At 41.7% G+C, this 144179-nt stretch overlaps 6 protein-coding genes across 9 annotated transcripts in view; 1 reads left to right on the top strand and 5 right to left on the bottom strand.

The window, feature by feature from the left end:
- Nucleotides 1-34323: 34323 nt before the first annotated feature.
- On the bottom strand, nucleotides 34324-35541 carry LOC306931538 (26S proteasome non-ATPase regulatory subunit 11A-like; the record flags this gene model as incomplete). Its single annotated transcript, XM_079512943.1, has 1 exon — nucleotides 34324-35541. The coding sequence occupies one exon, from the start codon at nucleotides 35539-35541 to the stop codon at nucleotides 34324-34326; it is 1218 nt and encodes a 405-aa protein (XP_079369069.1).
- Nucleotides 35542-38477: 2936 nt separating this feature from the next.
- LOC306931537 (ATP synthase subunit g, mitochondrial-like) lies at nucleotides 38478-38789 on the top strand (the record flags this gene model as incomplete). Its single annotated transcript, XM_079512942.1, has 1 exon — nucleotides 38478-38789. One exon carries the CDS (start codon nucleotides 38478-38480, stop codon nucleotides 38787-38789), a length of 312 nt encoding a protein of 103 aa, XP_079369068.1.
- A 5983-nt stretch (nucleotides 38790-44772) lies between these two features.
- On the bottom strand, nucleotides 44773-50900 carry LOC306930697 (uncharacterized protein). Its single transcript, XM_079511795.1, has 4 exons — nucleotides 50488-50900; nucleotides 49964-50067; nucleotides 48152-48261; nucleotides 44773-46176 (listed from the first exon to the last, which is right to left on the bottom strand). The coding sequence occupies exons 1-4, from the start codon at nucleotides 50600-50602 to the stop codon at nucleotides 45603-45605; spliced, it is 903 nt and encodes a 300-aa protein (XP_079367921.1). The 5' UTR covers nucleotides 50603-50900; the 3' UTR covers nucleotides 44773-45602.
- A 3175-nt stretch (nucleotides 50901-54075) lies between these two features.
- On the bottom strand, nucleotides 54076-60904 carry LOC306931252 (uncharacterized protein). Of its 3 annotated transcripts, XR_013790994.1 has the most exons (6): nucleotides 60533-60904; nucleotides 57708-57811; nucleotides 57431-57540; nucleotides 57079-57188; nucleotides 56600-56751; nucleotides 54076-55291 (listed from the first exon to the last, which is right to left on the bottom strand). XR_013790994.1 is itself a non-coding variant. In XM_079512546.1 (5 exons), exons 1-5 carry the CDS (start codon nucleotides 60642-60644, stop codon nucleotides 54810-54812), a joined length of 960 nt encoding a protein of 319 aa, XP_079368672.1. In that variant the 5' UTR covers nucleotides 60645-60904; the 3' UTR covers nucleotides 54076-54809. The 3 variants fall into 3 exon arrangements, 2 of the variants coding, with proteins under 2 accessions (XP_079368672.1, XP_079368673.1); XM_079512546.1 differs by lacking the exon at nucleotides 57079-57188; XM_079512547.1 differs by lacking the exon at nucleotides 57079-57188 and having other exon boundaries at nucleotides 57431-57531.
- Nucleotides 60905-62331: 1427 nt separating this feature from the next.
- Nucleotides 62332-95162, bottom strand: mertka (c-mer proto-oncogene tyrosine kinase a). The gene is made up of 19 exons (XM_079512291.1): nucleotides 94981-95162; nucleotides 93045-93405; nucleotides 92525-92625; nucleotides 91091-91261; nucleotides 83170-83256; nucleotides 82955-83070; nucleotides 81984-82179; nucleotides 80203-80348; nucleotides 75226-75361; nucleotides 73343-73493; nucleotides 71077-71171; nucleotides 70624-70719; nucleotides 69634-69714; nucleotides 69434-69526; nucleotides 68871-68992; nucleotides 67699-67808; nucleotides 66585-66744; nucleotides 64479-64615; nucleotides 62332-63621 (listed from the first exon to the last, which is right to left on the bottom strand). The coding sequence occupies exons 1-19, from the start codon at nucleotides 95075-95077 to the stop codon at nucleotides 63138-63140; spliced, it is 2940 nt and encodes a 979-aa protein (XP_079368417.1). The 5' UTR covers nucleotides 95078-95162; the 3' UTR covers nucleotides 62332-63137.
- A 30462-nt stretch (nucleotides 95163-125624) lies between these two features.
- Nucleotides 125625-144179, bottom strand: part of pde10a (phosphodiesterase 10A) — a 102699-nt gene continuing 84144 nt past the window's right edge. For both annotated transcript variants that reach the window (XM_079513151.1, XM_079513152.1), the window contains 8 exons: nucleotides 143564-143647; nucleotides 142434-142581; nucleotides 141151-141306; nucleotides 139002-139174; nucleotides 138160-138271; nucleotides 136699-136779; nucleotides 133797-133885; nucleotides 125625-126834 (listed from right to left, as the gene is read on the bottom strand). In XM_079513151.1, coding sequence (XP_079369277.1) covers nucleotides 126705-126834; nucleotides 133797-133885; nucleotides 136699-136779; nucleotides 138160-138271; nucleotides 139002-139174; nucleotides 141151-141306; nucleotides 142434-142581; nucleotides 143564-143647 — 973 coding nt within the window. In that variant the 3' untranslated portion in view covers nucleotides 125625-126704. The remainder of the gene's footprint in view (nucleotides 126835-133796; nucleotides 133886-136698; nucleotides 136780-138159; nucleotides 138272-139001; nucleotides 139175-141150; nucleotides 141307-142433; nucleotides 142582-143563; nucleotides 143648-144179) is intronic.

Here is a 144179-nt window from a genome sequence, read left to right as displayed (position 1 = left end):
GAAATCACTCCGAGACGATGGGCTATAGCCCATGGTCTCGAACGGCATACAATAGCATGCCGTTTTCCATCATTTTTGAGGATTTGAAAAAAAGACGAAAATCACTCCGAGACCATGGGCTATAGCCCATCGTCTTGGAGTCATTTTTGTCTTTTTTTCAATATCCTCGTTTTTCATCATTTATGACCATGGGCTATAGCCCATATCGGACGGCATGCCGTTTTTCATCATTTTTGAGGATTTGAAAAAAAGACGAAAATCACTCCGAGACCATGGGCTATAGCCCATCGTCTCGGAGTCATTTTCGTCTTTTTTTCAAATCCTCGTTTTTCATAATTTATGACCATGGGCTATAGCCCATATCGGACGGCATACTATAGCATGCCGTTTTTCATCATTTTTGAGGATTTGAAAAAAAGACGGAAATCACTCCGAGACGATGGGCTATAGCCCATGGTCTCGAACGGCATACAATAGCATGCCGTTTTCCATCATTTTTGAGGATTTGAAAAAAAGACGAAAATGACCCCGAGACGATGGGCTATAGCCCATGGTCTCGGAGTGATTTTTGTCTTTTTTTCAAATATGCCGTCTGAGGCCATGGGCTGAACTTGAACCCACAACCTGTGGCTCACATAGACAGCAGCTTATCACAGAGTGCCACCATGCTCTCTGATAATCTCCACAGCTTTCCATCTCTTTCCAGTTCTCTTCTGGATGTTATTCTCCAAAACATGCTGCAGAGTGAAAGTAGGAGGAACTCAGCTGGATTTGAACTCACAACCTCTTGCTCACATGGACGTCATCTTAACAAGGGTGCCACTGAGCTCTCAGTGATATATAGGTTGTAAGTTGTTCTTCTTGGTGTCACTTTTCAAATGGGGCCTTGGGATCATGTACAGAGCATTTGAATGAATGGTGCTGTGCATCAAAGGTGTCTTTAGTGCTTTTAAGTGTTATCGTGGATGTTAATCAGATAATAATCTGATAGTGATAATAATCACTCCGAGACCATGGGCTATAGCCCATGGTCTCGAACGGCATACTATAGCATGCCGTTTTCCATCATTTTTGAGGATTTGAAAAAAAGACGAAAATCACTCCGAGACCATGGGCTATAGCCCATCGTCTCGGAGTCATTTTCGTCTTTTTTTCAAATCCTCGTTTTTCATCATTTATGACCATGGGCTATAGCCCATATCGGACGGCATACTATAGCATGCCGTTTTTCATCATTTTTGAGGATTTGAAAAAAAGACGGAAATCACTCCGAGACGATGGGCTATAGCCCATCGTCTTGGAGTCATTTTCGTCTTTTTTTTCAAATCCTCGTTTTTCATCATTTATGACCATGGGCTATAGCCCATATCGGACGGCATACTATAGCATGCCGTTTTTCATCATTTTTGAGGATTTGAAAAAAAGACGGAAATCACTCCGAGACGATGGGCTATAGCCCATGGTCTCGAACGGCATACAATAGCATGCCGTTTTCCATCATTTTTGAGGATTTGAAAAAAAGACGAAAATCACTCCGAGACCATGGGCTATAGCCCATCGTCTTGGAGTCATTTTCGTCTTTTTTTCAAATCCTCGTTTTTCATCATTTATGACCATGGGCTATAGCCCATATCGGACGGCATACTATAGCATGCCGTTTTTCATCATTTTTGAGGATTTGAAAAAAAGACGGAAATCACTCCGAGACGATGGGCTATAGCCCATGGTCTCGAACGGCATACTATAGCCTGCCGTTTTCCATCATTTTTGAGGTTTTGAAAAAAAGACGAAAATCACTCCGAGACCATGGGCTATAGCCCATCGTCTCGGAGTGATTTCCGTCTTTTTTTCAAATATGCCGTCTTAGGCCATGGGCTGAACTTGAACCCACAACCTGTGGCTCACATAGACAGCAGCTTATCACAGAGTGCCACCATGCTCTCTGAGAAGCTCCACAGCTTTCCATCTCTTTCCAAGTTCTCTTCTGGATGTTATTCTCCAAAACATGCTGCAGAGTGAAAGTAGGAGGAACTCAGCTGGATTTGAACTCACAACCTCTGGCTCACATGGACGTCATCTTAACATGGGTGCCACTGAGCTCTCAGTGATATATAGGTTGTAAGTTGTTCTTCTTGGTGTCACTTTTCAAATGGGGCCTTGGGATCATGTACAGAGCATTTGAATGAATGGTGCTGTGCATCAAAGGTGTCTTTAGTGCTTTTAAGTGTTATCGTGGATGTTAATCAGATAATAATCTGATAGTGATAATAATCACTCCGAGACCATGGGCTATAGCCCATGGTCTCGAACGGCATACTATAGCATGCCGTTTTCCATCATTTTTGAGGATTTGAAAAAAAGACGAAAATCACTCCGAGACCATGGGCTATAGCCCATCGTCTCGGAGTCATTTTCGTCTTTTTTTCAAATCCTCGTTTTTCATCATTTATGACCATGGGCTATAGCCCATATCGGACGGCATACTATAGCATGCCGTTTTTCATCATTTTTGAGGATTTGAAAAAAAGACGAAAATCACTCCGAGACCATGGGCTATAGCCCATCGTCTCGGAGTCATTTTCGTCTTTTTTTCAAATCCTCGTTTTTCATCATTTATGACCATGGGCTATAGCCCATATCGGACGGCATACTATAGCATGCCGTTTTTCATCATTTTTGAGGATTTGAAAAAAAGACGAAAATCTCTCCGAGACCATGGGCTATAGCCCATCGTCTCGGAGTCATTTTCGTCTTTTTTTCAAATCCTCGTTTTTCATCATTTATGACCATGGGCTATAGCCCATATCGGACGGCATACTATAGCATGCCGTTTTTCATCATTTTTGAGGATTTGAAAAAAAGACGGAAATCACTCCGAGACGATGGGCTATAGCCCATGGTCTCGAACGGCATACAATAGCATGCCGTTTTCCATCATTTTTGAGGATTTGAAAAAAAGACGAAAATCACTCCGAGACCATGGGCTATAGCCCATCGTCTTGGAGTCATTTTCGTCTTTTTTTCAAATCCTCGTTTTTCATCATTTATGACCATGGGCTATAGCCCATATCGGACGGCATACTATAGCATGCCGTTTTTCATCATTTTTGAGGATTTGAAAAAAAGATGGAAATCACTCCGAGACGATGGGCTATAGCCCATGGTCTCGAACGGCATACTATAGCATGCCGTTTTCCATCATTTTTGAGGTTTTGAAAAAAAGACGAAAATCACTCCGAGACCATGGGCTATAGCCCATCGTCTCGGAGTGATTTCCGTCTTTTTTTCAAATATGCCGTCTTAGGCCATGGGCTGAACTTGAACCCACAACCTGTGGCTCACATAGACAGCAGCTTATCACAGAGTGCCACCATGCTCTCTGAGAAGCTCCACAGCTTTCCATCTCTTTCCAAGTTCTCTTCTGGATGTTATTCTCCAAAACATGCTGCAGAGTGAAAGTAGGAGGAACTCAGCTGGATTTGAACTCACAACCTCTGGCTCACATGGACGTCATCTTAACATGGGTGCCACTGAGCTCTCAGTGATATATAGGTTGTAAGTTGTTCTTCTTGGTGTCACTTTTCAAATGGGGCCTTGGGATCATGTACAGAGCATTTGAATGAATGGTGCTGTGCATCAAAGGTGTCTTTAGTGCTTTTAAGTGTTATCGTGGATGTTAATCAGATAATAATCTGATAGTGATAATAATCACTCCGAGACCATGGGCTATAGCCCATGGTCTCGAACGGCATACTATAGCATGCCGTTTTCCATCATTTTTGAGGATTTGAAAAAAAGACGAAAATCACTCCGAGACCATGGGCTATAGCCCATCGTCTCGGAGTCATTTTCGTCTTTTTTTCAAATCCTCGTTTTTCATCATTTATGACCATGGGCTATAGCCCATATCGGACGGCATACTATAGCATGCCGTTTTTCATCATTTTTGAGGATTTGAAAAAAAGACGGAAATCACTCCGAGACGATGGGCTATAGCCCATCGTCTTGGAGTCATTTTCGTCTTTTTTTTCAAATCCTCGTTTTTCATCATTTATGACCATGGGCTATAGCCCATATCGGACGGCATACTATAGCATGCCGTTTTTCATCATTTTTGAGGATTTGAAAAAAAGACGGAAATCACTCCGAGACGATGGGCTATAGCCCATGGTCTCGAACGGCATACAATAGCATGCCGTTTTCCATCATTTTTGAGGATTTGAAAAAAAGACGAAAATCACTCCGAGACCATGGGCTATAGCCCATCGTCTTGGAGTCATTTTCGTCTTTTTTTCAAATCCTCGTTTTTCATCATTTATGACCATGGGCTATAGCCCATATCGGACGGCATACTATAGCATGCCGTTTTTCATCATTTTTGAGGATTTGAAAAAAAGACGGAAATCACTCCGAGACGATGGGCTATAGCCCATGGTCTCGAACGGCATACTATAGCATGCCGTTTTCCATCATTTTTGAGGTTTTGAAAAAAAGACGAAAATCACTCCGAGACCATGGGCTATAGCCCATCGTCTCGGAGTGATTTCCGTCTTTTTTTCAAATATGCCGTCTTAGGCCATGGGCTGAACTTGAACCCACAACCTGTGGCTCACATAGACAGCAGCTTATCACAGAGTGCCACCATGCTCTCTGAGAAGCTCCACAGCTTTCCATCTCTTTCAAGTTCTCTTCTGGATGTTATTCTCCAAAACATGCTGCAGAGTGAAAGTAGGAGGAACTCAGCTGGATTTGAACTCACAACCTCTGGCTCACATGGACGTCATCTTAACATGGGTGCCACTGAGCTCTCAGTGATATATAGGTTGTAAGTTGTTCTTCTTGGTGTCACTTTTCAAATGGGGCCTTGGGATCATGTACAGAGCATTTGAATGAATGGTGCTGTGCATCAAAGGTGTCTTTAGTGCTTTTAAGTGTTATCGTGGATGTTAATCAGATAATAATCTGATAGTGATAATAATCACTCCGAGACCATGGGCTATAGCCCATGGTCTCGAACGGCATACTATAGCATGCCGTTTTCCATCATTTTTGAGGATTTGAAAAAAAGACGAAAATCACTCCGAGACCATGGGCTATAGCCCATCGTCTCGGAGTCATTTTCGTCTTTTTTTCAAATCCTCGTTTTTCATCATTTATGACCATGGGCTATAGCCCATATCGGACGGCATACTATAGCATGCCGTTTTTCATCATTTTTGAGGATTTGAAAAAAAGACGAAAATCACTCCGAGACCATGGGCTATAGCCCATCGTCTCGGAGTCATTTTCGTCTTTTTTTCAAATCCTCGTTTTTCATCATTTATGACCATGGGCTATAGCCCATATCGGACGGCATACTATAGCATGCCGTTTTTCATCATTTTTGAGGATTTGAAAAAAAGACGAAAATCACTCCGAGACCATGGGCTATAGCCCATCGTCTCGGAGTCATTTTCGTCTTTTTTTCAAATCCTCGTTTTTCATCATTTATGACCATGGGCTATAGCCCATATCGGACGGCATACTATAGCATGCCGTTTTTCATCATTTTTGAGGATTTGAAAAAAAGACGGAAATCACTCCGAGACGATGGGCTATAGCCCATGGTCTCGAACGGCATACAATAGCATGCCGTTTTCCATCATTTTTGAGGATTTGAAAAAAAGACGAAAATCACTCCGAGACCATGGGCTATAGCCCATCGTCTTGGAGTCATTTTCGTCTTTTTTTCAAATCCTCGTTTTTCATCATTTATGACCATGGGCTATAGCCCATATCGGACGGCATACTATAGCATGCCGTTTTTCATCATTTTTGAGGATTTGAAAAAAAGACGGAAATCACTCCGAGACGATGGGCTATAGCCCATGGTCTCGAACGGCATACTATAGCATGCCGTTTTCCATCATTTTTGAGGTTTTGAAAAAAAGACGAAAATCACTCCGAGACCATGGGCTATAGCCCATCGTCTCGGAGTGATTTCCGTCTTTTTTTCAAATATGCCGTCTTAGGCCATGGGCTGAACTTGAACCCACAACCTGTGGCTCACATAGACAGCAGCTTATCACAGAGTGCCACCATGCTCTCTGAGAAGCTCCACAGCTTTCCATCTCTTTCCAAGTTCTCTTCTGGATGTTATTCTCCAAAACATGCTGCAGAGTGAAAGTAGGAGGAACTCAGCTGGATTTGAACTCACAACCTCTGGCTCACATGGACGTCATCTTAACATGGGTGCCACTGAGCTCTCAGTGATATATAGGTTGTAAGTTGTTCTTCTTGGTGTCACTTTTCAAATGGGGCCTTGGGATCATGTACAGAGCATTTGAATGAATGGTGCTGTGCATCAAAGGTGTCTTTAATGCTTTTAAGTGTTATCGTGGATGTTAATCAGATAATAATCTGATAGTGATAATAATCACTCCGAGACCATGGGCTATAGCCCATGGTCTCGAACGGCATACTATAGCATGCCGTTTTCCATCATTTTTGAGGATTTGAAAAAAAGACGAAAATCACTCCGAGACCATGGGCTATAGCCCATCGTCTCGGAGTCATTTTCGTCCTTTTTTCAAATCCTCGTTTTTCATCATTTATGACCATGGGCTATAGCCCATATCGGACGGCATACTATAGCATGCCGTTTTTCATCATTTTTGAGGATTTGAAAAAAAGACGAAAATCACTCCGAGACCATGGGCTATAGCCCATCGTCTCGGAGTCATTTTCGTCTTTTTTTCAAATCCTCGTTTTTCATCATTTATGACCATGGGCTATAGCCCATATCGGACGGCATACTATAGCATGCCGTTTTTCATCATTTTTGAGGATTTGAAAAAAAGACGAAAATCACTCCGAGACCATGGGCTATAGCCCATCGTCTCGGAGTCATTTTCGTCTTTTTTTCAAATCCTCGTTTTTCATCATTTATGACCGTGGGCTATAGCCCATATCGGACGGCATACTATAGCATGCCGTTTTTCATCATTTTTGAGGATTTGAAAAAAAGACGAAAATCACTCCGAGACGATGGGCTATAGCCCATCGTCTCGGAGTCATTTTCGTCTTTTTTTCAAATCCTCGTTTTTCATCATTTATGACCATGGGCTATAGCCCATATCGGACGGCATACTATAGCATGCCGTTTTTCATCATTTTTGAGGATTTGAAAAAAAGACGGAAATCACTCCGAGACGATGGGCTATAGCCCATCGTCTCGGAGTCATTTCCGTCTTTTTTTCAAATCCTCGTTTTTCATCATTTATGACCATGGGCTATAGCCCATATCGGACGGCATACTATAGCATGCCGTTTTTCATCATTTTTGAGGATTTGAAAAAAAGACGGAAATCACTCCGAGACGATGGGCTATAGCCCATGGTCTCGAACGGCATACTATAGCATGCCGTTTTCCATCATTTTTGAGGATTTGAAAAAAAGACGAAAATCACTCCGAGACCATGGGCTATAGCCCATCGTCTCGGAGTCATTTTCGTCTTTTTTTCAAATCCTCGTTTTTCATCATTTATGACCATGGGCTATAGCCCATACCGGACGGCATACTATAGCATGCCGTTTTTCATCATTTTTGAGGATTTGAAAAAAAGACGGAAATCACTCCGAGGCGATGGGCTATAGCCCATGGTCTCGAACGGCATACAATAGCATGCCGTTTTCCATCATTTTTGAGGATTTGAAAAAAAGACGAAAATCACTCCGAGACCATGGGCTATAGCCCATCGTCTTGGAGTCATTTTCGTCTTTTTTTCAAATCCTCGTTTTTCATCATTTATGACCATGGGCTATAGCCCATATCGGACGGCATACTATAGCATGCCGTTTTTCATCATTTTTGAGGATTTGAAAAAAAGACGAAAATCACTCCGAGACCATGGGCTATAGCCCATCGTCTTGGAGTCATTTTCGTCTTTTTTTCAAATCCTCGTTTTTCATCATTTATGACCATGGGCTATAGCCCATATCGGAAGGCATACTATAGCATGCCGTTTTTCATCATTTTTGAGGATTTGAAAAAAAGACGGAAATCACTCCGAGACGATGGGCTATAGCCCATGGTCTCGAACGGCATACTATAGCATGCCGTTTTCCATCATTTTTGAGGTTTTGAAAAAAAGACGAAAATCACTCCGAGACCATGGGCTATAGCCCATCGTCTCGGAGTCATTTTCGTCTTTTTTTCAAATCCTCGTTTTTCATCATTTATGACCATGGGCTATAGCCCATATCGGACGGCATACTATAGCATGCCGTTTTTCATCATTTTTGAGGATTTGAAAAAAAGACGAAAATCACTCCGAGACCATGGGCTATAGCCCATCGTCTCGGAGTCATTTTCGTCTTTTTTTTAAATCCTCGTTTTTCATAATTTATGACCATGGGCTATAGCCCATATCGGACGGCATACTATAGCATGCCGTTTTTCATCATTTTTGAGGATTTGAAAAAAAGACGGAAATCACTCCGAGACGATGGGCTATAGCCCATGGTCTCGAACGGCATACAATAGCATGCCGTTTTCCATCATTTTTGAGGATTTGAAAAAAAGACGAAAATCACTCCGAGACCATGGGCTATAGCCCATGGTCTCGAACGGCATACAATAGCATGCCGTTTTTCATCATTTTTGAGGATTTGAAAAAAAGACGAAAATGACCCCGAGACGATGGGCTATATATAGCCCATGGTCTCGGAGTGATTTTTGTCTTTTTTTCAAATATGCCGTCTGAGGCCATGGGCTGAACTTGAACCCACAACCTGTGGCTCACATAGACAGCAGCTTATCACAGAGTACCACCATGCTCTCTGATAATCTCCACAGCTTTCCATCTCTTTCCAGTTCTCTTCTGGATGTTATTCTCCAAAACATGCTGCAGAGTGAAAGTAGGAGGAACTCAGCTGGATTTGAACTCACAACCTCTTGCTCACATGGACGTCATCTTAACAAGGGTGCCACTGAGCTCTCAGTGATATATAGGTTGTAAGTTGTTCTTCTTGGTGTCACTTTTCAAATGGGGCCTTGGGATCATGTAAAGAGCATTTGAATGAATGGTGCTGTGCATCAAAGGTGTCTTTAGTGCTTTTAAGTGTTATCGTGGATGTTAATCAGATAATAATCTGATAGTGATAATAATCACTCCGAGACCATGGGCTATAGCCCATGGTCTCGAACGGCATACTATAGCATGCCGTTTTCCATCATTTTTGAGGATTTGAAAAAAAGACGAAAATCACTCCGAGACCATGGGCTATAGCCCATCGTCTCGGAGTCATTTTCGTCTTTTTTTCAAATCCTCGTTTTTCATCATTTATGACCATGGGCTATAGCCCATATCGGACGGCATACTATAGCATGCCGTTTTTCATCATTTTTGAGGATTTGAAAAAAAGACGGAAATCACTCCGAGACGATGGGCTATAGCCCATGGTCTCGAACGGCATACAATAGCATGCCGTTTTCCATCATTTTTGAGGATTTGAAAAAAAGACGAAAATCACTCCGAGACCATGGGCTATAGCCCATCGTCTTGGAGTCATTTTCGTCTTTTTTTCAAATCCTCGTTTTTCATCATTTATGACCATGGGCTATAGCCCATATCGGAAGGCATACTATAGCATGCCGTTTTTCATCATTTTTGAGGATTTGAAAAAAAGACTATAGCCCATGGTCTCGAACGGCATACTATAGCATGCCGTTTTCCATCATTTTTGAGGTTTTGAAAAAAAGACGAAAATCACTCCGAGACCATGGGCTATAGCCCATCGTCTCGGAGTGATTTCCGTCTTTTTTTCAAATATGCCGTCTTAGGCCATGGGCTGAACTTGAACCCACAACCTGTGGCTCACATAGACAGCAGCTTATCACAGAGTGCCACCATGCTCTCTGAGAATCTCCACAGCTTTCCATCTCTTTCCAGTTCTCTTCTGGATGTTATTCTCCAAAACATGCTGCAGAGTGAAAGTAGGAGGAACTCAGCTGGATTTGAACTCACAACCTCTGGCTCACATGGACGTCATCTTAACAAGGGTGCCACTGAGCTCTCAGTGATATATAGGTTGTAAGTTGTTCTTCTTGGTGTCACTTTTCAAATGGGGCCTTGGGATCATGTACAGAGCATTTGAATGAATGGTGCTGTGCATCAAAGGTGTCTTTAGTGCTTTTAAGTGTTATCGTGGATGTTAATCAGATAATAATCTGATAGTGATAATAATCACTCCGAGACCATGGGCTATAGCCCATGGTCTCGAACGGCATACTATAGCATGCCGTTTTTCATCATTTTTGAGGATTTGAAAAAAAGACGAAAATCACTCCGAGACCATGGGCTATAGCCCATCGTCTCGGAGTCATTTTCGTCTTTTTTTTAAATCCTCGTTTTTCATCATTTATGACCATGGGCTATAGCCCATATCGGACGGCATACTATAGCATGCCGTTTTTCATCATTTTTGAGGATTTGAAAAAAAGACGGAAATCACTCCGAGACCATGGGCTATAGCCCATCGTCTCGGAGTCATTTTCGTCTTTTTTTCAAATCCTCGTTTTTCATCATTTATGACCATGGGCTATAGCCCATATCGGACGGCATACTATAGCATGCCGTTTTTCATCATTTTTGAGGATTTGAAAAAAAGACGAAAATCACTCCGAGACCATGGGCTATAGCCCATCGTCTCGGAGTCATTTTCGTCTTTTTTTCAAATCCTCGTTTTTCATCATTTATGACCGTGGGCTATAGCCCATATCGGACGGCATACTATAGCATGCCGTTTTTCATCATTTTTGAGGATTTGAAAAAAAGACGAAAATCACTCCGAGACCATGGGCTATAGCCCATCGTCTCGGAGTCATTTTCGTCTTTTTTTCAAATCCTCGTTTTTCATCATTTATGACCATGGGCTATAGCCCATATCGGACGGCATACTATAGCATGCCGTTTTTCATCATTTTTGAGGATTTGAAAAAAAGACGAAAATCACTCCGAGACCATGGGCTATAGCCCATCGTCTCGGAGTCATTTTCGTCTTTTTTTCAAATCCTCGTTTTTCATCATTTATGACCGTGGGCTATAGCCCATATCGGACGGCATACTATAGCATGCCGTTTTTCATCATTTTTGAGGATTTGAAAAAAAGACGAAAATCACTCCGAGACGATGGGCTATAGCCCATCGTCTCGGAGTCATTTCCGTCTTTTTTTCAAATCCTCGTTTTTCATCATTTATGACCATGGGCTATAGCCCATATCGGACGGCATACTATAGCATGCCGTTTTTCATCATTTTTGAGGATTTGAAAAAAAGACGGAAATCACTCCGAGACGATGGGCTATAGCCCATGGTCTCGAACGGCATACTATAGCATGCCGTTTTCCATCATTTTTGAGGATTTGAAAAAAAGACGAAAATCACTCCGAGACCATGGGCTATAGCCCATCGTCTCGGAGTGATTTCCGTCTTTTTTTCAAATATGCCGTCTTAGGCCATGGGCTGAACTTGAACCCACAACCTGTGGCTCACATAGACAGCAGCTTATCACAGAGTGCCACCATGCTCTCTGAGAATCTCCACAGCTTTCCATCTCTTTCCAGTTCTCTTCTGGATGTTATTCTCCAAAACATGCTGCAGAGTGAAAGTAGGAGGAACTCAGCTGGATTTGAACTCACAACCTCTGGCTCACATGGACGTCATCTTAACAAGGGTGCCACTGAGCTCTCAGTGATATATAGGTTGTAAGTTGTTCTTCTTGGTGTCACTTTTCAAATGGGGCCTTGGGATCATGTACAGAGCATTTGAATGAATGGTGCTGTGCATCAAAGGTGTCTTTAGTGCTTTTAAGTGTTATCGTGGATGTTAATCAGATAATAATCTGATAGTGATAATAATCACTCCGAGACCATGGGCTATAGCCCATGGTCTCGAACGGCATACTATAGCATGCCGTTTTTCATCATTTTTGAGGATTTGAAAAAAAGACGAAAATCACTCCGAGACCATGGGCTATAGCCCATCGTCTCGGAGTCATTTTCGTCTTTTTTTCAAATCCTCGTTTTTCATCATTTATGACCATGGGCTATAGCCCATATCGGACGGCATACTATAGCATGCCGTTTTTCATCATTTTTGAGGATTTGAAAAAAAGACGAAAATCACTCCGAGACCATGGGCTATAGCCCATCGTCTCGGAGTCATTTTCGTCTTTTTTTCAAATCCTCGTTTTTCATCATTTATGACCATGGGCTATAGCCCATATCGGACGGCATACTATAGCATGCCGTTTTTCATCATTTTTGAGGATTTGAAAAAAAGACGAAAATCACTCCGAGACCATGGGCTATAGCCCATCGTCTCGGAGTCATTTTCGTCTTTTTTTCAAATCCTCGTTTTTCATCATTTATGACCGTGGGCTATAGCCCATATCGGACGGCATACTATAGCATGCCGTTTTTCATCATTTTTGAGGATTTGAAAAAAAGACGAAAATCACTCCGAGACCATGGGCTATAGCCCATCGTCTCGGAGTCATTTTCGTCTTTTTTTCAAATCCTCGTTTTTCATCATTTATGACCATGGGCTATAGCCCATATCGGACGGCATACTATAGCATGCCGTTTTTCATCATTTTTGAGGATTTGAAAAAAAGACGGAAATCACTCCGAGACGATGGGCTATAGCCCATCGTCTCGGAGTCATTTCCGTCTTTTTTTCAAATCCTCGTTTTTCATCATTTATGACCATGGGCTATAGCCCATATCGGACGGCATACTATAGCATGCCGTTTTTCATCATTTTTGAGGATTTGAAAAAAAGACGGAAATCACTCCGAGACGATGGGCTATAGCCCATGGTCTCGAACGGCATACTATAGCATGCCGTTTTCCATCATTTTTGAGGATTTGAAAAAAAGACGAAAATCACTCCGAGACCATGGGCTATAGCCCATCGTCTCGGAGTCATTTTCGTCTTTTTTTCAAATCCTCGTTTTTCATCATTTATGACCATGGGCTATAGCCCATACCGGACGGCATACTATAGCATGCCGTTTTTCATCATTTTTGAGGATTTGAAAAAAAGACGGAAATCACTCCGAGGCGATGGGCTATAGCCCATGGTCTCGAACGGCATACAATAGCATGCCGTTTTCCATCATTTTTGAGGATTTGAAAAAAAGACGAAAATCACTCCGAGACCATGGGCTATAGCCCATCGTCTTGGAGTCATTTTCGTCTTTTTTTCAAATCCTCGTTTTTCATCATTTATGACCATGGGCTATAGCCCATATCGGACGGCATACTATAGCATGCCGTTTTTCATCATTTTTGAGGATTTGAAAAAAAGACGAAAATCACTCCGAGACCATGGGCTATAGGCCATCGTCTCGGAGTCATTTTCGTCTTTTTTTCAAATCCTCGTTTTTCATCATTTATGACCATGGGCTATAGCCCATATCGGACGGCATACTATAGCATGCCGTTTTTCATCATTTTTGAGGATTTGAAAAAAAGACGAAAATCACTCCGAGACCATGGGCTATAGCCCATCGTCTCGGAGTCATTTTCGTCTTTTTTTTAAATCCTCGTTTTTCATAATTTATGACCATGGGCTATAGCCCATATCGGACGGCATACTATAGCATGCCGTTTTTCATCATTTTTGAGGATTTGAAAAAAAGACGGAAATCACTCCGAGACGATGGGCTATAGCCCATGGTCTCGAACGGCATACAATAGCATGCCGTTTTCCATCATTTTTGAGGATTTGAAAAAAAGACGAAAATCACTCCGAGACCATGGGCTATAGCCCATGGTCTCGAACGGCATACAATAGCATGCCGTTTTTCATCATTTTTGAGGATTTGAAAAAAAGACGAAAATGACCCCGAGACGATGGGCTATAGCCCATGGTCTCGGAGTGATTTTTGTCTTTTTTTCAAATATGCCGTCTGAGGCCATGGGCTGAACTTGAACCCACAACCTGTGGCTCACATAGACAGCAGCTTATCACAGAGTACCACCATGCTCTCTGATAATCTCCACAGCTTTCCATCTCTTTCCAGTTCTCTTCTGGATGTTATTCTCCAAAACATGCTGCAGAGTGAAAGTAGGAGGAACTCAGCTGGATTTGAACTCACAACCTCTTGCTCACATGGACGTCATCTTAACAAGGGTGCCACTGAGCTCTCAGTGATATATAGGTTGTAAGTTGTTCTTCTTGGTGTCACTTTTCAAATGGGGCCTTGGGATCATGTAAAGAGCATTTGAATGAATGGTGCTGTGCATCAAAGGTGTCTTTAGTGCTTTTAAGTGTTATCGTGGATGTTAATCAGATAATAATCTGATAGTGATAATAATCACTCCGAGACCATGGGCTATAGCCCATGGTCTCGAACGGCATACTATAGCATGCCGTTTTCCATCATTTTTGAGGATTTGAAAAAAAGACGAAAATCACTCCGAGACCATGGGCTATAGCCCATCGTCTCGGAGTCATTTTCGTCTTTTTTTCAAATCCTCGTTTTTCATCATTTATGACCATGGGCTATAGCCCATATCGGACGGCATACTATAGCATGCCGTTTTTCATCATTTTTGAGGATTTGAAAAAAAGACGGAAATCACTCCGAGACGATGGGCTATAGCCCATGGTCTCGAACGGCATACAATAGCATGCCGTTTTCCATCATTTTTGAGGATTTGAAAAAAAGACGAAAATCACTCCGAGACCATGGGCTATAGCCCATCGTCTTGGAGTCATTTTCGTCTTTTTTTCAAATCCTCGTTTTTCATCATTTATGACCATGGGCTATAGCCCATATCGGAAGGCATACTATAGCATGCCGTTTTTCATCATTTTTGAGGATTTGAAAAAAAGACGGAAATCACTCCGAGACGATGGGCTATAGCCCATGGTCTCGAACGGCATACTATAGCATGCCGTTTTCCATCATTTTTGAGGTTTTGAAAAAAAGACGAAAATCACTCCGAGACCATGGGCTATAGCCCATCGTCTCGGAGTCATTTTCGTCTTTTTTTCAAATCCTCGTTTTTCATCATTTATGACCATGGGCTATAGCCCATATCGGACGGCATACTATAGCATGCCGTTTTTCATCATTTTTGAGGATTTGAAAAAAAGACGAAAATCACTCCGAGACCATGGGCTATAGCCCATCGTCTCGGAGTCATTTTCGTCTTTTTTTTAAATCCTCGTTTTTCATAATTTATGACCATGGGCTATAGCCCATATCGGACGGCATACTATAGCATGCCGTTTTTCATCATTTTTGAGGATTTGAAAAAAAGACGGAAATCACTCCGAGACGATGGGCTATAGCCCATGGTCTCGAACGGCATACAATAGCATGCCGTTTTCCATCATTTTTGAGGATTTGAAAAAAAGACGAAAATCACTCCGAGACCATGGGCTATAGCCCATGGTCTCGAACGGCATACAATAGCATGCCGTTTTTCATCATTTTTGAGGATTTGAAAAAAAGACGAAAATGACCCCGAGACGATGGGCTATATATAGCCCATGGTCTCGGAGTGATTTTTGTCTTTTTTTCAAATATGCCGTCTGAGGCCATGGGCTGAACTTGAACCCACAACCTGTGGCTCACATAGACAGCAGCTTATCACAGAGTACCACCATGCTCTCTGATAATCTCCACAGCTTTCCATCTCTTTCCAGTTCTCTTCTGGATGTTATTCTCCAAAACATGCTGCAGAGTGAAAGTAGGAGGAACTCAGCTGGATTTGAACTCACAACCTCTTGCTCACATGGACGTCATCTTAACAAGGGTGCCACTGAGCTCTCAGTGATATATAGGTTGTAAGTTGTTCTTCTTGGTGTCACTTTTCAAATGGGGCCTTGGGATCATGTAAAGAGCATTTGAATGAATGGTGCTGTGCATCAAAGGTGTCTTTAGTGCTTTTAAGTGTTATCGTGGATGTTAATCAGATAATAATCTGATAGTGATAATAATCACTCCGAGACCATGGGCTATAGCCCATGGTCTCGAACGGCATACTATAGCATGCCGTTTTCCATCATTTTTGAGGATTTGAAAAAAAGACGAAAATCACTCCGAGACCATGGGCTATAGCCCATCGTCTCGGAGTCATTTTCGTCTTTTTTTCAAATCCTCGTTTTTCATCATTTATGACCATGGGCTATAGCCCATATCGGACGGCATACTATAGCATGCCGTTTTTCATCATTTTTGAGGATTTGAAAAAAAGACGGAAATCACTCCGAGACGATGGGCTATAGCCCATGGTCTCGAACGGCATACAATAGCATGCCGTTTTCCATCATTTTTGAGGATTTGAAAAAAAGACGAAAATCACTCCGAGACCATGGGCTATAGCCCATCGTCTTGGAGTCATTTTCGTCTTTTTTTCAAATCCTCGTTTTTCATCATTTATGACCATGGGCTATAGCCCATATCGGAAGGCATACTATAGCATGCCGTTTTTCATCATTTTTGAGGATTTGAAAAAAAGACTATAGCCCATGGTCTCGAACGGCATACTATAGCATGCCGTTTTCCATCATTTTTGAGGTTTTGAAAAAAAGACGAAAATCACTCCGAGACCATGGGCTATAGCCCATCGTCTCGGAGTGATTTCCGTCTTTTTTTCAAATATGCCGTCTTAGGCCATGGGCTGAACTTGAACCCACAACCTGTGGCTCACATAGACAGCAGCTTATCACAGAGTGCCACCATGCTCTCTGAGAATCTCCACAGCTTTCCATCTCTTTCCAGTTCTCTTCTGGATGTTATTCTCCAAAACATGCTGCAGAGTGAAAGTAGGAGGAACTCAGCTGGATTTGAACTCACAACCTCTGGCTCACATGGACGTCATCTTAACAAGGGTGCCACTGAGCTCTCAGTGATATATAGGTTGTAAGTTGTTCTTCTTGGTGTCACTTTTCAAATGGGGCCTTGGGATCATGTACAGAGCATTTGAATGAATGGTGCTGTGCATCAAAGGTGTCTTTAGTGCTTTTAAGTGTTATCGTGGATGTTAATCAGATAATAATCTGATAGTGATAATAATCACTCCGAGACCATGGGCTATAGCCCATGGTCTCGAACGGCATACTATAGCATGCCGTTTTTCATCATTTTTGAGGATTTGAAAAAAAGACGAAAATCACTCCGAGACCATGGGCTATAGCCCATCGTCTCGGAGTCATTTTCGTCTTTTTTTTAAATCCTCGTTTTTCATCATTTATGACCATGGGCTATAGCCCATATCGGACGGCATACTATAGCATGCCGTTTTTCATCATTTTTGAGGATTTGAAAAAAAGACGGAAATCACTCCGAGACCATGGGCTATAGCCCATCGTCTCGGAGTCATTTTCGTCTTTTTTTCAAATCCTCGTTTTTCATCATTTATGACCATGGGCTATAGCCCATATCGGACGGCATACTATAGCATGCCGTTTTTCATCATTTTTGAGGATTTGAAAAAAAGACGAAAATCACTCCGAGACCATGGGCTATAGCCCATCGTCTCGGAGTCATTTTCGTCTTTTTTTCAAATCCTCGTTTTTCATCATTTATGACCGTGGGCTATAGCCCATATCGGACGGCATACTATAGCATGCCGTTTTTCATCATTTTTGAGGATTTGAAAAAAAGACGAAAATCACTCCGAGACCATGGGCTATAGCCCATCGTCTCGGAGTCATTTTCGTCTTTTTTTCAAATCCTCGTTTTTCATCATTTATGACCATGGGCTATAGCCCATATCGGACGGCATACTATAGCATGCCGTTTTTCATCATTTTTGAGGATTTGAAAAAAAGACGAAAATCACTCCGAGACCATGGGCTATAGCCCATCGTCTCGGAGTCATTTTCGTCTTTTTTTCAAATCCTCGTTTTTCATCATTTATGACCGTGGGCTATAGCCCATATCGGACGGCATACTATAGCATGCCGTTTTTCATCATTTTTGAGGATTTGAAAAAAAGACGAAAATCACTCCGAGACGATGGGCTATAGCCCATCGTCTCGGAGTCATTTCCGTCTTTTTTTCAAATCCTCGTTTTTCATCATTTATGACCATGGGCTATAGCCCATATCGGACGGCATACTATAGCATGCCGTTTTTCATCATTTTTGAGGATTTGAAAAAAAGACGGAAATCACTCCGAGACGATGGGCTATAGCCCATGGTCTCGAACGGCATACTATAGCATGCCGTTTTCCATCATTTTTGAGGATTTGAAAAAAAGACGAAAATCACTCCGAGACCATGGGCTATAGCCCATCGTCTCGGAGTGATTTCCGTCTTTTTTTCAAATATGCCGTCTTAGGCCATGGGCTGAACTTGAACCCACAACCTGTGGCTCACATAGACAGCAGCTTATCACAGAGTGCCACCATGCTCTCTGAGAATCTCCACAGCTTTCCATCTCTTTCCAGTTCTCTTCTGGATGTTATTCTCCAAAACATGCTGCAGAGTGAAAGTAGGAGGAACTCAGCTGGATTTGAACTCACAACCTCTGGCTCACATGGACGTCATCTTAACAAGGGTGCCACTGAGCTCTCAGTGATATATAGGTTGTAAGTTGTTCTTCTTGGTGTCACTTTTCAAATGGGGCCTTGGGATCATGTACAGAGCATTTGAATGAATGGTGCTGTGCATCAAAGGTGTCTTTAGTGCTTTTAAGTGTTATCGTGGATGTTAATCAGATAATAATCTGATAGTGATAATAATCACTCCGAGACCATGGGCTATAGCCCATGGTCTCGAACGGCATACTATAGCATGCCGTTTTTCATCATTTTTGAGGATTTGAAAAAAAGACGAAAATCACTCCGAGACCATGGGCTATAGCCCATCGTCTCGGAGTCATTTTCGTCTTTTTTTCAAATCCTCGTTTTTCATCATTTATGACCATGGGCTATAGCCCATATCGGACGGCATACTATAGCATGCCGTTTTTCATCATTTTTGAGGATTTGAAAAAAAGACGAAAATCACTCCGAGACCATGGGCTATAGCCCATCGTCTCGGAGTCATTTTCGTCTTTTTTTCAAATCCTCGTTTTTCATCATTTATGACCATGGGCTATAGCCCATATCGGACGGCATACTATAGCATGCCGTTTTTCATCATTTTTGAGGATTTGAAAAAAAGACGAAAATCACTCCGAGACCATGGGCTATAGCCCATCGTCTCGGAGTCATTTTCGTCTTTTTTTCAAATCCTCGTTTTTCATCATTTATGACCGTGGGCTATAGCCCATATCGGACGGCATACTATAGCATGCCGTTTTTCATCATTTTTGAGGATTTGAAAAAAAGACGAAAATCACTCCGAGACCATGGGCTATAGCCCATCGTCTCGGAGTCATTTTCGTCTTTTTTTCAAATCCTCGTTTTTCATCATTTATGACCATGGGCTATAGCCCATATCGGACGGCATACTATAGCATGCCGTTTTTCATCATTTTTGAGGATTTGAAAAAAAGACGAAAATCACTCCGAGACCATGGGCTATAGCCCATCGTCTCGGAGTCATTTTCGTCTTTTTTTCAAATCCTCGTTTTTCATCATTTATGACCGTGGGCTATAGCCCATATCGGACGGCATACTATAGCATGCCGTTTTTCATCATTTTTGAGGATTTGAAAAAAAGACGAAAATCACTCCGAGACGATGGGCTATAGCCCATCGTCTCGGAGTCATTTCCGTCTTTTTTTCAAATCCTCGTTTTTCATCATTTATGACCATGGGCTATAGCCCATATCGGACGGCATACTATAGCATGCCGTTTTTCATCATTTTTGAGGATTTGAAAAAAAGACGGAAATCACTCCGAGACGATGGGCTATAGCCCATGGTCTCGAACGGCATACTATAGCATGCCGTTTTCCATCATTTTTGAGGATTTGAAAAAAAGACGAAAATCACTCCGAGACCATGGGCTATAGCCCATCGTCTCGGAGTGATTTCCGTCTTTTTTTCAAATATGCCGTCTGAGGCCATGGGCTGAACTTGAACCCACAACCTGTGGCTCACATAGACAGCAGCTTATCACAGAGTGCCACCATGCTCTCTGAGAATCTCCACAGCTTTCCATCTCTTTCCAAGTTCTCTTCTGGATGTTATTCTCCAAAACATGCTGCAGAGTGAAAATAGGAGGAACTCAGCTGGATTTGAACTCACAACCTCTGGCTCACATGGACGTCATCTTAACAAGGGTGCCACTGAGCTCTCAGTGATATATAGGTTGTAAGTTGTTCTTCTTGGTGTCACTTTTCAAATGGGGCCTTGGGATCATGTACAGAGCATTTGAATGAATGGTGCTGTGCATCAAAGGTGTCTTTAGTGCTTTTAAGTGTTATCGTGGATGTTAATCAGATAATAATCTGATAGTGATAATAATCACTCCGAGACGATGGGCTATAGCCCATGGTCTCGAACGGCATACTATAGCATGCCTTTTTTCATCATTTTTGAGGATTTGAAAAAAAGACGAAAATCACTCCGAGACCATGGGCTATAGCCCATCGTCTCGGAGTCATTTTCGTCTTTTTTTCAAATCCTCGTTTTTCATCATTTATGACCATGGGCTATAGCCCATATCGGACGGCATACTATAGCATGCCGTTTTTCATCATTTTTGAGGATTTGAAAAAAAGACGAAAATCACTCCGAGACCATGGGCTATAGCCCATCGTCTCGGAGTCATTTTCGTCTTTTTTTCAAATCCTCGTTTTTCATCATTTATGACCATGGGCTATAGCCCATATCGGACGGCATACTATAGCATGCCGTTTTTCATCATTTTTGAGGATTTGAAAAAAAGACGAAAATCACTCCGAGACCATGGGCTATAGCCCATCGTCTCGGAGTCATTTTCGTCTTTTTTTCAAATCCTCGTTTTTCATCATTTATGACCATGGGCTATAGCCCATATCGGACGGCATACTATAGCATGCCGTTTTTCATCATTTTTGAGGATTTGAAAAAAAGACGAAAATCACTCCGAGACCATGGGCTATAGCCCATCGTCTCGGAGTCATTTTCGTCTTTTTTTCAAATCCTCGTTTTTCATCATTTATGACCGTGGGCTATAGCCCATATCGGACGGCATACTATAGCATGCCGTTTTTCATCATTTTTGAGGATTTGAAAAAAAGACGAAAATCACTCCGAGACCATGGGCTATAGCCCATCGTCTCGGAGTCATTTTCGTCTTTTTTTCAAATCCTCGTTTTTCATCATTTATGACCATGGGCTATAGCCCATATCGGACGGCATACTATAGCATGCCGTTTTTCATCATTTTTGAGGATTTGAAAAAAAGACGAAAATCACTCCGAGACCATGGGCTATAGCCCATCGTCTCGGAGTCATTTTCGTCTTTTTTTCAAATCCTCGTTTTTCATCATTTATGACCGTGGGCTATAGCCCATATCGGACGGCATACTATAGCATGCCGTTTTTCATCATTTTTGAGGATTTGAAAAAAAGACGAAAATCACTCCGAGACGATGGGCTATAGCCCATCGTCTCGGAGTCATTTCCGTCTTTTTTTCAAATCCTCGTTTTTCATCATTTATGACCATGGGCTATAGCCCATATCGGACGGCATACTATAGCATGCCGTTTTTCATCATTTTTGAGGATTTGAAAAAAAGACGGAAATCACTCCGAGACGATGGGCTATAGCCCATGGTCTCGAACGGCATACTATAGCATGCCGTTTTCCATCATTTTTGAGGATTTGAAAAAAAGACGAAAATCACTCCGAGACCATGGGCTATAGCCCATCGTCTCGGAGTGATTTCCGTCTTTTTTTCAAATATGCCGTCTGAGGCCATGGGCTGAACTTGAACCCACAACCTGTGGCTCACATAGACAGCAGCTTATCACAGAGTGCCACCATGCTCTCTGAGAATCTCCACAGCTTTCCATCTCTTTCCAAGTTCTCTTCTGGATGTTATTCTCCAAAACATGCTGCAGAGTGAAAATAGGAGGAACTCAGCTGGATTTGAACTCACAACCTCTGGCTCACATGGACGTCATCTTAACAAGGGTGCCACTGAGCTCTCAGTGATATATAGGTTGTAAGTTGTTCTTCTTGGTGTCACTTTTCAAATGGGGCCTTGGGATCATGTACAGAGCATTTGAATGAATGGTGCTGTGCATCAAAGGTGTCTTTAGTGCTTTTAAGTGTTATCGTGGATGTTAATCAGATAATAATCTGATAGTGATAATAATCACTCCGAGACGATGGGCTATAGCCCATGGTCTCGAACGGCATACTATAGCATGCCTTTTTTCATCATTTTTGAGGATTTGAAAAAAAGACGAAAATCACTCCGAGACCATGGGCTATAGCCCATCGTCTCGGAGTCATTTTCGTCTTTTTTTCAAATCCTCGTTTTTCATCATTTATGACCATGGGCTATAGCCCATATCGGACGGCATACTATAGCATGCCGTTTTTCATCATTTTTGAGGATTTGAAAAAAAGACGAAAATCACTCCGAGACCATGGGCTATAGCCCATCGTCTCGGAGTCATTTTCGTCTTTTTTTCAAATCCTCGTTTTTCATCATTTATGACCATGGGCTATAGCCCATATCGGACGGCATACTATAGCATGCCGTTTTTCATCATTTTTGAGGATTTGAAAAAAAGACGAAAATCACTCCGAGACCATGGGCTATAGCCCATCGTCTCGGAGTCATTTTCGTCTTTTTTTCAAATCCTCGTTTTTCATCATTTATGACCATGGGCTATAGCCCATACCGGACGGCATACTATAGCATGCCGTTTTTCATCATTTTTGAGGATTTGAAAAAAAGACGGAAATCACTCCGAGACGATGGGCTATAGCCCATGGTCTCGAACGGCATACAATAGCATGCCGTTTTCCATCATTTTTGAGGATTTGAAAAAAAGACGAAAATCACTCCGAGACCATGGGCTATAGCCCATCGTCTTGGAGTCATTTTCGTCTTTTTTTCAAATCCTCGTTTTTCATCATTTATGACCATGGGCTATAGCCCATATCGGACGGCATACTATAGCATGCCGTTTTTCATCATTTTTGAGGATTTGAAAAAAAGACGAAAATCACTCCGAGACCATGGGCTATAGGCCATCGTCTCGGAGTCATTTTCGTCTTTTTTTCAAATCCTCGTTTTTCATCATTTATGACCATGGGCTATAGCCCATATCGGACGGCATACTATAGCATGCCGTTTTTCATCATTTTTGAGGATTTGAAAAAAAGACGAAAATCACTCCGAGACCATGGGCTATAGCCCATCGTCTCGGAGTCATTTTCGTCTTTTTTTCAAATCCTCGTTTTTCATAATTTATGACCATGGGCTATAGCCCATATCGGACGGCATACTATAGCATGCCGTTTTTCATCATTTTTGAGGATTTGAAAAAAAGACGGAAATCACTCCGAGACGATGGGCTATAGCCCATGGTCTCGAACGGCATACAATAGCATGCCGTTTTCCATCATTTTTGAGGATTTGAAAAAAAGACGAAAATCACTCCGAGACCATGGGCTATAGCCCATGGTCTCGAACGGCATACAATAGCATGCCGTTTTTCATCATTTTTGAGGATTTGAAAAAAAGACGAAAATGACCCCGAGACGATGGGCTATAGCCCATGGTCTCGGAGTGATTTTTGTCTTTTTTTCAAATATGCCGTCTGAGGCCATGGGCTGAACTTGAACCCACAACCTGTGGCTCACATAGACAGCAGCTTATCACAGAGTACCACCATGCTCTCTGATAATCTCCACAGCTTTCCATCTCTTTCCAGTTCTCTTCTGGATGTTATTCTCCAAAACATGCTGCAGAGTGAAAGTAGGAGGAACTCAGCTGGATTTGAACTCACAACCTCTTGCTCACATGGACGTCATCTTAACAAGGGTGCCACTGAGCTCTCAGTGATATATAGGTTGTAAGTTGTTCTTCTTGGTGTCACTTTTCAAATGGGGCCTTGGGATCATGTAAAGAGCATTTGAATGAATGGTGCTGTGCATCAAAGGTGTCTTTAGTGCTTTTAAGTGTTATCGTGGATGTTAATCAGATAATAATCTGATAGTGATAATAATCACTCCGAGACCATGGGCTATAGCCCATGGTCTCGAACGGCATACTATAGCATGCCGTTTTCCATCATTTTTGAGGATTTGAAAAAAAGACGAAAATCACTCCGAGACCATGGGCTATAGCCCATCGTCTCGGAGTCATTTTCGTCTTTTTTTCAAATCCTCGTTTTTCATCATTTATGACCATGGGCTATAGCCCATATCGGACGGCATACTATAGCATGCCGTTTTTCATCATTTTTGAGGATTTGAAAAAAAGACGGAAATCACTCCGAGACGATGGGCTATAGCCCATGGTCTCGAACGGCATACAATAGCATGCCGTTTTCCATCATTTTTGAGGATTTGAAAAAAAGACGAAAATCACTCCGAGACCATGGGCTATAGCCCATCGTCTTGGAGTCATTTTCGTCTTTTTTTCAAATCCTCGTTTTTCATCATTTATGACCATGGGCTATAGCCCATATCGGACGGCATACTATAGCATGCCGTTTTTCATCATTTTTGAGGATTTGAAAAAAAGACGAAAATCACTCCGAGACCATGGGCCTCGTTTTTCATCATTTATGACCATGGGCTATAGCCCATATCGGACGGCATACTATAGCATGCCGTTTTTCATCATTTTTGAGGATTTGAAAAAAAGACGGAAATCACTCCGAGACGATGGGCTATAGCCCATGGTCTCGAACGGCATACTATAGCATGCCGTTTTCCATCATTTTTGAGGATTTGAAAAAAAGACGAAAATCACTCCGAGACCATGGGCTATAGCCCATCGTCTCGGAGTGATTTCCGTCTTTTTTTCAAATATGCCGTCTGAGGCCATGGGCTGAACTTGAACCCACAACCTGTGGCTCACATAGACAGCAGCTTATCACAGAGTGCCACCATGCTCTCTGAGAAGCTCCACAGCTTTCCATCTCTTTCCAAGTTCTCTTCTGGATGTTATTCTCCAAAACATGCTGCAGAGTGAAAATAGGAGGAACTCAGCTGGATTTGAACTCACAACCTCTGGCTCACATGGACGTCATCTTAACAAGGGTGCCACTGAGCTCTCAGTGATATATAGGTTGTAAGTTGTTCTTCTTGGTGTCACTTTTCAAATGGGGCCTTGGGATCATGTACAGAGCATTTGAATGAATGGTGCTGTGCATCAAAGGTGTCTTTAGTGCTTTTAAGTGTTATCGTGGATGTTAATCAGATAATAATCTGATAGTGATAATAATCACTCCGAGACGATGGGCTATAGCCCATCGTCTCGGAGTGATTTCCGTCTTTTTTTCAAATCCTCAAAAATGATGAAAAACGGCATGCTATAGTATGCCGTTCGAGACCATGGGCTATAGCCCATCGTCTCGGAGTGATTTCCGTCTTTTTTTCAAATCCTCAAAAATGATGAAAAACGGCATGCTATAGTATGCCGTCCGATATGGGCTATAGCCCATGGTCATAAATGATGAAAAACGAGGATTTGAAAAAAAGACGAAAATGACACCAAGACGATGGGCTATAGCCCATGGTCTCGGAGTGATTTTCGTCTTTTTTTCAAATCCTCAAAAATGATGGAAAACGGCATGCTATTGTATGCCGTTCGAGACCATGGGCTATAGCCCATCGTCTCGGAGTGATTTCAGTCTTTTTTTCAAATCCTCAAAAATGATGAAAAACGGCATGCTATAGTATGCCGTCCGATATGGGCTATAGCCCATGGTCATAAATGATGAAAAACGAGGATTTGAAAAAAAGACGAAAATGACTCCGAGACGATGGGCTATAGCCCATGGTCTCGGAGTGATTTTCGTCTTTTTTTCAAATCCTCAAAAATGATGAAAAAAGTCATGCTATTGTATGCCGTTCGAGACCATGGGCTATAGCCCATGATAAAAAACGAGGATTTGAAAAAAAGACGAAAATGACCCCGAGACCATGGGCTATAGCCCATCGTCTTGGAGTCATTTTCGTCTTTTTTTCAAATCCTCGTTTTTTATCATTTATGACCATGGGCTATAGCCCATATCGGACGGCATACTATAGCATGCCGTTTTTCATCATTTTTGAGGATTTGAAAAAAAGACGGAAATCACTCCGAGACGATGGGCTATAGCCCATCGTCTTGGAGTCATTTTCGTCTTTTTTTCAAATCCTCGTTTTTCATCATTTATGACCATGGGCTATAGCCCATATCGGACGGCATACTATAGCATGCCGTTTTTCATCATTTTTGAGGATTTAAAAAAAAGACGGCAATCACTCCGAGACCATGGGCTATAGCCCATCGTCTCGGAGTGATTTCCGTCTTTTTTTCAAATATGCCGTCTGAGGCCATGGGCTGAACTTGAACCCACAACCTGTGGCTCACATAGACAGCAGCTTATCACAGAGTGCCACCATGCTCTCTGAGAATCTCCACAGCTTTCCATCTCTTTCCAGTTCTCTTCTGGATGTTATTCTCCAAAACATGCTGCAGAGTGAAAGTAGGAGGAACTCAGCTGGATTTGAACTCACAACCTCTGGCTCACATGGACGTCATCTTAACAAGGGTGCCACTGAGCTCTCAGTGATATATAGGTTGTAAGTTGTTCTTCTTGGTGTCACTTTTCAAATGGGGCCTTGGGATCATGTACAGAGCATTTGAATGAATGGTGCTGTGCATCAAAGGTGTCTTTAGTGCTTTTAAGTGTTATCGTGGATGTTAATCAGATAATAATCTGATAGTGATAATAATCACTCCGAGACCATGGGCTATAGCCCATGGTCTCGAACGGCATACAATAGCATGCCGTTTTCCATCATTTTTGAGGATTTGAAAAAAAGACGAAAATCACTCCGAGACCATGGGCTATGGCCCATCGTCTCGGAGTCATTTTCGTCTTTTTTTCAAATCCTCGTTTTTCATCATTTATGACCATGGGCTATAGCCCATATCGGACGGCATACTATAGCATGCCGTTTTTCATCATTTTTGAGGATTTGAAAAAAAGACGGAAATCACTCCGAGACCATGGGCTATATATAGCCCATCGTCTTGGAGTCATTTTCGTTTTTTTTTTTCAAATCCTCGTTTTTCATCATTTATGACCATGGGCTATAGCCCATATCGGACGGCATACTATAGCATGCCGTTTTTCATCATTTTTGAGGATTTGAAAAAAAGACGGAAATCACTCCGAGACGATGGGCTATAGCCCATGGTCTCGAACGGCATACTATAGCATGCCGTTTTCCATCATTTTTGAGGATTTGAAAAAAAGACGAAAATCACTCCGAGACCATGGGCTATAGCCCATCGTCTCGGAGTGATTTCCGTCCACAGGTTATGGGCTATAGCCCATGGTCATAAATGATGAAAAACGAGGATTTGAAAAAAAGACGAAAATGACTCCGAGACGATGGGCCATAGCCCATGGTCTCGGAGTGATTTTCGTCTCTTTTTCAAATCCTCAAAAATGATGGAAAACGGCATGCTATTGTATGCCGTTCGAGACCTTTGTCTATAGCCCATCGTCTCGGAGTGATTATTATCACTATCAGATTATTATCTGATTAACATCCACGATAACACTTAAAAGCACTAAAGACACCTTTGATGCACAGCACCATTCATTCAAATGCTCTGTACATGATCCCAAGGCCCCATTTGAAAAGTGACACCAAGAAGAACAACTTACAACCTATATATCACTGAGAGCTCAGTGGCACCCTTGTTAAGATGACGTCCATGTGAGCCAGAGGTTGTGAGTTCAAATCCAGCTGAGTTCCTCCTACTTTCACTCTGCAGCATGTTTTGGAGAATAACATCCAGAAGAGAACTGGAAAGAGATGGAAAGCTGTGGAGATTCTCAGAGAGCATGGAGGCACTCTGTGATAAGCTGCTGTCTCTGTGAGCCACAGGTTGTGGGTTCAAGTTCAGCCCATGGCCTCAGACGGCATACTATAGCATGCCGTTTTCCATCATTTTTGAGGATTTGAAAAAAAGACGAAAATGACCCCGAGACGATGGGCTATAGCCCATCGTCTTGGAGTCATTTTCGTCTTTTTTTCAAATCCTCGTTTTTCATCATTTATGACCATGGGCTATAGCCCATATCGGACGGCATACTATAGCATGCCGTTTTTCATCATTTTTGAGGATTTGAAAAAAAGACGGAAATCACTCCGAGACGATGGGCTATAGCCCATCGTCTTGGAGTCATTTTCGTCTTTTTTTCAAATCCTCGTTTTTCATCATTTATGACCATGGGCTATAGCCCATATCGGACGGCATACTATAGCATGCCGTATTTCATCATTTTTGAGGATTTAAAAAAAAGACGGAAATCACTCCGAGACGATGGGCTATAGCCCATGGTCTCGAACGGCATACTATATCATGCCGTATTTCATCATTTTTGAGGATTTAAAAAAAAGACGGAAATCACTCCGAGACGATGGGCTATAGCCCATGGTCTCGAACGGCATACTATAGCATGCCGTTTTCCATCATTTTTGAGGATTTGAAAAAAAGACGACAATCACTCCGAGACCATGGGCTATAGCCCATCGTCTCGGAGTGATTTCCGTCTTTTTTTCAAATATGCCGTCTGAGGCCATGGGCTGAACTTGAACCCACAACCTGTGGCTCACAAAGACAGCAGCTTATCACAGAGTGCCACCATGCTCTCTGAGAATCTCCACAGCTTTCCATCTCTTTCCAGTTCTCTTCTGGATGTTATTCTCCAAAACATGCTGCAGAGTGAAAGTAGGAGGAACTCAGCTGGATTTGAACTCACAACCTCTGGCTCACATGGACGTCATCTTAACAAGGGTGCCACTGAGCTCTCAGTGATATATAGGTTGTAAGTTGTTCTTCTTGGTGTCACTTTTCAAATGGGGCCTTGGGATCATGTACAGAGCATTTGAATGAATGTTGCTGTGCATCAAAGGTGTCTTTAGTGCTTTTAAGTGTTATCGTGGATGTTAATCAGATAATAATATGATAGTGATAATAATCACTCAAAGACGATGGGCTATAGCCCATGGTCTCGAACGGCATACTATAGCATGCCGTTTTCCATAATTTTTGAGGATTTGAAAAAAAGACGAAAATCACTCCGAGACCATGGGCTATAGCCCATCGTCTCGGAGTGGGCTATAGCCCATCGTCTCGGAGTCATTTTCGTCTTTTTTTCAAATCCTCAAAAATGATGAAAAACGGCATGCTATAGTATGCCGTCTGAGGCCATGGGCTGAACTTGAACCCACAACCTGTGGCTCACATAGACAGCAGCTTATCACAGAGTGCCACCATGCTCTCTGAGAATCTCCACAGCTTTCCATCTCTTTCCAGTTCTCTTCTGGATGTTATTCTCCAAAACATGCTGCAGAGTGAAAGTAGGAGGAACTCAGCTGGATTTGAACTCACAACCTCTGGCTCACATGGACGTCATCTTAACAAGGGTGCCACTGAGCTCTCAGTGATTTATAGGTTGAAAGTCGTTCTTCTTGGTGTCACTTTTCAAATGGGGCCTTGGGATCATGTACAGAGCATTTGAATGAATGGTGCTGTGCATCAAAGGTGTCTTTAGTGCTTTTAAGTGTTATCATGGATGTTAATCAGATAATACAGAGGAGAAACCATGACAGGACACAGACAGCCTCCACATTGGTGGAGTGATTTTTGTCTTTTTTTCAAATCCTCAAAAATGATGAAAAATGGCATGCTATAGTATGTCATCTGAGGCCATGGGCTGAACTTGAACACACGACCTGTGGCTCACATAGACAGCAGCTTATCACAGAGTGCCACCATGCTCTCTGAGAATCTCCACAGCTTTCCATCTCTTTCCAGTTCTCTTCTGGATGTTATTCTCCAAAACATGCTGCAGAGTGAAAGTAGGAGGAACTCAGCTGGATTGGAACTCACAACCTCTGGCTCACATGGACTTCATCTTAAGAAAAAGATGCGTTGGGAAAAAGATGCGTTGGGGAAAAGGTGCGTTGGGGAAAAAGGTGCGTTGGTAAAAAGGTGCGTTGGGGAAAAAGGTGCGTTGGGGAAAAAGGTGCGTTGGGAAAAGGTGCGTTGGGGAAAAAGTCCCATTGGGGAAAAAGGTGCGTTGGGGAAAAAGGTGCATTGGGAAAAAGGTGCGTTGGGAAAAAAGTCCCATTGGGGAAAAAGGTGCGTTGGGTCATAAATATGACAGTGTAAGACCATATGGGCCATAAGAAAGTCTACATTTGTCAGTGAATATGACAGTGTAAGACTTTTCTCACCAATTTGGGCCATTATTACATTATTAACTTTTATTACATTATGAACTGCCATGTGGTCGTTCATAACGTAACACATTATTACATTATAGAAAAATCTGTTATTACGTTATGCGCTCATATCCTTATTACATTATGAGCTGATTATTACATTATGAGTTTTTATTACATTTAAATTATTACATTATGAGCCCTTATTACATTATGAGCAGTTGTTACATTATGAGTTGCTACAAGGTGTCCTAGCTGAACCACGCTTGAGTAGTAAGTAAGTAAGTAGCCTTGCCGAGCCATGAGGCCCATAGGTCAGGAACCTATCTCCTGTTTCTGTAGCGTGAGGCAGTTTGATGTACAAGTACACCCCCTGGACATGACGCTAGTATGTCGCAGGGACTTACCCCCAATCCAAACCTTGATGCTGAGTGCCAAGCAGGGAGGCACTGGGTCCCATTTTTTAGAGTCTTTGGTATGACCCGACTGGGGATTGAACCCCAGCCTCCCAGTCCCAGGGCGGACACTCAACCACACGGCCAATGATCTGGTCGACCAACTCAACCACGCTTGAGTGGTGCTCCTCAACTGTTAACAACAGCACTGACCTCACCTGTGTCAATATCCTCTGGACCGAAGAACGTTCTTTTCAATGGAACCATACTGCAACATCCACCGTCAGCATTTCACACAGCACCTATAGTCCAGGAGAATCACTGTCCCCCAGATCTAAAAATACATGCAATTGCCTTTCCGTGTCACTTTGTGCTGTGATCGGCTGAGCTTTGTATAACATTTTTGCCACATGAACCCATATACCCAGGGTATAACAGTTAGCAGACTTTAAAATAGGACTGGACCAGTCCTATTTTTTAAAGTCTGCTAACTGTTATGAGTTGCCCATGTCTGTGTACTCCAACTTGAGATACAGTGTACTTGATATGTATTGTGTACTGCCTGTACTGTAGCATACTTTATAGATAGGCTACGAGAGACATCTCGGCGGCAGCAAGGTCAGCCTTGCTGCAGTAGGCACGTTCTTCTGTCTCATATCTTATTGTCACGTCATTATGATCCAGCACCATATATGTTTCCTCCTTTGTGAACCTTAGCGTGATACTGTCTCGTGTCCGTTAATTTGTTCTCCCGGGCCCACCGCCGCAGTCGCCGTACCAAAGGAATACTTCAACTGGATTGTCACACACCACCCAGCCTGCACACACTATCTGTCTGTCAGAACCAGACGAGGGTCCAGTATTTAGAGATTACAACACTAACGGTACACCAGGCTTTTCAAAGCACGGTGTAGGCTACATAGGATATACGCACACATGCACTTTTACATCAGTCCTATTGTAAAGCCTGTATATGCAGGGCTCGTACATCCGCACACCTGGTGTAGCTGGTATCGTTGATATCAATGGAATCTTTCCAAACACACTGTACGCCCACAACTTATATGCACGCTTTGAAAAGCCTGGTGTAGTTTGGTCGGTATGCAGGGCTTATCGACACCTGGTCAATTAAATCAATTGGATCTTTCCATACGCACACAACATACACAACATACACATGCTTTGAAATGGCTGGTGTCTCGGCTGTTAAAACCTGATCATTATATTATATAATTGAAAATGAATGGGATACGTCCGATGACGTACCTGGTGTGATCGCAGCAGGGGTGGGTGGGTGTGTGTGTGTGTGTGTGTGTGTGTGTGTGTGTGTGTGTGTGTGCGTGCGTCCGGATCATTTTACACTTCTCACTTTCCTCTATAACATTTCTGGGGTCCTTGACATGAAATAATTTGAGAACCACTAATATAGAAACATGGTTTTTCAGAAAACTGTCATGATTTAGAAGACATTTGTAGAATCGTCCTCAGGTCTAAATGGTAAAGCCTGATTGGTTTCACTGTGTGAGGGGTTAGTCAGTGCAGTAGTTTTTATTTATCAAACTGTGGGGGCCGCCCACATTTTGATATGCATTAGGCCACAGACCCCCCATTTGATTCAATTGGGGTTTTATTTGGAAGAAAATGGAGGGTGAATATAAGAGTCCATTTGGTTCCATTTGTACGCTCCCTGAGCGCACAAATGACTAACCCATCACTAACCCATCAGGGTCCTTGGAATGGTGGTTTAAAGTAAACTTTAAAGTAAAATCACACCCGTGTGAACTGAGTGGTGCAAGGTCTTATATTCTTATATAGCCTGATCAGCTGTGGTCTGACGTAATGTCAGTGACCATAGTAACCATGCTCATTCTTTTGAGGGACAGGTACACAAACACACACACACGGGTACTAACAAAGCCAGTTGTTGGAGTGGTTTGCACCACTCAAAAAATTACACCCGTGTGAAGTGAGGGGCGCTCTTGTCGTCGTACATCATCCACTCAATAAAAATCACACCCGTGTGAACTGAGTGGTGCAAGGTCTTATATAGTCTGATCAGCTATGTCAGTGACGTCACATACTAACCATGGCAACCATGCTCGTTTTTTTGGTACGAACAAACACGGGTACACGGGTACACGGGTACAAAGCCAGTTGTTGGAGTGGTTTGCACCACTAAAAAATTAATATACTTCTTCATGAATGAATTTGTCAACTTATGTTATTATCTTTTAACCATGATACAATATTTATAAAACAAAACTCATCTTTTCACCATGATCATGTAAGATGACAACTGAATTGATGTGATTGGTTAGCCGATTTGCTCGTCTACATATGACGGAAATTCCCCTTTTATTGTCAATGGCATTTAATGTTTGTGTTTCCACAAATTTACATCATATTTCAGGCACATATGACCTAATTTCTCCTTTCATTGTCAAAGAGATGTGTGGGGACAAAAGCCGTATATTGGAGGGGCTAGCGCCCCTCAAAAAATCACACCCGTGTGAAGTGACAAGTGAGGGGCGATCTTATCATCGTACATCATCTCATCCCGGCCAATCAGAATTTGCGTCCTCACCTTCGTCTTCAATGTTTGTGTTAGGCAACATTTGTGTTTACGCAAACCCTCAAAACTGTCCATTCATTATCAATGGGACTTAATGTTTGGGTAGGACAAAGTTTGTGCACACACACACCAAAAGCTGGACTGCCTGATGTCAAAAAGATAGTGGGATCAGATTAAAGGAAGTTGACAAGAAAAAGAAAATCAAAACAGAGAGTGAGAATTGGAACGGGTGAGAGACAGACTCAAAAGGAACAGAGGAAAGGAGTAAGGCAGACCAGACAAGTACTGTGAGGCTTCATACACACATAAAGAACAACTGTTCTGTGCTCTGCCTGTGTTTGATGGCCGCCTCAATGCTTTTCCAATGGAAGTCACATGGTTTCGGGGGCAATCAAACACAAGTGTTTGGTCAAACCATGTGACTTCCATTGGAAAAGCATTGAGGCGGCCATCAAACACAGGCAGAGCACAGAACAGTTGTTCTTTATGTGTGTATGAAGCCTCAGTCTGTGGTTCTGTTGGTCTGTTTTTGTTCTCGTTCTTGTTGAGGTTTTTTTATGTTTTTTCGTTGGCTTGGAATATTGTCTTGCTTGCTGGGTTGAAGTAAAATTCTCCATCCTCCAGACAGGAGGAAGTGAAGTCATGGCCAATTTCAACTCCATTTTTTTGGTCACACCACAGGTATACTGGTTTAAAGAGGCTCCCAGCGTGTAGTTTTAAACAAAGTCATAAGAATAGAGGGGAAAAAACAAGGGAAACATGCACTACGTCAAATATACTTAAGGCGAATGGTCAAATAGAAATAAAATTAGGCAGAATATGATTCTTGTGCAAGTAGACATTTAGCAGCAGGTATATAATCAGTCTCTTGCGCAGATATGACTGTGATCCTATGACTCAGCAGATATAGAATCACTCTTGTGCAGGTATGACTGTGATCCTATCACAGGAGTCAGCACAGTGAGACAGATGGTCAACGGTGTCTAACTATGTGAGCTTCTTGGCTTTGTTGTAGAGGGAGTCGACCACTTTGCTCATGTTCTGAATGGTCTCCAGGGCTGCTTTGTATGTCTTGTCCACCAGTGGCTCATCAAAGATGATCAACAAACCTTCGCCTTGGTCCAAAATGCCGTGAAACTTCTTATCCAGAATCATCTGTGACAACTTCTTCTCCACATCTCCCTTAGGGAGTTTTATGAGGGTGGAAATGTGTGCTATCTGGACCCTGGAGAAGGGCTCTATGACCCTGATGAGGTTCTGTTCCAGCAAGTTGTCGTAGAGTTTGGTCAGGTGGGTGCTGATGATGTCATCGCTCAGTTCTGCTCTATACTCCGTTAGTGCCTTTTCAAAGTCAGCCAGAGACCTGTTCTTGCTTGCTTGTGCCACAGACTTCAATGAGTCTATCTGTCGGCCTGCATACCGCAGCGCCAGCTTCCCACTAATCAAAGCCTGCACGTCTTCCGCCGCATTGAGCATGATTTTGCAGAGCAGCATGTATTTGAGAGCAGTGATAGCTCTGGGGCTGTCAATGGAATTGTAGCCCTCGAAGGCTTCGTAGAAGTATGAGTAGGCCGTCTTCCAATCCTTCTCCTCCGCCGCATGGATGATCCCTGATTGCATGTCGAGTGAGCCCTGTAGTTTGGGTGGGCAGTAGATGGCATTGGCGGTGGTCCTGGCAGAGGTGAGGGCGGCGCGAGCCTTGGGCAGGTTGCTGAGGGCGTGGTATGTTTTACTCTCAAACAACTGAACATCCACCAGTAGAGCCTTGTCATCCATCTTCTTCAGCTCCTGCAGTAGCTGGGAGCCTAAATGTAGTGCTTCCTGGTAACGCTTCGTGTCAACATACAGCGAGACAAGACGAGCCTCCAGTGCCTGTCTGAGGAAGGTCCTCTTCTCTGTCTTCGCCCACTCGATGCACTCCAGGCAGAGCTCCACCTCCTGGCCTGTGGCGGCCTCCATGTCCAGCAAGAGGTCCAGCAGCAAGCGCACCATCTGCACTGCTTTGGCCTTGGAGATGGAGTTGAGGAAGGGACGCACATACTTCAGCAGTCCACCAAGCTCTGCAGCCTGTCCGGTCTTGGCCAGCAGACGGCCCAACTCAAGGATGCACTGCTCCTTTTCACGGACCGCCTCCTCATCACTCTCATGGACGTCGCGTTTCACTATTGAATGTAACCTGTCGATTAGGGCATTGCAATCGGCCATCTTCCAGTCACGGTAATCTGCTAGACAGTCTTTATATGACAGGCTAGACCGTCTTTATATGATAGGGCTAATGCCATAGGCGTGATGTGAGCACAGACGTAGAACAAACCATTGGCCAAATATGGACTTGTTTCTTATGTTTCTTAAGTGTTTCTGGTCTTCAGAACTGTGGATTGTATGCATCGCTGAGGACCCGAGAGAGTCATCCGACCAATATGTCCATATAGGCATTATGGAGATCCAGTTTTCCATAACCGTTGATTCGACCAATATGGGTGCTCTGCTCATATCAACTACTGAATAGGACCACAGTGGAAACAAGCCCTTGGGGCTTTTTCTGTTATCCTTTTAGCATTACTTGCGTAATTGTGGGCTTGAGTAGCGAGTCCACTATTATCGTAAGTATGCCCGGTTCCGCTTGCTCTCCGGGCTGTGACATCATGTGGGTCAACCAATAGGAAGACAGAGGGAGGGGGGGCTGTGACGCCATGTGGAGAGGGGAGGTTATTACTATGATGACTAGTATTAATGATGTCATAGTAGACTGACTCCATATGTGTGTCAGACATGTGTTGTTAACCTTCAGGTTACTGTGTTGTTATGTGACCCAACAACAAGATAGATGGAACAGGGCCTGTCGGCCCAGGCCCATGGGTCCAAAGATCAGGGTGACCCACTAGGGTAACACTTGCTATGTGTAACCCCTAGAGGGAGGCAGAGGTTAAGTGACAAGGGTATTTAAAGGCTTTCTGAGCAGGCAGGTAGCAGGTCTGAAAGCACAGCCTCACAACACTGCCAGTAGCTTGTTGAGAGAGGGGATGTTTGACTGTCACTCGGTAAGCCTATCCACTTGTTTTTTGTATTGTATATTTGTTTTATTTGTTTTTTGTATGATCTACAATGAAAGTATTTTTATATTGTCAGGTCTGCACTACTCGTATGTTGCGAGTTATAGCAAAAATCACACCCGTGTGACGTCACACACTAACCATAGCAACCGTGCTGGCCCCACGTACAGGTACACACATACACAGATACAGACAAAGCTGGTTGTTGGAGTGGTTTGCACCACTCAAAAATGACGTTATAGCAAAAATGATGTTATAGCAAAAATTACGTTATAGCAAAAATTATGTTATAGCAAAAATGACATTATAGCAAAAATTACATTATAGCAAAAATGATGTTATAGCTAAAATGATGTTATAGCCAAAATTATGTTATAGCAAAATGATGTTATAGCAAAAATTACATTATAGCAAATATGACGTTATAGCAAAAATGTCGTTATAGCAAATTTTATGTTATAGCAAAAATGATGTTATAGCAAAAATGATGTTATAGCAAAAATGATGTTTTTTTATGATTTTTTTTTACATGTCTTATTCCAACCGTAGGTTGCTTATTCCAGCCATAGGTTGCTTATTACAGCCGTAGGTTGCTTATTACAGCCGTAGGTTGCTTATTACAGCCAGATGTTGCTTATTGTATCCCTGTGTTACTTATTCCATCCGCTGTTTGCTTATTACAGCTGTAGATTGCTTATTGCAGCCGTAGGTTGCTTATTGCAGCCGTAGGTCGCTTATCACAGCCGTGGGTTACTTATTACCGCCGTAGGTTGCTTATTGCAGTTGTGGGTTGCTTATTACAGCCGCACGTTGCTTATTGCAATCGTAGGTTGTTTATAGCAGCCGTGGGTTGCTTATTACAGCCGTAGGTTGCTTATTACAGCCGTAGGTTTATATGATTTTTTATGTGATCACTATATATATATATATAAAAATCACACCCGTGTGAACTGAGTGGTGTAAGGTCTTATATAGCCTGTCTGACGTAATGAAATCATGTCTGATGTAATTAAATAACACCCGGGTGAACAGGGTGAACATAGCAACCATGCTCATTTTTTCTGCACAGACTAACAAAGCCAGTTGTAGGAGTGGTTTACACCACTCAAAAATATAAAAATCACACCCGTGTGAACTGAGTGGTGTAAGGTCTTATATAGACTGATCAGCTGTGGTCTGACGTAATGTCTGACGTAATGAAATCACACCTGTGTGAACTGGGTGACCATAGCAACCGTGCTAATTTTTTGAGCACAGACAGACAGACACGTAAACTAACAAAGCCAGTTGTAGGAGTGGTTTACACCACTCAAAATATAAAAATATAAAAAATCATAAAAAATCATAAATCATAAAGAATTATATAAAAAAATCATATAAAAATCATATACAAATCATATAAAAAGCATATACAACATCATATCATAGTAAAAATCATAAAAATTTATTTCTTTACATTTTTATATGATTTTTTTTAATGTTTTTTAATGTTTTTTTCAAGTCTTATTCCAACCATAGGTTGCTTATTCCAGCCATAGGTTGCTTATTACAGCCTTGCGTTGCTAATTTCAGCCCTGTGTTGCTTATTACAGCCGTAGGTTGCTTATTACAGCCGTAGGTTGCTTATAACAGCCGTAGGTTGCTTATTGCAGTTGTGGGTTGCTTATTACAGCCGCACGTTGCTTATTGCAATCGTAGGTTGTTTATTGCAGCCGTGGGCTGCAATAAATCATATAAAACATTAAAAAATATATTTTGATATGATTTTTTATGATTATTTGATTATTTTATTTATCGTCGAAAACCATGAAAAACGACATACTATAGTTATAGTATATTAATATCAACCATCAATCATTTGGTCCCCAGATAAATGATTGATAGTTAATAGCTAATTATATTAACATACGTTACATCATACTGTAGATGACATCATTGCATGATATCAGTGTTGACATCACTGATCGTGTCAGGGTCAACACATGTCTGTCATCATCATTCATTCATTCAAAATGAACAAATAGTGGGTATGCTTTGGGTCACTTTCAGTCGACAGTTCCAGTTAACGAGAGACATTCACACTTCATCATGGCACAAGCAGTGCAGAAACTGATGGCAAAGGTACCCACAATGGTCGACGCCACTGTCGCCTATTCCAGACCCCGGTTAGCGACCTTCTGGCATTACGCTCGTGTTGAGCTGGTTCCTCCGTCTCCTACTGAGATCCCCAGCGCTATTGAAAGTGCACAGAGCCTCATCAAGGGCTTCCAGACAGGACGCCTTGGACAAACAACAGTGAAGGACGCATTAAGGAATGGACTGGTGGCCACTGAAGTGTTGATGTGGTTCTATATTGGAGAGTGCATTGGCAAAGGAGGCCTTATTGGCTACAATGTCTGAGTTTTGGACCGCTAATACTGTTCTCCACCATGAGTCTCCACTTTGTTGTCCCGCTGTTTTCTTTTCTTTAATGTTTTGAAGTTTAATTTACGTCATAGTTAGCGAAATTTTGACCTAATTTATCCGTTCATTGTCAATGGCAAATATTGAGACGTGTGGGGACAAAATCTGTATATAGGAAAAGAAAAAAAAACTTTCAAACTTTAAACAAAACAAATTTCTGCCACTTTTACGACATGGCTCTGAGGTGATGCATATCAAATTTGTTAATATCGCAAACCGCGAAATTCACATACTGTTTTATATTTCTTTGAAATATATCTAACTTAAAATGTATAATGGATGGAAGTGATTTGGCTCAGGCTGAGACATTGCCCAAATATGGAGACTTAGATAGCCTACATCATAGATGTCTGACATCATAGACTGTCACGTGGGAGCCACATTCATTAACAAGATCTGCAAAGGTCTGCATTTGTATGTGATGTCTTAGACGCCACGCCGTAGCATAAGGCCTGAGAAATATAAACTGGAGAGAACATTAAAAGGAAAGAATCACCATGTACAAAAATGACAAAAATGGTTCCTCAAAAGGCAGCCCTAGCCTGGCTCAGCTCATGTCTGAACACAACCGGAATACCCAGGAAGCAGCAGGTGGCAAGGGTCTAGGCCTTTACTCACTGGGTGCTCCCCCCTCCCTGTCCCTTTCACCCGGAACGATGGGGACTTTGAATATATCCTCAGCACCTCTTAGCTTTCCACCTCCAGTGCCTTCCCTCCTTGCAGCTTCATCGAGTAGCCCGTCACCAGGCAACCCAAGGATGCCAGTATCTGACTCCACTCTGCTCCCTCCCACACCTGTTTTCAGGGGTCTCGGTTCTGTCCTTCGGAACAGCCAGGCAGTGGAAGTTGGGGAAGGAGACGGGCTCATGAAGACCATCGATCCCAATGGATGCCTGTCACTTGCTGATCTAATCCACTCGAACCGAAGCCCCACTCTCTGTAGTTCCATGCCCAGTCCCCATGGCAGTATGACTCCAGCAACACCAGTGCACACGCTCTCACTGTCTCAACTTGCCTCCCAGCATCAGAACAAGGACACACACATTCTCCCTCAATCGCAGGGCACTGCAAGACCAGCACAAACACACACTGGGTCCAGCTCAACCGGAACCGGGCCCCTACTAGGCCTTGACAGGCTGCATCCGTCTCAGCTGGCCCTGCAGAATCAATCCAACCACCCTTCAGGTCCTCAACCTGTCTGCACTCAAGCATTGAAACACCAAGAGATCAGACCGTCTGGCCTTTCGGATTCACTCTCTCTGTCTCAGTTGTTTTCTCAGCACCAAGTCAAAACGTCAGCCATCTCAAATGGGCCAGACTGTTCCCTCAACTCACTCCTTTCACCTGGGAACTTGCGTGTGGGTAAAGTATCGACCAGCAGTTTAAAATTGAACAGCGTCCAAGGTAAGTCACCTCCCAAACTAGGGAGGGAGGGAGGCCTCTCCCTTTCACCCGGAATGTTGGGGACTTTGAAAATGTCCTCAGCATCTCTCAGCTCGGCTCCTCCAGCCCCTTCCTCTTCCCTCCTTGTGGTTTCATCGAGTAGCCTGTCACCAGGCAAACCAAGAGTGCCAGTGTCTGACTCTACTTTGGTCCCTCCCACACCTGTTGTCAGGGGTTTCGGCTCTGTCCTTCGGAGCAGCCAGTCAGTGGAAGTTGGGGAAGGAGACAGGTTCATGAAGACCACCGATCCCAATGGATGCCCGTCACTTGCCGATCTAATCCAGGAACACTCAAACCAAAGACCCACTCTCTGTAGTTCCATGCCCAGTCCCCATGGCAGTATGACTCCTAAAGTGTCACAGAATCCAGCGACAGCGGTGCACACGCTCTCACCGTCTCAGCTTGCCTCCCAGCATCAGAACAAGGACACACACATTCTCCTTCAATCGCAGGGCACTGCAAGACCAGCACAAACACACACTGTGTCCAGCTCAACCGGCACCAGTCCCTTAATAGGCCTAGACAGGCCGCTTCCGTCTCAGCTGGCCCTGCAGAATCAATGCAACCACCCTTCAGGTCCATCTCAACCCCTCTGCATTCAAGAGCTGAAACTTCAAGAGACCAGACCATCTGGCCTTTCAGAGCCACTCTCTCTGTCTCGGTTGTCTTCTCAGCACCAAGTCAAAACAGCAGTCATCTCAAAAGCTCCAGAATATTCCCTCAGCTCATTCCTTTCACTAGGGAGCTCATGTGGGGGTACAGTGTCGACTGGCATTTTCAAAGTGAACGGGGCCCAAGATAAGACACCACCTAAACCATTCGGCCTGAACCCCAAACCCACTAGGTCGGGCCAGAACATCGATTTGAGAAAACCTGTGGCCCGGTCGGCAGACAAGTTTCTTCATAACTGTGCCAATGACCTCACTGCATGTGCCTCACCATCTGTATTCGCTGTGACCTTGTCACTCCGTGCCCCCAGCCAGAAGAACGGCAGAGAGAGGATGATGAAGGCCATCCTCCTGTACAGCCCACCAGGGGGCCGGATGCTGGTCAAAAGCCAAGAGCAGCAAACTCCTCTACAGCCAATTACACCATTCCACTTTGATTCACCCTCGCCCGACGACATTGTACGAGCCAATCAGAAAGAGGCTTTCACCAGGCACAAGTGAGCAAATCGGCTATTTTCGTCCTACAAACATTAAATTCTGACAATGAATGGAGAATCATAGTGTCTGAGCAAATAGACATGTTATGATCATGATGATGTACGATGATAAGAGCACCCCCACTTCACACGGGTGTGATTTTTCTCTCAATGTCTGGTCCAGGAACCACCATAGACCATAATGCACATGGTGGCCATCTTGCCATTAAGTTAATAGCAGGGTTGCAACTAGCCGCAATTTGCAATTGACAGCCCATTCATCCAAACATAAAAGTCCTATATGATTGTATTAAATGACGTCAAACTCATCAACATTGCAGGTGTACAAAAAGCTTGAATGATCCTCTAACTGCATCTCTAAAACGAGATGATACATCTCAAGGGGATATCCTCTAAATGAAATACAATTTCAATATATAACTAGTTTGTTTCATAATACAAATCCACCGTAGACATGTTATGAGATACTTTCTGTCAAGAAAGTTGGAGATTGGAAGTGCTCGTTGGTAATCCCTGCGTACTACCTGTTTTGAAATTGCAAATAATGTAGGAGGCAGTAGGGCGTTGCTTTACTGAAATCAAGTGCTCCAACACTGCAAATAAGTCTGAGATCACATGGTAACTACATTTCTTCTATTTTGCTGAATTAAATCTGGTATTTGTTGCACCATGGCAGGAGAAATATGAAGATCCCTACCTCCTGGTCTCTAAACTGCCACCGAGGAGGGGAAAGGAACTGGTTGGAATAACATGTTTCCTCCACACGCTACGTCCAACCGGGGAAGCTCCCCTGTCAGTTGAAAAGAAGCGGCTTGGACTCCTCATGCATTGAAGGAATCATGGGGGTCAGTCTGTTGCTCTCCCCAGGTTGGCAGAAGGAGTGCAGCACCCAAGATTACATTAGATAATTGACACTGGGTGAAAAAATGGGTTACACAATCTTAGGGGGGGATTCTTACCTCAAGTGTGAAATAAAACCGCGAACACTGTACAGTAAGTGAAGACTATTGGGAAGGAATACCCAATACCTCACCCACTCTTTTGAAATAAAGGTACATTTCAAATACTAGAGATTCAGGCCTGTACACAGCCCTCACATCTAGAGGTCGGCCCTACAGTAGGTCACACCGCCGACCCAACTAATATGACATATTTGTCACTCCTTTGATATATGACGTATTTGTCAGTCCTTGTCCCTATAATGCCCATATATAGAGATCGCTGTCGATGTCATCAGTATCCCCATATATGGGCATTCCCACTTTTGTGCCCATAAATGGAGATTTGTTTGCGGCTGATGCCATGACAACACATTGGGTACTAATATGTTTTGGCTGTGTAAGAGTGATGTCAAGAGGTCAGTCCACCTGCCCTCCCATTAGCCAATTTGAATATAGAACTAAAAATGCACTCTGTCGAGGTGCAAACTTCAAGCACGCAAGACAAGTACTGCTACTAACTAATGTCTATTACAACTGCTGTTCTAAATTCTTTAGACCTGTTATTGACCTTACACCAAACCTTGAAACGTACCTTAGTTATGTCACCATCAACAGCCAATAAGGGACCACCATTCCTCCCCCGACATACATACATACATACATACATACATACATACAATTAGGTATGCGGTCTAGTCTAACTTGGACTCAGGGGGGTGGACGCCTCTGCCTTGCATAGTCCCCAGTGAATAGGCAGGTTGCCCTTCACTGCAGGTAACCTTACTTTGGATTTTAAATATATGAAGGTATTGTAGGCTGGGATTTTACAAAAAAGCCCCCCTTTTAAATACATACATACATACAGACATACAGACCCATACATACTTATAAGGTATGCCATCTGGTGGCTAATGAACCAAACACATTCTCAGAAGTTGAAGCAGTTTTAGAGGACCCACTTTTAGGCCAGTGCAACAGAGCATGCTTTTGCCTTTTTTAAAACCTTACCCATTTTAACCAAATACATACATACATACAGTAGTGCCCAAAGCCCTATACTTCTGGCACTACTGGTTACTGACGGCTAGGAGGTTGTTCAGACGTGTGCTCTCTAATAACTGCAGTCCAACCGTTTTGTCGAGTTGATAAATGATATTTATTCTCACCGTTGTCCTATACTTCAGTAAGAAATTAATACATAAATAAACATCAGACCACAGCTCCCCAAAACACAGTTTAAAACAGTGTGCCTCTGCCTGTCAGCAACACCTAGGCTTAAATACCCTGGGTAACCATGGCAACTTTGGCCTCGCCCATGCCCTGCTGTGATGTCATCAATAACAAAGTTCATAATGGCTCTTATACATACATACATACATACATACATACATACTGTACATACATACTGTACATACATACATACACATACATACATACATACATACATACATACATACATACATACATACATACATACATACATACATACATACATACATACATACATACATACCCAGGCGATCACCAAACGTACCTTAGTTACGTCATAAGAATGTTGGTCCCTTATTGGTCAGTGGACAACACCGACATACATACATCATTATTGGCCAGTGGACAACACCGACCCAGCCCGCTCTGGTTGCGCAAGTAACAACTCTCACAGTGTAACTACTCACTTAATTTGGCTTAGGAATGTGACAAATTAAAAACAAAAAGATCTCCAGGAATTCAAGGAGTAATTGATAGACAATAAGTCGTTTTTGGGTAAAGCATTCCTGCAAGTCCATTAGGCCATATTGTGACGTTGCAATCAGAACTGCAGCATCACTCCCGATCTTCCGCCGTAGTCTGAAAACCCACCTTTTCAGACTCCATCATGGCCCATAGCACTTACCCTACCCCCTTAGACAGCACTTCTTAGACTTATATAGCATTTGAAACAGACTTATAGCATGTCATGTAGACAGCACAATAAGTGCATTGTATGTAGTCATAGCACTTCATAGTATATATGTACAGCATAGTATAGCACATATGTGTAGTTTATATGTATAGTGTCATTATATAGATATGTTCTAGTTATAGTTTATATGTATAGTGTCATTATATAGATATGTTCTAGTCACGGTCTCAGCTTACGCATGTTTCGCGATAAATGCATCTTGTTACATATGTGATGTATTCCCATGCTTTTTGTTCTTGCCTATTGTAAGTCGCTCTGGATTAAGAGCGTCTGCTAAATGCCTAAATTGTAAATTGTAATTGTAATTGTCCCTTTTCGTTCAGACAGCAGACCACTACTTATCCACACATTACTTTGTTGTCTGTCAAGTGGAAACCTTGTATGTCCATGTTTTCAGGAAATGTTTATTAATAGTTATTTAGTCACAAGCTCTATACTTTTCATTACCGGTAGTTCAATATTAATAAAACAGACACACTTTCGAAAGTAGTAAAAAAAATCACACCCGTGTGAACTGAGTGGTGCAAGGTCTTATATAGTCTGATCAGCTATGTCAGTGACGTCACACACCATAGTAACCTTGCTCACCTTTGCACGGACACGTAGGTACACAGGTACACAAACATACAGACAAAGCTGGTTGTTGGAGTGGTTTGCACCACTCAAAAACTATCTACAAGCTCACGTGTCGCCATATGGTGCGTGGTGAGCTTGCAGATTGGCTATTTGATACATGTGTGCGAAACTCTTGTGCAAGGAAGGAAGTATGGCATTCATTTACAAAATATCTTTTTAAAAAAAAAAGGGGAAAAAAGATATACACACACATTTGATAAATAAAATGTACATTACATTTGGAGAGAGTGAGAAAGATTTGGTCTCAGTTAACAGGCTTTCTTTTCTTTATTCAATAATAAATTCATACCATGACATTAACACCAAATATCTCAGTGGTTGTAAGTGGTTCTCAAAGTGGGGTCCAGAGCGGCCCTTGAAGGAGTTCCAGGGGGTCCCCAGCTAAATCTTGAAAAAGTTTAAAATATTTGGAACATATTTCAAACATTTAAACACTAATCTTTTATCACATAAAATATTTTCATATTTTCAGGCCAAATACGTTAATTTGCGGTCCTTGACATGAAAATGTTTGAGAAAAGAAAAAGAAAGAAATTCCATTCTCGTTTGGGTCAGAAAGGTTTGGGAACCACTGATCTAGAGTAGACCATGTCACTGTCACACTACGTAAGGTTTGTTCTTTGCCCAGATAGCTTACCAACACAAGCCTTCTCTCCTGTGTGAGTCTTCATGTGTGCCTTCAAATGTGAATTCAGACCAAAGCATTTGCCACAAACCATACAACTAAAAGGCCTCTCACCGGTGTGAGTTATCATGTGCCTCTTCATCGTTTCGTTACGAATAAAGCTCTTACCACAAACCGGACAACTGAAGGGTTTTTCCCCCGTGTGAGTCCCTATGTGTCTCTTCCAGACGGTTTTCCCACTAAAGCATTTGCCACAAATTGCACAACTAAAGGGTTTCTCCTCCGTGTGCGTCCTCATGTGCCTCATCAAGTCACTTTCTCCGCCGTAGCTTTTGTCACAAAATGTACAACTAAAGGGTTTTTCGACTACTGTGGGACTGTGTTGGACAGTCTTAACAGCAGTGTTTGGGTTTAAAGTGTACTGTGTTGTCCCAAGGTCATCAATGGCTTCTTCAGGGTCAGACTGACAGAACGGAGATGTTCCACAGTCCTCCTCATCAGCAACACTTTCCATGTACTGAGATGAGGTGCTGGCCACAGCCTCTGTCTCCCTGCTCTCAACACAGACAGACAGACAGACAGACAGACAGACAGACAGACAGACAGACAGACAGACAGACAGACAGACAGACAGACAGACACATTGAGTGATAGGTTCTGGTTACAATAGTTCACTAAAAGTTTACTAGAGTTAGAACAACATTTTAGTTAACTGAAATAAAAATAGAAATGTGACATTATTAAAAAAAAATGATAACTAACTGAGACCCTGTATACACGAGGACGGCTCGGGCTGTTAGCCGCGCAAGTTTGTAAACGATATAAAACTTTCCTGCGTCCACATTGCGGTTATGTTAATTATGCATGCCGTAACCGCTCCGGATTCCAGAGAAAGCTGTAGTACACATGGCCGGCCTGTAGATGGCCACCCAAACAAAAAAGAAAAAGCTGTAGTAGGTAAAATGCATGTGAATGCACAATCAACTGTAGCTGATGTTTTAATGATTTTACATAGGCCTACTAATATTCTCATAACTACCCTCTTCTGCAAGAAGTATAGGCTACAAAGTATACATAAGCATGAGATTCATAGGTTGCAGACCTTAAAGCTCACGAGGGGCAGCATGATGCATTGTGAATTTATGAGTTTGACTTTGGAGATTATATTCGGGGCACAATACTGCTGAATGTCAGATAATTGCTCGTTAATAGATTCCACCTGCTGCCTGCACAGCACTAAACATTTTGCTTAATCTGCAGCTAGTTAACAAGAGAAATTGTACATAGGCTACTATACAGGCCGTTTATCGAGGAATATGGACAGTAAATGATGGGTTTATCCTACCTGGGGTCTCTCAATGCAAAGCCGGTTTGAAGTTACACAAAGGCTTTGCCCGGCGTGACATTTTGGCTGCTTGCTTGCAATGAATATAATTTAGAGAGCAAGTTGAAGCATGGATAGCAGCTTTAGAATGTTTAATTTCTACCCAAGAAGACGAAGCACTTTGACGAGGTGAGTCTATGCTGCTGTTCTGTGCACCTGGCTGTGCTGCCTATCTTAGATATAGCCTATAATCCAGGGTTCCCCAATTAATTTTCCTCGAGGGCCATATTTTGACTAGGGTACCAGGCTGGGGGCCGAGTCCGCACGCGTGAGGTCGAGGTCTTGCCCTGAAAATTCATTTTCAGGGCAGGACCCCATTTGAAAAGGATGCCCAGTTTGACATGCACAGGCTACTGACCCCCATTTAATGCCATTTATATATATATTTTTTTTTTTATTCTTCCGCGGGCCGCCAGGGGGCGCTCCGCGGGCCGCAAATGGCCCGTGGGCCGCCTATTGGGGAACCAATCTATTCTACACTACACCGGTGGTTTCAAAATTAGCCGGTTAAGTCCCCAAAAACGCAGTCTCCGTGTGGCAGAAAGGGCAGATCGGCTAAATACTTGCCCGGGTAACGCAGAATACGTCCTTGTCTGGACATAGCATGAAACTGTATTGTGTGTTTACAAAAAATTATAATAATAATATAAAAGCTAATCAAAATCGTAGAGAAAATGTCCTTAGTTTGAGTGTTTGTCAATATTTCATAAATAAGTCTATAGTCTACTAAGTCTAGGCAGAATTTCAGAAAATGCTGAAGGCAAATCGTGTTAATTTATGACATCTGTGTATTTAGGGGTATTAAGGGGTGCTCAATCTAAATAAGGCATGTCTAGCTAAAAATGCCTGTCAAGGCCTCAAAAAATGGACCATTGAAGGATGGCGGCCACCACTATGCTTAAATATATATTTTTTTTTAAGGTAGAAACCTGATTGAATTTTTCATATATGAAGAATTGGAAACTGCTCGAAACTCATATACATTGTGAAAATTGTCTTTCATAGTTAGGGTTATTGACCAAGAAATGTATTCACCAATTAGATTGCAAAGGTGTCTGGTAACACACAAAAACTGAAATTGAAATTCAACTACCATAGGGGAACAAGGCAGGGTTGGAATTTGGAATGCAACATGAGCATACCTTGCATATACATATTTATGATTTCGATCATCATCTTCACGTTTCGCTGCTGGTGACGTCATCGTCGGCCAATCAGCCTCCTCTGGTCTTTGCAGTAGTTCCTCGTCTTCCTGCAGTTGTCACCATCATCAGATTTTACTAGACTATTTGATTTGATTTATTTATTTAACAGGGACAATGCACATGAATCAACACGTCATTTTGCAAATCCATGTAAATGGGCCAGAGTTCCCCATAGGTAGTCCCTGAGCAGGCTCTTAAAAGTGGTAAAAAGGATATCCACACAAAAAACATACAATACGAAAACAAGTAAACATATAGTACAGGGGGCAGTACAAATACAGTGTATTAACACCCATGACGCCAAAAACGCTTCGGAACCCATCAGATGACGGGTTAAGATTTAACCCTGAAGGTCGCCATACCTGTCAGATGGCGGGTTGTAAGGTTTATATCAATTCCAAGCAGCCGAAGCTCAAGACTAACCTTTCGTGCTGCCCAGGCTGCTAGACAGCACATCTGCGTTCTTCCCATCAAGAGGATCAATGCGCGCGCCTCCCATAAGGATCCACTCGTTGTCGTTTCTTTGCTGCTTATTTTATCCAAAAATACTCCAACGTTGTTGTTTTACTCCAATCCGCTCGACGTTAGGATGTAAATAGTGATTTCTGATCGCATCGCCATATTATCGCCATATTACTACGGCTGCTGCTCGTAAATCTTTTTGCTCCTCCTCTCGCTGTGTTGGGCTGTGTTGGCTCGAATTCACAGATATTGCCTGGCTGTCTGCGGTAATTTCACATGAACACCAGGGGGCGCTGAAAGTGCGATTTATTTGCGATTTATTTTATACTTCTTTAAACCCATTAAGACCTGGAACATATCTGTGTCACCTTAGCTTTTAACCACGTTAAACATTATTTTAAACTTTAACTGTTGAAAAATAGCAGATCTACAAGCTTGTAGATCTGCTATTTTTGAAAAATCGTGAAAATGTGATGCAAATTGTTGAATATATATTCTTTCACAACAAACATTTTTAACTCAAATCTTTGCTTCTGGGGGGGTCCCTGGTACAAAATATGGGGGTCAGCCAAATAGGCCTACATATAATTGTGGGGGTCCTTGACATTAGAGCCATTGAAATACGACAGTTACGACAACTCCGTTCACTTCATGGGGCCAGTCAAATGGCGGCTCTTCTACATCGACTAAATATTGGCGAAGTGCTAGGCGAAGAGTGACAAGTCCTGGACCGGAAGTTGGCAGAATGCACTGGACTCAGGCAACAGCCCAGCGTAAATTATCTTAAATTCCTTTATTTCAGATCGTTTTTTTAGTAATAGTACAACATAAACATTACAGAGACTTTAGTTGTCACTGTGCAATACTTTAAAACAGTTGTCATGTTGCACACATGCCTTCGTGCCTTCGTGGCAGCGGTGGCCGAACGGTTTGCGGAGCGGTCTTGATACCGGAAGGTCGCCAGTTCGAATCCCCGGACCGGCACGTTAAAATTACCACCGCTGAAGTGCCCTTGAGCAAGGCATTGAACCCCAACCATGAAATGTTCTATGAGCAGGGCGTGGCTGTAAACAAGCATCTCGAGCTTAGTCCACTTTCCCTGGGTAAACAAAGAACTTTGCTTTGAAAACAATGTATTTAAAACTCCAGCTTGTCACACTCCAGGGCAGCATGAACAGAGCTCGAGCACAGCTTTCTGACCCCTCAATGGCACAACTCTCTCAGCTATATGGCTCTGCTTGAAATGAAAAAGATTGAGCACCACTTAAATGCAAAGGTTCTTCCTACCTGTTCCTCTTTGATGAGTGGAGGGCCTGGTTCCTCCTGGAGCAGACTGGAGTTTTTGTCCTGATGTTCAGCAGATATCTGATCTTCACACACTGGGAAAAAGTCTAGAAGAATAGAAAATTACATTTTCTAACATGTATTAATAACTTACAATGTTTTTATTGTGATGTATTTTTTTCCTATGGATGTTATCATCATTGCTAAGACCATTACACTGATATGAATTGTTCATTAATATAATGAACAATTTATTATAGCCTACGTCTTGCAGATCGACTATTTTACAGAGACAGAGAGAACAGACACTCAGCCACAAAGGTGCACTACATACTTATGGACTTTTCTGTTTCATGAATGGGCTGTCAATGGAAGGTATGTGACATGAAATTATATAAAATAAGGGTTCCATGGGTTAATTTATAAATACTAAAACATATTTTATATGTAATGTGTTTAATACTAATACTATTATATAATTACATAATTATGTGATATAATGTAAAATACTAGGACTAATTCCGTACCATGGTGTTGTTGGTGGTATAGTTCCAGGGTTCTGATGAAAAAAGTGAAAATATCGTCCGCTGCGGCGCTCAATCGCTCATTGACGAACAACCGCAACGTCTCCACGTCACACATTTTACTCTAAATTCAAAGTAACAAATTAATAAAGAAACAAAGTAGCCTATGTGGTTGTTGGTTGCAGATGCAGTATTCTTCAGAAGCTGGTCCATAAATAAACCAACCGTTGAGCTGTTACTTTTTTTCTGTGGCCAGGCGTATTATATTGTAACACTTATTGATAAATTAACGCTTATTTATGTACTTATTTACTTATATTTACTTAGTTTCTGTTCATTTTTTACTTCTCCAGACGCCTTGGTTTTCTACCGTTTTCTACACGAAGCTCCCTGCACGTGACGTAAACAATGCAAGAATAAATACTTCCGGGTCTTCTTCTTCTTGCTTCCGGCAGGCTGTACACTGGCAAGTGTAATGCTGCCCTCCACAGGCGATGGGTAGGCTATGCTTTTCCCTGATCAGTGGAGTGGAGAAAATTCAAGACTGTTCTTCCAACATTCTGGAAGTTTGCCTCTGGTGTAAAAAATAGCCTTACTTCGAGGCCCTGGTCTGGTTCACAAACATCTGCTGTCTCTCATTCCTGTAATTCTCACATGAGAACAAGACATGCAGAGACAGTACATGCTGTACCGTCTCTGCCTGTCCACACTGACAGAGCCTATTCTGGGTGTTTACCTATGATATTTAGGTAGATGGCAAGACCACATTGACCCAATCTCAGCCTGGTCATAACAATGTCATCCCTTCTCCCTGAGTTCACACTACTCTTCTTTTGATCGATGCTTGTATGGTAGCCTAGTACAGCCTCCCTCTTTCCTCCTCTGCCCACTCTTTTTGCCACTGTCTTTCTAGTTGCTCTCGCACATACTAAAGCATTCAAATGTTCCTATTTGGACCTTCAGGTCTATTCATTATTTTTGTTAACGCTCTCTTGGCCACTAGGTCAGATGTTTCATTGCCTTCGACCCCAGAGTGCCCAGGCACCCACAGAAAAACAACTTGGCAGCCCATTCTCTCCGGCCTGTACAGTGTACACAGTACAGGTAACCTCCCAGATTAAATCAGAGTGGGCCTTTGATACCCCACCTCTCAAAGCCACCAGAGCAGCCGCAAATAAATTATGCTTCTTGCAGGTTTGACCTCCTCTATCCAGTATACTTCCGGGTCGACGTTTGTTTCTGTGCATGTCAGTCAAAGCAGTGGTTGCCAAATAGTGGGTCGGACTCGGGACCCATATTTGGGTCGCAGTCGCTTTCACCAGGCACAGGAACTACTAGCACTATTTTTCTCAACATCCAGTCTGGGGACGACAGAGGGGGGGCGACCATGGCTTAGTGCTCATTCTATCTCAATGAGATAGTTACAATGTTTGGAACTATAGCCCATAGGCACCCGCTCTGCGGCAAGATCAAAGCGTGTCCACACTCTTACTATTCCACTCAGGCTCTACTATGGGCCTTTACAGGGCTGTAACTCTGAGTGTACAAATGAGATAGGTTGATAGGTTCTCTTCTGTTGTACAGGATATCAAAACTCACATGAAAGACAAAAATCACACCCCCTCTCTCGCTCTCTCATTAGCAGGCAACAGTGCATCTCTGCGTCTCTGTTTCTGCCACAACAGCACCCCTACTGGTACTCATGAGTCACACATGAGTCACACACATTAACACGAGTCACATAGGTGAACACGGACATTGCTGTTTGTACACTGATCACCTCTGCAATGAGTGATAAAAAATTCATCAATATTTTGGTCGCAAGGACACGAGGAAACCGCCTATATCCAAACGCTGATAGGGTTGCGCCAAGACCCGCCCTGCAGCACTGTTTAATGCAATTTATTTGTGCGTATTATGAGTATTTTTTGTTGGATTACTGATGACAAAGTCATCATTATGTATACCCATAACATAAGCAAGCAGCATGCACGCTATAGCAGACAATGCACTAGTTATTTCTTTCAATCATTTTATTAATATATATTGTGGTCATTATTTTCACAATCTGACACAGATACACCGGATACTTTGTAATGTTTTGAACTTTTGATAATATGCGTGATATGTTTGCATGACGGTATCTAGTTTCATGTGACGAGCTTAAAATAATAATGATGAATGAAAGAACTAGTGTATTGTCTATTAGAGTGCATGCTGCTTGCTTATGTCATGGGTATACATACAGTAACACTGTTGACTTTGTCATCAGTAATTCAACAAAAAATACTTGTAACACGCACAATAAATAGGCCTATCTCACAGCCCCCTTTCCACGCCCCCTTCCGGTAGCTAGTGGTGTCATTTAACATTAGGCATTTACACTTTTTTTCTCTGGAGAATCTAAGTACATTTCCTAATGTTAAAATGTCAAAGACCGATAAAACACAATGGTATAACAACTCAAATAAGTAGAATAAACCTTACCTTTACAAAACGGTAGTTTGTGGCTTGTGAAAATACCTCTTTTAACATGGAAGTCTATGGACCGCAGAAAAAAATAACACCATTAGCTCCAAAAGGGGGCGTGGAAATGCTGTGAGATAGGCCAATTACATTAAACAGTGCTGCAGGGTGGGTTTTGGCGCAACCCTATCGGCATTTGGATGTAGACCGTTCTTCCGGGTGCTTCAAAACGCCACTGAGCAACTTCCATCGAAATTAATAGCAGGGGACGGGGCAGTCTGCCCTCTATCCTTTATAACTCTATGGGCTGGCCACATGAAATCTAAGATCACATTTTAGCTACTTGTTTTCATTCTGATCTATTTTGCTGAATTAAACCTGGTATTTGTTGCACCATTGCAGGAGAAATATGAAAATTCCTGCAAAATAGGAAATATACATATATACATTATATATATATTATTATGTATATATATATTACAAACTATTCATTTCAGTAAAAGGTTTCACAGTTCGATGTATTAAAATCTTATTGGAACATGTGGAAATATTTCTAATATTTACACACATGAAACCTAACTGATGCATAGTGACATTGTGAAGTACACATTGCTCCAGAACAGTCACTGTTCTTATTATTATTTAAAAAAATAAAAAGTGGTGAAGGTGCTGTGAGGCAATGAGGCGTAATGTTCTCCGAGACAATAATAAATTCATACCATGATATTAACGCCAAATATCTCAGTGGTTGTAAGTGGTTCTCAAAGTGGGGTCCAGAGACCTCTACTCCTTGAAGGAGTTCCAGGGGGTCCCCAGCTGAATCTAGAAAAAGTTTGAAATATTTGGAACATATTTCAAACATTAAAACAACACTAATCTTTCATGGGGGTCTGTCACAGATTTCAAATGGGGGTCTGTGTCCAAATAGTACGTTATTAACACTTTATAAACAAGCCACAACCCGCAACTACCAATATTTACAAGTGACTTTAGAGAAAAACAAGTCGCTTATAATAAGCAGAGTTGGCAACACTGGCTGTGATGTGGCAACGACGGAAACCCGACGATTACACTGATCACAGAACATGTAATAAAACAAAATAAATAAAAACATTTTAACAGAAGAATTGTAAAAGTTTATATTTACTAAAAAAAGGCCAATAAATACAATTTTAAATAAATAGATGTAACAACTAATAAATATAAATATCTAGTTTATTTCCTTTGCTTCACTATCTAGAGACCAGTGTTTCCCAAACAGTGGGTCGGGACCCATTTTTGGGTCACGCGCCCATTTTCAAGGGTTGCGAATAAATATGCCTTTATTTTTAATTTCCTAAATTTTCAAAATGTTCATAAAATATAAATCATAAAATATAAACAAATTCAAACATTTTTCAAAAGAATTTCATAAATAAATCCAACAATTACAGAGGACCCCTCACTCAGGTGACCCGGCTGGGTCACCTGAGTGAGGGGTATGATGTGCGAGAGACGCGAAACCCAGATGACCTTGGGATACATCACTGAGGATACGTCCCAGGTGCATCCATGCAATGTTTTTTTGTTCTCTATGCATTTGATGTATACAAATTCAATTATTTTATCATATGAAGAAATAATAGAAAAGGAAAGAAATTCCATAAATTAGAAAAATGTTTAAGTAGTGAAAATGGCTGATCTACAAGCGTAGATTTTCTATTTTCACTAGTTTGGATCCCGGGCGAATGTCTAATTTCTCGTTTGGGTCACAAAGGTTTGGGAACCACTGATCTAGAGTAGACCATGTCACTGTCACACTACCAAGGTTTGTTCTTCACACACACGCTTGTGTTGGCCTTACCAACACAAGCTTTCTCTCATGTGTGAGTCCTCATGTGTGCCTTCAGGTGTGCATTCAGACCAAAGCATTTGCCACAAATCATACAACTAAAAGGCCTCTCACCAGTGTGAGTTATCATGTGCCTCTTCATCGTTTCGTTACGATTAAACCTCTTACCACAAACTGGACAACTGAATGGTTTTTCCCCCGTGTGAGTCCCTATGTGTCTCTTCAAGACGGTTTTCCCACCAAAGCATTTGCCACAAATTGCACAACTAAAGGGTTTCTCCCCTGTGTGCGTCCTCATGTGCCTCTTCAAGTCACTTTTTCCGCTGTAGCTTTTGTCACAAACTGTACAACTAAAGGGTTTTTCTACTACAGTGGGACTCCTCGTGACTGGAATTTGCAGCGAGAATTCCGGGCCTTGGGGCAGCTTGTTGCTCAAACACCATCTTTGTCCTTCAGCGTTCTGTGTCTTGTTGTCATGTGATTTTGTCAGGTCCAGTGTTGGGCTCCTTACTAAAAAAAAAGAAGTAATATATTACTTGTTACTCTTTTCATTATAATTAGATTTACATTATTTTACCCGTTACTCCCTCCCAATAGGAACTTGTTATCTTAACTTTCTGTCACTTTGGTTAAATGTGTGTGTGTACATTTATATGTATACTCTGTGTATGGCTGGGCGATTAATCAAATTAAAATCGAAAAAGCCTGACTTATGCCTTGTCGTACAACGTGTTGCATGCTGAAAATAGCTGATCTGCAAGCTCACAACACGTCACCTCCGCAACACATTGTGATCTTGTAGATCGGCTATTTTCAGCACACGGAAATATGCAGGATGTGAGACGTTCAGAAACGTTTGCCTTCACAATAAAAGCATCACAAGCATTACAAGTTGAAAAGAGATATGAGGTATCATTTTCACATAGCCATATGACAAGACAGTGGAAAAGGATTACTGATTCGGTCGGTGGCATTTCACATTGCAAAAAGGTGCAAAAAGACTGGGCACCTAAACATTGTGCGCACCTCAGTGTTAAATTGACTATTTGGCTTATATGAAACAAATGCTTGTATCACGTCACGCATGATAACAATAAAGTTTGAGTGCATGCACGCACTGCACACTGGCAAGCAATGTGTCTGTGTTGTGCGCACTCGTTGAACTTGAGACGGAGACACACCACGTTGGCTCAGTGCAGCAGGCAAGACTGCCTTTCTCCCCATAACTTCACTTTCAAGTGAAGTTTCACTTGAAAGTTAAGTTTAAGGCACTTATGACAACAGCAAAATATAATATGTATTTGTTTACGCTGTCGCTACAACGTGGAACTGTGGACTGTAGTAATCCTTTGATCAAGAAAAATCACACCCGTGTGAAATGAGGGGCGCTAATATATGAAAGTCTAACTCATGTTTCTATGACATAGCAACCACTCAAACAATACTAATAAGAACATGAGAACAATGACCAAGGTCGCTCTGCAATGCATTGGTCGTCATTAGGGTGGTAATTCTTTAGGATTTTGAACTTAATTATTGTAGTGGCTCACAAATTGAGGTCAAGGGACCCTCCGGGTTACCCATACAGGTCTTAAATGAACCAAATGGACCCTTACAGGTCTGTTCCATTTGTACACTCTCAGAGTTATGGTGGTCCTCGAAATTAAAATGTTTGAGAACCACTAGTATTATAATTGTATAGCACATGTGAAGTCCACATACCAGCTCTGACAGTGTGATATAAAAAAACAGTTCTTCAATGTTGGATCCGTTTCCCCTGATGCCCAACCCTAGTTTCTATACATAGATTAGTATTACCAGCAGTGTTTGGGTTTAAAGTGGACTGTGTTGTCCTGAAGTCATCAATGGCTTCAGAGTCAGACTGACAACAGAGCGGAGATGTTCCACAGTCCTCATCAGCAACACTTTCCATGTACTGAGATGAGGTGCTAGCCACAGCCTCTGTATCTCTGCAGGCAGACAGACAAGATAGACAGACAGACAGACACATTGAGTTGAGCTGCTGGCAATCTGGGGACCAATCGGCAAAACAAAGGAAAAACAGCGCAAGTCAACAGTCTCAAGAGACTACGCTGCTGGTGACAGGTTCAGTTTACAATAGTTCACCAAAACTAGAGTTAGAACAACATTTTAGTTAACTGAAAATTGAAATGCGACATTATAAAAACAAAGCGATAACAAACTTAAAACTGTATTGTGTTTAAAAAATATATATATAAAAGCAAAATATATATATATCAAAATCGCAGAGAAAATGCCTCAGGAGTCAAAGTCACCTAGAGGGCCTGGTACCTCCAGAGGTGGGTGCAGGTGTGAAGGTCAGTGAGAGTGTCGTTTGTCGGAGAGTAGCAGGATGCTGGGGTGGCCCTCAGGTGGGTAGAGGAGGCTGAGGGAGGGTGGGTGTGCATGGGGAGGTAAGAAGGGGGTCTATAAGTCCAGGAAGTCTTGGGATATCCCCCTCTCCCCTCTCCGGATTTGAAAAGCCCCAGACTCAGGAAATTAGGTGTGTGGGGAAGACTCCTTAGTGGGGATACTAGCCCTGGAGAGGGTGTGGAGGACTGGAGGTCACTGCAGACTAGTGTCTACTGGGTGTGTCTAGGCAGGGGTGGAATCTGGAATGCAACATACCGTGCATATATATATTTAGGATTTCCATCATCATCTTCACGTTTCGCTGCTGGTGACGTCATCGTCGGCCAATCAGCTTCCTCTGGTCTTTGCAGTAGTTCCTCGTCTTCCTGCAGTTGTCATCATCAGATTTTACTAGACTATTAATTTGTCACACAAAAATTGCAATTGATTTAACACAAATTTCAACCCCCCAAAAATCACATTTTTGGTGGGTTTCCCTTTAAGAGGGAACTATTAAAGGTTCAGAATCGTTTTAAACGCAGAGGTTTCCTACCTGTTCCTCTTTGATGAGTGGAGGGTCTGGTTCCTCCTGGAGCAGACTGGAGTTTCTGTCCTGATGTTCAGCAGATATCTGATCTTCACACACTGGGAAAAAGTCTAGAGGAATAGAAAATGACATTTACTAACATGTATTGACACTGACAATAACTGACAATGTTTTTATTGTGATGTTTCTCTTCCTAAGGATGTTATCCGACTGACCATTCATCCATCATTAGGCCTGATATAATTATTACATATTACAGGTGTTGACACTAAGGCTTGCCCACCTGCCCCTGGCAGGTAAAGAAAACTTCCGGGCAGTTGTAGTTTGCTTTCAGGCTGACCGACTGGGCAACTGCTTGTTTGAGAGGGGATGAATGTCTATGAATGAACACAACACGTCGCCAGGGCGCTCTGCCGTTTTTATTGTTGCTACACTTACAATAACAACTAACAAGTGTGTGAACTGTGAACCCATAGTCATATTCATAGCTATGTAGGTATTTGGCCTAAAAAGGCATGGCAGTTTTTATCGCACAGCCCCAGAAAGTAAAAAAGAATACATTGAACAGTAATTAAAAATTGACCTATGATTTTATAATGGACGATTTACTTTGCGGGCATGAGCTTTAGGCAAGTAGAACATGGTCTGTATTTGGCTGACAGGAAAGTGCCTCTGAGACCACAGTGTCAACCCCTGCCATAATCGTCTAACCGCAATGCAATCATTTGAGATAATCGCAATTATATCTGTTATTACAATTAAGGCATTTCGCAGACACTCTTAATCCAGAGCGATTTAGAACAACACAATACATACATCAAATGCATATAAATAGTTATAGGTCTAGGATCATAAGTAAACTAATAACCTTCCTATATCATCAGTCTAACAGTAGAACATCCGTACATTGAAACTATAAATACTATATAGGATGCCAGATCAATAATGACCTGGCCTCCCCGTGTCCCCTAGGGTAGGTACCCTCACAAAAACATTCAGTAATCCTGGTCTCTAAAACTACCTCCCCCTGGCCAGCCAGGGCGCCTGATGGAGGGGAAAGGAACTGGTCGGAATAACGTGTTCCTTCCACGTGCTACGTCCTGCCAGGGAAATTCCCCCCTGTCAGGTGAAAAGAAGCAGCTTGGACTCCACATGCATAGGAGGCGGCATGAGGTCAGTCCACTGCCCCCCCAGGTTGGCAGAGGAAGTGTAGCGCCCAGGATTACATTAGATAAACTGGGTGAAAAAACTGGGTTTCAAAATCGTGAGATAAAAATTATTAAAAAAAATAATAATAATGACCTGGCATCCGTCTACATAACATGCTACCTGTTATGTTTTCCTTGTGAAACGTAATTTACCGGATTCCATTGTTGCTTGTTTTAAAGGTGTTTTTTGTGTGGGGGACTGCGGATGATCTGCAATTGCTAAGTCCAGTATATTTACATTACATTGATATGTACTATTGTTCATTAATAACAAGCTGTACGTTGTGAACTTGTAGATCGACTATTTTCACAGAGACAACGATAACACAAGGTGCAATATTGGAAAGTTTATGGGTGTAGTTTATCACTATATACATACATATATATAGGTACTTTAGGACATGAATGGGTATTGCCGTTAGAGATGTCCCGATACTGTATCGGTATCGGGAAAAGTATCGGATCGGCCCTTATTTGTCATATCGGTGAATATCGGTATCGGCGAATATGCCAGTCTAATCACCGATCCCACACAGGGGTAAGGGGTTGATACTATGGCAGGTAAATAAAGTGTTGGGGCATGTGGAGTTTGCTTTGGAGTTGCCCAAACTGCAAGTGCACATTTGAGTGAGGAGTCTGCTATAAACACAACACAAGATATATAGCTAGATAGCTATAAACACAACATGAACAGTTTGCATAATTACAGTAGATTTCAAGCACAACTCAATACAAAGACTGTTAACTGTGAGTGGACGACCTAATAAAGCATTACACTTTTTTACAAGAGGGTCCACCTTGATCAATTCATCAAAACAATTAGAGACGTACAAATATACGCTTCTATATAGGCAAAGAACAGAACAGGAATTCATCATAAAGGAGGTAAAAAGGGAAAAGAAACATATACAGTGAAGGGGGAAATTCAGATTTTACGGGCGCCAGTTTCGAATTGCAGCCGTCCATAGGTGCCCTTATTGAGAGCGGTTTTGAAGGAGTCAAGGGATTCGCATGTCTTAATGACTGTAGGTAGGGCGTTCCACATTTTGGTGGCATAGGAGCGAAAATAATTTAGTCCCTTGTTTGTGCCGAATCTGGGTTGCACATGGTTTGTTGCACTCCCTCTGGTGTTATGGGTGTGGACTTCATTAACATTAAGGAAGTATTTAGATAGGTACATGGGTATCTTGGTTGTGTATCGAATCTTGTGGACCACCAGACACATTGCAAGATAACAACACATTGTCCTCGACCATAAGCCATTCCAGCCTGTCAAAGTGGGCAGGGGTGAGGTGGGGGTCGGGGGGTGAGGCCAAGTGGGAGCCTGACCAGTTTGTTTTGGGAAGTCTGGAACCTTGTTTTAAGGGCCTTTGAGGTGCTGTGGTACCAAGAGGTGCATGCATAGTCGAAGAAAATAAACCTTGTACGAGGGCTCCTGTTAGGGTCTTCAAGGTGTTTTGTTGACCAGTGAGATCATCCTGTAAACTGTAAAGGATACCCTAACCACAGGGTTAGGGTTAACTTAGAAATAGGCCAGCTACTCATAATATTCTATAATATGTAATATAATGTATTAATACTAATAATTTTATATAATTATATTAATATGAATACCGTCCGTACCAGGATGTTGGTGGTATAGTTCCAGGGTTCTGATGAAAAAAGTGAAAATATCGTCCGCTGCGGCGCTCAATCGCTCATTGACGAACAACCGCAACGTCTCCACGTCACACATGTTACTCTAAATTCAATAGTAACAAATTAATAAAGAAACAAAGTATGTGGTTGTTGGTTTTTCACCAGATCGCAGATGCAGTATTCTTCAGAAGCTGGTCCATAAATAAAGCAACCGTTGAGCTATATGTTATTATTTTCTACGGCGTATTATATTGTAACACTTACTGATACATGAACGATTATTTATATACTTATTTACTTAGTTTGTTTATTTTTACTTTCCATACGCCGCTTGGTTTTCTACACGAAGCTCCCTCCTCCACGTAAACAAACAATGCAAGAAGAAACACTTCCGGGTTGACGTCCTAGGTTGACGTTTGTTTCCGCGCACGTCAGTCAAAGCAGTGGTTGCCAAACAGTGGCTCGGGACCCATATTTGGGCCGCAGACCCATTTTTATGGGTCGTGTCCTAACAGTGGTGGGAAAATGTACTCAAATGTTTTACTTAAGTAAAAGTATCAATACTGCAATGTAGAGATCTCCGTTCAAAATTTACTTGAGTAAAAGTCCAAAAGTATTGGTATCAAAATGTAGAAAGTACTCATTATGCAGAATGTCCCATTTCACACGTTTTCAAATGTAGGCTATGTATAAAAACCTTTGGAAAATAGCAGATCTACAAGCTCACAATGTGTCACATTGCGACACATTGTGAGCTTGTCGATCGGCTAGTAACTAGTAACTAACTAACATTTTCAAATAAATGTAGTGGAGTAAACGTAGGCCTACAATATTGGAAATTGGAATAAGTCAAGTAAAGTACAAATACCTCAATATTGCAGTTAAGTACAGTACTAAATGTACTTAAGTTACTTTCCACCACTGGTTTTTAATTATTATTATTTCAAAATATCTTAAAAAAATGAATGTCCCCCAAAATTCTAATATTAAAAAAAAAGATAAATAAAATAAAAGAAGTATAGGGCCGTGTAACATCAGAATCATAATCATAATCTGCAGTTTACAGCAGCATAATTTCAGACAGAGACAGTGTTACAGATTTAGTTACCATAATTCCTTACAAATTGTGTCATTGCATGTGACACACAGGTGTGCACCTACAGCCATCTCAAGGTACAGCATGTTCAGCATTGAGCAGTAAGCTAATAATGCCATTCATATTTCAGTATTGTCTTTTTTTTCTCTTTTTTTTAAGGGAAAAGGGATGTCAAAAACAAATAGCAGCAGACTCCTCTCCAGCCAATCACCAGGCACAGGTGATTTTCTGGGACTACCTTTTTCACAGAGCTTGGTTGTTGATGGGCACTGATAGGGCGCTTGTTTTACAGGTTAGGGTTTAGGTTAGGTTTAGGAATAGTTTTTGAGAGGTTTAGACATAGTTTCTGTGAGGTAAGATTAGGGTTAGGTTTAGGCATAGTTTTTGTGAGGTTAGGGTTAGGTTTAGGCATAGTTTTTGTGAGGTTATATAACCCCGCCCTATTAGTAGTAGCCTGCGCTGTAAAACAAGCGCCCCATTAGTGCCCATCGACTCCCAGGCTGTGCGAAAAAGAGAGTCCCCTATATTTTCTCAACATACAGTCCGGGGACCACAATGGGTCTACTCAAAATGGACCTTTACAGGTCTGTAACTGAGTGTACAAACGAGACAGGTTGATCCGATTACTCTTCTGTGGTACAGCAGGATATCAAAACCCACATAAAAGAAAAAAAACTCTGTACACTGATCACCTCTGCAATGAGTTTATTAAAAATTCATCCTTATTTTGGTCGTAAGGACCTTCCTCAAGAATCTCATAGGCTGGCCACATGAAGTGTAAGATCAAATGGTAGCTACGGTACTTGTTTTTATTTTGTTCCATTTTGCTGAATTTGTTGCACCATGGCAGGAGAAATATGAAAATTCCTTCCTCATGTGCAAAATAAAAGCCTTAACACTGTACAGTAAGTTATGAATATTGGGAAGGAATGTCCACCTCAATATACAGTAAATCATGTGCAACATTTTACAATAAATGTACATTTTAAATATTTACATTAATACAAACTATTCATTTCAGTAAAAGGTTTCACAGTTCAATGTATTAAAAGCTTATTGTAACATGTGTAAATAAATACTTCTAATATTTACACACATGAACCCTAACTGATGCATTGTGAAGCACACGTTGCCCCAGGACAACTGGTCACTGTTCTTACTTATTTCTGTCAAAGACAAGGTGCTGAGGCGTAATGTCTATAATGAACCACATTGTCACTGTCAACTACGAAACTTCGTAGTTCCATGTGTAAAATGTTTATGTTTTTCATAAATTAATCCATACTTAGTTGTGTCATGCTAAAAGTAGCAGAAATAGCAAGGCTTTTGAAAAAAGTGTGTCCGTGGGTTTCATAGATAGAAAAGAAGAGCTCGTGGCTAAATAACTGCATTGGTTCCATTGGAACGCAGGTTAATTTTTCCATTTCCTGAAAGGTTTTGGCGGGACATACACAATGTTTCATACTGACGAGCCAGGTGGAGCCGTCCCTTTCATCATAGGTTCGATTCCCTGGGTAACAGTCCTCGGAGCAAGTGGTCCGTGTCGCGTGAGTTGTTGCGGTCTGCGCTTCCATTCCTCGCCGGCAAAAACGGCGTGTCTGCCGCGGCGGCCCTCAGGGCGGCGGCCTCGTTGGTGATGACCACCACATAGCGGTCGTCCTCGTCCTCCAGGCTGCCGTGGACGTCCGCCCTGACCGTGCAGTTCTCCGGCGCCGCTCGCCGGTTGTTGCTGCTGCTGCAGCAGGAAGGGGAGGAGCTAAAGAGGGGTCCGGGGGAGTTTTCACCGGCGTTGTTGTGAGACGCCGCCGCCTCTCCGTCGGGGTCGTCTTCGGGGAAGCTGGTGTTGATGTAGACGATGTCCTCCTTGCTGGAGGACTCGGGGAGCTTCTCCGTGAGCTTCTCCAGGCGCTCTCGCAGCTCAGGGAAGAAGGGCCGGTCCAGTGGGTCAGCCCTCCAGCAGATGTACATGATCTCGAACCTTGACACACAAGCACACAATATTTAAAAATCGTTGGGTCCCATTTTTGGTATGACCCGGCCGGGGATCGAACCCTGACCTCCCAGTTTCACGGCGGACACTCTAACCACAAGGCCACTGTTGTATTAGGCTGCGCAACACAACAGTGACACTTGGTTGGGAAAACCAACCAAATGCAGGCAGCCAGGCAACCAGGGACACACATTTTTGGACTTCCATCCATCCGACAGCAATGATATCATCAGCTGTTAACTTCAATACATTGCACAACTTTCTTTGGGAGTTTTGATAAACAACGTGCTAGTTTACTACTTTCATTTCCTCCTGAGGTGTCATATGATCTGATCTACTTTCAAGATAATGAAACCCAAAACAAACTTTGAGCCTACAGTACAGACAGTCAAATCATGAGTGATCACTGTACTGACAGTATGCAAATGAACCAAAATAAGTTAAATCACAGTTTCTCAACGTTAGTGACCATGGGTCCAAATAGACCCTTACGTTACGGGTCTGTAACTATCAGAGTTACAGTAAATATCACAGTGTAGATTCGGGTCCCACAGATAAAAAAAAGATCATGAAATAGGGGTCCGTGGCCTAATCAATGCTCATTGGTTGAGAATCACCAACTTACATGGACACTGAGCATTTTTCAAGTGTAGAAGTGTTTGATTTGATTTAATTGTATATATATTCGGACATCATGTTAAAATAAATGTACATGACATACATGTACATTTCATTGTACAAAAAGCACGATAAACTACATCAATTCCATTGCGGTCCTTGGTCAAACCACAACGATAAAGGACAGACATTGGTATTGGGTACAGGTTTGGTTGAGAAGCACTCACAGCTCATCCAGACAGTCGGCTGGCTTCTTCAGCCTGTGGCCCTCCAGAAGGTAGTCATAGATCTCATGGTTCTGGATGCCAGGGTAGGGCGTCATGCCTCGTGTAGAAATCTCCCACATGGTAACGGCAAACGCCCACTGCACAACGCACAATAATATGAAACACACATGTTTAGCATCCAAGTGGTATACTGTACTTATATGAAAAATAGCAGGACTACTGTACGAGCTCATAGTGCGGCACGAGTGCAACGCTAGGAGCTTGTAGAGCTCAGATATTTGCTTCTGGGGGTACCTGGAACAACATATTTTCAGATGGTGGTCCGCGGCCATGAAATACAGATAATTCTATGGGTCCTTGACATGAAATAGTTTGGGAACCACTGACATGAAACATGAGTTATTCAGAAAACTGTCATGATCTAGATTTTAGACATTTTGTAGAATCTGGTCTCAAAATGTAGTTTGATGGGTATCCGGAGAACTCGCCAGTTTACCAACTCGCCGCCATTTAGTGCATTTTAGTTTGACTTCACCTTCATTTGAATTGCATTGAATTGAGAGAGAGAGGATAGTTGTTTGGAGTTAACACTAGAGAAAGTAGGAATGCCAAAAGTTTAAACACCAAAGTACCGAAACAATGTACGGTAATTCATTAGTAAACAATTGAAATGGTAGGCCTACTTATCATTGGTATTCACATACTCACCTTTTTATCATCATCATTCTAGCTGACCATTTAATTGCACAAAATAATTTGATCACGTTGGAAATTAACTATAACATGAGTTTGACATACTACACTGATGAAGACAGCATGTTAGCATAACGATGGAGACGTTGATGAAGAATTTTCGCCATGGCGACTTGGTAAACTGGTGAGTTCTCCGGTATCCGTTTGATGACTGGCGGATTCTCCGGTAGGAGACTCCATTGAATCACTCCACCAATAATGACAACAAACTAAAACATCTATGCTTCATGAGGTGTGCAATTGATAGAAAATAAGTCATTTATTTGGGGTGAACTACTCCTTCAAGTACAATTCTGAGGTACTTTTGCTTTACTTGAGTATATGTTTCTATACCTCTGTACTTCTGCTCCACCACATCCCAGAGGCAAATATTATACATTTTCACTCCACTATAACGGTTTGAAAACTCTACTGTCCATTTGAAACTAACTTGATCTACAAGCTCACAATGTGGCGCAATGTGATGCGTTGATTTGGACACATTTTCAATACGCAGAGGACCGTGGCATATTTGAAGTCGATTGGTTGGACGGTTCTCGAGATACACGGACAGATACGCAGATACACACACAGAGAGAGTTTGTGCATTTATAGTAGGATGCTTTGCATTTGTTTACATTTCAATTAAACAAATTTCTCTCAATTACAAATCTTTTGCTAAACAATGTGCACTCACAGACATTAGAATTTTAAGGTGTGAATAGAATGGAATAGAATAGAATAGAAGCAACAATTAAAAGCACAATATCGGCAATTAAAAGCACCGAAATGGATGAATCACAGTAAAAGCCAAAGCCTGTCTCCATTGTGTCTACTTCACAATACTTCAGCACAAAGCACTTTCAGTAACATTCCTATGAATGATGAATGTGGAAGTCAAGTAGAAAAGTGCATGAATCCATGCTCAAATGGAAACCAGTGTTACTTTCTGACACATGACTGTAGTGTATACTTTACTTATATTCACATTTAGAGTGTAAAAGCTGACTATTACTGGAATGGAACCAGGGTTGTTGTTACCTCCTGTCTGACACATTCCCACGGCTGTAAACTCAGCACATTCTGACTGAAATGGTGACTGTATTACTGGAAAGGAACCTGTGTTGCCATGTGTCTGACACAGTCACACTGACTGCACTAAGCACATTTGACAGTAATCCTGACAGTTTTCTCAAAAAGCTATGTTTCTATGTCAGTCGTTTTTCAAAAATAGCAGACCTACAAGCTCGTAGATGAGCTTGTAGATCTGCTATTTTTCAACAGCTAAAGCATGACATAATGCTAACACCAAAAGGGGTTCCCACCCAAAATGGGTTAAATGCAAGTGCAGTAGTAGTAGAAGATGATGCTCACCACGTCACTTTTTATAGTAAAAACTCTGTCGGCCAGGCTCTCTACAGCGATCCATTTGACGGGCATCTTGGCTATTCTGCCTTGCCGGTAATAATCCCCGCTGTAGATCTTCTTGGACAGACCGAAGTCTGCCACACAGACCGTCATGTCATCGCGCAGCCTGCCAGGAAAACAATGAACCGTCATTTCATTATATTCAACAGTTTGGATATAGAGCGTTGCAGTCCCGCCCCTTTCATGACGACGCCAGGCCCAGGAAATGAATCACAATGCATTTTTCCCATAGACATTTCAAAAAGTATTTATTTAAAGACCTTTTAAGCGTCGTACGAAGCCAACTCGAGTTGTGACAAATCATGACAACACACAATATTTTGGACCAAACAAATAATTACATAGAAGAAAAACAACAAAAAAAGTGTTGTAACCTGCAGTTTTTTTAAACTTTCTAATTCTTTGTTTGGCCCAAAAAATTGTGTTTGTTGTCATGGTTTGTCACGACAAGAGTTGGCTTTGTCCGCAGCGTAAACGTCTTTAAATAAATACTTTCTGAAATGTCTATGAGGAAAATGAACGGAGAATCATTTCCTGGGCCCTGGTAGGGGGCGGGACTGCAACGCTCTATAGTCTATAGACATGTACACATGTCTATAACGATAATACTTTTATGGTTGCAAATAACTGCAGCTGCAAACAGTACTCAAAACAAGTAGATTAGACGTGCATCTTAAATCAAAATGGCACCACCCCCTCAAGTGGATACTTTAAGGAGTAAGTCACAGTCCCAAAATTACCTTTTTGCTATTAATTTGTCACCCCATGAAATATTGAATTCAAATATTGAATCGTTTCTTTCTCTAAATGAAGAATCCGAAAATGTATTGAAGAAAATTGGGACAGCTAAACTAACTAAAAATAATATATTTATATCATTCTGTCACAGTGTCAGAGGTTATACATAGATTTCTTTCATTGTTTTGCTGTTGTTAAGCTTGGACCACTATGACCTATTCATTTTCCAATTCATCAAATCTTTTGGGGGATTTTTCATTCAGAAAAAATACATTTGGGAGGTGAAGTACACAAACTACTCCACACAAAAGGTAAAACCTACATGCAGTTGCGAGCAGCCAGGTCACGGTGCAGGAAGTTACGGCTGCTCAGATACTCCATACCCAGGGCAATGTCAATCATGAACTTGAGAAGTGTCTGAGTGGGCAAGAACTGTGTGAAAAGACAAAATCATATTCTTTATTACAATCACATTTATCAAAGGGGAAAAACTCATTACTTACTTTCCCCAGGTTGAGGCTTACCTAAAAATACAGTACTACTGAGCTAGTACTATCTGCGCAATAGTCATTCAACATTCAGTGAGAGACCAAGGATGCCTTGTTAAAGGACCACTTCACCACTTTTCAACCTATCTTCATATAATAGGTCCTCACTAATAATCATGATAAAATGGCACGATTTCTTTCTACTCAGTCTGTGTCTCATAGGAGGGCTGTGGGCAGTTTAGAAACCGTCTTCCAGTGACATCATCATTAGGCAGAATATTTTTTAAACAAGATTCTTTTACAAAAATGTTTAGATTTTCATTATCGTGAGAACGATGGCTTCCATTTTCGCATTGCAACTTTTCAGGACTAGAAAGCCTGCAGTTTCTATTAGCTTGTATTCCCCATCGATGATGTCACTGGAAGACGGTTTCTGAACTGCCCACAGCCCTCCCATGAGACACAGACCGAGTAGAAAAAAATTGCGCCATTTTATCATGATTATTAGTGAGGACCTATTATATGAAGATAGGTTGAAAAGTGGTGAAGTGGTCCTTTAAGTCTCTGACTGTAAGCTTACATGGCGGTAGCAGTGGCTCAGGATGCACAGCCGTTTGGGAATTGGAAGATAACCAGTTGGATCGCCGGCTCCCTGGTTATTGTCAAGTTGTCTTTGAGGAAGACACTGAACCTTGAATTGTTCCCCATCATTACAGGTGGTGGTACCTTGCACTGGTTAGCATTTTGGATATAGGCATTATAGATAAATGCACTGTTTACCATTCATGAATTCAATTACTTACACAGAATGCACTTTTCTCAGTTAACCATTACAATCACATTCAAACCTTACACAGATAGTGGTTGTTACTTCTGTTAACGCCAGCTCAACTGCAGTTGCCTTATCTGTTATACAATGTAAAACCATGTACTGAGTGGCCTTATTCATTGATTATTCAGTAGGCTAACCACTGAATAATGGTTGAAAATGTACCATGCTTCTTACCAGCGGGCTGTCGCCTAGGCGTGAGCGTAGCAGGAAGCTGTGCAGGTCCCCATATCTCATGAAAGGAAGGATGACCATAGGTTTGGGAGAGTGTCCCCCTGAGCCCACCTCCAAACACACACCTAACAATAACAAGATACCGTACACACTATGAGGATGTATTATACCATGAAACAATAACAAGTTACCGTACACACTATGAGGATGTGTTATACCATAAAACAATAACAAGTTACCGTACACACTATGAGGATGTGTTATACCATAAAACAATAACAAGTTACCGTACACACTATGAGGATGTATTATACCATAAAACACGCAAATAGCATGAAATATATACATTTAATATGTGCGTGTGTGTTTGTGTGTGTGCTAGGTTGCTAGGATGAAATACTGAGCACCACTGATACAGAAACATAGGGTTTGTCAGGATTTAGAAGACATTTTTTAAATTTCGACGTCAGGCTTAAATGGGTTAAAAAAATAATAATAAAAAAAATCAGTTACTGCACCTTTAATTCCAATAGGTTGTAGGATATGCAGAAACATATTGTACTTACCTAATAGACTAATGACGTTGGGATGGTTGAAATCCTTCATGCAGGCTGCCTCGTTCAGAAACTCCTCTATCTCCCTTTGGGACAAGCTGTCCACTGAAAGGAGTGCCAGCAGGTTTATCACATGTGTTTTATATATTTCATCTCATAGCATTGATGTTGTATCATCAACAGGAATGCATCTAACGAAAGCGAAAGCTCACATTTCATTGTCTTCACCGCAACTTTTTCTGAGCTTCCATCTTGCTGCTTCAGTTGTCCCTCCACCACTGAGCCGAATTCACCTGTCGAAAAGGAGAAACTGCATTAAAATATATATATATATCTCTGCTGTCGGGCAGAAACCAGCTAACTCCAAAATGTTAATTTTTCAGGAAATGAAAAGTATATATATTTTTTTAAACAAAGCAATACTGCCTCATCAAAGTTGATATTGTGACTTTATATATGAGGGTGAGAGGGGGTGGAGTTAGCTGCTTTAGGAGACAGTTTGGGGGGTCCAAAGGAGTTAGCTGGTTTTGTCAGAAGCACTTTTTAATTATTTTCATTGGTTCAATATCTTTTTTCAACCAACACACAGACGAAAAGGGTGTTCAATAGCATTGATTTATGAAAATGAATCACAGTGGTGCAACTCCGTGTGGGTATGTAGCACTTATATTCATGTTTTCAACTCCGTGTGGGTATGTAGTACTTATATTCATGTTTTCCATCCTTACATGGATTAAAATATTGGACACCTTGTGTGTCCAAAGTAACCCGTTTTCTGTTCAGGAAAACTTCTCCACAGGTCTACACACTTAACCACTTTGACTTTGACAAAAATAGGCAATCTAAAAGCTGGTTATTTTCTCTACTTGTACGACTAAGCACAGCATTAACCCATTTTGACCGGAGATCAGATTCTAAAAATGTCTTCTACATCCTGACAGTTTTCTGAAAAAGCTATGTTTCTATGTCAGTGGTTCTTCGATTTTTCAAAAATAGCAGACCTACAAGCTCGTAGCGCGCCACTCGGTGGCGCGCTATGAGCTTGTAGATCTGCTATTTTTCAATAGCTAAAGCATAACATAATGCTAACACCAAAAGGGGATCCCGCCCAGCATGGGTTAATGTACGAAAAATATAAAAGTTGAAATGCGGAGGTTTCTGCCCGACAGGCGGCAACGATGATATTATATTGTCTCTCTCACCCTCTCCAAGAATCTTCCCGATGGAGAGCAGGTTCCTGGTGATCATCACATCCTGAAGTTTGGCCCGCAGTTCTTCACTGATACCAAGGTTCCCAACTACAACAAATACCAAACGCATGTTTAAGGATATAGTAATATATAGTATAGTATAGTATATATATAGTAAAGAATACAAAGGTGTGAATGAATACAAAGCTTGTTTTATACTTTGATGTTTCAATGATAGCCCCAATCTACTAGCTCTTTTGAAACATTTTGACATATTTTTTTAACATTATATATATCTTATTTTTAAATGTAAGAAATTAGGCTTTCTGCATAGTGAGTATTTTTAGTTTTGACGCCAATACTTTTTGTGGTATTGTTGCCTTTACATAAGAAACAAATACCAGTACTTCTCCCAAAGGTGTGTACACATAATTATTACCCCCACAACAGCAGCTTAGAACCTACGTGTGATCTCTATGACTGATCGGTTATAGGACCTCAGCTGGGGTCTGTATTGTACGATCTGGACCGGTTGCTTGTCTCCACTTGCAAAGATCCTCCTGTGGGGGGCGACAAAGTTAAACTAAATGAGGACAACGCCACAGACAGACACACATCTGTGATTCAACAGTTTTTTGTGCAGTTTTTAGTTTAATTTGGAATATCGGGAGTAGGTTAGGAGTGAGTCGGTGATCTACTGTGTATAGAGAGTCTGGGGATAGAAATGATTTTATTGTTTTCAGTCGTAACTCGTGACACACTTCTTATCGGTATCCTTAGCGGCAAGACTGAGTCACAGACTTCGTAATGATTTCCAGAACAGCAGCAGCTGCGAGAGGACTGTTTTGGCTGTCTGCAGCGGAGCTCCTCCAGCTGTAAAGCTACGCATGGTGTCAGGTGCAAGGCCGGGTGGTTAAAGGGAAAATAAACTATTTAAAAGAGCTATAGGAAGCATTTAGGCTAGTTCAATGTTTCCTGGGTCAGGGGACAACCAGGGGTCCAAATGGACACCAATAGGTCTGTAACTCAGAGAGTCTACAAATGTAGACTGTACATTCTGTACATTCACTGAATTAAATTAACAGTATAGGATGTTACAGTATAGATTGGTGTCCCATAGATGAAATACATTTGTATCAAATAGGGGTCTGTGGCCTGATGTAGGCTATATCAAACGTTTTTGTTGAAACTGGAGATCCTTGAAATTACAAAAGGTTGAGAATCACTGATGTTAGTTATTCAAGTTACTGGAAGTGGCTTTGAAAGAGGAGTGAACAGCGCTGGTGTCAGCAGTCACACAATGTCCTCTATATTATGACATGACGCGTGGCTGTGGCTCACACAACCACACACACACACACACACACACACACACACACACACACACACACACACACACACACACACACACACACACACACACACACACACACACACACACACACACACACACACACACACACACACACACACACACACACACACACACACACACACACACAGGGTGCTTTGGTCATGTCTTGTGAAATCATTTAAAGGTATATTCAGTGATTTCACCTACTATAGAGTGTGCTGACCATATAAGGAGTTCCTCCCTATCCCCAGTGAGCCCCTTGCGGTCAAAAAACCTTAGGTTTCGTTTTTGGCTAGGTGGCCAAGTCTTCATCCAATCAGGATGAGAGAGGGGCCTTCCGCCAATCATGATCGAGCAGAGGCGGGCCTTGGTGTGTGTGCTGTCGGCCTGTTGCACTTCCCCCCATGTAGTGCGTGTGCATGTGCACATCTTGTTACCGGGGCAGACCGGGGGGTTTTCCAAATCACCCAAATCACTGAATGCTCATTGAACTGTTCTTCATTTTGCTGAAGATCCCCTGGAATCCCCCTCAAACCAACTCAATCAACTTTGGAGCAGGGTTTTTGCGACTTGAAGATGAATTGTTTGGACGGTGAGGGGGCAGGTTAAGTCAACATGCACAGTAACTAAGTACATTTACTTAAGTTATGTACTTGAGTACAGTTTTAAGGAATTTGTACTGTACTTGAGTATTTCCAATTTCCAATACTTTTACTTCTACTCCACTACATCTCAGAGGCAAATATTGTACTTTTACTCCATTACATGTATTTGAAAACTGTAGTTACTAATTACTTTGTAGATTATTATTACAAAACATACAAGAACCACTTCAGCCATTTCAAAATAGTCACAATGCGACACATTGTGAGTTTGTAAATCTGCTATTTTCAAATGATTTTAATACGTTTGACAATTTGAATTGAGACAGTACACAACAGTACTTTTACTTTTGGTACATTAAGTACATTTTGATGCCAATACATTTGCACTTTCACTCGAGTACATTTTGAATTCTGGACTTCTGTACTTGTAGCGGAGTAGTTCTGTGTTGCAGTATTGATACAACCCATTTTGGGCGGGAACCCCTTTTGGTGTTAGCATTATGTTATGCTTTAGCTATTGAAAAATAGCAGATCTACAAGCTCATAGTGCGCCACCGAGTGGCGCGCTACGAGCTTGTAGGTCTGCTATTTTTGAAAAATCGAAGAACCACTGACATAGAAACATAGCTTTTTCAGAAAACTGTCAGGATGTAGAAGACATTTTTAGAATCTGATCTCAGGTCAAAATGGGTTTGAGTACTTTTTCCACCACTGTTGTTTGGACGGGGGGACGGGGGGACTGGGACAGGGACGGGGGGTTAAGTCAACATACCCAAACCACACGTCCGTGGAGCCGTTGTGAGCGCACACAGCCACCCAGAGGACCAGCAGCAGCAGACAGACGCCACACACCACCCCCAGAGCTATGTAGGCAGAGTCTGAGCCCCTGCTGTCAGGAGTGGGAGACGGAGACGCCGTCCAACCTGGGGAGAGAAGGCAACAGGAAGAATGATATAAAGTCCACTCAAGCAGGGATAATATTACAAGAACCCACATTTAACCTGTTATAACCTGAGGCTGATTCTTATAAATGTATTCTAAATCCTAACAGTTTTCTGAAGAAAAAAAAACTTTGTCCATGTCACGGACCCCCAAAATGTATTTGGCTGCGGATACACATCTCAATCCATCCCCCCATGCAGAAGCAACGATTTTTGTAAAAAATTGTTGGCTTTATATATATAATATAATGTATATAATTCATAATGTATATCACTATTATATATAGCTATTTTTGAATAGCCAATTTATAAATCTAAAATGACACAGATGCTTTCAATGGGTTAAGAGTCATGCTTTTTAGAGGTTGAAATGTACTGTATATGTTGGTGTCACTGTCAGTAAGGAGTTAAAGGGAAACCCATTTCAGAGCAGGATTCTACTGTATATTGTGACTGTGCATTGTTAGCTCATTTCAACGGAGCGGCAGTGGCTCAAGAGGTAGAGAGGCCACTTGGGAATCGGAAGGTTCCCGGTTCGATCCCTGGGTTAAGGTTGAAGAGTCCTTGAGCAAGACGCCGAACGCTCTAATGCTGCGTTCACTCTATTTTGTCTATTTTGTCTTATTCTATTAGTGATTTAGTTCTTGACTTGTTTTATTGACTATTGACTTGTTTTAATTGTATTGTTGTTAAAGCACTTTGTGACTGTAATTATCTGTGAAAGGTGCTCTATAAATAAACTTTACTTACTTACTTACTTACTTACTTACTTACTTACTTACATATGCAAAGATACAGTCTACCATTCATTGTCAATGGAAGCCAGCAAAATGAAGATACAAAGATACATCCAACATTTAATTGTAGCTGCTGCAAAAGCTACTTCTCAACTTCAGCTACAAAGATACAAAGCTACAAATACGCTGTGTAGCTTTGCACCTTTGTATCTTTGTATCTTTTGCATCTGCCAGTGTGAACGCAGCATAACTGCTCCCGATGAGCAGGTTAGTGCCTCGCATGGTTTCATCCGCCGTCGGTATGTGTGTGAATGTAATGCACATTCTAAAGCACTTTGGATAAAGGTCCTATATAAATTCACTATGTACCATTTAATACAGAGCACTAACCTGAACTGCATTATGTGCAGTGCACACATTGCTTCCAGAACACAGCAGATCAATGTGAATGCAAAGAAAATAATAATAATAATAATAATAATAATAATAATAATAATAATAATAATAATAATAATAATAATAATAATAATAATAATAATAATAATAATAATAATAATAATAATGTTGTTGTTGTTGTTGTTGTTGTAGTTGTTGTTAATAATGATTATTATTATTGTAAAGCCATTTTAAGTGACATGCGAATGACTCCGAGGTTATTTGACTGAAAGCCGGATATTAAAGTATGCTTAACAAATAACACTTTATCAATTGTGGCACTGCGTTGCAAAGCTCCCATAATGAATAACAACGCTCTAGTTCTTCAAGAGTGACAAGTTGATTTGCGGCCTTTAAATGCTTTTTATGTAGCAGCCTGAAGATAAACTGCATCAATAGTTTGTCTTTTCGTAGGAGAGTAATGCAATTACAATGTAATAGATAGAATATGACTAACGCCCTGTTTGACCACTGACCACTGAGTTCATGAAGTTAACCGTTTCTATTTGATGAAATGAGGAGATGCACCAAAAGGAGCTTACTGTAGTCTGGCACAAAGAAGCGGACTAGTGGGCTGACCATTCCACTGCCTGCCTGGGTGCAGGCGGCCACCGCCACAAAGTAGGTGGTGTTGAAGACCTTCAGAGGCACAATGGCCATGTTGGTGTAACTATGGAACTGAAAGGCACACACACACACACACACACACACACACACAGACACAGACACAGACACAGACACAGACACAGACACAGACACAGACACACACACACACAGACACACACACACACACACACACACACACACACACACACACACAGACACAGACACAGACACACGCACACGCACACGCACACGCACACGCACACGCACACGCACGCACACGACACCAGTTAAACATGGCCCTCAAACAGACTATGCATGCTGCTAATGTTAATCATTGTCTTTGAAGAGACAAAGTCAGACCTGGCAGAGGGAATTAGGTTATATGGTGAGCGACAGCTTGGCAGTCCTTATGGCAAAGCACAAGAACCATAACCTGAAACCTAATTTACTGATTTATATTTGCATTCATGAACACACATTTTATTTAGGACTGGTCTAACCAATGACTAGTCTAAACCAAAAACTGTCTAAACTAAGTACTGCACCCGTTGTGGGCACTCAAGAGGAGGCTATAGCATGATTTACACAGTATACTCAGTTGCGCCGGTGTAGCACACCGGAAATAGAGTTCTATAAGCTTGTGTGTCCGCGTAGCTCAGTCGGCAGAGCTCTGCCAACTCAGCGTGAGGCAAGTTGTGCAGTAAGTACTGATGGTAGGTGTTGCGCTCCACCTCAGCAATGTATCTCCCAGAGGTCAAGCGCATTGTGAAACGGGGATGGCTACGCTCTGGCTAATACCAACAATAAGCTTAAACCTCTCCTACCTACTTACTTACTTATAAGCTTGTTGTAGATCTGCTATTTTTGCGCAACTAAGAAGGAATCAGCGATTAGGGGCATATTACTCATACGCAATGTCATGGGTTCAACTCTGGTTCATGAGCCGTTTCCCCTCATATTTCCTTTAAGAAACCAGGGTCTTCACAACACCCATATGGGTTTGTTTCTTTACATTCTGAGTTAAATGAACACACAATATGTTGTAGTGTATATAAAAGGAGACAGGTGCATAGTAGAGATGGCTGGAAGTGGACAACAGTCACAAAACACATTCCACGTTGCCTGCCACATTCCTACAATACTGTCGTTTCTCCTTTTCCGAGTATACGAAAGAAAGACAAATCTTTCAGAAACTCCCAAACACAAGGAAGAGGACGATCCTCTTAATACCCTTTCAATAACGCCGATCTAACGCTGACTCAAAGAGAAGGAAACAAACTCCCAGAGAAAAGGGGAAGCAGAGACGGACTTGTTGGATAAGCTCATTGCGCTGAGATGTAGAGAAGACATGTGACAGACAGAACCCAGTGTTTCACAACAGCACATGGCAGCATTCTGGGGTTCCTCTCCTTCACCAACATGCTGACAGGCAGCGTGACTAGGTTGGAACGACGGTCCCACATGATTAATGCCATGCATGGTGTCTGCGGTCAGTGAAACATGAAGCATGAGGGAAACGTCAACCTGTTCACGTTTAGACCAAATTCTTCAATACCGCTAACCTTTCCAAAGCAACGTGAATACCTCTCGAATCTGCAGGTTTTTTCAAAAATAGCAGACCTACAAGCTCGTAGCGCGCCACTCGGTGGCGCGCTATGAGCTTGTAGATCTGCTATTTTTCAATAGCTAAAGCATAACATAATGCTAACACCAAAAGGGGTTCCCGCCCAAAATGGGTTAAGGAGCAGGTGACAGTATAATATAGCTCTAATCCATATCCCAAAGAGTCATCAAAATATAAATACCTGATTAACCATTGATCTATACAACAGGAACAGCTGACCCCGAGGGAGAAACAACTGTCCTTTACGCTGCATTTCCAGTCACTGCTGCCGTAATAACAAAAGCCTTTGTCTGTAGTGACATCACCACTTGACCGGACAGCGCACATGGATATCGGGGCGCCCAACAGTGCATAATCCCTTTGTATTCATATTCCGTGATGACTCAAGCCCACATGCTGGATCAACAAAACAAAAAAAAGATTACACATTTTGATTTTTTTTTTTACAGCGTCAGTTTCCTGTCAACTACTACACAGACAGGAAGACCAGGAAACACACTATTGTACTAGAGAGCAGTGGAGGAGTGTAGTCACACAACTGTGAGTACATTACCAACCTCCTTAGGGAGCAGTACGCGTAATAACAACTTCTCATCTCTACTTCCATTTGATCTACAAAGGAATACTGAGTCACTAACAGATTAGTCGACACACACACACGGTCTGAAAACACACCGTACAAACAGCAGGTGATGGCGACAATCGTCTCTGTCGGGTGGAAACCTCATATGTCCAAAACTGGGACTTTTCAGGATTCAAATTAAAGAAAATTGCAAAAGCAGCAAATCTACGAGCTCGAAACGAACCGCGAGCTTGCAGATTGGCTATATATTTTTTATCCCACGATTTTGTAACCCATTTTTCACCCCTGTTTCAATTATCTAATGTGATCCTGGGCTCTACACACCCTCCGCCAACCTAGTCCCCATATATGGGGGACATGGGGAGAGCAACGGACTTGAACTCATGCTTCCTTCATGCCTGAGTGTCCAAGTTGCTCCTTTACCAGATTGGCTATACTTTTGATGCTTTTGTTTGACGGTGTAGGATGATCAAGTAGTAGGGCATTAATTTATGAAAAAACACAAAAAGTTAAAATATGGAGAAAGGAGGAATCTGCCCAACAGCAACTATAGGCTAGCTCTAATCCATATTCCAGAGAGTCGTCGTAATAGTAACCGTTGTCAATGTGTCAGTGTAAAAGGCCTCACACTGAGCACTAGAACTACACTACAGTATAAAGATTATGGGCCAGATTCACTAACCCATTCTGACCTGAGATCAGATTCTAAAAATGTCTTCTACATCCTTCGATTTTTCAAAAAATGAGCTTGTAGATCTGCTATTTTTCAATAGCTAAAGCATAACATAATGCTAACACCAAAAGGGGTTCCCGCCCAAAATGGGCTAAGCTAGCTGTTTACAGTGACACCCATATTTTGCACAACCTACTGTATGTGAAGCGCCTTGGATAAAGGCACTATTTAAATGCACCATTTACCATATTATATTTTGTGTGAAAAGGAATTTTCCAAACTTCCCACGTTAGTAGTCTAGAATAAGGCATTCTAATGACATATAGCAAGCTTTGGCCCCTTGTAAGTCTGCATCCGAGCTGACTTGAATTTTCGCAAAATTCACAGACAAAAAAAGATTACTGAATCAAGACGGGAAGTTTGGAAAATTCACCCAAAATATGGGTGTAAAAACAGCTTTGTGAATCTGGTCCATAGTTTTAAAAATTGTTCTAAGCCAATCGGATAACAGAGTTCACACCATAACTATAACAAATTGTCATCGTCATAGTGCTCAATGTGAATGGCCCTTAAAGGGCCACTTCACCCCTTTTGCAACCAGATCTTATTTTAATGATGTTTGGGAGTCAAGAAACACTTTCCTGGGGATATTTTAGTTTTTCAAAGTGCCAATGATGTCATGTCACACTGGTCTCACTTCCTAATATTTGTAAACGACATGACATCAGCTTGTGACTGCAACTTGTTCCTGTTCGCAGATGACTCAGCACTGCTGGTCTCGGACAAATTGCAGGTTGAAAAGACCCTCAGCTCTGACCCTCAGCTCTGCACCTGGCTCGCTGCTAACAAACTATCCTTACTAATCTTTCCGGTGATAAAATGGCCACCAACGTAATCAAAAAAGTCAATCAAAGAACAAGATTCCTTTACAGGATCTCCTAACTGGTCAACAAAAACACCTTGAAGACCTTAACAGGAGCCCTCGTACAAGGTTTCTTTGACTATGCATGCACAAGGCTCCAGACCTCCCAAAACAAACTGGTCAGGCTCCTACTTGGCCTCACTCCCTGAACCCACCTCACCCCTGCCCACTTTGACAGGCTGGAATGGCTTAGGGTCGACGACAGAATACAGCATCTTGCAATGGGTCTGGTCCACAAGATTCGATACACCACCAAGATACCCATGTACCTGTCTAAATACTTCCTTAATGTTAACGAAGTCCACACCCACAACACCAGAGTTCAACAAACCATGTACAACCCAGATTCGGCACAAACAAGGGACTAAATTATTTTCGCTCCTATGCCACCAGAATGTGGAACGCCCTACCAACAGTCATTAAGACATGTGAATCCCTTGACTCCTTCAAAACCGCTCTCAAAGGGCACCTACGGACGGCTGCAATTCGAAACTGGCCCCCGTAAAATCTGAATACCCCCCCCCCCCTTTTCCCCCTCACTGTATATGTTTCTTTCCCCTTTTTACCTCCTTTATGATGAATTCCTGTTCTGTTCTTTGACTATATAGAAGTGTCTATTTGTACGTCTCTAAATGTTTTGATGAATTGAACACGTGGACCCTCTTGTAAACAAGTGTAATGCTTAATTGGGTCGTCCACTCACAGTTAACAGTCTTTGTATTGAGTTTGTGCTTGAAATGTACTGTAATTCTGCAAACTGTTAATAAATATTTCAATCAATCAATCAATCAATCCTGGACTACATGTTGTCTCAATAAGACAGCCCTCTCCGTCTCCACAAGGTGGGGTGAGTGCAGCAAAGGATTATGGTCATTGTAGTAATCCAGCAGTGGATCCAGCAGTGTCCATGACTAAATACTAAAATATCTAAAAACACAAATTACCCTAACCCACATAAAAACCCCAGGTAAGTGTTTCTTGTCTCCCAAACATCATTAAAATAAGATCTGGTTGCTGGACCGGATTTTGAGAAACTATCAAAAGCTCAAATCGACGATGGGCTAATAAAGGTAATATGGCTCAAATCAGCCACCATGGTTAGGAAACTCACCCTCTCCACATGATTGTTGTGTCTCACAACAACATCATAACCACGAAGGATTCCATTGATCTTATCGGCGGCTGGAGGATTCCATTTGATCACCAGCATGGACTCGTTCAGCTGTATGCTGACGTTACGCGGATACACCGATGGCACTGCAGGGGAAACACGGCAAGGAAAGGATGGAGAAAGGTCACAGTCTGAACTCACAACAGCAGATGCAAAAAATACAAAGGTGCAAAGCTACAGAGTGTATTTTGTAGCTTTGTATCTTTGTAGCGTATAGTTGAAACCAGCTCAACTTTTTCGTAGCTTTGTAGCTGTTGTAGCCTTTTGCAGCAGCAACAAACGTCGGATGTATCTTTATGTCGCTGGCTTCCATTGACAATGAAATTTGCCCATGTGAACGCCGTCATGCACGACTGGTTCTCAACGTCGGGTCAGTGGTCCAAATGGACCCTTACAGGGAGAGTGTAATTGTACACTCTCTGAGTTAAATAAGCAGTAGATTGGTCTCTAGTATAGTTTAATTCAGTGATTCTAAATCGTTTTAATTTCAAAGATACACGGTTTCATATGCATTAGGGGACAGACCCCCAATTTGATGAACGTGTTTTTTTCTCCATGACCCCAATTTACACTGTAAAATCCTCAGTGTTAGTTTAACCCATTTTGGACGTGAACCCCTTTTGGTGTTAGCATTATGTTATGCTTTAGCTATTGAAAAATAGCAGATCTACAAGCTCGTAGCGCGCCACCGAGTGGCGCGCTACGAGCTTGTAGGTCTGCTATTTTTTTTAAATCGAAGAACCACTGACATAGAAACATAGCTTTTTCAGAAAACTGTCAGGATGTAGAAGACATTTTTAGAATCTGATCTCAGGTCAAAATGGGTTAACTCAGAGACTGTACAACAAGACCCGAGAAAGTACAAATGGTACACTCTCAGCGTTACAGACCTGTGTCCATTTAGGCCCCTGGTGCTCCCCGGGGGGTCAGACCTGTGTCCATTTAGACCCCTGGTGCTCCCGGGGGGTCAGACCGTTGAGAATGAGTGGATTACAACATAAAGGGACTTCAAATATTAAATCTATCAACCGAAACATTCCTTCAGGAAGGAAGCCGGAAGCAGCTCCTCCCAGTAAAGTGCTGCCCTTTTTTCTTGGTGAAACTGCTGCTGTTTCCTATGTGTCCCCTCAGGAAAAGCCAACAGATATAGTGGATGTGACACATCTAGGAAGAGAACTCCCGCGGTGCCCAGTGCAGGTAGGGGATGTGACACATCTAGGAAGAGAACTCCCGCGGTGTCCAGTGCAGGTAGGTCAGCCTAAGACCATGTTTTTGACGAGGCTACGGTATTTCATACTTCGGCTATTCAAAAACAGGCCATTTTTGACGAATCTTGAGAAATTGTGAAATAATGGTGATGATCAGCTAACATTTTGACAAATCTTGAACATTTGTAAAAAGATTTGGGAAATGTGGAAGTAGTTTGAAGGTCCCACTCCCCACACACCGAGCACGTTTTTCGGACTTTTAGCGGCGTTTCTCCATCGGTTTTCCGAAAAACGCGCCCAGTGTGCAACCACCTTTAATGTGGATTCGCCACAGAGGCCTATTTTGGAATCTGTCATGATGAAGAGCATACTGTAGCTTAACGCCTTTTCCAAGAAAGGTTTGACAGGGTTTTTGTCCCTGTCACTTTATTGCCTGTTGAGACATTTATGCCTCTTTGGTGCATCATCATCAAATAAAGTGCAACTATAACATGGTTCCTAGAGCACGCCTACCTCCTTCCGTGGTGTTGCTCTGAATCCAGAATGTGACAGGGGACGGTCCCACCTCATTGCTGCAGGACACACTGATGTTGTACCACGTCATGGCCTGCAGTCCAGGGACCTCGCTCTGGAATGCTGGGGGCACTGTGGTGACATTCACAAACCTGGTATTTGTCACTTCCCCTTTCCTCCGGCTGACTTCTTTAACCTTGGATAGACAAGGAAAAAACATGTGGGTTCCATTCATAAAATAGCAATGTTATCATAGGGCTGGAATCATTAACAAAATACAGTATATCGAGTGATATTTTGAAGATAATTTGGGTGCGACTATAGTAAGGCCAATGATACAACAGCTAGAACAGTCAGGTAACTTTACTGTAATGTAACCTAATGTAATATTGTACATTGAATATTTGGTTTGGACAGAATTTTGCCCACTCTTACATCGTTAATCATGTGATGTGGCAATGCAGTTTAAGCTGAATCTGATCGGAATCTGGCAATGCACCCATTAACCATTCAATGACTGAATGATGAATATTAACGTACAAAGTGTGCATGTGCCCAGATCCCTGGAGCTTGGTGTGGAGAGTTTGTGCCAAGGGCTGTATGCATGTTAATCCGTCCATGTAACCAAAGGGGGATACCTAGGCTAAACAGAAGGGGGAACTTTTTTATTACAACTCTAAGGTATATTATCAATGTTGAAAATGAGTGGTATGTCTTAAGCCCTATATACTTTGCTATTGGTCATATGACGGATAGTGAAAATAGATGATCTACAAGCTCACAGCGTGACGCAAAGATATTTTGGTAAATTTCCCCCGATAATGATATGTCCAAAATAGGACACCAGGTTGAAAGTGGTTAAAACCAGGAATAAACAAAAATCTGAGATGATATATAATCTCACATCATGATATAGATATAATTTTGATATATTGCCCGCTATCAGTGTGGTCAGTCAATAGAAAGCTTACCCTAATGTGACACTTGGAGAGTGGAGAGTAGCCATCATGTCCAGGGGTCCATCTCAAGATGAGTTTATTGGACTGCCTCTCCACTACGGTAACTTCAGAGACAGGACCAGGGAGCACTATAGTACAGACATCAAATAAATAAATATACTATTATTATTGTTACTTATTGCACTTGAAAATATTCAAAAATGTGCTTTAGAGTCCAAAAAAATTACCTCTGATGTTAATCCTAGCTTCTTGGGACGTAGCAACGCCTTTGCTGTTTTTTGCTTCGCAGCTGAAATGCGTATATTTATCCACACCTGTAGATGGAACATGATGAGTTTTGACTTGGAAATGTAGCACTACATTTCTTAAATAAGAACAGAATTGGACATCGTAAGAGGCAAACCTTTTATAGCTTTTGTACGATGAGATATTAAATGAAGAAATGGGACAAATCTGTCAATTTCCCACGTACCATCTACATTCTACAAGCTTGCTTGCAATGCATTATGAGCTTGTGGACCAGCTTTTATGTATTACATAATTTAAAAACAAAAACAAATAATCTCTTTGCCTATAAAATGGGGACGACATGAGGGTCAATGTGGTTAAGTGTCGGTCAGGTCAGGTGTGATGTGTCTAGAACAAAGGGACAGGAAAGCAATGTCAGATATAGCAGGGAAACTGGTGTGTAGGACGTAGTACATGAAACTATTCATGATGAATCAGTCCTTTCCTCATCCGTCAACATTTCCTCATTCCTCAAATGTGCACCCAGCAGGCAGAACCTGATGTACTGTATCAAGCTACAATCAAAACCTCTCCATGATTATACAGTATACTCTGACAACAAACCAGTTGCTTTTTCTGTTACTAGTAGCCAGTAGTCACACACTGACTACCCCTCAATGGCCACAAGGCTGGCCAGTTAGAAAAGGACAGAGATGGCTTCTAAATAAAACATTTTTTCTAGTGTTGATCTCGGAAACTGATGTTTTTGTTTACATTCCTCAAAAATATTGCAGGCTAATCGGCCTTGAGTTGCAGTGTCAGGATAAGCACACTAGGTCAAACACTGCCATATCATCATATCAAGCATGCAGCCAGTGTTTGCATAATAAATACATGCCGATTTCACAACCTAGGCCTGACTGGAGGCCAGACTGGATTAGTCACACCATAAATCACAAGGGTCACATACCAAATCTTTGACTTTGGTGTGGTAGTGGCTAGTGGGTCAAGGGTTGTCATCTGGGCAGCAGGCCTATGTGTGGAATGTGTCTCACCTTTTTCTAATTTGCCTGATTGGCTGTGAGCCACTTTCAACAAACAATTGCTCATCTACAAGCTCACAACACAACAAGTCACATCGTAATGCATTGTGAGTTTATAGATTGCCTATTTTTGCTATTTGTTGCAAGTAGGTTATAGTCAGGACTTAAGTGGATTAAGTGGTTAAAATAAAAAGCCAGTCAGTCTTTTATGTATTTTTCTATCGGGCTAGGTACTAACTACAGTGATGGAGAGAGATGAGCTAGCGCTGACATGCCAAATTCCACCAAAAACAGCTTCCCCTTTCCATCTCTCACCAGGCCAGATAACGTGGTTGTTGCCACTGTGTTTTACAGACATATCCAAACCTCGTACGCCACCACATCAAAGGTGGTCTGGGATGAATTAAAGATAGTCTCCCTAGCCAGACTGTTGCCTCCCACAATTTTCAAACGCTTCCGTCATACAATAGGGAGCACGGAAGCTCTGAAAATGACCGGAGGATAAAGTGGATGTGACGCCTCCTCACTGCTTCCATTTTGTCTTGAGCAATCCTATATATAAATAGCTTGCTGCTATAAATGAAAATTCACAAATAAAATGTAAAAATGGAAATGACAAACAGCTAGGTGACAGCTTCCGTTCTTGGCTTTCGGGATGTGTAGATCCATGCTCAATTATATTATGTAGCATTTGGAGATTGTGTAATAGTTGTCTCACTACGCAGTACGCAAGACTAATTAGAAACTATATATATGTTTCGAGTAGTGGAAGAGTGCAACAGTGAGATATAATAGATCTGGAATAGGTTTCATTTTTGGCTAGGTGGCCCAGCCTTCATCCAATCAGGATAGATTCCGCCAATCCTGATGGAGCGGGGCGGGCCTTGGTGTGTGTGCTGTTGGGCTGTCGCGTGTCCCCCACTGTAGTGCATGCATGTGCACATGTTGTTACCGGGGCGGACCGGGGGGGTTTCCAAATCACCCAAATCACTGAATGCTCCTTTAATGGAACTATCAAGTGAATTGATTATTTAAAACAAATATTAAAAAAAAAGCAAATCGATAAACATTATCGATACTCTACAAAGTCAAAGTCAAAGTTGTACGATTTGTCACACACGTTACCGCAGTGAAATTTGTTCTCCGCATTTGACCCATCTCTTGGAGCGGTGAGCTGCAGCCGTGCCACGCTCGGGAATCATTTTGATTAGTAGATTTGACCCCCCAATCCAACCCTTGATGCTGAGTGCCAAGCATTTTTACAGTCTTTGGTTTTTACAGTCTTTGGTATGACCCGGCCGGGGATCGAACCCCCGACCTCCCAGTTTCAGGGCGGACACTCTAACCACAAGGCCACTGTCTGGTGCCTGTCTACAAGCTCACAACGTCTAACCCTCGTCGTGCCAACTTCAACGCAAACTAGTTGCACCCTCACTCGCTGTGCAACCAAATAAATAAAGCCTTCATTCTGAGGTCAGGTCTGCTGCTGGCTGGGGCATGGTGGGCGCTGGGCAATCTGCAGCCTGCTCACAAAGGGAGTTTCATAACGGCTTTGGCAGAGGGGCAAAATGGACAAAGCACCGTTAGTACAGTACATAACCCCACTGACAGCCTCACGTAAAGGTCATAGACTGTAGTGGGAAATATGAAATGGCTGATTTTTGTACAATGTCTCATTACTTTAAGCATTCCATGCTGCTTTGTTATCAACTGAAGTACTTTTATATATCCGATTGTTATGTGTAACCTCAAGGCAAGGTATGCTATAGAGCGTCGCAGTCCCGCCCCCTCGAGAGACCCGGAAAAGAAATCCCTGTTCATTTTCCTCATAGACTTTTCAGAAAGTATTTATTTAAAGACGTTTACGCCACGGACAAAGAATTAGAAAGTAGAAAAAAACGGCAGGTTACAGCACTTTCTTTGTTGTTTTTCTTCTTTGTAATTATTTGTTTGGTCCAAAATATTGTGTCTGTTGTCATGATTTGTCACGACTCGAGTTGGCTTCGTACGGCGCTTAAAAGGTCTTTAAATAAATACTTTTTGAAATGTCTGTGGCAAAAATGCATTGGGATTCATTTCCTGGGCCTGGCATCGTCATGAAAGGGGGCGGGACTGCGACGCTCTATTTGAGAGAATGTCAATGGGTTTGGCCCTGCCCTGGACCCCCTGACACCTCCTTTTGTGCCTATTGTTTCTTCCTGTTTTAAGAAGGATGTCTGTGGGACATGTAGTCTTTTATGTAGAGTTGACACCACGGTGAGAGAAGCACAGAGTTAGCTCAGGGTGCATGCCCTCTTGGGCTTTGGGGACATGGCATTCAAGAGAAACATGCTTGTTTTTGATAGTGTTGGATTCCAGAAATAAACATATTTCTTATCAGCTTCACTTGGACTGGATGTATATATTTTTCCCATAACAAAACCGAGACGGTTTTCAACCACATGAACACTCGCGTCACAATTCTTGGGTGAACATTCTGCAAAGAAAGCAGATCTGCAAGCTCACATGGGGTCACATTATTTTTGGCAAATACTTTGGTGTAGAGTGAATGTATAGACTATAGACCCTTGGAGGACGCCAGAACTAATTATATAGGGTTTAAGCTAGTTAAACTCACGGATCACACTAATCAAGTGTAAGCAAATAAAGGGAAATGAAGTTGAACAAAGGTCAGCTAAACTCAGCCTTTCCTGTTTTATTTCACTTCACGTTTGCAAGTAATGGAAAAAAAAAAATTGAGATGTGGGAGTAAGCTGCTGGCCATTCAAATGGAAACATCAGAAATGAGTGGAACTGAGTGAACTTCAGTAACTGCAGAGTGGGCTGGACTGGAGGAGCCAAATATAATCAAGTATAATCTATATACCCTGGACGTCTCACATAGTGGACACAGCAACCTGTAATTATCAGGTTTTGGAGCACTCCATACTTACTAGGCCGCCGAGGATGTCTGTTATTTTTTCCCCATTTCACATCAAGACATCAAACACAGGGCCAGATTTCTGCTCTATTCAGCCAAATAAACCCAACGTTCCTATTCAGAGGCAAACATTCTGCCAAAATAACAGATCTGTGTCATTATGACTGCATGAGCTTGTAGCTTGGCTATTTTCAGAGAAGAGATTTGTTTAGTGTGAAATACTAGCAGACGTATGAATAAATAAACTTTTTAAGTGGTTAAAAGAAGGAATACAGCTTTCTACTCCTCAAATGCTGTGCCTTAGATTCAGTGACAACTATTCACAATGAGCTTTGAAACATGGAGTTCTGGACTTATTTCTTTCCCTTTTTATGCCACTGTAATAAAGTGAATCTACAAAATGCTACTGCTTTGGGACAGGTCATTAAGCGGTCATGCAATGTTGGCGAGAAGGCTTTCCATATCCTGAATGCTATAATTAAGTTAACTTCTCATAACAGAAGCAAGGAACCTGTAGTACTGCTGGCCCCCACATGGCCTATAAATACAAAATCACATCCGTGTGAAGTGAGGGGCGCTCTATATGAAGTAATAATGACAACACAAATAACTAACTTTAACATGACAACGAAACATATATATATACTGTATATATATATATATATGTTCAGCCACATATGACGTAAATTGTCCTTTCATTGTTAATGGCAAATGTGACATGAGTTGTGATGAAAAGCTGTAGGAGGGGCACTGCAGGAGCCCCTCAAAAAGCTGTAGGAGGGGCTAGTGCCCCTTAAGCTGTAGGAGAGGCTAGTGCCCCTCCTACAGCTGTAGGAGAGAAATGTTTTGCTGGATGCTACATCTGACTGGAGGACCAAACAAAGACTATTGTTGCTGTTGCCGTTAGAGATAAGGTATTGCCTTAGAGATAAGGTGTTGCCTTAGAGATAAGGTGTTGCCTTAGAGATAAGGTGTTGCCCTTAGAGATAAGGTGTACGCCTTTGGAGAGTTCTACGATGGCGAAACGGCTGGAGTTGACCCTAGTGACCCCAGGAAGAGGAGAACGTCACCACGAGGTTCCACCATCCTCGCTCTACGGCCAGACAGCTGTGCTGATAGAAGATACTGTTTACGTATGGGGAGGTTGTCACAATACCAGAGTACTGCAACCTGCTTTTTACATTTGATGTTGACACCCACAGATGGTTTAAACCCAGGGTATCTGGGTCTCCCACACAACGTCCGGTGGGAACTGGCAGCCATTACTACTACCAACAAACGGCCACTGAAAAGGAAAAGAAGTCCACTATGACTCGCTGACACAGATTCATAATCCACAGTTCACCTGAACAGTCCATAAAGTAATGGGCTAATGGCCACCTTCTTGTTCCTGCAGGATCCTATTCAGTTTGCTCTCCCGCATAGACCGGCACCACCACCTCTACAAGGGCTATGGTGTGCGTACAAGCATGCCCAAGCGCAGTGCAATGTGCCTTTAAGAGAGAGATGAGCCTTGTAGAGTAGTCATGATGATGACTGATGATGGAAGTAAGTCATCCATCATCGTCAGAGACAGCAGAAAGAAAGCCTCTCTCCACATATCATGTCAGCTGTCATGCATCTGCAATTTCTATCTCACCATCAGGAATTTAGAAAATCACACCCGTGTGAAGTGAGGGGCGCTCTGCTCTTATCATCGTACATCATCATGGATCATCTCATACTGGCCAATCAGAATGCCTGTTGCCACAAATGTATGTCATATTTGGCGGACATTTGACCTAATTTCTCCTTTTATTGTCGATGGCAAATATGAGACGTGTGTGGACTGGATGATGTAAACTTTCCCTTCATTGTCAATGACATTTAATGTTTGTGTTGCGGACATTTTGTGGGGACAAAAGCTGTATATAGGAGGGGCTAGCGCCCCTCAAAAAGAGAGCCAAAGTTGTGAAAAGGACATCAAGCTCTAGATGTTTATGAGGTATCTGGTTGGTATTGCAGAGATCTAAATCCGAGCGAGCTCTGCCAGCCTACCAGCCTCCTTTTCTAGCCCCTCCTCACAGGACAGTGGGACGTCCCATGAATGAAGCCTTTGTGGCCGGAGCCAACAGCCAACCCCCGAACACTATCCCTGTGCAGCAGAGCAGAACCCCCCATCCCTTTACTGCTCACACGCTGGACCAAAACACAGCTCTGAACCTTTAACCCTCCCCCGTCCACGCCAGCAACACAACTCACGCACACACTTCACAGCAGGAATACCTCCCTGGGCCCCGGTGGTAAATGAAGGGCTCTGAAGTAGCCTGGAGGAAACCCACGCTTATGTTACAAAATCACACCCGTGTGAAGTGAGGGGCGCTCTTATCATTATATACATCATCTCATGAACAACTGAATTTATGTGATTGGTTAGCCGATTTGCTCATCTACATATGACGTAAAATTTCCCTTCATTGTCAATGGCATTTGATGTTGCCACAAATGTACGTCATATTCGGCGGTCATTTGACCCAATTTCTCCTTTCATTATCAATGGCAAAATATGAGACGTGTGGGGACAAAAGCTGTATATAGGAAGGGCTAGCGCCCCTCAAAAAGTGGATAAATGTTTACTTAAAGGAGAGGAAAGAATCCACTTCAGCTCCAGGCTGAGAACATAATGAGATTCCTAATAATGGCTTTCATTCCAGTGAAGGACTTGATATAAACACTTCACTCTAGAATATCCTTCTAATCTGTAGTCATAGTCACAACTAATGTCTGACAACTAATGATTCTCCCAGTTTCACCAAAGTGACAATCTGTGATTGTTAGATAAAAGGAAACATTGTCCGAGTAACACTGTTGTCAAAATGGTGTCATAAAGAGCATTGACTCTGCTTGACTGGGGGTGGGGGGGGAGGGGGGTAATGATGACCATGGTGAAAATGTCATTGTAGTAAGCAGCCTGGCACACATGCTGAGGTTGCACATACAGAAGCTGGTGCATGCTGAAGACCTACTCAACACTCTGTTACCCCTATTAACCCATTTTGACCTGGGAACGATTCTGCAAATGTCTTCTAAACCTGACTGTTTTCTTGAAAAAGCTATGTTTTTCTATGTCAGTCGTTCTCAAACACTTTCATGTCACTTTTCACGATTCTTCAAAAATAGCAGACCTACAAGCTCGTAGCGCGGCACTCTGTGCCACTATTTGGTTACACATAGACCCTTACTGTACTGTACTGTACAGTACAGTACAGTGTACTGTGTGTGCACTTAAATTTGACAAACAGGTAAACGCCAACTCAGGCAGATCGCCAAAATCAAACCCTTTCTCTCAATGCACTGCAACTCTCTGTACTCAGGAGTTGCAAGCTCGTCCCTCTCCAGACTACAACTCTCTGTACTCAGGAGTTGCTAGCTCGTCCCTCTCCAGACTACAACTCTCTGTACTCAGGAGTTGCTAGCTCGTCCCTCTCCAGACTACAACTCTCTGTACTCAGGAGTTGCTAGCTCGTCCCTCTCCAGACTACAACTCTCTGTACTCAGGAGTTGCTAGCTCGTCCCTCTCCAGACTACAACTTTCCCAAAATGCTGCTGCCAGACTCCTTTTTCATTTTCATTTTAAAGCCCAATATACAGTATCTGACCTAATCCAGCCTCCCGACTCCATTAGGCTCTCGGCTGACCAGATGCTTTTAAAAGTCCCGCGCACACGACTAAAGCTAAAAGCTATGTCGGTCGCATTGTGGCTGATGTCTCTCACCTGAAGAAAAAAAGGGAATGTCCGTACACAATATGTTTGCTCTCTTTATTTTAACCAAACAACGTTTCGCCCGTCCGGGCTTTCTCAAGTTGAGAACTTCAGAAAGCGCCTGTGCGGACATTCCCTTTTTTCTTCATTTGATAATTTTTGGGTCCAGCACCGTATTTAAAAACTGCATGATTTTTTTGCATGATGTCTCTCACCTGCCACAGTATAGTCGCTGGGTGATGCGTGGAAGTCACTGACGGCTAATCCATCTCGGAACCAGCGGATTATGACAGGGTTGGGGGGTCCAATGGCCTCACAGGACAGGATGAAGGACGTGTTCCTTGTGACGTTCCTGTCCTCTGGATGTTGGATGAACGTTGGGAGACCTAGAAACCGACAAAGTGGACCATATCAGTACTGTAACACAGACACACACGGGTGGCACCGATATGGTTCAATGGGTAACCAACCAGAACACTCAGCCCCTAGTCTCTTGAGACAAATTCAAAGGAAAAGAGGGCGCTGTTTTTACTTTATTGTTTGACGATGGGTTCTCAGATTGCTCTGCGGACTGCTCGCAGTTCTTGTCTTCTAGTATTTGTTTTACTGAGGTCAAGTTTAGCAATAAGGTTAGGTTTAGGCATAGTTTTACTGAGGTTAAGGTTAGGAATAAGGCTAGGTTTAGGCATAGTTTTACTGAGGTTAAGTTTAGGAATAAGGCTAGGTTTAGGCATAGTTTTACTGAGGTCAAGTTTAGCAATAAGGTTAGGTTTAGGCATAGTTTTACTGAGGTCAAGTTTAGCAATAAGGTTAGGTTTAGGCATATTTTTACTGAGGTCAAGTTTAGCAACAAGGCTAGGTTTAGGCAGTTTTACTGAGGTCCAGTTTAGCAATAAGGCTAGTTTTATGCATAGCTTTACTGAGGTTAAGGTTAGGAATAGGTTTAGGTTTAGGCATAGTTTTACTGAGGTTAAGGTTAGGAATAGGTTTAGGTTTAGGCATAGTTTTACTGAGGTTAAGGTTAGGAATAGGTTTAGGTTTAGGCATAGTTTTACTGAAGTTAAGGTTAGGAATAGGTTTAGGATTAGACATAGTTTTACTGAGGTTAAATTTAGGAATAACATATGAAAAAGAGAGAAAACCCGCACACTCATATGCTCCAAAAGATAGGTTTATTGACGACGTTTCGAGCCAAGGCTCTTCATCTGGTCAAACTCCGGAGTTTGACCAGATGAAGAGCCTTGGCTCGAAACGTCGTCAATAAACCTATCTTTTGGAGCATATGAGTGTGCGGGTTTTCTCTCTTTTTCATATGTTATTTTTCGAACCCAGCACCTCCACAAAGTGATGTGCGTATTTTACTATAGTTTCTGTATAAATTTAGGAATAAGGCTAGGTTTAGGCATAGTTTTACTGAGGTTAAGTTTAGGAATAAGGCTAGGTTTAGGCATAGTTTTACTGAGGTTAAGTTTAGGAATAAGGCTAGGTTTAGGCATAGTTTTACTGAGGTTAAGTTTAGGAACAAGGCTAGGTTTAGGCATAGTTTAGGAATACCTGGTGGCGACCGCTCTGAGGTCGCCGGATTGTGGGGCGAGCGTTTTGAGGGCGAGCGTTCTTGTATTAGGTCAATGCATAAACATGAGTCTCACCTTCTACGTGGAGGACGACAGGCTGAGATTCTACCATGATGTCACTGATATTCAGTCTGCAGCGGTAATCCCCAGCATCCATTCTCTGCACAGGTTTAATGCTGCAATATACAGTACGTACAGTACATGAAGATTCATAAACTCTCTTTCAAGAGGCCTCCACAGGGGTTGGCTGAAAATTCAAAATGTGTTCAGCTAGAAAAATGTTGCATTGTCAAATGCTAGTTTATATCTCAAGTCACTTTCTCGTGTCATACTTCAACTTCAAGTTTATCGACACAGTGGTGTCGATAAACTTGACGTGAAAGAGTTATTTTCCATACAAGCTTTCACACATTTGCTATTTCGAAAGAAATTACTCACAAAGTGTAGGAGAATAGAAATATACTGTATATCTCTGTCTCTTGTGCAAAGTATATTCGCAGTCATCTACACGTATATGCACACTAGTCACATATGACAAGGGCGATTGTGCCAGTGTAGCAATGGAATGATGTCTTTCCAGCCATACTGCTGTTACCTGACTGTGGATAGAAGAGTATTAACCCCATCTGTAGACGTCTGCAGGTCATTGATCACAACCCCCGAGTTGGCTGCCAGGTCCCTGTTGTTCTTCACCCAGACGATGGTGGGCTCCAGCCTGGCATCGGGTATGTCAATGGAGCAGTTGAACTTGGCCTCGCGTCCCTCTGACAGGTGGATTGAGCCTATTGTTGGCTTGAAGTGTAGACGTTTGATGTCATCCTGGCTCAAGTGCAGCTTGGGCACGTGGTGGCGTACAATAAGGGCCTCAGATGTCCTAGTGGGCAGGGGAGAGCGCCCATGGCGTCCAGGACGATAAGCATCAGCCTGTACAACAAACGCACCCCTGTGGTGCAGACCTGCGTAAGAAGTCAAATCAAAGTTCATGTGTCATTGCAAAAGTACAGTATGTACAGCGTGGTAGAAGTTGTTATACCTAGCAATGACATGCTTAGGTGGTGTTACAGTATATTAAGAGTTTATTGTATTAACCCATTTTGACCTAAGATCAGATTCTAAAAATGTCTTCTACATCCTGACAGTTTTCTGAAAAAGCTATGTTTCTGTCAGTCGTTCTTCGATTTTTCAAAAATAGCAGACCTACAAGCTCGTAGCTCGCCACTCGGTGGCGCGCTATGAGCTTGTAGATCTGCTATTTTTCAATAGCTAAAGCATAACATAATGCTAACACCAAAAGGGGTTCCCGCCCCAAAATGGGTTAAGAGTTTATTGTATTATATTAAATAATCTATTATGACAGTTTCATGTATTATGAAGAAACATTTTGTAGTGCAGTTATCTTTGAGGTGATTGTTCAGCAAGGTCAAGATCATAACAATAAGCCTTAAATGGTATTATGCTGGTGAAATCATAATATGTTCATGAGAAAAGAATTGAAGAACGATAGAAAATAAACTGCAGTAACTAACCATTTTCTTAGTTATAACAGTGGTTCTGCAGGATTCCAGATGGTCCCCAGCTAAATGCTAGTTTTATAGGAACCAAATGAACCCTTACAGATCTGTAACTCTGAGAGATCTTTGCATACCAAACTGCTTGACTCCTTGAAATTAAAACGTTTGAGACCATTGAGTTATATTAGCTACATTAATGCAATGGTTCTCTGCATGGGGTTGTCCAGGGGTGAGGGGTCCTTCACATGATCACAGGGAGGTGAGGGGTCCTTCACATGATTACAGGGAGGTGAGGGGTCCTTCACATCAGCTTAAATGATCTATAGTTCATCTTCATCACTACTACTACAACAAATACAAACTGGAGTTTAAATAAATAACCAAATCAGACCAAATATTGATATAGCCTATATCATATCATATCAAATAGGATCCTTGAGGGTCCTTCAAAATGAAAAAGTTTGACAATCACTCCTCAGACCTGTCAAGACCAGACAAGATTGAATTGTGCAGGAATATTCATCTTTGATAATTGATAGTCCTGCATGTGTTCGTGACAAATTAATTAATATTGTGATATTAATCATATTCATCACTCTTTAATCAGGCCTGGCAGTGGGCAGAGATGTGACTTATTTTTTTAATGGTTTAGGTAGGACAGGTCTATATTTATTGGTCAGAAATTTAGGAAAGATCGAGCGCACAAGCAACTGCACCGATCGATTTTAACTTATTTTTTGTATTTCTTGCATGTAGCCATGGCCTAGGCCTACTGCCTAGTGCCTACATGTTTAAGCTTTAATTTGGCAAATGACTATGGCATTGGGAATGAAGTAGCATATACGTTTAAACAATTTTAATGGGTTCCAGATGTTGCGCACACTAGCCTACCGGTATACTGACATAAAGTAACAACGGTCTCTAGGTTGCTAAATTGAGTCCTAGTATTTGCCTTGCAACAACATTAATTCAAATTATAACGATAAGAATACATTGGATATTTTAAACCAAACATCTTACCTCTGACTGGATTTACAGCAATAAAGGCAATGGTCGCTGTAGAGAAGAAAATCCCAACCCAAGTTGGAGCCATGGCCATCATCACATTCACACACATGCTGGCTCCTTCAGTTCCACAGTCTTCTGAACACTACAGTGCCACTATTTTACACGCTGTCAATATAACAGTAATGTCGTTCAACATCGCACACCAGCGTCACTTCTACTCGTCCAGCTAGTCCTGATGCACATTGCAGTTTGACCAGAACTCATGGAGCAGTGGAGGAGCATACAGTTAACTTTCTCTTCTGACTGACGTCAGAACAGGGATCCCATGAAGGGAGAATGAAGGCGGTTCTTGAGTCTGAAAACTCTAGTGAGTGAAAACAACAGTTGTCCACAAAATAGAGTAGGCTAATGTTATCCCGCTCCAACTTCCCCCTCTGGAATCAGCACAATAGTCTATTGTGGCAGGCCTATATGTTATGGTTACATTATGACATTTGTCACTGCCAGTGCACAGTAAAACCTTCAAATCAAAGTTACAAATCAGAGTTAGGCTACAACTCCAGTTACAAATCGGTAAAGTATAGGTAACACTGAATATTTTACAGTGTGTCTTGGATGTTTGTAAAGGGGACAAAAGAAAAGACAATTTTATTGTTAAAACAATGTTTTTATTAATCACGTCTTTGTAATTTGCCCAACTCCTCCACCATGTGGTAGAATAGGCGTACTGCATGCTTGGTTAACTGTCAAGATTAAGCTAGAATTTATTTGAACTGAACATAAGAGAATAAAATGCAGACCTGTTTGCTCTAGACTTGTGGAGCTCATTAATTATAAAAATATAAATAAATACTCATTTGTAACTACCTAATCTGGAAGATAGGTCCCCTCCAGCAAGTAGCTCAGGGTCATCAAACTGCTGTCTTCATCATAACAGAGATATCACATCAAGGTCCTTTTTGTTTAGTCTGTGTACAGTGACAGATAACGAGTTTTGCCAACAATGCTAGCTCACTTATTGGTGGAGTGAGGGTCGTTTTACTACTGTGTAACTGTGTATATGAAAATCAATTTTGAAATACAAATATTATCATAATTACTGCCAGAATGATTAGACTGTCTACAGTATGTATCAATGTACAAATTATTTATTTTCAATCTTAGCCTTTCTGGCATTTGCCTTCCACAGTAGCTACTGTGGAAGGCAAATGCCAGAAAGGCTAAGATTGAAAATACATTTTGAATTTTGTCGTTGAGTAACCACTTATTTTCCCCCCTTTTTTCTCCAATTTAAATTTCATTGTCATGCCTACACTTGTCAGTTGTCATTTTTGCTTGTAGATTGGCTGTTTTTGCCCATTTGCTTCAGTGTTGGGTCAGACTTGCTCCCGTTGCATTCGTTCAGCCTAGTGTCAATTCGATGTTTTGGTACTCGGCTCAGAGAGTACTTGAGGGTGGTATCGTCCCGCAACCCGTCCCGAGTAGAGTAACCGATACCGGTATCGAAACAACTTTAGCTTCAGTCAAAACAACGTCACAGTGATATAACTGGTGAATTTTAAAGTTCCTTTCCCCCTCCACCAACAGAGACTCCAAGCCCTCCGCCCTCCTCCGCCTCTCCCAGAAACGTTTTGATTGATTGATTGAAAATTTTATTAACAGTTTGCAGAATTACAGTACATTTCAAGCACAAACTCAATACAAAGGCTGTTAACTGTGAGTGGACGACCCAATTAAGCATTACACTTGTTTACAACAGGGTCCACCATGTTCAATTCATCAAAACATTTAGAGACGTACAAATAGACACTTCTATATAGACAAAGAACAGTACAGGAATTCATCATAAGCCAAGCCAAGAAAAAAAACTCACAGGATTCAAACAAGTAAGTTTTGATGACATTAGGCATGAACATTACTGGGGGGGAGAGGACGATTTTGAACTTGTAAAACACAATGTTTATTCACATGTTCACCAGCCAAAGTAAAGCATCACATAGCCCACATCACAGGTTTTTCAAACAAGCGTCAATTTATAATTTGTATTGATGGTTGTATACATCATAATTGGGAAATGGATCTTTTACATGTTCAGCAAATATTTATTGTTACATTCTATAATTTTACAGACAAGAAGACTGTATTTGACTACCCCTTGACAGAGAAAAGTAAGAATGGAAGTACCATTTGAATGGATAAAATTAATTTTGGTGTGAGTGTGTGTGTGTGTGTGTGTGTGTGTGTGTATATATATATATATATATATATATATATATATATATATATAATGTAGTTATTTTGTTGTATTTTTAATCAGAGTTTCAGAAGGTAGTGGTGGAGACGCTCCTGGAGATCCTAGAGCAGTTAAAAACGATCAATGGCGAATTTGAGGAGGAGAGTGTAGGATTCCCTATTCATAATGAGGAGGACTTCGAGAAGTCTTGTATGGAACTGGGGAATCCCCAATACAGGCGTACAGTGTTAAATAATATAATTTAAATTACCAAGATTTACATCACTATTGATATTTTTTATACAGATTTCAAAGCTGTCCCATATTGGAGGGGAGGACATAAAATCCTGCACAAGGAAGATACTGGGCAGGTATGAATTCAAATTGAAAGGTTACAATGTGATATTGCTGTTTCATCTCAAGTGTTTGCTTTGCAAGTTGCTATAGCACGCAGTTATCAATGTATGGGTGTATTAGCCACTATGTACAGCTGCAGTTATCAATGTATGGGTGTATTGACTATGTACAGCTTCAAGTGTATGACTGTCTGTTTAAGCACAGAATGTGCTAAGCAGATTGGCACTTCACAAGAGTGTGTTTTATATCTCTTTCAGACTTTTCACCAATGGCCTGATGTGCCTTTTCAACATGTTGGGTGGTGGGCAGCAGGAGAAGAAGCCCTTCAAGAAAACACCCTTCTTTCCCCTAATTAACGGTAACATGAACAATTGTCTTTGCCAGTTGTTTGATTGTTCATATAATGTGTGTCTGACGAATGTCCTTTATTCTGGAGTATACTTGGACATCTCTATTACATATTATATTATATTACTGTCACGTATGACCGATAACATTTGTCATTATTCTGATTGCAGAAATCGTTCGGAAGACATTTCCGGGAGCAACGGAGGGCCAGGTCAGCACAACAACGGCTGATTATTTCAAGCAGGCCCCGGCTCGAAGTGGTGGCGGAGGGTATAAAAAGGCAAAAGAGTAGACTGTTATGTCAGTCTACTCTTTTGCCTTTTTATATTTTGTCAAGGACCCCCAAATTGACACTCATTAGCCTGCGGACCCCCATTAGAAGAAGATTTTTACGTCTCTAGCAGTGACTCAACCATTTTGATTTCAAGGACCCCCAGTTTGACATGCATATTAGTCTACCAACCCCATTTAATGGCATTTCTATCTCTGGGACCCCCATTTATATTGTAAAATCAATGTTAATTTAACTCTTTGTATTTGTGTAGTTTCATAAATGGAACCAACTGGTCCATTTGTACACACTGAGTTACAGACCCATAAGGGTCCATTTGGTTCTAAACTGTCGTTCAATTGGAGTCCCCCCTGGAACTCCCTCAGGGAACCTGGACCCCACCTTGGGAACCACTGCTGTTGATCGTTGATGCACTTTTGAAGCACTTTTTTTTTGCAGTGTTCAGTCAGTTTGTACTTTGTTTTATTTATTATTTTTTACATATTGTATAAGTGTGTGCAATTGAGTGTTTCTAACTCAAATAAAAAAAAATGTATGTTTTAATTGTTGAAAAATGTTTTGTGGTTGAAATTGCATTTGAAAGATCGGGGATGGTTCAAAGTAAATCAATGTCTACATTATCTATTTATATCCAGCTTGTTAAAATATAAGAAAAAATCATTAGTGTTACACTGAAACATGTTTCAAATAATGGTCTGAAAATCCTGGGAATAAATGCATCAAGGTAAGATCTGTTTTGAAGATAACCTGTGTCAACATTACATTTTGAGGTGTTTAATCTACTTAATTTTGGTTTCATGTCAATAATTAGATTTTATTATATATAATTCATTTGACTAGATATTGAAGTAAGTGTATAGACGTATAAAATACGTCTAGTCTATAATTGGTATAAAATTGGTATAATATGGCAAACGTCTAAAATATAGACGTCTAGGACATTTGATAGTGGTTATTTAATGGTATAAGATTAGACCAGGTGTATAGACCTAGACGTGGTATATACGTCTATTAGACGTCTAAGCTAAAGCCTAGACCGCTAAAAAACTTTAATTTTTAGCCACTTTTCTACCTTTTTTTTTAGCCTAGCCGTATAGTAGCTGAAAATACGTCTTTTAGACGTCTATTAGCCGGAAAAATGCTCAGTGGGAGGCTAATGTACATTAACCACGTACTGTAAACCCCTATGAGCTTGTCGATTGGCTATTTTCATCGAAAGGTTTCCCCACAGTAACAGAAAACAGAAAATACACTAGTATCACTATACTATACTAGTACTAGTACTACTATACTATAGAGCCCTGAGGGACTACACTAAAAAAGCACAAGCTACTGGGTCTGGAGTCTGGACTGGCCTGGATCGATGGTTCTGTTCTGGACATTGTGGGCTTATTATAGATCTGCTACTTTATAGGTACAGTTAGCCGGCCCTACTGCAACTCCAAACTACTCCATTCTGAATGGCTGTGATTGACTTGTATGACATAAAAGCAACATCCAATCATGTTTTCTACTCGTTTATATGATGTTCTTGCATAGTATTGTATATTTGTCATTAAATGCTTCAATGAATTGAGTACAAAAGGCTCAATGGAAACAAGCCATAGGCTTTCTTGGATAAATCCTTTTAGCAGACCTTGTACTGTATTGTACTACTTCCCTGTCCTTGTCTAATGCAAACTGTTAAGTATTCAATCAATCAATCAATCAAATCGCATGTTGACAGGCTTCATCTGCTATAGCGCGCACCTCCAAAACCGCTTTTCACTCCTGCCCATCGGGGGAGCTAATCGTCTAATCGTACAAACTATCTCCCCCGCAGCTTCTGCATGTCCTGACAGCTGCACCCAATGACTGACACAGCTCTGGGTAGGCTGCTATAGGTAACCCGGCCTGTCGGGGATTGGCGCTCTTTTCTAGTTGACTTATTCACCCTCTGATTGGCAGAACGCTCCATATTTTGTCCCACACTTCCCTGTAAGCAGAAACAGAAGATCCAGTTTGACACACCAAAAATAGCAGATCTACAAGCTCACAATGCATCGCATCAACGTGTTGTGAGCTTGTAGATAAGACCTATTTTTGCACAACACTGACGCATGATGGAGTATATCATCTATGTCGGGTGGAAACCTTCAAACCTCATAAGTTCAACACTGTTTCTTTCAGGACTCATTTCAAATTCAAAAGTATACAGCAACAGTAGCAGACTGTGGCGAAATGCGTCGCTTTCACTTACTTTCTCATGGTGTTATTTACATTGTCTCCACCTAGCAGCATGTTGATGTGGGTTTCCAACTCCTGGAGACAGACAATACCAACATTTAAATATTAATATATTATTTTCAACCCATTTAGGCCTGACGTTGAAAAAAAGTCTTCTGAAAGAATATATATTCAAAGATTTGTGCCGCATTTTCACAATTTTTCAAAAATAGCAGACCTACAAGCTCGTAGCACGTGGCACGCTATGAGCTTGTAGATCTGCTATTTTTCAATAGCTAAAGTATAACATAATGCTTAGTTAAAACACCAAAAGGGGTTCCCGCCCAGAATGGGTTAAGGCCCTGATACGTGTATCAACTTTTTTTTTTAAATCAACATCAACTGAGAACAAACTCAGCTTGTTTAGACAAAATAAGTTAACTTAAAAAATATATATATATATTCTTAGTTTAGATACAGAGCTAGGTTACATGCAGAGTGATGATCTTACATAAGTAGCTTTGAACCAAGTGAAATAAACTTGGACAAAATATATCCATCTTTATTGGCTATGAAAGAAGAAGCGTTGGTTTTCAAAACACTGTCTTATATCCTGCTCCACAGAAGCATGCGAGATGTTTGTGACAACTAAAGTAAAAAAGTGTCAAACTGGCTTCTTGCCTTGTTGATGTTCCTGAAGCGATCATTTGAGACCCGCAGCCTCATCATCTCTATCTGGAAGTGAATGAAGAAGAAAGCTGATATGTACACCAGACAGTGGCCTTGTGGTTACAGTCTCCACCCTGAAACTGGGAGGTCAGTGTTCGATCCCCGGCCAGGTCATACCAAAGACTGTAAAAATGGGACCCAAAAGGCCTCCCTGCTTGGCACTCAGCATCAAAGGGTTGGATTGGGGGGGTCAAATCAACTAATCAAATGATTCCCGAGCGTGGCACGACTGTAGCTCCTTGGCTGTTGCTCGCCGCTCCAAGAGATGGGTCAAATGTGGAGAACAAATTTCACAGCGGTAACGATTGTGACAAATCATACGACTATATGATATCAATTTATTCCCTTTAATCAATACAACATTATTTTAACTGTATGGTAGAGTATGTTAATACAATAACTAGTTGGATGTGGTCTCCCAGTGAGACAACTTAAGTAGTACTGCCTGAAGCTTGTAATTGCAAGATTTTCCCCAGGTCAATAGCAGGTGACCAGCTTTGAAATATCTTCACAATATTGAAAAGATGCATTATTAAACAAAGTTGCAGAAAGATTATTTTATTCTTTTGCATTTCTGCCTTAGAGCCAGGAAATGCAAGAAAGAGAAGGGATGAAATGCAACGAAGAGCCTCGTGATCGTCGATTAGAACCTGGAGCAGTGTAAGGACTATATATAGCCTTGCTTTTGTGGTATGTGCTCTTACCAGGTGCAGCCACCCACACTTTGTTTTAGACATCATTGTGATATTTTCTACCTCGACCACTGATGAGTGATGACTACATGCAGATTTACCGTAATGTTCATTAGTTAGAAAAATTACCCCTGCATAATCTGTGCCATTTGGCTGATTATGCGATTATGCAATCCCATAAACACATTTGTCTGGAGGGCCAAATTAGTAAATTATGTTACATTTCCATGCGAAGGGACACGCTGGCAATAGCCTACGTTGTGTCAGTAATGCAATTTTCTCATATTCGTCAAGTACCTTTGCGTCCTGGATGCATGTCTGCGTGGCAGTGGTCGTGACGACAGGCACCATCTCCTCTTTCATCTCCTTCTGCAGCTGTTGGATCTCCTCCCACACCTTCCACACCTGTAGCCTCTTGCTCTGGACCATGTCTGTGTAGCAGACAGCAGTCCCATCGTCCTGCAACGGTCCTAGAAGAACGGTCTCCTGGTGAAGCCCTAGGAGGGACACGCAGGAGCCACGGATGAGTGTTGTAACTTGTAGCTCAGTGATTCTCAACATTTTCCATTTCAAGGACCCACCAGTTTGATCTCGGGGACCGCATTCTTCACTGTCAGTGTTAATTTAACTCTGACAGTGTACAAATGGAGCCAAGTGGACCCTTATAAGGGTCCATTTGTACAGTGTTGTACCTTTCAGTAAGCGACCTCAAAGTCGATAGTCAAAGTCGATAGTCAAAGTCGATAGTCAAGAAGTCGATAGTCAAAAAGTCGATAGTCTCAAAGTCGATAGTCTCAAAGTCGATAGTCAAAGTCGATAGTCTCAAAGTCGATAGTCTCAAAGTCGATAATCTCAAAGTCGATAGTCTCAAAGTCGATAGTCAAAGTCGATAGTCAAAGTCGATTACAGCCGTAGGTTGCTTATTACAGCCTTGGGTTGCTTATTACAGCCGTGGGTTGCTTATTGCAGCCGTGGGTTGCGTATTGCAGCCGTAGGTTGCTTATTACAGCCGTAGGTTGCTTATTACAGCCGTAGGTTGCTTATTTCCGTTGTGAGTTGCTTATTGCAGCCATAGGTTGCTTATTACAGCCGTGGGTTGCGTATTACAGCCCTGTGTTGCTTATTACAGCCGTAATAACATTTAACAACAGCACATATGCACACATGGCATCAACGCATGGTGTTGTGTGCCACACTATACACTGTCTTTCTTTTATCATTCATTTTTTAAGAGCCTGCTCAGGGACTACAGATGGAAATTAGCTTTGGCTAACTCTGGCCCATTTACATTGAGGTGAAAACTGACATGTTGATTAATGAGCTTTGTCCCTGTCAAATAAATAAATAAATAAATAAATAAATAAATAAATAAATAAATAAATAAATAAATACAAAAAACAAAAACAATAACAACATTTTAATCAAATTATTAAAGTCATTTTAAATTAAACATTTCAGATTACTGTAACCTTTAAGCTTGAATAAATTAGGAAAACATCTAAGCATTTTAAATTGAATAAGTATTTAAAGGGAAAACTGAACTTTGAGCTTGTAGATCCAGTGATTTTAGTGATTTAGTGATTTTAGTGATTTTTGAATTAGTTAATCTGTGATTAGCGCTCCTCTACTGTTCTATATGTACCATCTTCTGTCCTCTCTTTTATGTGGTTGCCTAAGTGGGGTTTCATATTATGTGCATTTAGTGATTAGTGATTTAGTGATTAGTGATTTTAGTGATTTAGTGATGTTAGTGATTTTTAGCGATTTAGTGATTTTTAGTGAATTTAGTGATTTAGTGATTAGTGATTTTAGTGATTTAGTTAATCTGTGATTAGCGCTCCTCTACTGTTCTATATGTACCATTTTCTGTCCTCTCTTTTTTTACGTGGTTGCCTAAGTGGGGTTTCATATTATGTGTATTTAGTGATTAGTGCTTAGTGATTAGTGATTAGTGATTTTAGTGATTTAGTGATTTAGTGATTTAGTGATTTAGTGATGTAGTGATTTTTAGTGATTTAGTGATTTTTAGTGATTAGTGATTTTAGTGATTGTTAGTGATTTAGTGATTTTTACATATAGAACAGTATAGGAGCGCTAATCACAGATTAACTAAATCACTAAAATCACTAAAATCACTAATCACTAAATCACTAAAATCACTAAAAATCACCAAATCACAAAAAATCACAAAAAAATCACTAAATCACTAAAATCACTAATCACTAAATCACTAATCACTAAATACACATAATATGAAACCCCACTTAGGCAACCACGTAAAAAAGAGGACAGAAAATGGTACATATAGAAATAAATTACTAAATCACAAAAATCACTAATCACTAAATACACATAATATGAAAGGTGTTTCATTAGTGTTTCATTAGTTTTTAGTGTTTCATTAGTGTTTCATTAGTGTTTCATTAGTGTTTGAAACACTAATGAAACACTAAACACTAATGAAACACTAAACATGATTTTAGTGATTTTAGTGATTTTTAGCGATTTAGTGATTTTTAGTGATTTTAGTGATTTAGTGATTAGTGATTTAATGATTTCGTTAATCTGTGATTAGCGCTCCTCTACTGTTCTATATCTACCATTTTCTGTCCTCTCTTTTTTACGTGGTTGCCCAAGTGGGGTTTCATATTATGTGTATTTAGTGATTAGTGATTTAGTGATTAGTGATTTTAGTGATTTAGTGATTTTTAGTGATTTAGTGAACACTAATGAAACACTAAACACTAATGAAACACTAATGAAACACTAATGAAAATACAAGTTTCAACACTGTTGTAAAACCACTGTTGCCCATAAAACACTGTCGCTGGGAAAATGTCAAAGTCGATAGTCAACAAGGCCATGGGAAAAAAAGGCGATGGTCAAAAATGCGATGGTCAAAAATGCGATGTGTGTGCATGTGCGTGCGTGTGCGTTCGTGTGCGCGCGTGTGTGAGAGGTGGTCAACTTGACCTTGAATCATTAACAAAGTATCATTTTCACCTGGGCTAGTCTATGCAAATGCAACCACTATTGAAAGTTAAAAGCACACTGACTATGTATCTCAATGAGAGAACGTATGTCTGAACAAATTGCTCTATCGCAAAAAGTAAAAGTCGAATGCGATTTTTGTTTTCGCCGTGAGTGACCCGAGTCATTGAGGTACGGCGTGTGCGATCGTGGTATTGGTACGATAAAAACGTGGTTATAAGAGCGAGTTAAGAATTGTGTTTGTGATGAAAAAATTGCTGACTCATTCAGGCAGGTAACATGGAGTTTTATGACACATTATGATGAGTGTGGCTACAAAATTACCGAAACCCATGCGTGTAAAGTGAATATTTTGGCCGTGAAGACGATTTGTTCGGAGAACAGACAGACAGACAGACAGACAGACAGACAGACAGACAGACAGACAGACAGACAGACAGACAGACAGACAGACAGACAGACAGACAGACAGACAGACCTGCGTGTGTGCGTTGTGTACTGTACTGTCTTTTCTAATGATAGTTATTGTACCTCGATCTTCTGGAATTCTTATGGATGGTACATTCAGGAATTCGGTTCGGACACTGAAGGGGGAGAATACAATTACGGGAGAATGAATAGAGATTTTGACAATGTTTTCTAAAAGTAAATATAAGCAATTTTCAATTTAAGCATTCAATTTGCAATTTAACTTAAGCATTTAGCAGACGCTCAACATCCAGAGCTACTTACAGAGTGCAAGATCAGAGTAAAAGCATTCACCCTAGAGCACCAAAGTCTGATGTAATTTATGCATCCTACCTGGGTCACGTTTTCTCCCCCATTCTGAATTGCCATATAGACGTGTTTTTCGTCAGTAACAAACTATATGAAATATGAGTGACTGACTATCGTAAACAATACAGAGCCTCCTCCCTGTCCCTGACAATATTGCCGGGACATCCGTTTATTTTTGGACCACAATTCTTATATGAGACGATTCTAAGATGGCCCAATCCCAATGTTATTCTCCATGACCCTGGGGATGAACGAGTGACGTCAGAACGTCTGTACTTATTAGTCAACAAACAACAAAGTGTTCCAGAAATGACATGTAAAGTAACTTGAGCAAGTACACTTCAAACATAGCATTCATCGAAATAACATACAGTACTGTCTAAATGACGTACTTACTGTATAGCACGTGTGAATTGAGGTGTCAGTACCTGTGGTTCTCCTTCAGGGCTCTCCTAGCTTCATCCTCCAGGCTGCACACCTCCTCTTCAGCTTTCTCCAGCCTCTCCATCGCTGCAACGCCATGGTCCCAGTCTTCCAGTGGAGACCTCAGCCACTTCACCATGAACACATACAGTGTCAATATGTCTATACTTTTTGAGTGGTGCAAACAGCTATGTGTGTCCCTGGGTCCCTGGGTCTGTCTGTCCGAGCACGAAAATAGCGTTCAAAGTGTCACTGTTGCACAGCCTAACACACACACACACACACACATATTAACTGTATGATGATTTGGGGTGTTACAGTACAGTACAGTACAGTACAGTGACAGTACAGTACAGTAGAGGGACCCCCTGGGGACCCCCACACGGTAACTCTGTCATTTCTCAAACATTTCGGACGCGGAGCGGCTCGCCGAAAACCGGGCCGGTACCCTGGCCGCGTTCCTGTGGGTCTGAAACTTCCGGGGACCCCCCCGGGGACCCCCACACGGAGTTGCATCACTCACTTCACACACGTGTGATTTTTTATTTTATTGGACAATAATCATCCATCGATAATGCTCACAAGCTTGTAGATCTGTATGCTTAACTGATACATGAGAAGCACTGGTCAAGGTTTCTGTTGTTGCTATGTGATTATTGAAAACAAATTTGAAGGACAGCAGCATTTATTTAAAAATGATAATAGCCTATTATTTTGTAACTTGGCCCTCTCAGAGCACCTCAAAATGTAGTCTCTCTGCCTTTCCACGCCATAAGCACAGGCAACACAGTGTGATTTCCATTGAAAATGATGTAACATCATCAACAAATAAGCCTACTCCAATTGGGTGAGAGGTTTGTGGATTTCGTGAGTCATGTGACAATGACTGTCAAACAGGATTACCATGTTCTGTACAGTTTGCCTGTAATATCTTCACAAATTTGTGGGAAGGGCATTTACAAATACAAAACAAAAAATGTGCATCTGCATGACATAAAAGCAACATTCAATCATAACCAATTTTATATTTGTACATATATGTACTTTTCGTTTTCTTCTTGTTTATATGATGTTTTTGCATAGTATTGTATATAGCTGTCTATTATTAAATTAAATGTTTCGATGAACAAAAGGACCCCAATGGAAACAAGCCATAGGCTTTCTTCGGTAAATCCTTTTAGCAGACTTTATATTGTGTTGTACTGTACTTCCCTGTGCTTGTCCATGCAAACTGTTGACCCATTCTGTGCGGGAACCCCTTTTGGTGTTTTAACTAAGCATTATGTTATACTTTAGCTGCTGAAAAATAGCAGATCTACAAGCTCATAGCACACCACCGAGTGGCGCATTACGAGCTTGTAGGTCTGCTATTTTTGAAAAATCGAAGAACGACTGACATAGAAACGTAGCTTTTTCAGAAAACTGTCAGGATGTAGAAGACATTTTTAGAATCTGATCTCTACTCCAATTGGGTGGGGGGCTTGTGGATGTACAAGCATTAGGAATAGACAGCACTGTTATTGCACGTACCAACATACCGTTGCTGTCGGGAGGAAACCACCTAACTCCATTTTTCTTTTCTTTTTTTGCATAAATCAGTGATGTTGAACCACCTTTATGTCTGTGTGTTGTTTCGAAAATATTGAACCAATGGAAAGTAGTAAAAAAACACTTTGGACAAAACCACTTATCTAATAACTCCATTGTACCCCGCTAAAGAAACTAGCTCCACCACATCTTCCCCTCTCGTGAAAGTAATTGACAATATATAAAGTCACAACACCAACTTTAACTTTAATTTGTTTTCAAAATGTTTCTTAATTTCCTGAAAAAATTACCATTTTGGAGTTAGGTGGTTTCTTCCCGACAGCCGAGATATTCACCTACCTAGACATATTTATGTAACACACAATGCTAATTTAATTTAGCCTAATAGACCAATCATAATTGCTTGGAATTATTGCAGTGCAAAATGAGTGTACTTGGCCTTGACCTTGTCCTGGAGAGATGACTGGGAGGCCATGGTGTCATATAGGTACAGGTCATAATCTACCTAAAAAGTAACAGAAATAAAAAATACTTAATTATAATTATTGATAATGAATCACAAGGTCACGATGCGTCACGATGCAACTGTCATGAACAGTGGATGCTCCACAGTCCACAGTCCACAACCCACAACCCACATACTTAGGCTATTCGAAAATAGCCGATCTACAAGCTCACAACGCCTCTGTGAGCTAGATCAGCTACTGCCAACAAATCTTGTAAATATAATATTATTTATATTATATTAAAATATTTCGGAAAAAACATTAATAGCATCTTGAATAATGCAGACAAATAGCCTACGTATTGTCTCTGTCGGGTTTAAACCTCATATGTACAAAACGGTTACTTTTCAGGATTCAAATTCAAATATAGCAAAAGTAGCAGATGTACAATCTCTACAAGCCTGCATTTTGTGCTCGTATATCTGCTACTTAAAAAGTAAAAAAACTACCACTTGAGAGACTAAATACGAAACACAAAATAAGCCAGATGTAATCGTAGAGGTATGGACCCCCTTTTTGGACTATATCGAAGAGCGCAGTTGATTCTATGTAGGACGAAACCCACCATCACTTTGCACACATGCATTCCACTTCCACAACCCTGTACCACTTGGGAATTATTATTATACATATCTTTTTCCTTTTTCTTTCATTTTCTTTGTTCTTCATTGTTGTTCTTATATATTATTGTATATTACTTTTCTTTTCTTTTCTTCTTTTTTTTAAAAGTAACTGTCTTGTATTGTAAGTCTGTGTTGTCTTTGTGTCTATGTAAAAAAAAAAGAGAAAATCCTCAAAATAAATGATGATAAAAAAATATATATATATGGAGTCTATGGAGATAAGAGGTTTCTGTCCTACAGCGACCACATATTCTTTTGGGGGTGCTTGACATTAGAAAGTGTGCGTCTGATAGCAGCACATGCTAAAAATGTGACTGCGGGCACTAGGCAGAGAAGAAATGGAAATGAAAAAAACCTTAATTTCCCTCAGGATGCCTCCAAATATACGTGAGCCGTCACACACATCGTCAAAGACGTCACTGTAGACCGCAAGGCGGTCTCCACTGGGTCCGCACTGTTTCTGCAGTTCCTGGGCATTGAAACGCGCGCACGCACGCACGCACGCACGCACACACGCACGCACGCACGCACGCACACACACACACACACACACACACACACACACACACACACACACACACACACACACACACACACACATTAAGGAATCTAATGTTGCAACACAATATGCAGTACCAACTGTAGGTTGATGTTAACATTACAGCCATGGGATGGTTACAGTAGTGAAGGAACTAACTTTTTCTGGCTGCAATAATGCAAAATGTAAAAAGTGGGTCATCTTATATACTGTTCAGTGTTTTTCCCAATTCCCATAGCCTATTTATGTACAGTTTGTGATGTAAATGTGACACTGTACCCTTTCCAGCTTCCTCTGGTGCGTCTCTGCAGCTCTTCTACCAGTCATGATGGACCTGGGCTCCCACAGCTCCTGCCTGGTGTTCAGCAGGCGAGGATGGCTGGAGCAGCCATTGTGCTGCACGCTGTCTCCCTCTAGTCCAGGTGACTCCGTCTGGACTAGGCGTCTTTGTGAGGCGTCTAACAGCGGTGTGGGAGCTATTTAGTATTTTAGTATATTTTCTATATAATCTAATGCATTTATTATTTAGTTTGCTTTGCTTGATTAGTTTGTTTACAGACATTATTTTACAGCTAAATGCTTTTGTTTTGAAGGTGATGGGCAATTCTGGGGGCACAGCTGAGTCTACTTAATTAGGTGAGCACACACAGGTAGTCAGTGAGCACCGGGAAGGTTCATGGTTTTTTACCAGCAGGACAGGGAGAGCCTATAGCATTTTGACATCTTTTGCTGTATGTGTCTGGACTACAATAAAACACCATCAAATGTTGCTGCCTGACTGGACAATGGCCTCATTTCCCTATACCACACTGCGTAAGATTCGCTGCCCGGTGCCTTTAGTGGCCTTTTAAGTTTTTATTGTTCATTGTGTGAATTAGCCACTACATAAAGTAAAAAACCTCCCTTATTGAAGCGGAAACTTTTATTGTTGTTTTGGATTTTTTTGCACTGTTGGATGTTTGGAGTTGGAGTTGATCGACGCACTTGCACTTTCAAACAAAGCAATCAATGGAGCCACCAGCCATGCCGGCACACCCGCACAATGCACTGTCACTTTGAAGTTTGGATCAAGCTGTTAAAGATACGATCAGAGGACCAAGCGGCCCAAATGGACATCACACTCGCACAAAACTACGCAGCAACAACATTGGTATGTGAAGAATAACTGTCAGCCTTATTGGAAGGAGGCAAGCTCATTGGAGTGACTGGATTATTGTCCTGCTACACGTTGATGCATATTGGGAGTTTGTTGGACGTGTGAGTCATCCTGACGTAAATTAATTACACATTGCTTGTGTGAATCACATTCAGAAAAATGGATCCAGTTGTGGCAAATGAGACAGTGACTGTGGGTGGTTCAAATGTGTCAAGTGTGGAGAATGTTGCTCAGCCCGAGCCCTCTGCAAAACGGGACATCAAGTTCACAGCAAAGGGATTGGCTTTTTGCATGCAAACATGCCAAGAAAAAAGATCTGCTGAAATCAAACAGGCCAGGAAATACATTGAGCCAATACGTGTGTTGATGAAATCTCATGATAATGTGAAATCTGTGCAAAGTAATTTGTGTAACTTCATCAGATGTTATGAGGAGGCCATGGATATGCATGAGTCTTTCATAAATATGGATTTGCCTGAGGAGGAGGTCAAAAGGCAAAATACATATTTCAATGCAACAATGGTGAAATTGTGTAATTTCACTGAGGATGTCAAGGGTTGGTTGTTTGCTGCAGGGCACCCTCATGTGGTATCAAATGAAAATGATGTTGAAAATGAGTCTGAAATACATGACAATGTTGATAATGATGATCTTGAGACCCAAACTAAACAAAGTACTATTATTGACGATATCAATCCAGAGGACAGTGCCTCCAACATTTCACGTCCAAGAAAAAAAACACACTCTACTGCATCTAAGACCTCCTCTACTGCATCTAAGACCTCCTCTACTGCATCCGCCAGGCTAAAGGCTGAGGCTGACAAAGCAGCACTTGTGGAGCGCATTAATGCATTAAAAAGGAAACATGAGTTGGAAGCAAAGGAGGAGGAATTAAGGAAGGAAACGGAGAAAATAAGAAAGGAAAAGGAACAGTTGGCTCTGGAGAGTGAGCTAGCTGCAACTAATGCCAAACTCAATGTGTTGGAAACCAGCTCAAAATGCAGCTCCAAAAGATCAGATGGAATGAACTCATACCTGGAAAGAAACAAGGCTCAGAATCGGATGACAAGCCAACTCAACCCTCGAGCTAATCAATTTGTCCCACAGGGAAATGACAAAAATGACATGCAAAATGTATTTCACCCTGAGGCCCAGGCTGTCACTGTAAGGCCAAAGACAACATCACAGACCATCAGATTTATGGAAACCACACAAAGGGCAACATTGCAGACAAACCTCAGACCACCAACCAATAACACTCAAGCACCAATAACACAAATGGTTCACAATGCTCCACAAACAGGACAGGCATCCACCTCAAACATGACATCTAACAATAGCACCCAAAATGACATTGTGAACATTATGCAACGCCAAACTGAAATTACTAATATGTTGGTACAGCAAAATTTAGCATCTTCCCTACCAGTGAGAAACATACCCATTTTTGATGGTGATCCCCTTCAGTATCATTCCTTCATCAGATCTTTCAAAAATTGTGTTGAGGTTAAAACTGACAATGAAAGTGATCGCTTGCACTTTTTAGAACAGTACACCAGGGGGCAACCAAGAGACCTGGTGAAAAGTTGTCAGCATCTACCCTCTGTTCAAGGCTACCAAAGGGCCAAATCCTTGCTTTCTGAACATTTTGGAAATGAATACAAAATTGCCTCTGCTTATATGGACAGAATTCATGATTGGCCTATGGTTAAAGCAGAAGATGTAAAAGCACTGCAGTCCTTGTCTCTTTTCTTGAGGGAATGCTCTAATTTAACACAACAAATCACGCACATGAGTGAGTTGGATACGCCATCAAACCTCAGAAGTATTGTTATGAAGCTTCCTTATAAGATGAGGGAGAAATGGAGGAGTGTTGCATGTGATTTACAGGAGCAACGTGGTTGCAGAGCATTTTTTATTGACCTTGTGAACTTTGTGGAAAAGGAAGTTAGAATTGTCTCTGACCCACTGTTTGGAAATATTCAGGATCCCAAAAATACCAGCTACAACAGGCAACCCCCCACTGTCAGTCAACCAAGGCAGAGGAATCAGGGCACCTTTGCCACCAGTGTCACTGCAGTGAAAGAGGGAAACAAAAGTCACATAAAATGCTGTTTATTCTGCCAACAAACCAGTCACTCACTTGACGAATGCTCACAGTTTGAGTCCAAGACACAAAAAGACAAAGTAGATTTCATAAAGGAGCATGGGATTTGTTTTGGATGCCTGAAAGTGGGACACACAAGCAAATTTTGTACGAGTAGATTGTATTGTGGCGTGTGTCAGAAAAGGCATCCGTCAGTTCTTCACATTGAGCATAATGAAGCTCAGGAAACTGGGAGTGAAACCTCCTGTGAGTCTCAGACATGTGGCCATATAGGGGCCGGAGAGGAGGACAATGCTGTGTTTTCCATTATTGCAGTTAAAGTGAAGAGCAAAATGAGTGACAGAGTTGTGCAGACATATGCATTTTTGGATCCGGGGAGTTCTGGTACTTTTTGTACTCATAACCTTGCAAAGAGACTGGGGCTAAGTGGCAAGCCAGCCAGTATTCTATTACGAACAATGGGGCAAAAGAAAATTGTGAATACCAGTGTATTGTCTCATTTGGAAGTGTCTGGCATGGATATGGATGATTTTATTGAACTGCCAAATGTCTTATCCCAAAACGCTATGCCAGTGTCACGGGTGAATATTCCACGACAAGATGATGTGGAAAAATGGCCTTACTTGAGAAACATAAAGCTGCACGACTTGGATGCAGAGGTGGACTTGCTCATTGGAACTGATGCTGCAAAAGTGATGGAACCATGGGAGCTGATTAACAGCCAAGATGAAGGACCATACGCAGTCCGAACAAGAATCGGCTGGGCCATAAATGGACCACTGAGGAGTGGAAGCAACGACAGAGCTAAGACTGGCTGCTCTGTTGTCATAACAAACCACATATCTGTGGAACATCTGGAAGAGATGCTCATTAAACAATACAACCATGATTTTAATGAAAAAACAACAGAGGGGCAATTGGAAATGTCAAGAGAGGACATTAAATTCATGGACATAATGAAAAATACAGCAGAATTAAAAAATGGACATTATAATATTGACTTACCTTTCAGAGAAGAGGATCCGGTATTGCCAAATAATCGCTGTGTTGCAGAGCAGCGACTACGAGGCCTAAAGAGAAAGGAACTTAAAGCTGCCGAAAGCGACAAGGATGCTGGAGTCAGAAGTACTGTGGAACAGAAACTTAAGAGCTTCAAAGCCACACATGTTGGAAAACATTTGTCTCCCGAAGATTTTGATGAAGCAGAGAAGGCGATCATTCATTTTGTTCAAAAACACAAGTTCAAAAGTGAAATTGCCTCTCTCAAACATGGCTCAAAGATGGTTTCCAAGGACAGTCCACTGTACAGGCTAGACCCCATACTGGAGGATGATATTCTCAGAGTTGGAGGTCGTTTGCACAAGTCTGCATTACCATCAGAAACCAAGCACCCTGTTATTCTCTCTAAAGATCTGCATGTCTCCCAGCTCATTTTACGCCATATCCATCAACAACTAGGACACGCTGGGAGGAATCACATGTTGCACAGACTTCGACAGAGGTATTGGATAATTAATGCCAATTCAGCTGCAAGGAGGACAATTACAGAGTGCATGGTGTGTAGACGGCACAGAGGAAAACTTGGAGAACAGAAAATGGCAGACCTGCCGGAAGAGAGAGTTGTGCCAGACATAGCTCCTTTTACTAATGTGGGAGTTGATTATTTTGGTCCCATAGAAGTGAAAGGAGGAAGAGGCCTTCTAAAAAGGTATGGCGTGATTTTCACTTGTCTGACCAGCCGTGCAATACACCTGGAGGTGGCACATTCCCTTGATACAGACTCTTGCATTAATGCCTTGAGGAGATTCATATGCAGAAGAGGCCCTGTGTCAAATTTAAGGTCTGATAACGGCACCAATTTCATTGGAGCAAACAAGGAATTGAAGCAAAGCCTTGCTGCTCTGAATAACGCAAAGATCCAGGACGTCTTGATTCAGGATGGAATTAAGTGGAGCTTTAATACGCCAACAGCCTCACACCAAGGTGGCGTTTGGGAGCGTCTGATTCGTTCAGTAAGGAGTGTACTGACCTCTGTTCTTGGACAACAGGTTTTGGACGATGAAGGCCTGCAGACACTGTTCTGTGAAGTAGAGGCGATACTAAATGACAGACCCCTCACAAAAGTGTCTGATGACCCTAATGACCTCGAGGCCCTCACCCCAAACCACATTCTCCTGCTGAAAGGAAAACCCATCTTTCCCCCAGGACTCTATGAAAAGAGTGACCTGTACATCAGAAGAAAATGGAAGCAAGTACAGTATATTGCAGAGCTGTTTTGGAAAAGATGGACATCTGAATACTTACTTGTGATGCAGGAAAGACAGAAATGGGCAGCTCCAAGAAGAAACTTCTCCCCAGGAGACATTGTCATTATAGCCGACGCTTCAGCTCCAAGAGGATCCTGGAAGATGGGTCGAGGTTTGAGCACCAAGTCCGACTCCAAAGGATTGGTCCGCTCTGTGTGCATCCAAACCAAAACCAGCGTTCTGGAGAGACCTGTGACAAAGATCTGCCTGCTGGTGGAGGCCACAGAATAAGACCACAATCTCAATCTATTTTCTCTTTCTATCCTGTCTTCTCTCCATCTGCTTATTTTTCAGTGGCTACAGAGAAGGAGACAAAGAAGTACATGGATAGAAATAATAGCTCCCTTACATGTTTAAAAAAAATATAATTGTGATTATCACAATTAGGGGCCGGAATGTGGGAGCTATTTAGTATTTTAGTATATTTTCTATATAATCTAATGCATTTATTATTTAGTTTGCTTTGCTTGATTAGTTTGTTTACAGACATTATTTTACAGCTAAATGCTTTTGTTTTGAAGGTGATGGGCAATTCTGGGGGCACAGCTGAGTCTACTTAATTAGGTGAGCACACACAGGTAGTCAGTGAGCACCGGGAAGGTTCATGGTTTTTTACCAGCAGGACAGGGAGAGCCTATAGCATTTTGACATCTTTTGCTGTATGTGTCTGGACTACAATAAAACACCATCAAATGTTGCTGCCTGACTGGACAATGGCCTCATTTCCCTATACCACACTGCGTAAGATTCGCTGCCCGGTGCCTTTAGTGGCCTTTTAAGTTTTTATTGTTCATTGTGTGAATTAGCCACTACAAGCGGGGTTAGGGTATCATACAGTAACTATACAGTAACTGTGGATTTAATAATAATAATAATAATTGAATGCCACAGACGAATAACAGTCTAAGTCCACACTATTGATCCATAATGTATAAATGATAGATAAGGGTTCAGGACAACGAGGCCTTTTCGTGGGGGGGTCAATCTGAAATTTGGACTTAGACTGTTTTTCGTCTGTGGTACTCAATTGTTATTATTACTTGCGCAAGCAGAGCGTGCAAGTAATGTTATTAGTCAGGTGCTACGATGCGTATGTCCCTTAGCAGCATTATGATATGACGTCATATGCTGGCACGGCTCTTACGGAAGCAGACTGTGCAGGTATGTTTTCCGTCATGCTACGAAGTGTATGTCCCATGATGTGATGAAGATATGTACCAATGCCAGGGTATAATTGGTTTACGATGGTGACGTAACGATGACATGTTTCAGTGTCGGGAGGGTTAAAGGGACCTACGCATCAAACCACCCGAGTAACCACAGTATACCACTAATCAACTCACAAATTACATATACAAATTACATAATTATATATATTATATACATAGACATATGAGAATAAAAAAACTAGAGGATAGAAAGAAAAAGCAAAACTGTAAGGACCAAGAAAAACGTAATAAAAACTGAATAAATGAAATGAAACGAAAGGAACAGCTTTCAAAAAGACGGAATTCATACGTTAAAAAGGATATGAGTAAAATACCACTTGAAATTCAAGAAAATAAAAAACTTAAGAGACTTATCAAAAATCTCAAGAATATGGGAATACAAAAACTAGAGGAGATCAACGGAAATGAAACTCATAAACTAGAACTGTGTGATCGAAAAATGGATACAAAGAAAACCCAAAACCATAAAGACAACCAAATACGTAAGGAAAACCAAATAAATGAAACCGATGGACAAGGAAAGCAATGTTATTGAGAGTTTAAAATAAATAATATTATACTGTATACATAACATGTTTTTTTTCAATTAATATATATATTTTTTTTTTCATCTGATATCCATGACTTATTTTTCTTTGAGAAACTACAAGTGAATCCTGGACACTTCTAAAACGATGGGACTGTATTTCCTTTATAGATAGAAGATTTTACCATACTTCAAAATACTACTTTTTTTCCTCCAAAAGCAAGGTACGTAGGAATATTGCAAACATTCTTTCACAGAGAGGCTGAGATTTGAAAGTTTGTAGCGGTCTACAGTACTTGCACGCTCTGCTTGCGCACTAGTAGGCCATGTATGGCCTACTTGTGTGCAACAAGCAAGTAGGCACTCGACAGAGTGCAGTTCTAGTTATTATTATTATTTGAATCAAAACGAACTACACCACTAAAAAAAAAAAAGCAAAGTTCTTTGTTTACCCAGGGTAAGTGGACTAAGCTCGAGATGCTTGTTTACAGCCACGCCCTGCTCATAGAACATTTCATGGTTGGGGTTCAATGCCTTGCTCAAGGGCACTTCAGCGGTGGTAATTTTAACGTGCTGGTCCAGGGAATCGAACTGGCGACCTTCCGGTATCAAGACCGCTCCGCAAACCGTTCGGCCACCGCTGCCACGACACGACACTCACAACACGTCACAATGAGATGCGTCGTGAGCCTGTAGGATCTGCTATTTTTGCTATTATTCTGATCCTTGTTGAATCTTGACCCTGGCTATAGTATAGTGGCTAATCCATATTACAATTAAAAAAAACACTAAAATCTAACTAAAACTAAACCTTAAAAAAGAAAAGAAAACTAAACTAGCAAAAAGGGTTTGCTAGATTGGTTTCATTATTTTTAACCTGACAACAAAAAGTCAAGACAAAATAAAAACAATTCAAAGACTAATGAAAAATGCAAAACCCTGGTCTACAGCGAGTTTGAGTGTTGTCTTTTTCATTTATGTGATGACTTACCAGCCGTGGAGTCTTCTTGTTCAGATAAGCTGCCATTTGATGCCACTACAGCAGTGGTGTGAATGACCTCAGAGAGAGAGTTGTCCATCGGCTTTGCACTGACTACTACTAGATGTGATTTCTTCTGTCTCTGTAGGAGAGCTTTGCAGCCCTCAGATGACCTCCAGAAAGGCTGTGCTGTCGTCTTGCCATCTTGGGGGTGTTTTTGGGGGGTCAGGCTGCGGGGGCCCAGGTGACCGGCACAGTAGGTGAGGATGTCAGCCTTGTGTCCGGCCTCAGCAGCAAGGAGCAGTCTATGGAGGTCTCCGTGTAGCTTTGGTTTGCAGTTCGACATGGCTTAGCCTGTAAAACACAGAACATTTATTGCAAAGCTTAGTACGACACATCAGTAATTGTGTTAGCCACTGTATAACAATGCATAATTGAACAGAAGAGTTTAATTATTATTATCACCACTAGGCAGATATTATCAAGTATTTTAGTCTATACTACAATATAAATGTAGGCCTATATTATGTAGGCCTACATATTATGTAATATTACCAGTAATACGCCTTAAAGGCGATAAAGCGACCACTAGGGCAGAGACACTACCATAAAATTAATTCAGTAATATTAATATATTAACTCTACAACAGTTCTCTTAGCAAAATACAAGCATTATTATTAGTGGTACTGTTCAACGGGGGACAGTGCTTCTTTCACCTGGCATATCAAACCATGCGCTTATTGTGACAGACTGTGCATGGAAGTGTCTTTAATTTCTACCCTTTAAAATGCTGCCTTTAGAGGGGTAGTGAGCAAACAAAATGTGTTTCGCGAAAATGTTATGATTTGGTGAGGCATAGATAGCCTGCCTCACAGCTTATAATAAATTACAGTAAATAATTATGCTCTTACTTACCCGTGGATGAAAATGCTGCGTAAATGTGGTTAGTTGAACGAAAAATCTGCAAGTGAAAGCTTGCTGTTCTGTTCAAACTCAACTCAAAAATGAAAAGTTACTTTCATGTGCACAAACTAAGTTTATCACTCTGCTAAACCAGCAGACAGTGCTGGTTGTCAAGACACCCGGTGTCAACTCAACACCATAGACTGCAATATGAACACACGCCACAAGATGGTGCAAATACACATCAAGGCCACAATTCACCTTACTCCTGAGTCCTTGCACAAAAGAACAGATGTACAAGGATCTGTTGTTTCTGTCTGCACATCATGGGACAGAGGTGTGACATATAGCTGTGTACAGTATATAAATGACATTGACCATGACCTATATCAAGCATTTCTAGGGTTGGAACCAAAGGGCTTATAATAATAATAATTATAATAATTATAATAATAATAACAATACATTTATATAGCGCTTTTTTAAGTACTCAAAGTCACTTTACAGTTTACATCAATGTGGGGGCCAGGGGGGACAGAAAAAAAGTGGTTAGTCATGGTCAGTATCATATCAGTATCATTGTCAGTGTCAATCATGACAGTATCATGGTCAGTATCATATCAGTATCATTGTTATTATCAATCATGACAGTATCATTGTCAGTATCCTATCAGTATCATTGTTATTATCAATCATGACAGTATCATGGTCAGTATCCTATCAGTATCATTGTTATTATCAATCATGACAGTATCATGATCAGTATCCTATCAGTATCATTGTTATTATCAATCATGACAGTATCATGGTCAGTATCCTATCAGTATCATTGTTATTATCAATCATGACAGTATCATGGTCAGTATCCTATCAGTATCATTGTTATTATCAATCATGACAGTATCATGGTCAGTATCCTATCAGTATCATTGTTATTATCAATCATGACAGTATCATGATCAGTATATCATGTCAGTATTATGGGGAAAAAACACAAAACGTATATGGAGAGTATATGGATAAGAAGTTTCTGCCAGGCAGCGACAATGTCCCCCTTTCCCCGTTGTTGTCGAGGTGGGAGAGGGTGCCATACAGGACCCCAGAGATGGCGTCATCCATGTGGCTCTGTTGGGATGGAAGGTAAACTGCAGTGGGTCCAGCAGGGATGGAAGGTAAACTGCAGTGGGTCCAGCAGGGATGCTGCTGAGGAACACGTGGTCTTTCACTAGCTTCTCAAAGCACTTCACGAGGTCAGTGCAACCAGGTGGTAGTCATATACTGTAGGCTGGCCGGGGAGGCGTGTCTTGGGTACGGGAACGATGATGAACAGCAGTGTTCATTTTGTTGACTAAGAAGACTAAGACTAAATCTTTTCTGGCGAAATTCGCATTGCATTAAGACTAAAAAACAAATAATTTGATATTTATTCGACTAAGACTTCACTAGACTAAACAATTTCAGAAGACTAAATAGGACAAGACTAAATTGTGTGATATTCAAAAGACTAAGACTAAATCAAAATTTGCTTAAAACAATTATTAACACTGATGAACAGCAACAATTGACCCATAAGCAGTTACAAATAATTATTCCATATGGTTGAGCGGAGTCTCTTGTTTTCTATTATTGTGTGGAAAGCTTTTGCTGAAGATAGTAGATCGTCAAGCTCACAACGCACAACCATATGGTCACATCACCATAAGGTGAGCTTGTCGATCTGCAATTTTCTGCGCGAACTTTCCCCACAATATGGAATTCTGTTTAAGTAGGAAATTAAAATATACTGTATAAGCAAAACAAATCCTTGTCCTTAACCGGGCGGGAACCCTTTTTGGTGTTTTAAGCACTTATTATTATGCTTTAGCTATTGAAAAATAGCAGATCTACAAGCTCATGTACGAGTTTGTAGGTCTGCTATTTTTGAAAAAACTTGAAAATGTGGCGCATATCTTTGAATGTATATTCTTTCACAGCGAACGTTTTAACTGTCTCAAATCTTTGCTTCTGAGGGGTTCCTGGAATAACATATTTTCAGATGGGGGGTCGGCGGCCAATTACATATCACTTCTGGGGTCCTTGACATGAAATAGTTTGAGAACCACTGATATAGGAACATAAATATACAAAAAAATACTGTCAGGATTTAGAAGACATTTTGCAGAATCTGATCTCAGGTCTAAATGGGTTAAACAAAGAATGATCAGGCAAAGTGATGTGTATTTTTAGGTATTTAATAAAAGTCATTAGGATTCTACTGTTTTACATTTACAGTTGAGACATTCCTCAATTCTCTTGGATAACAGTAACATGTCTAGACCGATTTGTTTATCTTTTAATGTTCACTTTGTACAAAACAAAAAAGGCTTTTTCCTTTTGTATAAAAAAATATAAGTTAATTTAAATTTTAACTCTAAGAAAATAACAATAGTAATAATAGCAATAATAAGAATAATCATTTAATAATAGTAATGATAATCATATGCTAAACATAGTGCAGACAATGGGATTATAACTGGTGCTGAAAAGTAAAGCCCCATCTATACTTTCTTGTATGGCGGTGGAAATAGATCTATTTTCGGAGCATGCCACCGTCGTACAAAGGAGCATAAATTAAGCATAACGTTGCTGTCGGGCAGAAACCTCTTATGTCCATATTCAAACATTGGTTTTTTCTCTCCGTAAATTAACAGCCTACTCGATCATACTACAGCGTCACACAAAAGCATCAAAAGTAGCAGATTGATGCAAAGTGACGCGTTTTGAGCTTGTCGATCTGCTACTTTTGCTACTTTTGAATTTGAATACTGAAAAGTAACAGTTTTGGACATATGAGTTTTTTTTACACCCGACAGAGACAATAAGAAACAACAGTGCAGTGAGTTGGACTCCATGTTTCACGGTGGGGTGGGTCTTGGTGAAAATAACAAAAACAAATCTAAAGCTTAGACACCGACGCGCACGCATGCACGCACACACACACACACACACGCATGGGTCGCACGCTCAGACACAGACACACACACACGCACACGCACACACGCACGCACGCATGCACGCACACACGCACGCACGCACGCACGCACGCACGCACGCACGCACGCACGCACACACATAGTCAGAAAGTGCACGACTGCCATTCAGTTTAGCACCGTCGGAGCAAACATCTCATTCCGTACAAACTAAACTGTAGCATATACAGTACACATTTATACACCTATTACTTGTGTATGTAATAAAATCATATAAAGTTCAGTTTAGGTGCATCATGCTATTGTTGCTCTTGTTTTTGAAGGTTTACTGGAAGCAATTCTGAAACGTATAACTACTGTAGACAAAACGCATCATGGAAACTGTGATGGTGAACTAGCACGCGTGACGTGCCCCCACGAAGGATCTAGCACGCGTGACGTGCCCCCACGAAGGATCTAGCACGCGTGACGAGCCCCCACGAAGGATCTAGCACGCGTGACGTGCCCCCACGAAGGATCTAGCACGCGTGACGTGCCCCCACGAAGGATCTGCAACTACATAAACCAGTGGTTCTCAAACCCGTTTCATTTCGAGGAACCCCCAGTTTGCTATGCATGAGGCCACACATGGAACCAAATGGACCCATTGGTACACAGTCAGAGTTACAAACTTATTAAGTATCCATTTGGTTCTTAACCCATTTTGGGCGGGAACCCCTTTTGGTGTTTTAAACATTGTTATAATTTAGCTATTGAAAAATAGCAGATCTACAAGCTCGTAGCGCCTGCTATTTTTGAAAAATCGTGAAAATATTTATTTCAGAAAACTGGAGGATTTAACTATCAATCATTTAGCTGGGCACTCCCTGGAATCACTTCCAAGGAACCCTGGGGGTCCCCCGGACACCCACTTTTCAGAACAATAATCAAAAATGCACATTCATACCTTTGGAGTCAGCGTACCAGTCTCTAAAACAGTGATTCTCAACCTTCATCATTTAAAAGACCATCCCGTTTGGCCACAGAGCGCCATTTAAAAAAAACAAAAATAAAATCTCTGGGATCCCCAATCTACACGGTTACATCATCATGGTGTAAGGGTCCATTTGGTTCCTAACTTTCAATCATTTACCCCCCGGAACCCTGTCACGGACCCCTGGGGATCCCTGGAACCCAGTGGTGAGAACCAGTGCTTTAAACCTAAGACAAAATCGTAATTTCTCACTCTTAGGCTTGTTTTAGCAGTATAATTTCAATCATGGAGGGACTGTGTCCACTGGGATGCTAATTTGACACAACATCTGTCTATTGGAAGATCTTGGAAATTGCTTTGCAGAATTATCACTTCACTTCTGTTCTGGAGAAAATGTCAGCATAAGGGAGGATATACCTGTAGCTAATTGAATGTATTTCCGAATCCTTACAGGTGATAAGGAAACAAAATGCGTACGTTTTCACTGCAGATTGTGAACTAAAGAGGATAGACGTGTGATGTACTTTAGCTTAAAGAGGGTGTATGCCATATTTTGTTGTTAAAATAAGTGTGTTAAATTGCTGTATATTCTAATAGAAATAATTGCTATAGTGTGTTTGTTCAGCAACACAGGGTTTCCCCATCCCTCCAGCTCTTTAGTAATCAGAAAATACATTTTCAAGTCAGGATACTAATTTTATCCAGTCAGGAGGCAGAACACAAGTAAAACTGGAAGTGATAAAATTGTGTACAATTGACAGCTGAAGCCAATAATGTCTCCTGATTGGATAAAATGGCTGTACTGATTCTTTTCTGTTTACTAAAGAGCTGGCGAGATGGAGAGACACCTGAAATTGAACAAACACTCTCTGTAGCAATGATTACTAGCATATAGAGCTCCAACGTAGAACAGAAAACAGAAAACAACTTTTTAACAAAAACCTCTAACTTACATCCCCTTTAACAAGGAGCAGTTATAGACATTGTGGAAAAATATATATCTGTAGCAGATGTTTTCTAGTGTTCAGAACGGCCCCCCCTGTTCCTTAGCGCTGCGAGGACATTGAAGGCAGGATCTAAAAGAGCGGTTCCCAAACCTTTCTGGATCAGGGCCCACTTGAAAATCTTGAAAGTGGGTTTTAAAGGTTTTAAAACGGCACTGTGTGACTTTTTTTTATTAACGAATAAAATGTGATTTTGTCCAATCTGTATGTTAATACAATAAAGCTCATACAGTCTATTGAGATTTAGATCATGTCAAAGGTCATGTCTCACCTAGACACATGGATCTGACGTGAGGTCAAAGGTCATGTCTCACCTAGACACATGGATCTGACGTGAGGTCAAAGGTCATGTCTCACCTAGACACATGGATCTGACGTGAGGTCAAAGGTCATGTCTCACCTAGACACATGGATCTGACGTGAGGTCAAAGGTCATGTCTCACCTAGACACATGGATCTGACGTGAGGTCAAAGGTCATGTCTCACCTAGACACATGGATCTGACGACGAGGTCAAAGGTCATGTCTCACCTAGACACATGGATCTGACGTGAGGTCAAAGGTCATGTCTCACCTAGACACATGGATCTGACGTGAGGTCAAAGGTCATGTCTCACCTAGACACATGGATCTGACGTGAGGTCAAAGGTCATGTCTCACCTAGACACATGGATCTGACGTGAGGTCAAAGGTCATGTCTCACCTAGACACATGGATCTGACGTGAGGTCAAAGGTCATGTCTCACCTAGACACATGGATCTGACGTGAGGGCAAAGGTCATGTCTCACATAGACACATGGATCTGACGTGAGGTCAAAGGTCATGTCTCACCTAGACACATGGATCTGACGTGAGGGCAAAGGTCATGTCTCACATAGACACATGGATCTGACGTGAGGTCAAAGGGCATGTCTCACCTAGACACATGGATCTGACGTGAGGTCAAAGGTTAATTCTGATCTGATGGTCAAGATTAAATGTATCCCCTGAGCAAGCAGGCAGGTTCTATTTGCTCAGTGGTAAACATGTTGTCAGCACTTGCGCACAAATCCGGGGTAGAAGAGGAAAGTTACATAAAGAAAGAAAGAAAAAATAATAATAATACATAATGTTTTTACTTGTGGGTTCACTTGCGATATCCTCATGGCCCGTCCAGTGGGCCCAGACCCACGGGTTGAGAACCGCTGATCTAAAGGGATGTGTGTAGGCTTCTTAATCAGAGGTCGTTGTTGAGCAGCTATTGGCATCGATGTTCAACCACACTCATAGTCTATTAACTTCAAACAGCAAGAATGAGTTGAAATCTGGTTTCAGATGTACAAAATGCTAAGACTGTGCACGACTCTACTATTAACTGCGCTCTTTCTCCTTTTATTTCACTCAATAATTCATCATGCCGAACTTGCATGTTGTGAATTAGTGTAAGTGACAGATCATTGCATATATTTATCAACGTCACAGTAAAATTTGATTATTTCTTTGCAAAAAAACAAAAAACATGGCACTGCGTCTCTCAGGGGACGAAACAGTGAAGTAGCTTGCATGTAGTTTTGTGTTTCTCTTTTATCTGAAAGTTTTTATTTTATTCTGCAAAAAGCTATTGACGACTTTCGAAGGCTAAACATTTTCAGTTCCTCCAAAATGTTGCTTTTTTCCACTCCAAAGACCAACTATCTACACTACAGTATAAGCCGGTACACATAAGATTATGACTACGGGAACATTGTTCAACGGTGCACATACTCCAGGCATGCTGCAAATGATCCCTATTGATGCTATTTCTGTGCTTAGTTCCTTTTTTTTGTCTTGTGAACTCAGCGGTTATCCTAAAAAACGAACTGTCAGCCCAAGGTCAGATACTGCTAACCTCACAAGCTGATGGATACAGCAGATCCCTCAGTGCCAGGGGGGTTTTTGTGTCCCTCAGTGCCGGGGGGGGCAGGGGGAGTGGTGTTTTTGTGTCCCTCAGTGCCGGGGGGGGGGGGGGGGGGGGGGGGAGTGGTGTTTTTGTGTCGGGGGGCCACTTTTGGTTGGGTTTTGGTTGGAACATTGTGACTCTCGTGTGACTCCGCTGGGTTTGTTGACATTATTTAACTCCTGCCGTCACAGTTTTAACTATGTCAGTGGTTCTCAAACTTTTTCATTTCAAGGACCATCCACCCCCCCCCCCCCCCCCCTCCCCCCCCCCCCCACCCACAACTCTTGAGACTCTCAAGAGTTAGATAACGTTAAAGGGTCCATTTGGGGGTCCCTGGACCCCACTTTGAGAACCACTGATCTACGTTTTGCACAATATCGCTTGTGGGGGGATTTCTGTAATCTCCACATAGAATAGGCTGTATGTATTTTATTCAAGTACTGCAAAGGATTTTTGCTCAAAGAAATTAATATAAAACATTCTGGCGGTCACCTTTTTAACCACTTAAACCACAAAAGTGTTATTTAGAAAATAAAGTCAATCTCCAAGCTCACTGTGTGTCGCACTGCAACGCATTGTGAGCTTGTAGACCCGCTATATCCGGAAACATTCTCAAATTTGTTTAGTTTTAAAGACTCTCACCTATAATGACGTGCCCAAACATGGCACACCGGAGGTTAAAGTGGTTAATAAGATGGCTTTGACATGCAACTGTTCTAAAAAATAAACATTCCTTCTGTCTCTGAATACCTATCTGAAGTAGTATGCAAACAATAAATCTACCACAGAAGGCAAAACAGTACCATTAAAAGAACAAAAACAAAAAGGAAAGTCTGACCCAGCAGAGGCTAAGATTTCACACATCCCAGCCCCTGGAAAGGTGCAGCGAGTAAGGCTTCTGCAAATACAAGACCATAAAGAAAACCAGCTGAAGTCAAATAAAAATAATAAAATAACATGGAACAACAAAATAAACAACCCCCCCAAAAAAGGAGAGAGGGGTGGGGGGGGGGGATACACACACAAACGACTCGAGTCCATTCTACTAAAGGAAATTCCCAAGCTGAGCAGACGTATAGGGAGGATGGTTCAAGTCCCTCCGGCGTCCTCTGTCAGTCAGTCTCTGGGACCGGTGAAATTGTCAGTGTTGACACCTTTGTCACCCGATGAGGTAACCGTGTGTGTGTGTGTGTGTGTGTGTGTGTGTGTGTGTCTGTGTGTGTGTGTGTGTGTGTGTGTGTGTGTGTGTGTGTGTGTGTGTGCATGTGTGTTTGAGTCACCTTCTGCACCCATTCATGCTACAGCGCGTTTCCCTGCAAAACAACAGGGAAACGCGCTCTTTCCACCCAGGAAGTCCAGACAGAGTCCTCGTGGCAGGATGTTGGGGTGTGATCCTGGGCCAGTTAGTTGTCCACCTTGACGGGGCCTGAGTCAGAGGGCTCACTGGGCTCCTCGGGCTCTACAGAGGGGCTCGGCGGCACGTCGTCTTCTGCTTCTCCTCGTACGATCATCTCCCACTGGTTAAGGTTGTCCCTGCAAACACAACACATCCCTCACACAACACATCCTCACACACAATAAAAAGCGCTTTGACAAAAACCTCCTAACTCCACTTGAGCTGGATGTTTTTAGGAGAGTTGTATATGGAGAGGGGGCACACATCATTATTAAGTGTGCGTGAGCCGTGTGTTTGTGTGTGTGTGTATGTGCGCGCGTGCGTGCGTGCGTGCGTGCGTGTGTGTGTTGCAAATTAAACATTTAAAGCCTTATGTCAGTGATTCTCCAAACGTTTTAATGTCAATGACCCCAATTACGGACCTGCAAGGGTCGATTTAGAATCCACTCAAGGAACCCTGGTTCTCAAAGTGCACCCCAATGCCCTATTTACTTTGTTGTACAACTAATAGCTAATATTGCTGATCTACTGGCTCACAACACATATGGAGGGACACATTGCGAACTTGTAGACTCACCTTTCTCTGTCCACATTTGAATTCCATGCTATCTCAATATCACAACCAGTCCCCCTCACCCTCATTGTCCTCTATCGCCCCCCAGGAACTCTTGGGAACTTCCTGGAAGAACTAGATTCCCTGATTAGTTCATTTCCAGAAGATGGCACCCCCCTGATCCTACTGGGCGATTTCAACCTACCTACAGCAGAGAAGTATCTTCCCGTTACATCCCTTCTGGCCTCATTTGACCTCTCTCTATCTCCCTCCCCTCCCACTCACAAGGCTGGTAATGTTCTGGACCTTGTGTTCTCCAGAGCCTGCTCTCCCTCTACACTCTCTGTTACTCCGTTAATTAGGTCTGACCACCACTTCATAGCCTTCTCCCTCTCTCTCTCCACCTTCCCGCCTAAACCCACTAACCCTCCTAACGTCACCACCCGACGCAATCTCAAATCCCTAAACCCCTCCTCCCTCTCATCCTCTATTCTCTCCTCTCTACCCTCCCTGGAGTCCTTCCTCTCTCTCTCACCTGACTCTGCAACCTCATCCTTCCTCTCCTCTATCTCATCTGCATTCGACCAACACTGCCCGCTCTCATCCAGGCCAGCTCGCTCATGTCCACCGGCTCCCTGGTTATCTGAAACTCTCAGATCTGAACGAACACCTCTAAGAGCAGCCGAAAGGAAGTGGCGCAAGACAAAGCTACCTGATGACCTATCCCACTTTCACTCACTCCTCTCTGCCTTCTCCCTCTCACTAACCACTGCTAAAACCTCTTTCTACCACACCAAAATCCAATCCTGTACTTCTAACCCAAGGAAGCTCTTCTCCACTTTCTCCTCCCTCCTTAAGCCCCCTCCCCCCACCCAACCTTCATCCCTCACTGCTGATGTTTTTGTCAACTACTTCGAGAAGAAGGTTGACGATATCAGCAGCTCCTTCCCCCCTCTCCCCCATAAAGTGGCATCTGACTCAACCAACACTAACCCCAACACACCATGTATGTCCTCCTTCTCTCCTCTTTCCCCAGACGAGGTCCTACAACTAGTGACTTCCACTAGACCTACCACCTGTCCTCTCGACCCTGTCCCGTCTCCAATCTTCCAGACCATCGCACCTGATCTGCTCCCCTTCATCACCTCCATCATCAACACCTCAGTAACCTCAGGCTGCGTCCCATCTGCCCTCAAGTCAGCCAGAGTAACACCACTCCTCAAGAAACCAACCCTTGACCCCTCAGATGTCAAGAACTACAGACCGGTATCACTCCTTTCATTTCTATCAAAAAGCATTGAACGTGTTGTCTCCAACCAGCTCTCTCTCCATCTCTCACATAACAACCTGCTGGATCCCAACCAGTCCGGATTCAAAAAGGCCCACTCCACAGAAACTGCCCTGCTGGCAGTCACAGAAGCACTACATGCTGCCCAGGCTGCTTCCCACTCCGCAGTCCTGATTCTCCTAGACCTATCAGCAGCATTTGACACAGTGAACCACCAGCTGCTCCTAGACACCCTAGCGGATCTAGGCATCGGCGGGACGGCACTAAAGTGGTTCTCCTCTTACCTCACCGACCGGACCTACCAGGTCTCCTGGAAAGGTCTGTTATCATCCCCCCGAACCCTCCAAACTGGGGTCCCACAGGGATCTGTACTTGGTCCCCTCCTTTTCTCACTGTACACAAAATCCCTTGGCACTATCATCTCTGCTCACAATATATCCTATCACTGTTATGCCGATGACACACAACTGTTTCTATCCTTCCCCCCCTCTGCCACCCAGGTGGAAGAGCGCATCACTGCTTGCCTGGCTGACATCTCACAGTGGATGTCCTCCAACCACCTCAAGCTGAACCCAGACAAGACTGAGCTTCTCTTCTTCCCAGCTAAGTCCTGCCCGATGCGGGAGCTAACTATTTCCGTAGACAACGCCCTGGTAACGTCTGTCCCAACAGCCAGGAACCTTGGTGTTGTCCTGGACAGTCAGCTCTCGTTCAAAACTCACATCACAGCTGTCACTCGATCCTGTAGGTTCACACTCTATAACATACGACGAATTAGACCGTTCCTCACCCAGGAATCATCCCAGCTCCTAATCCAGACAACAGTCCTGTCAAAACTTGACTATTGTAACTCTCTCCTTACTGGCCTACCGGCATGTGCACTGAAGCCTCTCCAACTGATCCAAAATGCCGCAGCTCGCTTGGTCTTCAACCAGCCAAAATTCTCACATGTCTCCCCCCTGCTCCGCTCCCTGCACTGGCTCCCGGTCGCTGCCCGCACAGAATACAAAACTCTGATGTTGGCATTTAAAGCAACCAAAGGTATGGCTCCCCCATATCTTGCCAGCATGATTGAACCCTACAAACCCTCCCGCGCACTCAGATCAGCCAACGCAGGGAAGCTGGAAGTACCCTCACTAAAAACGCCGGGACAACGCTCCACACGTCCCAAACTCTTCTCCCTTCTGGCCCCAAAACTGTGGAATGCACTTCCCGTTGCAATCAGAACTGCAGCATCACTCCCGATCTTCCGCCGTAGTCTGAAAACCCACCTTTTCAGACTCCATCATGGCCCATAGCACTTACCCTACCCCCCTTAGACAGCACTTCTTAGACTTATATAGACTTATATAGACTTATATAGCATTTGAAACAGACTTATAGCATGTCATGTAGACAGCACAATAAGTGCATTGTATGTAGTCATAGCACTTCATAGTATATAGTGTATAGTAGTCATAGCACTTCATAGTATATAGTGTATAGTAGTCATAGCACTTCATAGTATATAGTGTATAGTAGTCATAGCACTTCATAGTATATATGTGCAGCATAGTATAGCATATATGTGTAGTTTATATGTATAGTGTCATTATATAGATATGTTCTAGTTATAGTTTATATGTATAGTGTCATTATATAGATATGTTCTAGTCACGTTCTTAGCTTACGCATGTTTCGCGATAAATGCTTTTTACATATGTGATGTATTCCCATGCTTTTGTTCTTGCTTATTGTAAGTCGCTCTGGATTAAGAGCGTCTGCTAAATGCCTAAATTGTAAATTGTAAATTGTAGATCTACTATTTTAGCAATTTTTTTATAAACAGTCAAAATAATGCTTACATTTTTTTGGAAAAAGAATTGATAGATTTAGAATTTATTTTATTTTATATTTTGAAAAATTGTGAAAAGTTTTGACAGTTTTTTAATTTGTTTGGAAAAACCTTCGAGACTTGCCCAAAATATTTTAGATACCGAAAGTGGCTCAAGTGCAAATACCATCTAATCATTTTCTAGGCATCAGACTCAAAAGCCTCTAACCGGTGCTAACCTGCCTCTGAACTGCGTCTAAAGAAGCACGACTGCCTTATGAATAAAAATTGTAATAATAAACATTAAGAAAACACATTTTAATAATACCCAACCATGAGGTACGAGGACGGTACATATTCAGTTACTTGGCTAGCTAGCACACATGACTCGATTAAACTAGCCAAAAGCGAGTGCATCTACGTACTGCTGATGTAAGTGCCAGCGAGCAGGTGACATCTTTTGAAGTAACCACGGTCTTATGACTGCACAACACCAGTGGTGATGTCAAGCCTTTGAAGCCAACATTAACAGCAGAAACAGCTAGCGAAGAAAAATAAATGCCACCGAGTTCACAGATGTCTAAAAGTTTGCCAGAATTAACAATGCCAGAAAGCAAAGTCACCAGAAGAACAAACATGAGATTCATTATGAACCACAGTTAAATCTCAGTGTTATTTCAACTCAGCCGGTAAGGTTTCCATTTTTGGTCATTTTTTACACTCATAGTATAGGGCTGTATTTTGCGTGTCTTAAGTACCATGTCTTATTACTTAACTTAAGACCTGGAGGCGTGGTCAATGCTCTTTGGCCACTCAGAATAGCCAAATGGCATTGATCACGCCTCCAGGTCTTAAGTTATGTAATAAGACCTGGTACTTAAGACACGCAAAATACAGCCCTTAGAGTTGTATGAAAACTGAGGATTTTATTTTTCATTCTACTGAGCATAGTCCTGTGCCTGAAGCCTAAATTTATACTCTGTCGCACTCACACGACTGTGAACATTTTCGGCACGTGGCAAGAGTTACACGACAGGGTTTAAATTAAGCATGATGATGCAGAGACTGTTCCATTCACTGAGCTGGCCGGAGGTCGTTTACACATCAAGCTCAAAGGGAGTATTTTCTGGTACCCGCCCGGGAGGAGGGGAAATTACTTTTACTGCTTCACCCAGCAGATGGCTGCTCTGAGGGGTCAAATGAGGGTACGGTTCAAGCTTGTTACAGCAGTGGTTCCCAACACCCCCCCCCCCCCCCCACACACACACACACACACACACTCCTTCTTACACCTGACACAAGCTGAGATTTGACGATATGTACGGCGCACACACATACTTTTTGAAAGATTTTGCAAAACATGACAAAATGTGACTAAATTTGACTGAGGGACTGCCATTGGATTTTTTTAAATTTTTGTCATCATATGAAAGCAGGGAATCATAGCTTCAAATTGACATATTGGTTTTTCAGTTTGACCCACCAGTTTTGGAGATATGGCTTATAGAGTAATTAATGTCTTGCAGAAAACAGCGAGTTGAGAAAACAGGCTTGAAAGGTTCACTTCTGTGGTCTCTAACATTACACCTAGCTACATGTTTAAGCATTTATTTCATATTTACATGTCGATTTCATATTTACACTTATTTCAGACTAGCTCTGGTCCATAGCCAACGCTTCTATGATTCTGCCCTGCATTGGCTATGCTACTTTCGCTTTTAAATCTCACATGGAACTCAGACCAGCCTCTCCTCTTTAGCATATTTAAATAGAACGTTTGTGCTACTCGCCAAAACAAAGGCGGGTTGTGTCATCAGAAAGCCTACTTTCCTTAGTGGACACAAAAAGTACTGTTTATACGTGTGGTGGGGGGCTCAGAGTGCGTCCACTAAGGAAAGTAGGCTTTCTAATGACACAACCCGCCTTTGGTGAGTAGCAAAAACGTTATTTTTATTTACGCTAAAGAGGAGAGGCTGGTCTGAGTTCCATGTGAGCATTAAAAGCGAAAGTAGCATAGCCAATGCAGGGCAGAATCATTGGCTATGGACCAGAGCTAATTTCAGACATGCTCTAGTATGTGAAGAGTCTGCCTGTGCTATTAACTCATTTTAACTTAACAAAACTCAAAAATGAGTTAAGTTTCCTCTGGTGGAAAGCTGTAATTTGCCGCGATGGCAGTCTCTCAGTCAAATCTGGTCACAAATGTACCCAAGGTTACCCACGGACCCAAGGTTGGTAAACACTGTGCTAGCTAAGGGATGAGTGTATTGCTCAGACTAGAGACATGTAGACGGGGCTGAGCCGCTGAGGGTCAAACTGGTGACATTCCGATAGCCAAAGGGCCTCTAACCACTCAGCTATATCGGCCGCTGCATAACCCCCCCCCCCCCCCCCAGACACAAATCAGTGGCTGATCCCACCATCAGCCTGGCAGAGCAGAGCTGAGCCTCTGTGATGACGTGGAGAGCCAAGCTGAAACGTATGTTTGCATTCCCTGAATGCCACAATGTTTAAAGCACTAACTTACACAGGAGAAGTGAATGTGCCATGTGAGACCTGATACACAAACCACACAACCCTCACACATTTCTAACCGTAACCCTATAGCCATTTATAATAAAACTAAGTAGTAAGTACACAAACATGCGAGCGTGCACACGCACACACACACACAGGGTTGGGAAGTAACGGATTACATGTAACGCCGTTATGTAATCAGAGTTAAAAAAACGGTAACTGTAACGTTTTAAAGTACATTTTAAAATGTGTAATCTGGATTACAGTAACGGGCATATAGTAACGGGGGTTACGGGCTTGATTACGATCTCCCCTTCCCCTCATCAATGTTAGGGCTACAACTAAGTTAAAACACCAGACAAACAATAAAATAAAACTGTATTTTAATGACCACCATTATGAATCATAATGGTGTTACTTGAGAGCCAAATATTTTCTGAGGTGGTTCTGCTTGTTGTAAAAAGGTTGAGAACCACTGATTTAACCATATTTCTGTTGTCCTTTTCTTGATTTCATAGGCTCAACATTCTTGTCTGGTTATCAATGGTAAAACGTGTTTTATCTAATTATATAGAGTTTTGCTTAAAAGTAATCCAAAAGTAACTGAAAGTAACCCCCCTACTTTTTAAATTGTGGTACTCGGATTACGTTACTGACAAAAAAAAATAGCAAGTAACTAACTGTTTAAAAAGTAATCCCACTTTTTAAAAGTAACCTTCCCAACCCTGCACACCCGCACCACAGAAAGTGATGCTGTACAGTACATAATGCACAGACACTGCCTGATACTGTACATACGGTACACACATGAACACTCACTGACACAATACAAATTCAGGAGTCACAAAGTCACAGTACAGACAGACATACAGACAGACAGACGCATGCACACAGAGAGAGAGAGAGAACGTCAAGGATGAGTACTCACTTGCATGATGTTAGTAGAGGGCCGGATGGAGGGAAGAGCTCTGACAGTGTGGTATAACATGGAACAGCAACCGCATTGTAGAATCCAACCTTAAGAAACACAAAATAAACAACTAGTAATGTACTGGCCCATAGCACTTACCCTACCCCCTTAGATAGCATCTTTGTAGACTTAGATAGCATTTGATACAGACTTTTAGCATGTTATGTAGACAGCACTATAATTGCATTGTATGTAGTCATAGCACGTCATAGTACATATGTATAGCTTAGTATAGCATATATGTATAGTTTCATTATATAGATATTCCACTGTTACGTTCTTAGCTTACGCATGTTTCATGATAAATGCTTTTTATATATGTGATGTATTCCCATGCTTTTTGTTCTTGCTTAATGTAAATCGCTCTGGATTAAGAGCGTCTGCTAAATGCCTAAATTGTAAATTGTACTTGGCATGATGAAAAATACATTCAGACACAATTTGACAAACCTATTCATACTCCAGCTTTAGGTGATGATCACCGAAAACTGGAGTCTGACTAGGCCTTAGATCTATGAGACATTATCTGAATGATACGTCTCAACATAGCTCATGATTTAAAATGTTTTCCAGTTTTGGAAGATGGACTGATTATAGTTTATACATGGATAATATGCGAGTTTCATCCTACTGGGTCACGCAACCCAGCTGTGCCCGTGTGCGTGTGCGTGTGTGTGTGTGTGTGTGTGTGTGCGCGTGCGTGCGCCGCAACCGTGGTCTTCAGGGTGGCTCGTTCCCATTAACCACCCATGAGAGAAGACCTGGTCCAGATTTGGACTCATCCTGACTACTTCAACATTGACAAATTCCTCTGGACCTGTCATAAAGGATCATCATGGGCTTACCCAGAACTGCTGTCGGGAAGATCCAATGTGTTAACCCCTATATACTTTGATGTATATAGATAGACGATACGAAGTATATGGCAACATGTCATATCCCATATTGAAATTGCACAGCACTTCACATACACATAGCTGCTCTGGGCAGTTCCAGGGCAGAAGGGGAAACTTAAGACAACGTTTTTACAAGCCTGTAACCAGCGAGCAGCTTTCTTTGGCTCCAACTGCATCCAGGCCTAGCAGCAATATGTCTGTACGGAATGGCTCGGATGTTTTTTTTTCCCTTCTTTTTTTGAAGACCTCTGTTGTTTATCTGTATGTGGTATATTGCTGCTGTTAACGTCGTGCTTGATCATACTACAGCCGCACCACACAAGATCATCAAAAGCAGCACATCTGCTAGCTCGAAACGCAGCATGAAGTAACACACTACTACTTTTGCTACTTTTGAATTTGAATCCTGAAAAGTTGAACAGTTTTGGACATTATGAGGTTTCCACTCGACAGAGACGGTATGTGTGTACTGTAACTCCGTGTGTGTGTGTGTGTGTGTGTGTGTGTGTGTGTGTGTGTGTGTGTGTGTGTGTGTGTGTTGAAATAACGTGCTCTCCTGACAGGAGACAGAGATGTTTACTTGCTATTGTAATCATTTTGCATGAGGATCAAGGCCATTGACTAGCTTCCCATCCCATGTAGGGATGTGCTGTATGCAGTGGTGGAAGTCAAATTATCAACACCGCAATATAAAAATACTCGTTAGCAAATGTACAAAAGTGGTGGCATCAACACTTACAGAAGTAAAAGTACTCAAGTATGTGTGGTTAAAATGGTTAATGTACAGCAGGGGTGCCCAAAAGGTAGATCGCGATCTACCAGTAGATCACAAAGGATGTGCAGGTAGATCGCATGACATGCCCCTAAAGAATATTTAATTTCAATATAAAAAAAAATATATATATATTTTTTTTGCATCTGCCACTTGAATTAAAATTACTTGATTGATTGACATAAAAAAGAGCCTTTCAGCTCAAACCCACGATGCAATCTTATAGTTTCAAGAGTGTTGCTGTGCACAAACGTCAGTAGCATTACAAATTAAATACAAAAAACACTACCTATTCCATGACATATTTAGACTATTTTCAGCAATGGTATTCAGTGGGTAGATCTTGTTGAGCTGGTCATTTTTAAAGTAGCTCTCAAGTCAAAAAAGCGTGGGCACCCCTGATGTACAGTATACAACAATCTAAATCTACGTAACTTGTGACTATAATTGTAGTGAAGTAAAAAGTACAATATATCATCCGTCGGGTGGAAACCTCACAGCGTTTCGAACTTGTGGTCAGGATCTGCTACTGTTACTGTTAGTGTGATCAAGTAGAGTTTTAAATTGATGAAAAAACTAAAGGTTTGAATATGGAGATAAAAGGTTTCTATTTCTGAGAGTTTTTCCCTTTCATTCCCTTTGTTTATTAAAGCTTTTCAAAAATTCTGCGATAGAGAAAGATAACAGAGTGGTCAGATGGGTCGGACACTCATGCATTTTCAGAGCATGTTTATTTTCATGATCAATCAATCGATTGTGTTCCGGCAGCCGGCTTACATCAATGTATTCTTTAATTTCATGATCAATCAATCGATTGTGTTCCGGCTTACATCAATGTATTCTTTAAGTTCCTATTTATCGGTATCACATTGAAAACACATGTTTTAAAGAAAAAAAAATACCATGCCTTTTTTTATTTTATATTTTTAATGTTATATTATGGGCCCACTTGCAATAATATCCTGTTGGACGCACGCACCTACGCCCACACCACGACCGACACGGCCCTGGGTTAGGCAACCAGATCTGCGCTGTAAGGAGGAGGAGATCACCTTTCTAGTCTTTGTTAAAGTATCCGCTTTCGCTTTTGAACAACGACATTGAACCTCGTGGCTCACCAAAGACATCATCGGATCACAAGTCGTTGAAGAGAGCAACAATAGGTAGACACACGTCACTCCCAAGGTCTCACCTGTCCCTGGGGCACCTCGTCCTTCTTGTCCCTGTCCATCATAGGAATGGGCACCAGGCCAATCTTCTTCATTTCATCTCCCTGCGGAGACGTGCAACGAGATGAGTTGAGTACCGTGCCTATTTTTCTTTTATCTGTACATACTGTTCGTATGACGTCACTGCTCTTGACTTTTGGTTGCATGATTTCACGACCCCTAAATGACCTGTAACTAGAAAAAGTGCCCTTCTGGGCACAGGTCTCCACCAGGAGGATAGGACTGTGTGAGATGTTTGGCAAAATGTTTAGGAGTAATATAAATAAGTAATATGTTTGCCTTTGATGGCAATTGGATGATTTGAGGCATTTTGTTCTAAAAATGTGTTTCGCAAAAATCAACCTGTTGGTGGCGCTATAACAGGCCAATGTGAAAAGGGTGGGATATAGTCCTCAGCCTAGTAAGAAAATGTGTGAAAGATTTGACGTAAATTGCATGCTGCGTTCATGATTTGAGGCTTTTGTTCAAAACGGGGCAATCTTGCAAACTGTGAAAGCCAATTATAGCCAATTAGGATAGAATATGAAATATCGGACAGATCCGACTTGAGCACATGACCATAGAGATACTGTGTAACGATTTTGGAGATTTTTGGACAGAATCTGGAGGAGTAATATCCAAAAAGGTGTTTTACAAAATTCGGCCTCCTGGTGGCGCTATAAAAGGCAGATGTGGAAAATGCAGGTCAAAGGTTTGTCCTTGGCCTCTAGGGAGTGTGCATGCAACGTTTCACGCAGATCGGTGCAGTTTTAGGTAAACAATGTGAAAAGCTGCCTCATGGTGGCGCTATAACAGGCCGTTCTGGAAAATGCGGGGCAGAGGTTCATCGTTGGCATCCAGGGAGTGTGTGTGCAAAGTTTGGCATCGACCGGGTTAACGGTGCCGGAGATTAGCTGGTAACGGACGGACGGAAGGACGGACGGACGGACGGACACACACACGGACGGACGGACGGACACACACACGGACGGAGTGCAAAACATACTCTCTCCCCATGCCTTCGGCCTGGTGGAGACAATTATACTGTTGACTGAACATAAATAACACCATGTTATTTGAATCATTGGTTCTCAAAGTGGGAGTGTACACGGGTCCATTTGGTTCCATCTGTACACTCTCAGAGTTATGATGGTCCCGGTCTAATGGGTGGGGTTCAGGGACCCCCCCCCCCCCAGGCTCCTACATACATCAGATATTACAAAAAAAACACTTAAACGTATTTACTATTTACACAAATATTTGTCATTTTTAACACCACCACCACATGTACGGGACCTTTTGAGAACCACTGATTTAAACATAGTATAATCCAGAGTGTAACTTGGCGGATTTAGTTTTAAATATGTCGTTACCACTGAGCGCCAGTCATGCGCCTGTAATAAATTAGTACTCATAAAGTATGAATTAACAGTTTCCAACTTCACCTCAGCCCAGAACTCGGCGTAGATGTCGTTGGCTGTGAGTCGCGTGATTGGCCAAACCTTGGTGACAGAGCACAGGTCACATGCCGTCATCATCAGACCAATCGCGCGGTCCCTATGGGAGAGGGGGAGGGGGGATCTTTATTATAGTTGTGGCGTATAGCTCAATGTGCAGGTCATGTAAAGGTATGCAGCTATGTCAAACTTTATTTTATTGATTTATTTATAAAGCACATTTACAACATTGACCAAAGTGCTGTACAGGGTGAGAACAAAAAACAGTTACAACAAAAGTGCAACACCACATACAACAAACAGATCAAGACACAAACACTGAGGGCCATATATTCGTCATTGCCTTACTTACCCCTTATCCCTAAACTTTTTCGCAATTCTTTATTATTTTGAAAAACAGTTTAAATCTTTTCAACTAGCCGATGTTGACACCTTGTGCGCTTGTAGATCGGCTATTTGAACTATTAAAAAATCTTTTTTCAAAATAGTAAAAAATGGTAAAGAAGTTTAGGGATAACGGGTAAGGCACTGAAGCCAAGGGATAAAAGCGTGTTTTAAGAAGGGATTTAAAAGACTGCTAGCCCGCTGGTCTAGCGGTGCAGGCGCATGCTACATATAGGCTCTGGCCTGACAGCGCGCTGCGTGTTCGAGTCCCGTTCATGACAACCTTTGCTGCGTGTCTCTCCCTCCCTCTTTCCTGTATGTCCATCTTCACTTCAACTATCAATAAAGGCAGAAAAGCCAAAAACTAATCTTAACTCGGGGATCCTTTAGAATCCTGGCCACGGTTGCATCACCAGGGCTCAGTGGGACTTGACCTTTGACCTGACCTGTGTGCATGGTTGTTGAGGTCCAAGCCGCCGTTGGTGAGCAGCTCTGACAGCTGCTTGCGGTTGCCGAAGTAAAGGGCGAGGTCCGTCGCGATGATGGCCTTGCGGATGATCTCCAGCACCTGCTCGTACTCGCTGGAAGTCAGGTTGGAGAAAATATTGTGCCCTTCCAGCTATTGAGAAACAAAGAGATCAATAAAAAAGCAAAAGCTCCACTTATGAGGCGTTCGGCTCAGCCATGCTGCTGCAGTGGGCCATCTGCGGCTCCGCTCCTGACAGGAAATGTTCATAGGGGAGGTCTCGCGGGAAAACAGCCAGAACAGTTATTAAAAGAATGTGTCTATCATAGATAGTTATGCATTATATCTATATAGGCTAACTATAAAAATACAGTTTTAAAAGTCAAGTCACAGACTATGAAAACGTTATAGGGCTCTATTTTCGTCCATGCTAAACCCCTTATACTAGAGACCAGCGGGTGGCGGATTTAGCCGCGGTTGCCGCGGGTGAACCGCAGTTTAGGGTGGATTAGGGTCAATTCAATTTATTATAAATTAATATAGGATAAACCGCGGGTGAAATAATGCGGGAAATAAAGTAATGGCATAATAAAGTATATAAATATGCTTATTATAGCTTTTAAAACGCACACAATCTCGGCGTGCGTGCGTTAGTAGTAGTATTTTAATTTAATCATTTTCCATGATCTGGCACAAATTAGCCGCCTATGAAGTTGGGTCCTGTTGCACAACAACAACACCGTGGTCTCCTACAGCCTACAGGCAGCTACGCTAAAGTTGCTAACAGGCAGCTAGTGAGTCTGAGAGAAACTTAAAACTAAGTAAAACAGAAGGGAGGAATATACGTTCGGCGTGGGACTGGGAGTGATTAAGTTCTTTACCCTGCCGCCGATGACCGCTGGATATGCTGTATGAAAATACGTCGCGAAAACGTGGACAGCGTGTTACCATGGAAATGGATATATACAACCACTACGTAACATTGGTGAACTGTCGAGAGAGTGGTGAGTGACATTGTTTGTACAAGTAGTATAAATAGCCGATCTACAAGCTCACAACGCGTCGCAGCGTCGCGTTGTGAGCTTGTAGATTGGCTATACTGTATACGCTGGGCGCTTCCCTGCGCAGCGGATTGCGGGTGGTGCGGATTAATAAATTGGATTAATTAATAAATTGCGGTCGGATAACGGGCGGATTATAATTATGCACATGCGGATTCGGGTGACAAAAAAGCTCATCCGCTGTTCTCTACCTTATACCTAAACTTCTTTGCCTATTTTTATTAAATTAAAAAAAGTTTTTGAATAGCCGATCTACATCGACACGTTGTGAGCTTGTAGATTGGGTTAACTATTCAAAACGATTTTTTAAATAGTAAAACAAGGCAAAGAAGTTTAGGGACAAGGGGTTTAGCATGGACGAAAATAGAGCCCATAGTGCTCAATCTGAATGGCACTTAACACATTGACCGCTAAGAACGTCCATAGAAGTCTTTTCAAATCCAACGCTTCACTGCCAAAGACGACCATAGACGCCCTATGGTCTTCCCAGTGGTTTTGGTTTACGATGGATGACGCTCTTCGCCAATGATGGTTGGTTCAATATTTTTCTAGGTTGCTAAAAACTCCGTCTCCATCTGTCCATCAATGTAAACAGATGTAAAACAGACAAAAATACATTAATCTCGGATTCCTTTCCCAGATTGCGTTTTTGGTCAGAACAAGCTTTATTCAACGGCCCATAACTAAAGAACAGAATGATCCTGGTTACAATTTTTAGTAATATTTTTTTCCCATGGCACTAGAGCGAGTGCTCTAGTTATTATTATTATTATCATTATCATTATCATTATCATTATCATTATCATTATCATTACCATTATTATTACTATTATTACCCTTATCATTATCATTATTATCATTATTATTATTACCCATATCATTACCATTATTATTATTATTATTATTATTATTATTACCCATATCATTATTATCATTATTATTATCATTATTATGATTACCCTTATCATCATTATTATTATTATTATTATTATTATCATTATCATTATCATTATCATTATCATTATCATTATCATTATCATTATCATTATTATTATTATGTGGTTGTACCTGTAGGATGGAGACGGTCTGGGAGAAGTGGTGCTGCTCCATGGTAGAGGTGGAGTACAGGGCGGCCAGTGGGTGGTCAAACTTCTGCAGGTAGGTGTTGCTGTAGCCGCGGTGGTCCAGGTCATGACATAGACACGCTACCAACAGGCCCTTCTTCTGTTAAGGCACACAAAGCACAACGAGGACACAACACTGGATTCAATCCATCAGTGCTTTAGAAACAACCGAAAAATACCTAACCGAAAAATTCTTACATACAGTAGCTGTATGTACGACGTATGTACGCCCTACTTGGTCACACAAAAGCAATCCAGAACAAACATATTTGTGCTCGTATTTCAAATCAATAAATGTAAACATCCTTATTTGTGGTGAATGGCCTGAATACTTTAGGCTACCCCATCTGAATAGATTATGTGAGCATAATACAGAATAGCAGAATAATAAATTACTATCCAACATAAATGAGAAGATTCTTTTATAAACTCTACAGATTCACATACAGACGTGGGCTATTTTAGGCTAATGTTCCCCCGAGAATAGTCATACAGTAGCTGGGGTTCATTTGGTTGATTCTATTCATAATGATGTAATTATGTCTTCATATTTGTTATGGTGTTGCTGCATAATATGGATAATATTCATATATGATATTGTACATGCATATGTCTTCATGTTGAGTAGTGCTATTCCTCTGTCCTCTGTACAAATAGCACTAGTCAACTAGAACTACACATCTGGAAAACCGGCATTTTGTTGGCACTACCCATCAGTTGCTCAAAGCCCTGGAGAAGAAGGTAACAGGTGTAAACGCTCGTTCAGGCCAGGTTTAGAGCCCATCATTTCCACTCACACATGCATGAACACAAACGAGTTTCACCCCGCCGCCGGCAGCTCCACTTCAAGAAACGGCAAACACATAACACGGCCAAGGCCGGTCGAGCTTCTAGTGTGTAAAGACGCGCGAACGCGGGAAGCGAACGCAGATCGTAAATTGCAATAACAACAATTAGAATAAATGACGTACTTTAAGGTTTTTTTAAGTTTTTTTTAAAGTTTTTTTTTGTACGTTTTTTCTTTTTTAAGTTTTTTTTTTAAGTTAAGTTAAGTTTTGTGGTTGTGTGTGTGTTTTTTTTTGTGTGTGATACAGCTGCGCCCTCTGGTGGCGGGCCGGTGGTGTTACAGCGTGACACACACAGACAGACAGACAGTTTAGGCCATCTTCTATAGTTAGTGCTCACTGCGTTCGCAACAATACAGTATAAGGCAGAGGAGGAACACACCTCTAGGTCAGTGAAGATAGTGGTTCTCTGGAGGATGGCGTACATGCAGTGTGCCACCGTCAACGCATGCTTCCAGTTGTGGTACGGAACACGCCGGTAGTTCTTGCGCACGGACATGGTGAACCGACACAGCTTTTCCAGCTCAAAGCTGCGGTAAAAAGGTAGGCGCACACACACACACACACACACACACACACACACACACACACACACACACACACACACACACACACACACACACACACACACACACACACACACACACACACACACACACACACACACACACACACACACACACACAAAACAAAAACATTAATATCCTCAGTAATGGCCAGAGGGGTAACAGGACAACTCACCCCTTTTCCGTTTTCCTCCCGGACTTTTCCCCAGTGAGGGGTGGGAGAGGCTGGACAGCAGACGGCTGGACTTTTAATATCTCTAACTATAAACCTTCATGACAGCAGACAGCCTAAGTACAAATATAATTTATGAAAAGCTACTACAGTGAAGTCGGTTCACAGAAGCTGTTGTAGGCTATGTGGGGATTATCTGACGAGGTACCATTTGAGTGGGCAAAACCTTACATTATACTAAATTATACTAAATTGTTTATAGGGTCAATATAAGTAAAGTAATATAGCATTTCCATAGGAGTATCTTTTTATATTTTTCCAAAAAGAATACAAACAAAACAGCATATTACAAAATTATCCCCCTCACTGGGGAAAATTTGGGTTGGAAAAACGGTCAAGCACCGGGGTGAGTTGTCCAGTATTCGCCAGAGGTACTGTCTACTAACCATTTTGCATCTTCACACTGGCCATTTTGTTGGTACATTATATGGCAAAATGGCTAGAGTTATATGGCCTAAATTGGTCAATTGCTCTGTGCTGTTGATGAAATGACTATAGTGTTGAATTAAGCATACGTTAACAGACGAGAGTTAAATTAATACAATAAAACAGTGAAATTAAAAAGGGTAAAACCAGTTAAAAGTATTTGTATACTATGTGCAGTGACAATAAATTGAATCTAATCTAAAAAAAAAAGAGGCAAGGTCATAGAAGTGTGTTTTTAGCTGCCTCTAAAAAGCCAGCAACCGAGGCTTCTTTCTGCAGTGAGTTCACCTGGTCTCCCCACAGGACTTATGGATCATGTAGACAAAGACAGCAGGCCAGATGTCCTCCAGGGGACTGATGTCAAAGTGGAACCTGAGGGAGGGACGGCAGAGACAGTGGTTTAGAGACTCTGGGCAGTATCATGCGTGTCTTAAGTACCAGTTCTTATGACTTAACTTAAGACCTGGAGGCGTGGTCAATGCTGTTTGGCCTCTCAGAATAGCCAAATCCATTTGGTTTCATTTTACGTTCTCAAGAGTTAAAGATCTATAAGGGTTCATTTGGTTACCAACTCTCCATCATGTAGCTGGGGACTGGTTGAAAACCACTGTTCTAGCATTATTGTATGAGTATGTACCTCTGAGCCTCCATACTTTTTTTCAAGTATTCAATCAATCAATCAAATCAAATGGGTGGACCACTTTTTAAAAATGTTCAAGTGGGCCCTGATCCAGAAAATGTTGGGAACCGCTGAATCGCTGATTATGGAGACAAATCTGGCAAGAAAGTCCTTTGCTTCAAATTCAAAGCTTATTGATTATTAAAGGTGCTACAGACCGCATTCAACCACTAGATGTCACACTTACACACATCTGTTGCATGAGGTTGCTTATTTTCTTGATGT

Source organism: Electrona antarctica (assembly GCF_951216825.1).
Source record: "Electrona antarctica genome assembly, chromosome: 10".
Lineage (NCBI taxonomy): Eukaryota > Metazoa > Chordata > Actinopteri > Myctophiformes > Myctophidae > Electrona > Electrona antarctica.
This window is presented reverse-complemented; position numbering and strand designations above follow the sequence as displayed.

Bases quoted from the DNA above. Each gene is read 5' to 3' on its own strand.
- LOC306930697 (XM_079511795.1), bottom strand. From the start codon at position 50,602: ATGTGTGACGTGGAGACGTTGCGGTTGTTCGTCAATGAGCGATTGAGC. The intron at 50,068-50,487 runs GTACGGAATTAG...CTATTCTTCTAG, and splicing joins ATACCACCAACAACACCATG to ACTTTTTCCCAGTGTGTGAA. The intron at 48,262-49,963 runs GTAGGAAGAACC...TGACAACTGCAG, and splicing joins CACTCATCAAAGAGGAACAG to GAAGACGAGGAACTACTGCA.
- mertka (XM_079512291.1), bottom strand. From the start codon at position 95,077: ATGTGTGTGAATGTGATGATGGCCATGGCTCCAACTTGGGTTGGGATT. The intron at 82,180-82,954 runs GTAAGCTTTCTA...TGTCTATCCAAG, and splicing joins TCTCCAAGTGTCACATTAGG to GTTAAAGAAGTCAGCCGGAG. The intron at 70,720-71,076 runs GTAGGTTCTAAG...TATTTGTTGTAG, and splicing joins ATCAGTCATAGAGATCACAC to TTGGGAACCTTGGTATCAGT.
- LOC306931252 (XM_079512546.1), bottom strand. From the start codon at position 60,644: ATGTGTGACGTGGAGACGTTGCGGTTGTTCGTCAATGAGCGATTGAGC. The intron at 57,812-60,532 runs GTACGGACGGTA...CTATTCCTCTAG, and splicing joins ACTATACCACCAACATCCTG to ACTTTTTCCCAGTGTGTGAA. The intron at 55,292-56,599 runs GTAATACTAATC...CTTTTTTTTTAG, and splicing joins TTTAAACCCAAACACTGCTG to TAAGGAGCCCAACACTGGAC.